Consider the following 121,896-nt stretch of genomic DNA (forward strand, 5'->3'; position numbering starts at 1 on the left):
AGATAAGAGATGTAGCTGCAGCAGCAGTCAGTCCTCTTTCTCCTTGTGTGGTGGAGTGATCGCACCACAACACACCACCGCTACCACCCATTGGATTGAACACAGGCGCCCTTCCTGTGCGGCCACTTGTAAAACATAATTTTTTATATTCTCTAGGGAGGGGGTTTGGCCACACCTCCTCATAGTGGCCACACCCCCTCCCTGTACCGAGGCATATCAAAGCTGTGGACACTGGACACCCCTGTGGACCATGAGAAACTTGTCTGGGTACTATGCGTTGAGCACACATGGAACATGCAAAGATGTTGGACATGTGCTCTGATAGAAGCCCATCAGTACCTATGAAGAAAGAGCTTTAGTGGGAAATATACATTTTGCCTTTTGGAAGATTCTCAGGAGAAATCATATTAGTAGATTAGACAAGAGTGGATGGGTTTAGACTAGAGATGAGCGGGTTCGGTTCATCGAGATCCGAACCCCTCCCCCCCACCGAACTTCACGTGGTTTTCACAGGTCCGAGGCAGCCTCGGTTCTTCCAGCCTTACACGCAATACCCGAACGGGGAAAATGTCATCATCCCGCTGACGGATTCTAGCGAGATTCGGATTCCATATAATGACCCGCGCGTCGCCGCCATTTTCACTCGTGCATTGTCGAGATAGCGAGAGGATGTGGCTATGTTCTCTGCCTGAAAAGCTCAATATCAGCTAAATCTCAGCCCAATATCTGTGCTCAGTATTAGTGCTGCATTGTGGTGACCAGTATATATATATATATATATATATATATATAGTAGTACAGTACAGTAGTCTATTGCTGTATTTTGCTGCCCAGTGTCAGTTCTATTATCCTGAATAGTGCTCAGTATCTGTGCTCATTATTATCATTGCTACATTGTGGTGACCACTGACCAGTATATAGTAGTACAGTACAGTAGTCCATTGCTGTATTTTGCTGCCCAGTGTCAGTTCTATTATCCTGAACAGTGCTCAGTATCTGTGCTCATTATTATCATTGCTGCATTGTGGTGACCACTGACCAGTATATAGTAGTACAGTACAGTAGTCCAGTGCTGTATTTTGCTGCCCAGTGTCAGTTCTATTATCCTGAACAGTGCTCAGTATCTGTGCTCATTATTATCATTGCTGCATTGTGGTGACCACTGACCAGTATATAGTAGTAAAGTACAGTAGTCCATTGCTGTATTTTACTGCCCAGTGTCAATTCTATTATCCTGAACAGTGCTCAGTATCTGTGCTCATTATTATCATTGCTGCATTGTGGTGACCAGTATATGGTATTACAGTACAGTAGTCCATTGCTGTATTTTGCTGCCCAGTGTCAGTTCTATTATCCTTAATAGTGCTCAGTATTTGTGCTCATTATTATCATTGCTGCATTATGGTGACCACTGACCAGTATATAGTAGTACAGTACAGTAGTCCAGTGCTGTATTTTGCTGCCCAGTGTCAGTTCTATTATCCTGAACAGTGCTCAATATCTGTGCTCAGTATCAGTGCTGCATTGTGGTGACTAACCAGTCACTGTGCATAGGTCATCATCATTCCAGTCACAGTGGTATCTGGTATCTATCTAGTGGTATCTAATTCCAGAAATTACTACCATGCAATTCCAGATATATTACTGGCATATAATTCACAAATTAAAAAATGGAGAACAAAAATGTGGACGGTAAAATAGGGAAAGCTCAAGATCCACTTCCACCTACTGCTGAAGCTGCTGCCACTGGTCATGGCAGAGATGATTAAATGCCATCAACGTCGTCTGCCAAGGTGATGCCCAATGTCATAGTAGAGAGTATGTAAAATAATAAAAACAAAAGTTCAGTAAAATGACCCAAAAATCTAAATTAAAAGCGTCTGAAGAGAAGCAGAAACTTGCCAATATGCCATTTACGACACGGAGTGTCAAGGAACGGCTGAGACCCTGGCCTATGTTCATGGCTAGTGGTTCAGCTTCACATGAGGATGGAAGCACTCATCCTCCAACTAGAAAAATGAAATGAGTTAAGCTGGCAAAAGCCCAGCAAAGAACTGTGCATTCTTCTAAATCACAATTCCCCAAGGAGAGTCCAATTGTGTCGGTTGCGATGCCTGACCTTCCCAACACTGGATGAGAAAAGGTGGCTCCTTCCACCATTTGCACGCCCCCTGCAAGTGCTGGAAGGAGGACCCACAGTCCAGTTCCTGATATTCAAATTGAAGATGGCACTGTTGAAGTACATCAGGATGAGGATATGGGTGTTGCTGGCGCTGAGGAGGAAATTGACAAGGAGGATACTGATGTAGAGGTGGTTTCTTTAAGTCAGGTACCCAGGGAGACACCTGTTGTCCATGGGATGAATATGGCCATTGGCATGCCTTGTCGAAATACAATAAAAATCACCTCTTCTGTGTGGAATTATTTCAACAGAAATGCGGACAATTGGTGTCAAGCCGTATGTTACCTTTGCCAAGCTGTAATAAGTAGGGGTAAGGACGTTAACCACCTAGGAACATCCTCCCTTATACATCACCTGGAACGCATTCATCAGAAGTCATTGACAAGTTCAAAAACTTTGGGTGACAGCGGAAGCAGTCCACTGACAACTAAATCACTTTTTCCTCTTGTACCCAAGCTCCTGAAAACCACACCACCAACTCCCTCTGTGTCAATTTCCTCCTTAGACAGGAACGCCAATAGTCCTGCAGGCCATGTCACTGGCAAGTCTGACGAGTCCTCTCCTAACTGGGATTCCTCCGATGGATCCAAGACCACTTGTACTACTTCCAGCAAGCAATTGACTGTCCAACAGTCCTTTGCGAGGAAGATGAAATACAGTATCACAGCAGTCATCCTGCTGCATTGCGGATAACTCAGGCCTTGACAACTATGTTGGTGTTAGACGTGCGTCCGGTATCCGCCGTTAGTTCACAAGGACTTAGAGATTTGCTTGAGGTAGTGTGTCCCTGGTACCAAATACCATATAGGTTCCACTTCTCTAGGTAGGCGATACCGAGAATGTACACAGACATCAGAAAAAGAGTCACCAGTGTCCTAAAAAATGCAGTTGTACCCAATGTCCACTTAACCACGGACATGTGGACAAGTGGAGCAGGACAAACTCAGGACTATATGACTGTGACAGCCCACTGGGTAGATGTATTGCCTCCCGCAGCAACAACAGCAGCGGTGGCACCACCAGTAGCAGCATCTTGCAAATGCCAACTCGTTCCTAGGCAGGCTACGCTTTGTATCACCGCTTTCCATAAGAGGCACACAGCTGACAACCTCTTACGGAAACTGAGGAACACAATCGCAGATTGGCTTACACCAATTGGACTCTCCCGGGGATTTTTTACATCGGACAATGCCACCAATATTGTGCGTGCATTACATGTGGGCAAATTCCAGCACGTCTCATGTTTTGCACATACAATGAATTTGGTGGTGCAGAATTATTTAAAAAACGACAGGGGCATGCAAGAGATGCTGTTGGTGGTCCGAAGAATTGCAGGCCTCTTTCGGCATTCAGCCACCGCGTGACAAAGACTGGAGCACCAGCAAACAGTCTTGAACCTGCCCTGCCATCATCTGAAGCAAGAGGTGGTAACGAGGTGGAATTCAACCCTCTATATGCTTCAGAGGACAGAGGAGCAGCAAAAGGCCATTCAAGCCTATACATCTGCCTACGATATAGGTAAAGGAGGGGGAATGCACCTGACTCAAGCGCAGTGGAGAATGATTTCAATGTTGTGCAAGGTTCTGCAACCCTTTGAACTTGCCACACGTGAAGTCAGTTCAGACACTGCCAGCCTGAGACAGGTCATTCCCCTCATCAGGCTTTTGCAGAAGAAGCTGGAGACATTGAAGGAGGAGCTAAAACAGAGCGATTCCGCTAGGCATTTGGGACTTGTGGATGGAGCCCTTAATTCGCTAAACCAGGATTCATGGGTGGTCAATCTGTTGAAATCAGAGCACTACATTTTGGCCACCGTGCTCAATCCTAGATTTAAAACCTACGTTGTATCTCTCTTTCCAGCAGTCTGCAGAGGTTCAAAGACCTGCTGGTGAGAAAATTGTCAAGTCAAGCAGAACGTGACCCGTCAACAGCGCCTCCTTCACAATCCCCCACAACTGGGTGTGCACGGAAAAAGCTAAGAATTCCGAGCCCACCCGCTGGCGATGATACAGGGCAATCTGGAGCGAGTGCTGACATCTGGTCCGGACTGAAGGACCTGCCAACGATTACTGACATGTCGTCTACTGTCACTGCATATGATTATGTCACCATTGAAAGAATGGTGGAGGATTATATGAGTGACCGCATCCAAGTAGGCACGTCAGACAGTCCGTACGTATACTGGCAGGAAAAAGAGGCAATTTGGAGGCCCTTGCAGAAACTGGCTTTATTTTACCTAAGTTGCCCCCCCTCCAGTGTGTACTCCGAAAGAGTGTTTAGTGCAGCCGCTCACCTTGTCAGCAATCGGCGTACGAGGTTACTTCCAGAAAATGTGGAGAAGATGATGTTCATCAAAATGAATTATAATCAATTCCTCCGTGGAGACATTCACCAGCAATTGCCTCCAGAAAGTGCACAGGGACCTGAGATGGTGGATTCCAGTGGGTACGAATTAATAATCTGTGAGGAGGGGGATGTACACAGTGAAAAGGGTGAGGAATCGGATGAAGAGGAGGAGGTGGACATCTTTCCTCTGTAGAGCCAGTTTGTGCAAGGAGAGATTGATTGCTTCTTTTTTTGGTTGGGGCCCAAACCAACCAGTCATTTCAGTCACAGTTGTGCGGCAGATCCTGTCGCTGAAATGATGGGTTTGTTAAAGTGTGAATGTCCTGTTTATAAAACATAAGGGTGGGTGGGAGGGCCCAAGAACAATTCCATCTTGCACCTCTTTTTTCTTTCATTTTTCTTTGCATCATGTGCTATTTGGGGACTATTTTTTTTAAGTGCCATCCTGCCTGACACTGCAGTGCCACTCCTAGATGGGCCAGGTGTTTGTGTCGGCCACTTGTGTCGCTTAGCTTAGCCATCCAGCGACCTTGGTGCACCTCTTTTTTTCTTTGCATCATGTGCTGTTTGGGAACTATTTTTTTGAAGTGCCATCCTGTCTGACACTGCAGTGCCACTCCTAGATGGGCCAGGTGTTTGTGTCGGCCACTTGGGTCGCTTAGCTTAGTCATCCAGCGACCTCGGTGCAAATTTTAGGACTAAAAATAATATTGTGAGGTGTGAGGTATTCAGAATAGACTGAAAATGAGTGGATATTATGGTTATTGAGGTTAATAATACTATGGGATCGAAATGACCCCCAAATTCTATGATTTAAGCTGTTTTTGAGGGGTTCTTGCAAAAAAAACACCCGAATCCAAAACAAACCCGAATACGACAAAAAAATTTCAGGGAGGTTTTGCCAAAATGCGTCCGAATCCAAAACACTGCCGCGGAACCGAATCCAAAACAAAAACAAAAATAATTCCGGTGCATATCACTAATATATATATATATTGTTGGAGATGGGCATGCCTGTATCAGTCAATGGTCGAGATATCTCTGAATAAACAACAGCCCACACATAGAGATTCTGTGGAATTGAGAACTTTCATGATTAAATAACCTTTCTCAATGTTTTCTTGTGTTAATAATAATAATAATAATTATTATTATTATTATTATTATTATTATTGATGTACAGAATGCGTACCACCATGTTTTGATTCTAATTCATCATCGTGATTTGGTTTTGGGGACAATTTTTTTGAAGGGACATCCTGCCTGACACGGCAGTGCCACTCCTAGATGGGACAGGTGTTTGTGTCGGCCACTTGTGTCGCTTAGCTTAGTCACACAGCGACCTTGGTGCGCCTCTTTTTTTCTTTGCAACGTGTGCTATTTGGGGTCTATTTTTTTGAAGTGCCATCCTGCCTGACACTGCAGTGCCACTCCTAGATGGGCCAGGTGTTTGTGTCGGCCACTTGTGTCGCTTAGCTTAGTCACACAGCGACCTTGGTGCGCCTCTTTTTTTCTTTGCATCATGTGCTATTTGGGGACAATTTTTTTGAAGGGCCATCCTGCCTGACACGGCAGTGCCACTCCTAGATGGGACAGGTGTTTGTGTCGGCCACTTGTGTCGCTTAGCTTAGTCACACAGCGACCTTGGTGCGCCTCTTTTTTCTTTGCATCATGTGCTATTTGGGGACTATTTTTTTGAAGTGCCATCCTGCCTGACACTGCAGTGCCACTCCTAGATGGGCCAGGTGTTTGTGTCGGCCACTTGTGTCGCTTAGCTTAGTCACACAGCGACTTTGGTGCGCCTCTTTTTTTCTTTGCATCATGTGCTGTTTGGGGACAATTTTTTTGAAGTGCCATCCTGCCTGACACTGCAGTGCCACTCCTAGATGGGCCAGATGTTTGTGTCGGCCACTTGGGTCGCTTAGCTTAGCCATCCAGCGACCTCGGTGCAAATTTTAGGACTAAAAATAATATTGTGAGGTGTGAGGTGTTCAGAATAGACTGGAAATGAGTGGAAATTATGGTTACTGAGGTTAATAATACTATGGGATCAAAATGACCCCCAAATTCTATGATTTAAGCAGTTTTTTAGGGTTTTTTGAAAAAAACACCCGAATCCAAAACACACCCGAATCCGACGGAAAATTTTCGGTGAGGTTTTCCCAAAATGCGTCCGAATCCAAAACACGGCCGCGGAACCGAACCCAAAACCTAAACACAAAACCCGAAAAATTTCCGGTGCACATCACTAGTAATCTTACAGTCTCAGTCAGAGCTACCATCAGGTATGGTGGTGCCTGGGACATCCCCCTCACCTTCTGGTTCCCCTACCGCCTCCACAACGTATCGTTCTGGGCGCCGATTGCTGTGAGGCCACAGAACGCCAGGTGATGCCCCTAGGCGTAACAACGGTGGGCCAGGACCACAGCAGCAGTACAGGGAAGGGGTCAGGAGCAGTCAGCCATAGGACAGCACCAGCGGTATTTTGTGTAGCAGGCCATGGGCCAATCGAAGGATTGGCAGCCAATCAGGAGCTGCAACTGCAAATTCATAATGCCGCCAATGCTGGCCCTCTATGACAGATGGTGGTGCACTCCAATCCACAATGCTGCCATGCGGGCCCTATCATGGTCAGGGCCTTGGACTGGAGTCACGGCAGTCCCCCCTGATGGCAGCCCTGGTCCTAGTGCTTATACGAAGTGTTGTTACCACAATATAGATACAAACATAGTATTTATTCATCAACAGATATAGTAGTACCTGACCTAGAAAAGCTTACAGTCTATATTCCCTAACACATGGTCACAATAGGATTTTATTTTTTCGTTATTTCTTTTTTTTTGGCGAGGGAGGGGGGGTTGTCAGAAGCCAATTAATATAGTTGTATGTTTTTGGATTGTGGGAGGACAATCTGGAGCACAGCCACACAAACACATGGAGAACATGCAAGCCCCACACAGTTTGAGCTCATGACCTCAGAGAGAGAGTAATGCTAGCCACTACACCACCACGCTACCCATAAGACAACATTGAAAAATATAAAGAACTTTACACAACAATTGCATAAGGTCTACACAACAATTGCATAAAGGTCTACACAAAAATTGCATTGAGGAATCACAAGTTTCTTTCCAACCGTTAATCTCTGGGTGCTCCCTCTATTCAGGTGACCTGCTCATCATTATGGCCCAAATTATCATCTCTATACAAATGGTCTTGGAGGAGAATTTTATCTACAAGCATAACGTGCACCCACTCCGAGCAGTGGGCACCGAGGGTAAGTTACAGTATGACTTACTGTATTACCAGGTGGCTATAACAGGTGATGTACTGTAACTATAAAGGGACATCACACTGAAACATTATGTATTTAAAAAAATAATAATACAAAAATGCTTACTAATGATGGCAAGCACCATCATCTCTGGTCAACACTCTGCGCACTTCACGCCAAGGGAATAGCTGTGTGTATGGGCGGTCCGCTGACCATCCTTGCACTAGTTGTGGGGGGCCGACATCACAGCTGGGTAGGCGCATTTAAATGCCCACCCAGCTAGGTGGCCAGACCAACATGCTGAGTAGCCAATTGACTGCAGTCCACCAATGAGTCGTTCAGGTGTGTACCCAGCTTTAGAAACTCATTGGCTGCTTAAGGCGACTTCTCCACTTTATCTCTCTCTCTCCAAGACTTGATGCATCTCCTCCACGTAATCTACTCTTCAGATTAATGAATAGACCCTGTAGTAACATCACCAAAACCTTTACATACAGTATTGTGCAGAGAAACCCCTATAGCTGTGTGTTGAACAGAAACATTCCATAAGGAAATGTGAGGAACTCTCTTCTGTTTTGTAAACTTAAAGTCAAAGCAACCTTAGCAGTCATCAATTAACTCAAGTGGAGATGTAGCAAGTGGAGAAGATGACCATAGAAACCAATCAACTTCTAGATCTCATATCTAGTGCAGAGGTTCTCAAACTCGGTCCTCGGGGGCCCACACAGTGCATGTTTTACAGGTCTCCTCACAGAATCGCAAGTGAAATAATTAGCTCCACCTGTGGACCTTTTAAAATGTGTCAGTGAGTAATTAATACACCTGTGCACCTGCTGGGTTACCTGCAAAACATGCACTATGTGTGCCCCCGAGGACCGAGTTTGAGAACCTCTGATCTAGTTAATTCTATAAAATGATAGGCAGAATCTAATTGGTTACAGAAGAAAAGAATTCCAGATTCCGTGCGCACTAGACTGGGGTGCAGCTACACAATACACAAATGTGTGAATCCACCAAACACACAGAAGGCATATACAAAAAAGACAAAATGTGCATTAACAGTAGCGCTCTCCAACCACCATGTATAGAAGCCCCCAATAGAAGTGAAACAAAATTGATGGAATTGATTCACCCTGAGGGAATGGAGGGATTATTCGCCCTCCCTTTGCTTAGATCTATATAAGCAGCAGCACACACTTCTCTCTTTGAATCACAAACCAAGGGAAAATTCTCCAGAGCCCCAGAGAAAAAATCCACAAAGGATTTGGATGTTGTTTTACTTCTTGCTGAACATCCTAAAATGCTTTAAAAAGAGAGAGACATAGTGTAGCAGTCCTTAAACATGAATAAAGATTTATTCCACAGACCGCACTTACAAAACAATGATGTAAAAGAAGCAATTAAAATCAAATCCAATGGACATATCACCAAGATGGCATCTCTCCTCCTCGGGAAATTCCTGCAACACCAGCTGGACACGGTGATTGGAAATGCTGGGTTCCGGATCCTCAGCTACCACAAGTCCAGGAAGATCCTTCAGAGCGAATGGAGAACAGGTCCACGGAAATGAAATGACAAGCGAAGCTCAACGCGTATCAGACATTCAGTCCTTCATCAGGAGCATCAATCTAATTGGTTGCTAGGGGAAAGACCTCCACTTGTCTTCTTTAGAAGGTTTGGGACATTTGGTAAGTGGGAGGAATGGATCTGACCTTCTCCAACTGGTCATTGGTCGCTTTACAGAGAACAATGTTACTCACCACTGTGCATGTTGTCCATAAGTCTCTTCGGATTCGTCATCCTCACCCTGCTACTGATCCCCTTCTACTACATTCCGTCCGGCGACATCAGCAAAACTGACCGTGGAGTTCTGGAAGACTTACTTGATGTCTTCTGCAAAAATGGTCAACAAGCCCCTTATCATCCTGGTTTTGTTGGGCAACATCATTAGCGTGACAAAGGACATCCGTGCTACCACCCTGGTGGTGCTGGACAGCCTGAGAACGGCTGTCATCTGGATAGTCAGCCTCGCCATGGGGTGGGAGAAGTTCCACGCTCTGCAGATCCTCGGCTTCATCATCCTTCTCCTGGGGACCAGCCTCTACAATGGACTCCCCAAGCCTCTGATGTGCGGGCAGTGTAAAGAGAGTGGAGAGAATCAGAGTATACTACAGTGTGAACGGGCGTCCATCAAGACTCAAAGCTAATGCCAAAACTGACGGACTGATACATCTACAGCAGTTATAGCGGGTGCATATACAGCATGTGTGTATCTTTTATTGCACTAGATCGGCTGCTGACTGTCCTGGTCAAGCTCGCATCACAGAGGGGATTCCCTGCGCACTCAGCTTGAACGCAACATTCTCAAGTCAAGCACATACTGCATGTGTCTCTATCACTTAGGTTTCAGGATATATTTTTTTATATAATAAAATATTTAAAGATACAGTTTAGCAGGATTATTTTAGAACTGGACATGTAAGAAAGTGGAATAGTCCAGCCTACTTCAGAAGATAAAAGGCTTTAAGTTATTATAGCACAATATGAAGTCATTATATTTTTGTGTCCAGCCTCATCTTTCCCACAATTATTCGTAATAATCACAGGTCTTTTGCCGCTACTATTGTGCCCACGTATGTGCGAGTGCGCACCTGTGACCCCTAGTCGCACGCTGGTGTGGCTTGTCGCAGTCGCAGTGCATTCACATGTGTGTAAGATGAAGCTGGCAGGTGAGCTGTAAACCAGTACATTTCATTTTACGGAGTGACGAGAAAAGATACCGCTACGTGAGGATCTGCGCCAATTCCTGAGTGAGTAATGGTACGCATTCCTTGTCACGATCCGTGTGTTATGATAGAGATAAAGATACCTTTATGAGCGGAGTTTTATCATTTCTCTTGTGAGTGGGGTACGCCATTTATCGCATAGAGAATCTACTGTTACCAGATATAGCATCAACCTCGTATTCTATAAGGACATACTGCACCATGATCTGTTTTTTCTGCTTTTATCTTATATTTTCTTGAGCCAACTTGCGAAGCAGAAGTTCAGATCTACATTTCAGCAGCAAGATTGACCTACAAAGTTGATTTTCCTACATGGACATTTATGAACTATAAGTATATTTATATGGAACTACACTGAGCGCTTTATTTCGACTTTTTTCTGTTTTATACTTCTGTTACTGTAATAATGTGAGACGTCTGGCACTATTCTGCAAGCTCTGAGCAGCGTACTGTAGTTTTCTTTACATTTTGCATCTTCTTTGCACTGCGGACACAGCGGTAAGACGCTGATACTGTACCAGAGACATGGGAATTGGATTAACACATGTACAAAGTCACAGACTAAGCGGAACAGTCGCAGACAGATGTACAAATGTTGCACACCAAGGTGATCAGTGTAATGTAACAATGTAGTTTTGTCTCTTCTGTGAGCATTAATTATACAAATAAGATGCACATTTTGAGTGAAATTGACGCTCAGCGGGGCAGAACCGCATGGGACCTGGCAGGCTGAGAGGAGCTGTTTGACGCGACTGAAGTACCATAAGAAAGGACACATCTATAGATTGTGTGAGTTGTGATTTGGCTACACTAGTGAGATTGTGGCACGGCGCTTTTGCTGGTAGAACGAGGTTCAGCCAGAAAGTGAGAGGTTCCAGCCCTCATTCTCTTATCTCAGCCACAGATTGGCGCACACAGAGGCGCAGGCTACACGTCAGGTACAGGAATACACACACTTCCGGCTCTTACACTACTGGTAATAGGGGGTCACTCCGACCTGATTGCACGCTGTCGTTTTTTGCAGCGCAGCGATCAGGTCACTACTGGGCATGCCTATGCACCGCAATGCGCAGGTGCGTCGTACGGGTACAAAGCGGATCGTTGCCGAGCGATGGATTTAACGAAGAATCCATTCGCACACCCGATCGCAAGGAGATTGACAGGAAGAAGGCGTTTGTGGGTGGCAACTGACCGTTTTCTGGGAGTGGTTGGGGAAACACAGGCGTGTCCGGGCGTTTGCAGGGCGGGTGTCTGACGTCAATTCCGGGACCGGACAGGCTGAAGTGATCGCAAGCGCTAAGTAAGTCCAGAGCTACTCAGAAACTGCACAAAATATTTTCGCAGAGCTCGGCTGCACAGGCGTTCGCACACTTGCAAAGCAAAAATACACTCACCCGCGGGCGGTGACTATGCGTTTGCACGGTTGCAAAAAGTAACTAGCGAGTGATCAACTCGGAATGACCCCCATAATCTCTTATTTGTACACAGCTTACTTCAGTAGACATTTGTTTTACAGTTCTTTGGTATGGGACAAAGGAGGATTATCATAAAAAATAAATTATTTGTTTCCTGATCAGTTTTTTGTTGATATTAATATTATTATTATTAGTATTTTTACTTTCATTACTATTTTGTATTTGTGTGTCATCACGAAGGGGGACATTTACTAAGCAGTGATAAGAGCGGAGAAGTGAGCCAGTGGAGAAGTTGCCCATGGCAAACAATCAGCACTGAAGTAACATCTATAATTTGCATACTATAAAATGACACAGAGCTGCTGATTGGTTGATGGGGCAACTTCTCCACTGGCTCACTTCTCCGCTCTTATCACTGCTTAGTAAATGTCCCCCTAAGTGTCTGTAGCAGCTTACCTGGAAATGATGGCCATGCTACATCTGCAGCATGGCTGTCGTTGACGAGGACTCCCTCGTCCATACATGTTCGGACGAGGGAGGGGGTCGTTAACAAAGCGCGGGAGCGTGCATCGTTAGCGACATTCTGTGTACACACTGGACAAGATTTTGAAAGGTCTCACTCAGATCGGCCATTCTGAGCGAGATCTTTCAAAATCTGGTCTAGTGTGTATGGCCCTTGGTGTAGAAAGATTTTAGGAGGGAAGACAGTAAGTATGAGTTAATAACCAGGAGTTGGTGTAGAAAGAAATGATAAAGCTAAATATTTATCTTATATAAAACCCTTTAAGAGGTCTAAGAACACTGTACGCTATCTACGTATGGAGTACCGTAAGGGTACGCATGTTGCGTAACAATCGCTTAGCCGTAGTCGAGACGCTCAAGCGTCACGTTCGCTCACGGCCAAGAGATCACAGGCAGGCAAGCTATTGGCTGCCGACTAACGTAATGGTTCGCTATAGCGCAGCGGACGCTCGGGACCACGAGGAGATCACCGGCGGCGCAGACGCTCACAATGTTAAACCTTTATATCTAAACCATAAACAATGTAATATGCAATAAAACCTTAGTGTAGTGATAGAGTGTAGATGCAACCTTGTGTAACCAGATTAACTTAAAAGCTGTTCGAGCGTCACCGACGCTCTGAGAATACTTAACACTATAAGAAATACACAGATACCGTGCTTAGGGTCTAACGCCTTATATGAATGTTATTACTTGCAAAAGATAAATACAGTACAAGTCACACACTACAATATAACATAGACTACCTAACCAGATAACTACACTGGAAATACAATACAATACAATTACGTTTAAGGGAAAATGAGATAGAAAGAGGAGAAGAGAGAGAGAGAGAGAGAAATGGCTCACAATAACAATAAAGACAATATGATTGCGGAGAAAACTTACGCACAAGGGTAAACGATCGCATGCGCCTCGATATCCAGCTCCCGATTATCAGCAATGAGAACCGTTGAAGAGAGTGCCCTGGATATGGTAGGCTTGTCTATTTATGCCCCACACACAATACAATTCAATGGTCCCTACAATCTCATTGTTCATTGGACACAGGAATTCGTCTTCGCATTATAACAAAAGGTCATAGGTTGATTCATACAGGTGGGCTGTGTCTACTTCCAACTGCTCAGGTGGGTGGGAAACTAGGTTTCCCGCCGCATGGCTAAGTAAGTGCAAATAATAGTAAATGGACATAAACTTCTTATGTCCATAACTATTCGCACGAGCGATTAATCCGCTCCAAACCAACACCGGAATATTGCTAATTAAATACTCTTCCGATGGATACTAAACACCACTGTATGACCCATGTTGGACCCTTCGTACAATACAAAGAGGGATCTCTCTGTCCAGGAACATGCTACATTAACTAAACTTTCAGAATCTATCAAAGGGACCATGATCTACAAAATACATTATATAGTGAAAATATGTAACGATTGAGTCGCACGCTACGATCACATAAACTCTACCGTAAATGCACATATCGTGCGCCTGCGGGTGCACGCGACTGCGAGTATGCGCACGCACGGGAGAGTGTACGCATGCGCAGCGCGGACATGTATGAGGTGCAAATATGGCAGTGTGCATAGTGGTATTTTTCTGACTTTGACAGTCCACCCTTTGGCAGTCAACAATAACTGCCACCTTCTAAAACATTTCAAAAAGAGAAAAATATATGTCAGGGGTTAATACATTTCCATGGTTGGGTAAGGGAGGAGAGAGGAAGGTGAGAAAAGGGTATGACCTAGTGAGATAGCAGAAGCATGTGTGTATGAATCCATGTTTGGGGGGTCATGTATCATCGTGCCGTACGTGTTGTACATCAAGCTTCGAGGTATTGCGAAGTATACATTTGAATTCCTTCTTATCCCGTATTAAGGGTCTGTGGATGGGCTGTCAAACTCTACCAAGCTCTTTTCGGCTGTGGTTGTAACAAAATGGGGGAGCACATTTTAGTTGATGATACATGAATGGGGGAGGTATGTGATTGCTGATATCTGTGCCTGTATTCCCTATTGACTATGTGTGTCATTACCTGAGGGTTGTAGAAATGAAGATAAAGAACACTTATGGTAAATGCAATGGTATTCTATGTCAGGTTAATGTACATTTGCCGGTTGAAGTCTTGTTCGGTGTCTGTTGATTGCAGTCTTCTTTGTGCTTTTGCCCATAAGGTGCGAGCAAAAGCTTTGTCAATGTCCATAGGCTTACAAAAGTGTTGGGCTAGCGTAATATTAAAATTTCTAGGGAAACTGGGGGTCTATGGCATTGTTCATCAAAAATCTGTGTATAAGGTTGTCAAAACTTCTTCTTTAATCCATCTGTTGTCTGTATATCGGCTCATCAAATTCCTCGTCCAAGTGGGTCTTTTTACCTTGGAGGAAAACGGAAAAACAGGTGAAAGAAACGGACCGTATAATCGCATTTTCATCACATCATTGTTTCTACCGTTGGGTCATAAATCAAATCCATTGGAATTACAGTTTCCCCCACTCCTCAGACTCATTACCCTGGTACGACATTTGCACTTCATTAAAGCCTGACCGCATCTAAATATCAAACCAATCGATATGACAACTCCTAAGATACATAGAAGAAACTTCCCAACATCCATTATGACTCCTTGAGCCCATTCTCCTAAACCAGAGAACCAATTTCGCGGGTTCAACCATGACACCCAACCAGTCAGCTCATTACCTACAGCAGCAAGAGTGAGATTGTGTCTCCTGCGAAATTCCCACTTCAATTGGAGAATATCGTCCATCTTTTGGTCTATGACCTCGACCGGGTCCTCGGTACTATTTGTAATATATGTGCAACATTTCACGCCGTACTGCGTTGCCAGTGTGACACAATATCCGCCTGTCACTGCTGTGAGGTAATTGAGAACCATTCTATGCTGGACCAGTTCTGTTTTATAAGCTTAAAGTTCTCTTCCAGTATACCTAAACGTGTCATCATACATTTCAGTGATATTATCTAACAAATTTGCAAGCGCAGATATGTATCTATAGTTCATCACTCCTCGAGCGGTGCGAGTGAAATCTAGCACAAGTAGAACCTGAATCCCGGTGGATTCATGGATCATATCAGAGGCCAAATGCTCTGTCCTTTCTGTCAGTTGCCTTTTAACTACGTGCTCGTAATGGGTGTGAGTATAAGGAGCTTGGGCACCACGGTGTATATCTTTCATTTTGGCATGTGATACAGTCATTACTTCAGGCAGTATAACACAATCCTTCAGAGTTTGGGGCAAGCCACTTATACGCCTTCCTCCCGCATATGAAATATGCATCATCGGGGAGAACATATGGGACAGAGTATGTCATAACCATATTACACATCTTCCATGTGAAATCTCCTAACCCTAATGCTCCCATCTGTTTGGTACACGTATCAGTTTGTACGATATGTGCGCAATATCCTGGTGATACCTCTCCAACTCTCGTAATCCTACTTCCTAGGGTATACCTATATCGGAAAGATTTTCCTCTACTGGCTATGTGGCGTATAAGCTCTGTATCTGTAGGCATTCTATCTGCTCTATATGAAAAGGTCATGGTTTGGTTACTCCATGACACTTCCCAATTTCCCGGCTTTCGGGGATTGGTAATGTTAAAACATATTAGGTGTTAGGCGCCGGGGTCCGCTCGTCGGTGCGGCCCTGCGCCTAGCAACCAGGGACGCCGTGCGCGTACAGCCGCCGGCTCCCTGGCAACGCTAGACGCCGGGCGCACGGAGCCGCTCTGACCCTAGCAACGGGGACGCCACGTTCGGGCCGCGTTCCCCGTTGCTGGGTCTGTTCTAATTGTATTATGGTGTGCTGGCCGTGCAGCATGCAAGCTGCACGGCATTAATTGTGATGACCCAGTCTGGCTCCTGATTGGGGAGCTCACACTTTTAAGCACCCTTTGGACTTCTCACAGACGCCGGTGATAGCTTCCTGTTTGCCTGTGTCAGTTGCAGAGAGTTTCCAGTCCTGCTCAATCCGGTTGTTCCTGTCCTCAGTGGTCCTGTACTCGGATATTTGTCATCTATTCCTGGAGTCTGACCGAGCACCTTTAACATCCTGTGGTGTTCGTGAGTCGCGGCGCAGCCGTGTGTTGCGGCTTGTCCGCTTACTGTTTATTATTTAGTATATTTGTGTTCTGGAGCTTTTGCGGAGGATTCCGCTCCCACAGATCCACTCTGGTATCCAGCGGTGCTGGATAGGAGTAACGGATCAGTGGATCTTTGGTTGTCCTTTTCCCTGGCGGCTAGTCCGCACATACCTTGGTTTAAGTTAGTTAGCTTGTAACCCCTGGCCTGGTTGCTTAGTCAGAGGGCCCATTGTTATCACCCTGTCTCGGATTTCCCTTTGTCTCCCATTAAGACCTGAGGGGGCATCGGGGTTGGGCAGACATAATCCGCCCTTCGAACGCGGCTGCCATGGGCTCAAGCAACCATAGTCTCGCAGGGGATTTCTGATAACACGGGCGAGACAACGGAGTTAGGGCGCCAGGGGTTACTAGGCTCTCCTGCTCCCACAACCAGCAAATCTTCCCAGTACTCAGACCTCTGCCATTAGATCTCCTCTGGTCTGGAGTACGGGAATCATAACATTATCACCGGCCAGACAAAAAAAAAAATTAAAATTAACAGGAGTTAATTTTTTTTCACTTATTCAGTTGGGAGATTTTGTCGGCCTCATGAATCCCACCGGTGTTGGGCCAAATCCTGGCCAGCTTCTAGTTAGTCAGATTCAAGAACTTACTCAGATGGTTCAGGATCTGTCCCTCCGGGTGAGGTCACAGGAAGATCTGTTACGGACTTCCCCGAGGGTCATCCCTGAACCAAAAATGCATCTGCCTGACCGTTTTTCTGGGGATAGAAAACAGTTTTTTAATTTTAAAGAGTCTTGTAAACTTTATTTTCGTTTAAGACCAGTCTCCTCAGGTACGGAGGCTCAGCGGGTTGGAATTATTATTTCTCTGCTTCAGGGGGATCCTCAGACCTGGGCTTTTGGTTTAAAGACAGACGATCCGGCCTTATTGTCTGTAGACGCCTTTTTAAAATCTTTAGGGCTATTGTATGACGACCCTGATAGAGAGGCGTCCGCTGAGAGTCAGTTGCGTGCTCTCAGACAGGGTAGGAATCCCGCAGAGATTTATTGTACGGAGTTTCGCCGTTGGTCGAACGACTGTGGATGGAATGACCCAGCCCTGCGCAGTCAGTTTCGCCTCGGCTTATCTGAATCTATAAAAGACAGTCTCCTTCAGTATCCCGCTCCTGAGACTCTCGATAAACTCATGGAGCTCTCTATTAAGATAGATCGTCGGCTCAGAGAGCGGAGGGCTGAAAAAGGAGCGTCTGTCGGGTCTACTCCTTGTGTTTTTTCCATTCCTGTGGACATGGAGGAGCCTATGCAGATAGGTCTCTCCAAATTGTCTCCTGAAGAAAGAACCAGGAGGCAAAATTCTGGTCTTTGTTTATACTGTGGAGGTAAGGGACATTTTGCCCGTAGTTGTCCGAACAAGTCGGGAAACTTCCCGACCAAGTGAGTTGTGAGGGGGTTCACTTTGGTCTGCAGCTTATCTCCTCAAATAATTCACTGTTAGTTCCTGCTAAAGTTTCCTTTGGCAGCCTCTGTTCCTCGGTCTCTGCTTTTGTGGACAGTGGAGCTGCAGGGAACTTTATGGATTTAACATGGGCCAAGGCCTTAGGTATTCCTCAGTTAACCTTGGGTAGGTGTGTCACCATGCATGGTTTAGATGGGAGTCCCTTGTCCAATGGGGTTATTTCTCTCTGCACACCTCCTGTTTTACTTTCGGTAGGAGCTCTGCATTCTGAAAAGATTGAGTTTTTCCTTACCCATTGTCCAGCAGTTCCTGTGGTTCTGGGTCACCCTTGGCTGGCCTTTCATAATCCCATCATTGATTGGCAGTCGGGGGAGATCTTACAATGGGGTACCATCTGTAATAAAGAATGTATTACGCTTCCTATCCGAGTAGCTGCCGCCGTTCCCGCACCCATTCCTGTGGAATACCAAGATTTTGTTGATGTATTTTCCAAGGGCAATGCGGATATTCTGCCTCCCCATAGGCCTTATGATTGTGCCATTGAGCTAATTCCTGGTGCCACGTTGCCTAAAGGAAGGTTATATGCATTGTCTGGTCCTGAAACTGTGGCCATGAATGAGTATGTGAAAGAAAGCCTTGGGAAAGGATTTATCAGGCCATCCAAATCCCCTTTAAGTGCAGGTTTCTTCTTCGTAGAGAAGAAGGATGGTTCTCTCAGACCCTGCATTGACTTTAGAGCTTTGAATAAAATCTCAGTAAAGAATACTTACCCTCTGCCGCTGATCTCTGTCCTCTTTGATCAGCTACGTTCGGCTGTGATTTTTTCTAAGATTGACCTGAGAGGAGCATATAACCTCATCAGAATCAAGTCAGGGGATGAGTGGAAAACGGCATTCAGTACTCAGTCAGGCCACTATGAGTATCTGGTTATGCCATTTGGCCTGTCTAACGCTCCGGCAGTTTTCCAGGATCTCATTAACGATGTGCTCCGTGAATTTCTTGGAAGGTTCGTTGTAGTCTACTTAGACGATATTTTGATATATTCTAACTCTGTAGAACAACATGTTACCCAAGTGCGTCAGGTTCTAAAAAAATTACGTGAAAATCACCTATATGCCATGCTGGAGAAGTGTGAATTTCATGTCACGGAGGTATCCTTTTTAGGGTACATTATTTCCCCTCGGGGATTCTGTATGGAACCAAAGAAGCTCCAAGCCATCCTTAGTTGGGCGCAACCCACCAACTTAAAAGCAATTCAGCGCTTTTTAGGGTTTGCGAACTACTATAGAAGATTTATTCACTCTTTCTCTGACCTAGTTGCTCCCATTGTGGCACTAACTAAGAAGGGAGCAGATCCTACCAATTGGTCACGTGAAGCTGAGTTATCTTTTCAGGCCTTGAAACAAGCCTTTGTCTCAGCCCCTGTCCTCAGACATCCCAACCCAGAATTGCCTTTCATTGTTGAGGTTGATGCCTCGGAGGTTGGAGTAGGGGCTATCCTATCTCAGAAGGATCCGGATTCCCTTGAATTACATCCTTGTGCCTTTATGTCCAGGAAATTCTCATCTACAGAATCCAACTACGATGTTGGTAACCGGGAATTGCTGGCTATTAAATGGGCTTTCGAGGAGTGGAGGCATTGGCTTGAAGGAGCGACTCATACCATTTCAGTTTTGACTGATCACAAAAATCTTCAATACATTGAATCAGCTAAACGACTGAATGCCCGGCAGGCTCGTTGGGCTTTATTTTTTACTCGTTTCAAATTCATTATCACCTTCAGGCCAGGTTCCAAGAATACCAAGGCAGATGCCCTGTCACGCAGTTTTCTTCCAGTTCAAGACAACAGTCCTGTTACTCCCATACTTCCGTCTTCAGTCATTCGGGCAGGCCTCACACAGGATTTATTTACCCAGTTAAAGCTGCTTCAACATCAAGCTCCTGGAAATACTCCTGCTGGTCGTCTTTTTGTCCCTGAGTTTTTGAGAGCAACTGTTTTGACGGAGTTTCATGATAGCAAAGTTGCCGGGCATCCGGGAATCGCTAAGACTTTGGAATTAGTCTCCCGCTCAGTATGGTGGCCTGGTCTTTCCAAAGACATTAAAGAGTTTGTTTTTTCGTGTCAGGTCTGTGCACAGCATAAAGTTCCCCGTTCTTTGCCCATCAGTCAACTTATGCCCTTGAATGTTCCTCTTAGGCCATGGTCGCATATCTCCATGGATTTTGTGGTGGACCTCCCTCTGTCAGCCGGATGCCGAGTCATATGGGTGGTAGTGGACCGTTTTAGCAAAATGGCCCATTTCATTGCTCTTCCCCGATTGCCATCTGCCCAGGGATTGGCAGTCTTGTTCCTCCACCATGTTTTCAGACTCCATGGCTTACCCACTGATATTGTTTCTGATCGGGGTCCACAATTCATTGCACAATTTTGGAAGTCTTTTTGTGCTTCATTAAAGATGAAATTATCTTTAACGTCCGGCTATCATCCCCAATCCAATGGGCAGACTGAGCGAGTTAATCAATCTCTAAAACAATATTTGCGTTTGTACTCGGCCAAACTCCAAAATGACTGGTCTGAGTTTCTTCCATTGGCGGAGTTTGCTTATAATAATGCCTGTCATTCTTCCACCAATGTGTCTCCATTTTTTGCAGTTTTTGGTTTTCACCCCAGAGCTAATTCATTTTTTCAACATTCCTCTGTCTCCTCACTGGCCCTGACCTCTCATCTTAAACTTATTTGGAGAAAAGTGCACCTGGCTCTCAGAAAAGCGGCATTCCGGGAAAAAAGATTTTCTGACAGGCTCCGGCGGCCGTGCACTTTTAAAGTAGGAGATAGGGTGTGGTTGTCGACTCGCAACATTAAACTTCGACAAACCTCAGCCAGATTGGGTCCTAAATTTATTGGACCATTTCACATTATCAAAAAAGTCAATCCAGTTGCTTTCCGGTTACGTTTACCAAAAACTTTACGGATCGGAAATACCTTCCATTGCTCATTGCTGAAACCATATGTTTCGTCCAGTAGATTTCCTCGTAAAATATCTCAGGGGAGATCACCTATAAATGTACAGGGTCAGCAGGAGTTCTTGGTGGAGAAGGTTCTCGATTCCAAGTTGTCCCGGGGTCGGCTTTATTTTTTGGTACATTGGAGAGGTTATGGGCCAGAGGAAAGGTCTTGGGTCCTGGATGAGGATCTTCATGCCCCGAGGCTCAAAAGGGCATTTTTTCGAGAATTTCCTCAGAAACCTGGCTTTAGGGGTTCCTTGACCCCTCTTCAAGGGGGGGGTACTGTTAGGCGCCGGGGTCCGCTCGTCGGTGCGGCCCGGCGCCTAGCAACCAGGGACGCCGTGCGCGTACAGCCGCCGGCTCCCTGGCAACGCTAGACACCGGGCGCACGGAGCCGCTCTGACCCTAGCAACGGGGACGCCACGTTCGGGCCGCGTTCCCCGTTGCTGGGTCTGTTCTAATTGTATTATGGTGTGCTGGCCGTGCAGCATGCAAGCTGCACGGCATTAATTGTGATGACCCAGTCTGGCTCCTGATTGGGGAGCTCACACTTTTAAGCACCCTTTGGACTTCTCACAGACGCCGGTGATAGCTTCCTGTTTGCCTGTGTCAGTTGCAGAGAGTTTCCAGTCCTGCTCAATCCGGTTGTTCCTGTCCTCAGTGGTCCTGTACTCGGATATTTGTCATCTATTCCTGGAGTCTGACCGAGCACCTTTAACATCCTGTGGTGTTCGTGAGTCGCGGCGCAGCCGTGTGTTGCGGCTTGTCCGCTTACTGTTTATTATTTAGTATATTTGTGTTCTGGAGCTTTTGCGGAGGATTCCGCTCCCACAGATCCACTCTGGTATCCAGCGGTGCTGGATAGGAGTAACGGATCAGTGGATCTTTGGTTGTCCTTTTCCCTGGCGGCTAGTCCGCACATACCTTGGTTTAAGTTAGTTAGCTTGTAACCCCTGGCCTGGTTGCTTAGTCAGAGGGCCCCTTGTTATCACCCTGTCTCGGATTTCCCTTTGTCTCCCATTAAGACCTGAGGGGGCATCGGGGTTGGGCAGACATAATCCGCCCTTCGAACGCGGCTGCCATGGGCTCAAGCAACCATAGTCTCGCAGGGGATTTCTGATAACACGGGCGAGACAACGGAGTTAGGGCGCCAGGGGTTACTAGGCTCTCCTGCTCCCACAACCAGCAAATCTTCCCAGTACTCAGACCTCTGCCATTAGATCTCCTCTGGTCTGGAGTACGGGAATCATAACATTAGGGACTTATCCACATGATATTGGTGGAGCTTCAAACTAGGAGGACTGGAGATATTAAACCTCCTGTCCACCTGTCTCCCACCCTTTAGCTCTAGTACCTCCCCTACCGTTAAAGGAAATGGTACTAGCCCTGATTTGCTATGACCTTGAGGTACTTGAGAGCATACCCAACAATCTGTTTGATTTAACACACTACCCACTAAGGAGTGATAGTCATTCAATGGATGCCCGTCCATATGGATATTAAAACTGGATTGGCATTTCTTAATGCACCCATCCTCAACTACGTTGTCACAGAGCCTACAGATACAGTTTTCTTCAGCTAACAATCCTTCACAATTCCTTCTATTGTCAATGCTATCGGATAGTTTTCTGATACTCGCCTTTACTTGTTGGTTAAGTTGTTCTTGGAAAACTACGCCTCCATCTTTATCATCAGAACCCATTCCAGAACCTCTCTCGACCTCCATGGTACTCTCGCCGGAACAGACTGCTCTGGTCAACATCATGGTCAACAGGAAAATCCGGATCACAGTCTCTTGGGGCAAGTCCATCTTATAGGAGGAAACGGAGAAGAATGAGAAGGGGGGGAAAAATAATTGAGGGAGAGGGGATGGGAAGTTGGAGAAAAACAATAAAAGGGAACAGGGAATCGACAACTGCTTTTGATCTTGTGATCTTCAATGCTCAGGTGCCGCCTCAGTCCTCCTGGAACAGACACTCCAGTGATACAACTTCTACCGTCTGTTCCTTATCACGGGACCTCTCTGGATCAGCGACCTTCTTACAGTGGGACGAATGAACCCAAGTCTCTCTCTCGGCAACCTTCAATGCTGTAGTGCTAGTCAATAAGACTTGGTATGGTCCTTCCCATCTGTCAATAAGGCAACCTGAGCGTAGAAAATTCCGTATCATTACATAATCCCCAGGTTCAATGTCATGACAATTACTATCTGGTAAATCAGGAATCACTAACTTCAAATTATCATTTTGATTCCTTAGCTGTTTACTCATGTTAATCAAGTATTTTACAGTCACTTCATTGTTACACTTCAAATCATCCTGAGGGTTAATCATAACATGCGGTTATCGACCAAACAAGATTTCAAAAGGGGACAGATTAAGAGGGGACCTGGGAGTGGTTCTGATGCTGTACAGTACAATGGGTAAAGCTTCTGGCCATGTCATTCCTGTCTCTGCCATAACTTTGCTCAGTTTATTTTTAATAGTGCTGTTCACTCTTTCCACCTTCGCACTCGCCTGTGGACGGTATGGAGTGTGCAGCTTACTATCAATTCCCATCAACTTACACATTCCTTGAAAGACATCACCTGTAAAATGGGTACCCCTATCACTTTCGATTATTCTAGGGATACCATATCTACATACAAATTCCTGCACAATTTTCTTAGCAGTAAACATAGCGGTATTTGTGGCCGCAGGAAATGCTTCGACCCAATTTGAGAAAACATCTATACAAACAAGTACATATTTCAAATTTCGACAAGGGGGTAATTGAATAAAGTCAATCTGTATTACCTGAAAAGGACTGCCTGTAGGTGGGATATGAGATGGTTCTGTTGGTATTGCCTTTCCGATGTTCTTTCTCAAACAGGTAAGGCATGACATTGCTCTTTTACTCGCATGAGATGAAAATCCTGGGGCGCACCAATATGCTCTTACCAACTTGCACATCCCTTCCCTGCCCAGATGAGTCAGCCCGTGAGCTGCTTCAGCCAAACATGGAAGGTATGCTCTGGGGGCCACTGGTTTACCATGTCCATCCGTCCAGAGTCCCGAGGACTCCTGGCCATATCCCTTTGCCTTCCAGACTGCCTTTTCCTGTGTGGAACACAAATTTTGCATTTCACACAGCTTCTGTGTGTTGATGGTATTAAATACCATCAGTTGTGTGTTGTCTGTCTGTCTGGGGGTACCAGCTGCTAACTTAGCAGCTTCGTCTGCTCGGCTGTTACCAAGTGATACTGGGTCCTGGCTATATGTGTGTGCTTTACACTTGATAACAGCCACTCTGTCGGGTTCCTGTATCGCTGTTAGAAGCCTTTTTATGTGAGCTGCATGCGCTACCGGTGTACCAGCTGCCGTCATGAAATTTCTGAGGCGCCATAGGGCTCCGAAATCATGAACTACCCCGAATGCGTATCTAGAGTCGGTGTAGATATTGGCTGACTTACCCTTAGCCAATTCACATGCTCTGGTTAGGGCGACCAGTTCAGCAACCTGGGCTGAGTGAGGTGGGCCTAGCGGTTCAGCTTCTATGGTGCCTTGGTCGTCTACGACTGCGTATCCAGTACACAAGTCTCCCGAGTCTGACTGTCTGTGACAACTACCGTCCGTGTAGAAAGTAAGTTCTACATCTTCCAGTGGGTTGTCACTGATGTCAGGCCTTGCGGTGAAATTTTGGGTCAAATATTCCATACAATCATGTGTGTCTTCCTTTGTATTAAATCCTCCTTCCCCACCACTCTCATCCTCCACCCTTTGTGCCTGTCCAGGCACACCTGGGAGATACATTGCAGGATTTAATGCACTGCATCTCTTTATGGTGATGTTTACGGGGGCCATTAGTGCCAATTCCCATCTTGTAAACCGTGCTGATGAGACGTGCCTGGTTTGGGCAGAATTTAACAAGGCTGACACTGCATGTGGTGTATGAATTGTGAGGTTGTGACCTAGCACTACATCTTCGCTTTTCGTTACTAGCAATGCTATCGCAGCAACGCTTCGCAAGCATGTGGGGAGGGATCGCGCTACCGTATCTAGCTGAGCGCTGTAGTATGCTGCTGGCATCACCGTGCTTTTGGGTTAGTACGCCTGCCGCGCAACCAGCACTTTCTGTTCCGTACAGCTCAAAGGGTTTCCCATAGTCTGGCATACCTAATGCTGGTGCCTGTGTTAGGCACTGTTTAAGTCTTTCAAATACCATCTCGGATTCGTCTGTATGCGAAATCCGATCCGGTTTGTTTGAGGAGACCATCTCCTGCAAAGGTAACGCTAGAATGGAAAATCCTGGGATCCAGTTACGGCAATACCCACACATTCCTAAGAATGTTCTGATCTGCTGCTGAGTTTGTGGCAGAGTCATGTCTCTAATTGCTTGAATTCTATCAGCGGTCAGGTGTCTCAGTCCTTGTGTTAGACAGTGTCCCAAATATTTTACCTTAGTTTGGCATAATTGTAACTTGTCTTTGGAAACCTTGTGTCCTGTGTCTGAAAGATGAAACAGGAGATGTTTCGTATCCTTCAGGGACGCTTCCAATGAATCTGAACACAGCAGTAAATCATCCACATACTGTATCAATACTGATCCACTCTCTGGTTGGAAAGACTGTAAACAATCATGCAAAGCCTGGGAAAATATAGGCCCTCATTCCGAGTTGTTCGCTCGGTATTTTTCATCGCATCGCAGTGAAATTCCGCTTAGTGCGCATGCGCAATTTTCGCACTGCGACTGCGCCAAGTATCTTTGCTATGAAGATAGTATTTTTACTCACGGCTTTTTCATCGCTCCGGCGATCGTATTGTGATTGACAGGAAATGGGTGTTACTGGGCGGAAACACGGCGTTTTAGGGGCGTGTGGCTGAAAACGCTACCGTTTCCGGAAAAAACGCAGGAGTGGCTGGAGAAACGGTGGGAGTGCCTGGGCGAACGCTGGGTGTGTTTGTGACGTCAACCAGGAACGACAAGCACTGAACTGATCGCACAGGCAGAGTAAGTCTGAAGCTACTCTAAAACTGCTACGAAGTATGTGATCGCAATATTGCGAATACATCGTTCGCACTTTTAAGAAGCTAAGATACACTCCCAGTAGGCGTAGGCTTAGCGTGTGTAACTCTGCTACATTCGCCTTGCGAGCGATCAACTCGGAATGAGGGCCATACTTGGACTATCTATGAATCCTTGTGGTAATCGAGTCCATGTGTATTGGACTCCTCTGTATGTAAATGCGAACAAATATTGGCTGTCAGGGTGCAGGGGTACCGAAAAGAAAGCGGAGCAGAGGTCAATAACAGTGAAAAATTTCGCAGTGGGAGGTATTTGCATAAGGATGACAGCTGGATTTGGCACTACAGCGAACTGACTCTCAACTATTTTGTTAATCCCCCTTAGATCCTGCACTAGCCTGTAACCCCTCCCCCCACTCTTTTTAACAGGGAAGATGGGACTATTGGCAGTGCTGGACGTTCTTACCAGAATGCCCTGTTGTAGCAAGCGCTCTATTACGGGATAAACTCCTAACTCCACCTCTGGCTTCAGAGGGTACTGTGGGATTTTTGGAGCTATCCTACCATCTTTTACTTGTACAACTACCGGAGCTACATTTGCCATTAATCCAGTGTCCTGTCCATCTTTAGTCCAAAGTGATTCTGGTATCTGAGATGTCATTTCTTCTACTTGGGATGGAGTCCTATTTGTCATAATGGTATGTAACATTAATTTTGATGGGGAGTCTAACATGTCTCGCACTTCCTGAGCGTGATTCTCAGGTATGTCCAAGAATACACCTTCAGGAGTACAATAAATGACGCACCCCATTTTACACAATAAGTCTCTTCCCAGGAGATTAGTCGGTGCCGATGCAGCCAGCAAAAAGGAATGCTTGGTATGTAAAGGCCCAATTGTAATCTCGGCTGGTTTGCTAACAGGGTAGTGCTGGACTACTCCTGTTACTCCCATGGCTGGAATTGTCTTACCAGTGGTTCTCATGCCCACTGTCGAATTTATCACTGATTTGGCCGCCCCCGTATCTACAAGGAAGTTTAATGATTTACCAGCTACATTAATTGCAATCTCGGGTTCACTTCCAAGATTTGCAATCAATTTTACTGGCTGCAGATTACAGGTATGGCCACACCCCTATTGGGTATGGTGACCTCCCTGAATCCCGCTGGCAGCAACTATTTGTGGAGGGGTTAACTGGGAACTGTCAGAAGATTGCCAGCCTCCTTTTGGGGGATATCTTTTTGTTTCCCCTGTATGTGGCTCATAACTCCGTTTCTGTGGACCCTGATCCCAATGTCGTGTGTCGTGTCGTTGTCTAGGAAGTTGATACGATTTTTCTATATTTCTTGATCTACAGTCTCGTGCAAAGTGTCCCTCTCTGTGACAAACATAACAGGTTACCACATTTGACTTACCCACAGGGTTTGGTGATTTATACAAAGGCTGCCTTGTGGTCAGGGCCTGTATACTTACGGCCATTAATTTATCACCTTGTAGTTCCCTGTGTCTGGTGATATTCCGGTCGTGATCAATAGCAGCCTCTCTCAAAGTAGCCACAGACAGACCTCGCCAACATGGTTGCGTGGTCTGTACCCTAGTCTTTAATGCTTCTTTTAAACCATCCATTAGTACCGATACTGCTACTTCTCGATGGTTTATGTTTGTTTTAATGTCCTCTATGCCTGTGTATTTTGCCATCTCTAATAATGCCCTGTGAAAATACTCTGCAGCTGTTTCTGACTCCTTTTGTTTAATAGAGAAAATCTTGTTCCATTTAACTACCGCTGGGAAATACTCCTTTAACTGCAAGCTTATTCTTTTTACATTATCTTTGTTGTACACATCTGTAAGAGGTACATCCTGATCTAATCCACAGTCAGCTAAAAATTGAGCTGCGTCGACATTGGAGGGTAAACAAGCCCTCAGCAATATCTGCCAATCTTTGTTATTGGGCTCTAAAGTGTTACCTAGGTCTCTGATGTATTTTTGGCTAGCAACTAAGTCTTTTCTGGGGTCAGGGAATTCAGACACTATGGTCCTTAATTCCATTCGGGAAAACGGGCTGTACATGGCAATGTTCCTAATAGGAGTGGCTCCTGAAGTGTCCGTTTTCCCATTTGGCACTGCTATTACCCTAACAGGAGTAATTCTAACAACCTCATTCTGTGTAGGTTCTACAGCCTGCGGTGAAATAGTTTCAGCATAGTGTATGGTGCCGTACTTACCCGTTGATACGACCTCACCTATCCCTCCGCTAGGGGCTTTTGTTACTAATCTCGGGGGTGGAGCCGTGCCTACTGTTGTCTCTGCTATGGTGGCTGCTAGAGAGAGCGCTGATATTGTTGCCGATTCGTCCTCTTGATCACACTCCTGGGGAAAGTTCAAAACAGGGTACAACTTGCTTGGGTTAATACTTGCATTGGTTAATTAGTTAACATTATCTTTAACATTTACACAGTTGCTAAGTGTTTGTTTGTCACACCTTAGTGCGTCATTTTCCGCAACCAATTTCTCTCCTGATATGTATGGTGGCGGTGGGGCCGTGGCTATCAGTTTCCTGATAGGACCAGATCCCGCCGCCTGAGCCAATCCTCTCTGTATCTCACCCTCCTGTTGCCATAACTGTAAATAATCATAATGTTTGATTCGTCTCTTTGCTGATTTAATGAGACATATCCTCCTCCTTAAATTTTGCAACACTTCTGGGCTGAAGCTGCCTACTCTTGGGAATTTCTCCCCGTCATGTACTGTCATTCTCTCCCATTCATCACATAAAACCTCTGTGTGTGAACCGTATTTTTCACACATTACGTACCTTGCCGACCCGACTGGTCGGTTCACTGAATCAACCCGAACCGAGGTTGATCGTCCCCTACCTGAACAATTGGCCCCCATAACTTGCAGGCGTTGCGCTTAGCGAACCCTTACAAACAAAACCAAAATGTTCACGATAGGCCAACGGTGGCGGTTTACCGAGTACCCCACTCACTCGCCCACGCCGACCAATACGACCTACACACCGCCTTAGTGCTGGCGTACTCGACCCAGGGCCCCTAACCTGAACCTCTATTTACTGGAACATGCGAGGGTTATCCGCAGAACACTTACTCTTTCCAGTAACTATTGGTTGTTGGACAATTCCTGAGTGACCAGCGAACTTCCCTTTAGAAAAATAAAAAATTACACAAATCACGTCAGAATGTACAAATAGCGTTTATGACCCTTAATGGTACGCAAATGGTACTGGTCAGGTTTACTAATGCACACAATTACGTGCGGTACAATCGTTCAGTACATAAGCAACTAATCTTATGTACAGAGCGACCAACGGAATCGAAAATTTCGGCTGCGAATTCCTTCAGCAAGAGCTTTTATGGCCTATATGGGTTCTGCACCAACCCCCGGGGTTGTGCTCTTTTCTCTATTTATAGCGGACTTCCTTGTCTGCTGTACCTGGACCTCCTGGTCTGTGCTACAGTATGACCTCCTGGTCTGCTATACTCTAATGCTCTGATTTATGTTTTACAAGGGATGCCTCCCTCGCCACCATGTACGTCACTTACACGTATGTACCCTGCGGGAACCCGACTTCCTGTGGTTCAACCTCAAAATTGTATATAACACACTCACTCACCACATGTACACTTTTGTTTCTATTTCTATTTCTGCGCAGAAATTTTTCTTTAGACCAGATGTGTTGTGAATTTGGAGAAGGATCTGTTAATTTAAATTTCGGATACTAAAATAGATTTGCGCTATTTATCGCCTGTTGCGCTATTTATCGCCTTGCGCTATTTATCGCCTGTTAAAAATCAACACTCGTGTGACTTGAGTTACGTGGGCGTAACCAGACGCTCCGTTGCGTAATTTACGCTGCGTGCGTCGGCCTTTGGGTTGCGTACGCGAATCTCAGTCCTTTGTTAGAGACACGTGGACGCAAAGCAAATGTCCACCGTAACACAACTAACACGTTTATCAATGTAGATGATCCTTGATCATCTACCGAGCACCACACCAACTTCTCCTTGTATCTCAAGCAAAGCTGTGTGTTTTCTATACCTTAATGTATTACTTTTACACTTTAACTATTTAAATAGCGACAAATCTCTCTTAGCACGTTTATCAATTATACAATGGCAAACAGGAGAGTGATATATGAAAATACACGAGTGAAAAAGAAATGCAGATATATATATATATGCGTGCGTGCGTATGCAAGACAGAAAAATAAACAGTTTTAAAAGACACTTGTGTTTTGTTCTTACCTCCGGTTCCGGATTCCCTCAGCACCCTTTACTAAGCGAAGCAGACGCTTATCCCGTCAGCACTGCGAAGAATATGATCTCCCGCCCTTTGCTGATGGATAATGTCTGCTGAAATTACCTAGCAGAGATATGTGAAGGACTGGACGAGTCCCCAATTGATAAAGCTAAATATTTATCTTATATAAAACCCTTTAAGAGGTCTAAGAACACTGTATGCTATCTACGTATGGAGTACCGTAAGGGTACGCACGTTGCATAACAATCGCTTAGCCGTAGTCGAGACGCTCAAGCGTCACGTTCGCTCACGGCCAAGAGATCACAGGCAGGCACGCTATTGGCTGCCGACTAACGTAATGGTTCGCTATAGCGCAGCGGACGCTCGGGACCACGAGGAGATCACCGGCGGCGCTGACGCTCACAATGTTAAACCTTTATATCTAAACCATAAACAATGTAATATGCAATAAAACCTTAGTGTAGTGATAGAGTGTAGATGCAACCTTGTGTAACCAGATTAACTTAAAAGCTGTTCGAGCGTCACCGACGCTCTGAGAATACTTAACACTATAAGAAATACACAGATACCGTGCTTAGGGTCTAACGCCTTATATGAATGTTATTACTTGCAAAAGATAAATACAGTACAAGTCACACACTACAATATAACATAGACTACCTAACCAGATAACTACACTGGAAATACAATACAATACAATTACGTTTAAGGGAAAATGAGATAGAAAGAGGAGAAGAGAGAGAGAGAGAGAGAGAAATGGCTCACAATAACAATAAAGACAATATGATTGCGGAGAAAACTTACGCACAAGGGTAAACGATCGCATGCGCCTCGATATCCAGCTCCCGATTATCAGCAATGAGAACCGTTGAAGAGAGTGCCCTGGATATGGTCGGCTTGTCTATTTATGCCCCACACACAATACAATTCAATGGTCCCTACAATCTCATTGTTCATTGGACACAGGAATTCGTCTTCGCATTATAACAAAAGGTCATAGGTTGATTCATACAGGTGGGCTGTGTCTACTTCCAACTGCTAAGTGCAAATAATAGTAAATGGACATAAACTTCTTATGTCCATAACTATTCGCACGAGCGATTAATCCGCTCCAAACCAACACCGGAATATTGCTAATTAAATACAGGTTGAGTATCCCATATCCAAATATCCGAAATACGGAATATTCCGAAATACGGACTTTTTTGAGCGAGAGTGAGATAGTGAAACTTTTGTTTTCTGATGGCTCAATGTACACAAACTTTGTTTAATATACACAGTTATTAAACATATTGTATTAAATGACCTTCAGACTGTGTATATAAGGTATATATGAAACATAAATGAATTGTGTGAATGTAGACACACTTTGTTTAATGCACAAAGTTATAAAAAATATTGGCTAAAATTACCTTCAGGATGTGTGTATAAGGTGCATATAAAACATAAATGTATTCTGTGCTTACATTTAGGTCCCATCACCATGATATCTCATTATGGTATGCAATTATTCCAAAATACGGAAAAATCCCATATCCAAAATACCTCTGGTCCCAAGCGTTTTGGATAAGGGATACTCAACCTGTACTCTTCCGATGGATACTAAACACCACTGTATGACCCATGTTAGACCCTTCGTACAATACAAAGAGGGATCTCTCTGTCCAGGAACATGCTACATTAACTAAACTTTCAGAATCTATCAAAGGGACCATGATCTACAAAATACATTATATAGTGAAAATATGTAACGATTGAGTCGCACGCTACGATCACATAAACTCTACCGTAAATGCGCATATCGTGCGCCTGCGGGTGCCCGCGACTGCGAGTATGCGCACGCATGGGAGAGTGTACGCATGCGCAGCGCGGACATGTATGAGGTGCAAATATGGCAGTGTGCATAGTGGTATTTTTCTGACTTTGACAGAAATTAGGTGGGAGGACTGCAGGCATGAATTAATAGCTGTGAGATGGTGTAGGACAATGGTGGCCAACCCGCAGCTCTCGAGCCGCATGCGGCTCTTTCATCCTCCACATGCGCCTCGATCCGCTCCCAGCCACCGCTGCCCGACACACTGCAACTTCTAAGGCTTAGAAGGTGCTGTGTGTTAATCTACACGGCGTGTGAGGAGAGGGGAGGAGAGAGCAGCGCGCGCCTCTCCTGTTCCTCTGACTCCTGCGGCAGCTTCAATTCAGTGCCGGCCCATGACCCAATCAGAGCTCGCGGTCCGGCAGCTAAGCTCCTGATTGGCTGCCGAACCGCGAGCTCTGATTGGCTCATGGGCCGGCTGCTGATCTTAAGATAGACGCCGCCGGAGTCCCCTCCCCTCACAGCAGCATCATGGCAGGTGAGCAGCACTTGGGGGGAAGCCACTGTGGGGACATGTGGATCTGCACTGGGGGCATAGCTGGCACTGTGGGGGCATGTGGATCTGCACTGGGGGCATAGCTGGCACTGTGGGGACATGTGGATCTGCACTGGGGGCATAGCTAGCACTGTGGGGGCATGTGTATCTGGCACTGGGGGCATATCTGGCACTGTGGGGGCATGTGTATCTGCACTGGGGGCATAGCTGGCACTGTGGGGACATGTATATCTGGCACTGGGGGCATAGCTGGCACATTGGGGACATGTGTATCTGGCACTGAGGGCATATATTTATCTGGCACTGTGGAGGCATGTGTATCTGCACTGGGGGCATAGCTGGCACTGTGGGGACATGTGTATCTGGCACTGAGGGCATATATTTATCTGGCACTGTGGAGGCATGTGTATCTGCACTGGGGACATAGCTGGCATTGTGGGGACATGTGTATCTGGCACTGGGGGAATATATTTATCTGGCACTGTGGAGGCATGTGTATCTGGCACTGGGGGCATTGCTGGCACTGTGGGGGCATGTGGATCTGCACTGGGGGCATAGCTGGCACTGTGGGGATATGCATAGCTGGCACTGTGGAGACATGTGTATCTGGCACTGTGGGGGCATGTGTATCTGGCACTGGGTGTATATCTGGCAATGTGGGGGCATGTGTATCTGGCACTGGGGGCATAGCTGGCACTGTGGGGGCATGTGTATCTGGCACTGAGGGCATAGCTGGCACTGTGGGGACATGTGTATCTGGCAATGGGGGCATAGCTGGCACTGTGGGGACATTTGTGTATCTGGTACTGTGGGGGAATGTGTATCTGGCACTGAGGGTATATATTTATCTGGCACTGTGTGGACATATGTGTATCTGGCACTGTGGAGGGGGTTATATGTATCTGGCACTGTGGAGGCACCCATTTTTATATGTATGTGGCACTGTACTGGGGCATTATATGTATGTGGCACAGTACAACATGACTACTGTACAACATGACTAAAAACAGGGTAATGACACAAGGTCATACTCCTACAAATGTCATACCGAAAGGTGCACGCACAAAAACTGGGTGTGGCTTTGTGAAAACTAGGCCACGCCCCCATTTTTGTGCGCACGCCGTAGGCTCACGCATAATAGTGGCTCTTGCCCTTTACTACGGATCTTTTCTGACTCTTTACCTCTGACTGGTTGGCCGCCCCTGGTGTAGGAGAAGATAAGGTGGGAGGACTGTCTGTCTGGGATTACATGAAGAGACAGTAGGATCTGTGAACGCAAACATCCAGAGAAGGTCTGTGGTTAGTTCTCAAAGATGTTTGGAACAACCTCTCTGCTGAGTTCCTTCAAAAACTGTGTGCAAGTGTACCTAGAAGAATTGATGGTGCTTTGAAGGCAAAGGGTACTCACACCAAATATTGATTTCATTTAGACTTCTCTTCTGTTCATTCACTTTGCATTTTGTTAATTGATAAAAATAAACTATTAACACTTCAGTTTATGAATGTATTCTCACTTTGCTGCCTTTCTTGCACACCTGCCTAAAACTTTTGCACAGTACTGTATATATGCATATATATTTAATATGTTAATATTTTGTATTTATAAAAAGTCCTCAATTTAAAATGGTGTGATCCTCACTAAACTGTTTAAGAGATGTCAGCTCTTAAATCTACTTTTAACTGTTTCAATATATAACAATATCCTAGCTGACTGTTAAAGTTAGTTGTAACAGATTATTTGTTGGTCTTTAATATTACGACTATGGGGGTCATTCCGAGTTGACCACTAGCTGCATTTGTTCGCAGCGCAACGATCAGGCTAAAAAAACAGCAATTCTGCGCATGCGTATGCGGCGCAATGCGCACACGTGACGTACGGACACAACGAACGATGCAGTTTTGCACAGGGTCTACCGATGTATTTCAGTCGCACTGGTTGCCGCAGAGTGATTGACAGGAAGTGGGCGTTTCTGGGTGGCAACTGACCGTTTTCAGGGATTGTTTGGAAAAACGTAGGCGCGCCAGGGAAAACACAGGCGTGGCTGGGCGAACGCTGGGCGGGTGTGTGACGTCAAATCCGGAACTGAAAAGTCTGAAGTGATCGCAAGCGCTGAGCAGGTTTTGAGCTACTCTAAACTGCACAAACATTTTTTGCAGGCGCTCTGCGATACAACCGTTCGCACTTCTGCTAAGCTAAAATACACTCCCAGTGGGCGGCGGCATAGCGTTTGCACGGCTGCTAAAAACTGCTACCAAGCTATCAACTCGGAATGACCCCCATACGCACAGTTAACTTTTGTATCCACTTGTCTGGATCACAGTCTGTTGAAGAAAAATCCTGCAGCGAGATGTAATTATGAAGATCCTCCACTAGGAGTCACTGTTGTATGAGTTATAACTAACAGACGGTCTTTAGAATCCTGGTGTATCTACTTAAATACATTTAAGTGTGATGGTTTAGTTGAGTGAACTTGCTCATATACAGTATATAGATTATATTCCTGTAGTTGGTGAAGACTAATCTATTTACTTTTTTACTACCCCGTTGCACTAAACTCGCACATTTTGAATACTTGACCAATGTAATAGGATGCTGGACCACGCAAACTCACAAGTGTACAACTCGCACACTTTAAACTCACATCCAGATGTTTTACCCTTATACACATGCAGTCTGCCCAATGTAACAGGGTGCAAGTTGTAAACTCACACATCAAATATTACCAAAAATATCATAAAAAATAGAGCAGGTTTAAGTAGGCGAGTTGTGAAAGTTTTTGTAAAAAATGGGAATAACACTGTAAAAGCACATTTTTAAAATAATGTCTATCTATCTATCTACTTTTAAAAATCCATCAACACCAATGAATTCGCTAAAAAATAGTATAGCTACATGTAAATAATAAAAACATATGTAAACAATCCCTTATATATAATGTTCCCCCTAAACAGTGTGCCTACATCTACATTACCGAAATACATCACAAAAAATTAAATACCAAATTACAACAACAGTACTTACTTTACAAAGGAATACAGAATACAGTAACAGTTGACTAATGAAATGGTGCAAACTATTTCCATTAACAAACACAAAAACAATAATCATAAGCCGCAACAAAAATTTCCGAGTGGAGGATGTGCCTCGGACTCTCCCAGTGCCCTTAGATGGTGCCCGTGTGTGTGCGGGACTCCATTTAAATAATGAAAACACCACAATGTACTGTCACTATGAGTTTTAATGTAATATTGCAGGTGTACTTTTATGAAAAAATACTACTTTACAAATCAGTTTGTTTTAAGTATCAGACTAAAACACAATCCTGCTGTAGTTGTGACATAATTGCAGCATGTAGTGGTTGCAGTCCTTATTGTCATAAATTTGCTTTCAAAATGAATGTTATGTGACATTACGATTAGCTTACAGAGGCCGGCTGAACCATGGAAATGTGTGTACTGTTGTGTTTATTTTTCTGTTACTTACCAGCCTCCTGTGCGACCCATCTCACTGCGCCAGATATTTGGTGGAGCCGGTCTCCTGGAAGCAGAAGCTGAGGAGAAAACAATAGAAACATTAGCGATACTTAATGATTTGTAATACATGTACCTTTTGCCCAATGGGGGTGATTCCGAGTTGATCAATCGCTAGCTGCTTTTAGCAGCATTGCACACGCTAAGCCGCCGCCTACTGGGAGTGAATCTTAGCATAGCAGAATTGCGAACAAAAGATTCGCTAATTTTCTCGTAACGATTACCCCGCAGTTTCTGAGTAGCTCCACACTTACTCTGCCACTGCGACCAGCTCAGTCCTTTTCGTTCCTGGTTTGACGTCACAAACACACCCAGCGTTCGCCCAGCCACTCCCCCGTTTCTCCAGACACTCCCGCGTTTTATCCTGGCACGCCTGCGTTTTTCCGCACACTCCCATAAAACGGCCAGTTTCCGCCCAGAAACACCCACTTCCTGTCAATCACATTACGATCAGTACAGTGATGGAAAAGCTTTGTTCTGCCGTGAGTAAATCTACTAAGTTTTGAGCTAAAATACTTAGCGCATGCGCACTGCGTACCATGTGCATGCACATTTTCGCATTAATCGCTCCGTTGCCCCAATATGCATTCTAAAGGTTAACAAACAACGTCCATTATGTGCTAATGGCCAAGCAAACACATGAAAAAAAGTTTGTTGGATGTAGGGCCCACGGGGGTCATTCCGAGATGATCGTAGCTGTGCTAAATTGACATGCGGGGGGATGTCCAGCACAGGGCTATCCCGCCACGCATGTCAGTCCGCCCCCCCCCCCCCGCAGAAGTGCAGAGGCATCGCACAGCGGCAATGCCTTTGCACTTCAAGAGTAGCTCCCGACCAGCGCAGCTTTATCGTGCTGGTCGGGAGCTACTCATTGCTCCCCGGCCCGCAGCGGCTGCGTGTGATGTCCCGTTCTGTCCGGCCATGCCTGCGTTGGCAGGACCGTTGTCAATCAGGCAGAGGCGATTGTAACGGCCATCTGACATGCGCAGTTCTGACCCGATAGCAGCGGTGCGGTCGGGTCAGAATGCCCCCCATATTAGGCCTTATTCAGCTTCAGTTGCAGTTTTGCTAAATTAGCAAAACTGCTACTGCTTGCGATCACATGCTAAAGGCCGCCCCCCTGCCTGCACACCACCTGCGTGCACCGCTGAATATGGTAACAAAGAAACCTTTCCAGCACTACTCCACATTTAAGTATTTGCTACGCCCTCCATGATGACCCTTTTCAAACTCAACTCCGTAGCGTTTCTTGTCCAACACACTATTGGCAATTATGTTGGCCTAGGGGCGCCGTGAAAAAAATTCTAATACCCTAAGGTGCCAAGATTCAAAAAAGTTTGGGAATCACTGGATTAGATACAAATAGTACATCTTGAATGCCTGTGACAATCATTTTGCATTTCATTTTCATGCGTACAGTAATTGTCCTGACTTTTGTGGCATTTAAGACCTTGTCTTCTACTCCTCTGACGCTTACTGACTCACACAACTTTAATAACTTGAACCAACTTTCATTGCAGCAAAAATGCCTCGTGGCTCCTGAGTCCATGTACCAGCAGTCTCTCCTTTAATGCTGACTCATTCCCGCTGTCACGTTTAGGTGACAAGGTGCCACTTGATACAACTGATCTGATTCCTTATGTACCAACCTGTGACATTTGAATCATCTATACGTAGGCTTCTTGTGCTTTGAACTTTTAGATAATTGAACCACATTTTCAGTATTTGTTTCAGTAGGTATGCACTCTTGAAACTGCAATAATTCAGCACATACAGTCTCCATGGTCAGCTTTGTGGTACTAAACTATAATGCCAACATCAAGAAGTCATCCTCTTGTGTAAGGTTTTGCAGCATTGTCATTGCAACCTCCTCATCATCAATTATGAAGTCAATTGCCGAGAGATGGATAACATTCTGTCTATACACTCGCTCATGTCCTTACACGCACTAAGCTTTGTTGTATATAGTGTGTGCCTCAAGATAATTCTTCTCACTAGCCCTTTATCTTCATAAGCCATTGGCCAAGTCACCCACATATCATGTGCAGTTGCTTTACCATAGATAATGGAATATACGTGTGGTTCCACAGCTGGACCTATCATACCAATACTGTAGCTTTATCTACTTCTTTTGGGCTTGCATTATAACCAGCATTGCTAGTAACTTTCCATAGCTTTTTCCCGCTTTAGCTGTATTTTCATGGCTAACTTCTATGTACAGTAGCATCATTTCTGCAACTGTTCCAATTCACTGCAGCTTGTTAATCTTATTATCGGTTTACAGTGTATTGGTGGTGCCTGTAAAGCACTGTATTTCTAACTGAATGCTGGGATCTCAGATGGCATGTCCATTCACATGGAATGCTGGGGAGGAAAAATGCACCTGCAGTCCTCCTGCTGAGCTGCGGTGGGTCCCAGGGACTGCTGGCCCTACTGTCATATGGAGCGGAGGCTGTGCTGAGCACTCATGAGCCATGTGAATACACATGTGTGAGATACACAGTGGTAGCTAGGGAAAGAGAGACGGCAGAATATAAGTGGAGATACATGGAGGTAGGGGGAAGGGCAGGTGGTGATAGAGACAAAACCTCCCTCACACACACTCACAACAGCAGCTAGCGATTCAACAAATGACAGGTCCAAAAGTATATAATGGGACAGAGTCTGTTTCATCACCTGACAGTAAAGTCCTTTACACAGCACAGTCAATCTGAAAAAATACAGTAGCCCATTAATTCAGTGTTAGTTCAAGGGGATAAAAGCTGCCATGTAAGACCTGATACAGGTTTGTAAATAAAGCAAAAAAAGTACACAGCCATGCTATACTGCAGGTGGGACAGCTATAACATGTGCAGAGAGAGTTAGATTTGGATGGGGTGTGGTCAAACCAGGGCCGGACTGCCCATCTGGCAGTGGGCCGGTCCTGTCACTTAGAGAGCCGGGAAGGCTGCACACAACACAGCCTCGAGCTCTCTGGTCTGGTCGCTCCACCACCTCCCCTCCTGTCTCCATAGAAACAGAGGCGTGCCACAAGTCCACGCCCCCCCTGACTCGCAGCACGCCCCAATGTCAACACATGATATTTTATAGCGCCATTGTTTATTATTGTGAAACTATTTTTGTGCTTTAGACCAGAGGTTCCCAAACGCAGTCCTCAAGGTACCCCAACAGTCCAGGATTTGGGTATATCCATGGCTCAGCATAGATGGTTAAATCAAATTGACTGAGGTGCTAATTAAGTCACCTGTGGCCAAGCATGGATACATTTAAAACCGGGACCGTTGGGGTGCCTTGAGGACTGCATTTGGAAATCTCTGCTTTAAACGATTTGGAGGGGATTTGTGTGACTCATCTACACTGGTGAACACAGGCTGATTTTTTGTGCGCACTTGGATTTACCTGTAACTTTCTCTTTTGCTTTTTTGCTTTGTTTACAAACCTGAATCAGGCGCAATGTCCCAATATTTATTTTCACTGTCAGGTGACTTGGCGTCAGCGGGGAGTTCCCAGCACAACACTAGTTTGGCAGAGGCAATAGTTTGTGTCTGATCTGACAATACAAAGCTTTTCGGCGTCAGTATAAAAACATGAACTCTTTCCTGCCGCAGCTATAATATGGGGGGTATTTATCTGCTGATATTGATGTATAACAATAGGAATTTGAATTTTAATGAACATAGGCACATGACTTAATTACCAGACCTATCTTAGAATAAGTCAGAGCTTTTCAAATCTCGTCCTCAAGGCTCAGTAGAGGATCTTGCCACATGCAAGCACGACTATTGCCCGGGGCGCCACCTTCCGGAGGGCGCCGCACCATGGCAAGATCCGCTGCTGCGGTGGTGCCCCCCGCTGCCGCGGCTCGCTGTCCGTTGTGAAGGGAGACTAGACGCTACACGTCTAATTTCCCTTCCTGGAGGGTACCTTCACTGTAATGATGTGCGGTGTGCGTTGACATCATCGCGCAACGCACAGCAATGGTCCTCTCCACGAAGGGAACTAGACGCTTAGCGTCTAGTTTACCTTCATGGAGAGGACCTTTGCTGTGCGGTGCACAATGACGTCATTGCGCACCGCACATCCAACAACAGTACAGGGGGCGTAACTGGTCACGCCCCCTGTATGAAGCCACGCCCCCTAATGCCGCCCGGGGCGCCAGAAGCCCCGGAACCGGCCCTGTCAAGGCTCCCCAACTTTCAAGGTTTTAGGTATATCCATGGCTCAGCACAGACGATTAAATCAAATTGACTGAGGTGCTTATTAAGTCACCACCTGTGGCCAAGCATGGATAAACTTAAAACTTGGACTGTTGGGGTGCCTTGAGGACCGCGTTTGAGAACCTCTGGAACAAGTCTTTAATTTGTAAACTGACATTTATATAGAGTTGTCCTGTTGAACCTGCTTCTGATGCGGATGTACTGCTTGTGTCCGACACAGTTAAGTGTTTTTGCTTTTTTTTTTTTTTTTTTGTACTGCTCATGCATCTACATCGCACAGTTCCGATGTCCAGAGTCCATACACACAGATTCGCAGCTGCGACAGACGCACAATTTCAAAATTATTTGGGGAGTTCTTGGCTGGTGATTGTGAGGTGAGGGGGAAGTGTCTATGTGGACGCACGGGGAAGGTCCATCTTACAGGTGCAACATACAGTAGTAACATAGTATCTAAGGTTGAGAAAAGACAATTGTCCATCGAGTTCAAACTATATGTGGTCTCCTATGCATGATTATTTTGTATAACATTTTGACTGAAGTTGATGACTGCCGTTACGTTTTACCCCTCTTTTTTATAATAACCATAGTGCGTTACTATGCCCTGTAACCCTGGATATCCTAATCCATTAGGAATTTATCTAACCCATTCTTAAAGGTGTTGACTGAGTCGGCCATTACAACTCCCTCAGGCAGGGAATTCCAAACACGTATCGTCCTTACCATAAAAAAGCCTTTATGCCGTATTGTGCGGAATCACCTCTCCTCTAACCTGAGCGAGTGTCCACGAGACCTCTGTGTTGATCTTAACCAAAAACAGGTCCTGCGCAAGATCTTATATATGTTATGCACACCAGTGCCAGCAGGAAAGTACTGGTGTCAGAACTGTTATGCACTCCAGTGTCTGCAGGAATGTACTGGTGTTTGAACTGTTATGCAAAACAGATGGACTCACAGACAAACTGGGGGATATGACATAACGTACACAGAAGGTGATAGGGTAACAAAATACACACAAAGTGAACAGAGAAGCCCAGAGGCTAAGGAACTGGGTATCTCCCTTGTATTAGAACTGCTAAGATGGAAAAAGCAAGATGTTGTGTTTTAATACGTAGAGAACCCGAAATGCTGTTGCTAAGGGCAACAGCAAAACCCTAAAGGGTTACCAACGGGTGTGGCAGTAAACTCCTTGGTCAGAGATGGAATGATAGACACAAGGAGAATCTCCACAATCCTAATTCTCACTTGCAGTGCACAGGTTTTAGCTTACTGCCACTAAACTGACCCCTGACACCTAGCACAGTGAGACAGGATTAGACAGGCAAGTCTTAGAATACAGCCGCAAACTTGCTAAGTTCACAGAGTAGTAACAGAACCCCAGCAAGCTAAACGACTGACTCCAGTCTTACTGCTAGGTCTGGATTGGCAGAGTGTAATACCAAATTCCCAGGCCTATTTGCAGTAAGCAACAAACAAATACAAAGCTACACAGTACTGGCTAACTTTCATGAACTGACTAACCAACAAAGATTCAGCAGCATCTGCTTACCCTGAAAAGAGGCCTTATAAAGCAGGTGCTGTCCACGCCCCACTCAGACCTCACAGACTGTGAGCACAAAAACCAGCACCGGATACCCTGCCGTGCACAGAGCCTATAACCACTGCACAGCAAAAGACCCGAACAGGAGTATCAGCTGCGCTCAGGTTACTCCACTAGCACTTGTCTCCCGGTTGCCATGACGACGTGGCAGCACAGGGCAGGAGACCCTAACAGTACCCCCCCTCTGACGAGGGGTCAAAGAACCCCTACCACCGGGTTTATCGGGGAACTGCGAGAAGAAAGAGCGTATCAGTCTGGGGGCATGAAGATCACAACTGCGCACCCACGACCGCTCCTCCGGGCCATACCCCTTCCAGTGCACCAAAAATGACAGCCGACCCCGAACCACCTTGGAGTCAAGAATCCTTTCAACAACAAACTCCCTCTGGCCACGTATCAGAAGAGGGGAAGGTCTTCCACTGGAAGAAGGATTACTAATCGCCCGTTTTAAAAGGGAACAATGAAATGTTTTATTGATACCCAAAGAACGGGGCAGATCTAACTGAAATGCCACCGGATTGATAACCCTGGTGATCTTATAAGGGCCGATGAACCGGGGGCCTAACTTATGAGATGGCTGTCTCAACTTCAAATTCTTGGTAGACAACCAGACGAAGTCTCCTAATTTGAAGCTGCAGGGTCTTTTCCGCTTATCAAAAACCCTTTTGGTCACTAATGACACAGACACAAGGGCTTTCTTCACTTTCCGCCAAATACCTCTAAGGACCGAAACCACAGAGGAACCACCAGGCGTGGAGTCCACGGGGTCAAAAGAATTGGCCTTAGGATGATGCCCATACACACAAAGGAAGGGAGAGATCCCTGTAGCAGAGTGAGCCGCGTTGTTATAGGCAAACTCCGCCATGGACAGATGAGCAACCCAGTCAGTCTGACACTTGGAGACATAACACCTGAGGAACTGCTCCAAGGACTGGTTCACCCTTTCAGTCTGCCCATTAGACTGCGGATGGTAGCCTGACGACAAGCTGACAGAAATCTGGAGATCGGAACAAAATGCCCTCCAGAATTTGGCCACAAACTGGGATCCGCGGTCAGAGACCACATCAAGTGGCAACCCGTGGAGACGCACAACATGCAGCATAAATAATTCAGACAGGCGTCTGGCTGATGGCAGCCCAACCAGTGGAACGAAGTGCGCCATCTTCGAAAACCTGTCAACGACAACCCAGATGGCTGTCATCCCCGAGGATTTGGGCAAGTCCACCACAAAATCCATTGAAATGTGGGTCCATGGCTTAGATGGGATAGAGAGTGGATGTAATGGGCCAACAGGAACCCCTCTAGGAGTCTTATTTCGGGCACAGATGTCACATGCCCGAACCCACTGATCCACATCCTTAGCCACCGAGGGCCACCACACCGCCCTAGATAGCAACTCCCGAGTTCTGGCAATACCCGGGTGACCTGCCGACTTCTTGGCATGGAATTCCAGGAACACTCGCTGTCTTAACCTAGGAGGCACAAACAAAAGACCTACCGGAAGGTCTGGAGGAGCCTGCTCCTGTGCTCTAAGGACTAATGATAAGAGGTCCTGGGTAATGCCCACTTTAATACATGATGGGGAAACAATGGGCAACGGCTCCTCGGTGGTCTCCTGGATTGGAGCAAAACTCCGCGAGAGCGCATCAGCCTTGATGTTTTTTGACCCAGGGCGATATGTTATCAAAAAATTAAAGCGAGCAAAAAACAAAGCCCATCGTGCCTGCCTGTCATTGAGACGCTTCGCTGACTCTAAATATGCCAGATTCTTATGGTCAGTGAGAATTGAGACCACAAACTTAGCCCCCTCAAGCCAGTGTCTCCACTCCTCGAGTGCATCCTTAATAGCCAACAATTCCCGGTTACCCACGTCATAATTCATCTCGGCAGGCGAAAATTTACGGGAAAAGTAAGCACAGGGATGAAGGCGATTATCAGACACTCCCATCTGAGAAAGCACTGCCCCAATACCCATCTCAGAGGCATCCACCTCCACCACAAAAGGACGCTCTGGATCTGGGTGTCGCAGCACCTTGGCCGAAACAAATGCCCTTTTGAGACGGGCAAAAGCCGCTTTAGCCTCATAAGACCAGTGAGCAACATCCGCCCCTTTCTTAGTGAGTGCCACCAAGGGTGCCACTATAGACGAAAATCCAGCGATAAATAGTCTATAAAAATTCGCAAAGCCCAGGAAACGCTGAAGCGCCTTCAAACTAGTGGGCTGCACCCAATCCAGGACTGCCTGTACCTTGGAACCCTCCATTTGGAAACCTTCTGGGGAGATAATATATCCTAGAAATGCGATTTGCTGAACTTCAAATTCGCACTTCTCCAGCTTCGCCCCAAGCCGGTGGTCTCTGAGTTTCTGGAGGACTAAGCGTACATGCTTCCGATGTTCCTCCAGGGAATGGGAGAAGATTAGGATGTCATCTAAGTATACAACTAAGAATCTATCCAAATATTCCCTGAGCACATCATTCATGAAATCCTGGAAGACTGCCGGGGCATTACAGAGCCCAAAAGGCATCACCAAATATTCATAATGCCCTGAGTGGGTATTAAAGGCAGTCTTCCATTCATCCCCCTCTCTTATTCGGATTAGATTGTACGCACCGCGTAGGTCAATCTTAGAAAAAATGGTGGCAGTACGAAGCTGGTCAAACAAGACCGAAATGAGAGGCAGTGGGTATGAGTTTTTAATCGTGATACGGTTCAATTCCCTGAAGTCGATGCAGGGTCGCAACGAACCGTCCTTTTTACCCACGAAGAAGAACCCCGACCCAACTGGAGACTGTGAAGGTCTGATAAATCCCTTAGCCAAGTTCTCCTGAATGTACTCTGCCATAGCCTGAGTCTCAGGACGTGACAGGGAGTACAACCTGCTCTTGGGAAGCTTAGCATTTGGCAACAAATCAATGGCACAGTCATAGGGGCGATGGGGAGGTAGTACCTCTGCAACTTTTTTGGAGAACACGTCCGCAAAATCTGCATAACACCCTGGCAATCCTGGCAAACTTAGCTGCGAGAGCCTGACTGGAAGGCTCAAGCAACTCCTGAAACAATCAGTACCCCAACTAAGAATCTCCCCAGAGACCCAGTCAAATTGAGGATTGTGGGCCCTTAACCAGGGTAACCCCAACACCAATGGGGCAAAAGTACAGACAGTCACATAAAAGGACAATTTTTCAGAGTGTGTGGCTCCAATAAACAAAGAAATCTGGCTAGTGCAAGAGGTAATTTTACCTTGGGATAATGGTTCCCCGTTTAACCCACAAATCTCAATTTCCGATGCCAATGGTACTAAGGGAACAGAGTGTTTCAGGGCGAATTGGCGGTCCATAAAAACCCCGTCGGCCCCACTGTCCACAAAGGCCTCAGTCTTGACAGTTTGACCGAGGATCTTCAAGGTCACCGGAATGATAAAAGTCTTCTTGGGAAATTCTGACTTCTGGCCTGACAGGATATTTCCCATCACCCTCAGGCCCTGAAGTTTTCCGGCTTTTCTGGGCATGATACTACCACATGACCTTTATTCCCACAGTACAAACACAACCCCTGCTGTTTCCTCCGCGTCTTCTCACGCGAGGAGAGGCGGGTAGCCCCAATCTGCATAGGCTCCTCAGAAAATTCCTCAGAGTCTGAGGTTCCCTTGGGAAGGAAGGAAATCTCAGTCTCCCTTTCAAGCCTACGCTCTCTCAGCCGTCTATCCACCCGGATGGATAACTGCATGAGCTGATCCAAGCTATCAGGCAAGGGATATTGTACCAGTTGGTCCTTTATCTGGTTAGAAAGACCTCTTCGGTACTGGTGTCTCAGGGCTGGGTCATTCCACTGGGTATCATGGGCCAACCTCCGAAACTCCGTACAGTAAACCTCAACTGGCCTTCGCCCTTGCTTAAGGATCGAAATCTGAGCCTCGGCTGAGGCCGTCTTGTCAGGGTCATCATACAACATGCCCAGTGCCGTAAAAAACGCATCAACACTTTTAAGCGACGGACAGTCAGGCTGCAACCCATATGCCCAGACCTGTGGGTCTCCTTGTAGCAAGGAAATCACTATGCCCACCCGCTGAATCTCCGACCCAGAAGACTGAGGCCTAAGCCGGAAGTATAGCTTGCAGCTCTCCTTGAAACAAAAGAACTGCGAGCGATCTCCAGAAAAACGATCCGGGAGATTTACTTTCGGCTCCTTAACCCCTGCAGGTGCTGCTGCTGCGGGAGCTCCGCCAGCAGCCTGGGAGGTGTGCATTTTAATGGACAAATCATTAAATTGTCGAGTCAGGACCTGCACCTGATCGACCACCTGTTGCAACGTATTTTGAGGGGTATGCTCCATATTCCCACAAAATTTCAACAGGAGTATTTGGCTGCTGAATATGTTATGCACACCAGTGCCAGCAGGAAAGTACTGGTGTCAGAACTGTTATGCACTCCAGTGTCTGCAGGAATGTACTGGTGTTTGAACTGTTATGCAAAACAGATGGACTCACAGACAAACTGGGGAATATGACATAACGTACACAGAAGGTGATAGGGTAACAAAATACACACAAAGTGAACAGAGAAGCCCAGAGGCTAAGGAACTGGGTATCTCCCTTGTATTAGAACTGCTAAGATGGAAAAAGCAAGATGTTGTGTTTTAATAAGTAGAGAACCCGAAATGCTGTTGCTAAGGGCAACAGCAAAACCCTAAAGGGTTACCAACGGGTGTGGCAGTAAACTCCTTGGTCAGAGATGGAATGATAGACACAAGGAGAATCTCCACAATCCTAATTCTCACTTGCAGTGCACAGGTTTTAGCTTACTGCCACTAAACTGACCCCTGACACCTAGCACAGTGAGACAGGATTAGACAGGCAAGTCTTAGAATACAGCCGCAAACTTGCTAAGTTCACAGAGTAGTAACAGAACCCCAGCAAGCTAAACGACTGACTCCAGTCTTACTGCTAGGTCTGGATTGGCAGAGTGTAATACCAAATTCCCAGGCCTATTTGCAGTAAGCAACAAACAAATACAAAGCTACACAGTACTGGCTAACTTTCATGAACTGACTAACCAACAAAGATTCAGCAGCATCTGCTTACCCTGAAAAGAGGCCTTATAAAGCAGGTGCTGTCCACGCCCCACTCAGACCTCACAGACTGTGAGCACAAAAACCAGCACCGGATCCCCTGCCGTGCACAGAGCCTATAACCACTGCACAGCAAAAGACCCGAACCGGAGTATCAGCTGCGCTCAGGTTACTCCACTAGCACTTGTCTCCCGGTTGCCATGATGACGTGGCAGCACAGGGCAGGAGACCCTAACAATATATTTGTAAATGTTGATCATGTCCCCTCTTAATCTCCTCTTTTCCCGTGTAAACATGCCTAGTCTTGCAAGTCTTTCCTCGGATTCCAGCGTCTCCATACCCTTAATTAGTTTGGTCGCCCGCCTCTGAACCTTTTCTAGCTCCAGGATATCCTTTTTGTAGTAAGGCGCCCAGAATTGTACACAGTATTCAAGGTGTACTAATTTGGGATCCCGGTCACTCTACGAAGAAAACAACACAAAAAAATAAATCATCCTGTCTACCAAGCACATGTCGACCTAGAAACCCTGTCGACCTTCCATCCATGTCGACCTAGTGACTGTCGACCTATAGTGGTCAACCTAAACATTGTCAACCTAGACACTGTCGATTTGATGAACCACACCCATCATGCACACAGAGCTGCGCCACCAGCTAAACCTGAAGGGTCAGAAGCACTGTCGGTAAAGGAGGCAGAGGAAGGTAAAAGTGAGGAGGGGAGAGGGCCCTGCTCGTGAGAACTGACAATCACACTGCCGTATGCTAGGTAGGAGATATTATCATGTGTCCTTACACTGGGCATTCAGACCCAGACATATGTGTCATTATTTATGGGGTGGGTGTGGTGTGCGGTGGCCCTTATGTCGGTATGGCTGAGCAGCTTTGGGTCAGCACACCCTAACACTTTATTAACACTTATGATTTTCCCTATCACTTTGTAAATATTTTTGTATTATTTTAATCACACTTCACCTACATAGCACTTCTGTGCTTCTTATTAACCCTTATTAACTATCACCTGTGTGCTGACCTGGGGTAGCCAACCTGTGCCGACGTGATGGGGTCCTGCACCCCGGACCTATACCTAGTATAAGGGACCCCCAGTGATGGAGACGCCTTGCTGATCGGACTGGGGGCTTAACCCTATATCTGCAGATATACGCAACTAAGATCTCCGTATTATCTGATTATTATGTAGCATTATTTTTCACTCAGTGTGCATCAGGGAACACAAATTGTTTTTCCTTGCACAGAATTACCCCTCCCTTTTAGCACCTGAGTGACATCACAATCTGATTGAGCATCTTACCAATATATGTGTATTGTTTGCAGATTTGCAAGCTTCTTCTAAAGGGCCGACACAAGTCTGACTGACCGACTCTCTCACCCGCAGAGTAGACGCTCCGTCCATTCACCTTGTCAGCGAGTCTGGAATTGTATACATGGAACCGGTGAACAATGGGCCCATCTGTCAGTGCCAGGCCGCCCCTGTACACTGTAAATGTTGCCAGCTAGAACAGGAACTTAGTGCCGACCACAGCAGACGCTGCTATCTGCCGAAATTGCTTTGGTCAATGAAAAAAAGAAAATCACAGCAAATGTTGCCCAAACTGTTGCTTCATTTTACAATTGTTCCTGAATTTAAAATGTGACCACAACAGATTATGTCACAATAACCTTCAATGTCTCCATGGCGACAGAACACACAGTAATGTAAAACCTTACACTAATTACGCACAGTCATCACAGTACATGAGATTGGATTGGACAGAAAAAAAAATCCTATTTCCAAAGCCAATTTTATTTTTTTAAAGGGTCCTCTCAAAAACACAAATTTAATTGGCCACTGTGGTTTGCTGTATGAAACTGAATTATCGTCCTAAATGGGATGTGGTCAGCACCCTGGCACTCTGGATGACGGTGGCTAGGTGACCGACATCAGAATCCCGACACCATTGGAGTCCCGGCGCCGGAACCCTGACAGATGGCATCCTGAAGGTAAGTATTGGGGTGAAGTTTAGGACCCGGGGGGGGGGGGGTTAGGGCTAGGCACTAAAGGGGGAGGGACTTGTAGCCATAGCCGCCCACCCCAACTCTTAGCCCTAGCCACCACCCCCTGTGATTAGCAGTAGCCGCCACCCCCACTTTCTTAGTCCCAGCTGCCACCCCAGGTGGGATAAGGTTAGGGTAGGGTACACGGGAGGGGTAAATGAATTACCCCATCCCCTGTTGGCATTCTAAAAGTCAGGATGCCGTGGTTGGTCATTTGACTGCTGGCATTGGTATATCGTATCACACCTGTGCTAAACGTAAAAATTTTTCATTCAAAAATTCCACCCGTACAGTAAACTATACTGAACTGATGAAAGCAGTGGGAATTTTTTTTTTTTTTTTTTTTCAAAATTGAAAACATATTTTTAGCCCGAAATCTTTGTTTTGTTCCATTTTGTCCGCTTGTCAGGACCATAGAAAGGGTTAACACGTCACGTAGAAATGTTCGCGCGTGTATTCATCCGTATAGTATTGTTTCAACAAGTTTAGTGTTATTCGCTATGAGTATTGATAGATATTTATTGTTGTTAATGTTTTGTTTTGTTTTGTTTTGTTACTGAAAAAAAGGAACTTTTTGAAATGTTTCTGCTGGAATGGATACAACGCTCTATGCTGGAAATCTATTTACAAGGTAAATTCACAGAGCTGCGGGATACGGTCCTTAGGGCGACCTCACTTAGGTCGACAGTCGTTAGGTCGACAACTATTGGTCGACATGCATTAGGTGGACACATGGAAAGGTCAACATGGGATTCTCACAATTTTTAAAAAATTTTTTACTTTTTCATACTTAACGATCCACGTGGAGTACGATTGGGAATAAGAATCTGTGCCGAGCGCAGCGGTAGCGTGGCGAGGCACCTTGCCCAAAGCATGGTGAGTGAAGCGAGCCATGCGAGCAGACACGGTGCATTAATTGGGGTTCCCGGTCACTGTACGGAGAAAATGACACCAAAAAAGACAAAAATAACTCATGTCAACCTTTTTCCAAGTTGACTTGCTGGCCATGTCGACCTTTTCCAGGTATCAACCTAGTGTCTGTCGAGCAATAGTGATCGACCTAATAAGTGTCGACCTAAATAGGGTCGACCCAACACACCCATTCCAGAGCTGCTATAGGAAAATTTCACCCGATTCAACAAAACCTCTTTTCATTTTAAAATTTGAGTTTGTCATAAAAATCTTTTAAAATAAGACGTTTTCATCATCAGATTATACCAAACTAGTACATGGAGCAGTCACCCCCAGCTGCCCCCTCCCTCCCTGCCCGGTACCACCATGTTTTCCTGAGTGATCTGCCCCATTCCATTGAGCTCCTGTGGCTCCCACTGTGCGCCAGCGTCCTCCAGTTACTGGTAGTATCAGCGATGAAGCCGGTTTTTATATCATCATGTTACTAATAGCAGTCACCTCAAGAAGATATCAGCCGCACAGAGCACCAGAGAGTGAGACCAAAGGATATGAATATCCTTACAAAGAAATAAGGATCAAAAAGGGGCAGACTAGATGGGCCAAGTGATTCTTATCTGCCGTCAAATGCTATGTTTCTATGGGGGTCATTCCGACCCGTTTTTCGCTGCGGTGCGAACGGGTGTGGAATGCACATGGGCGGCGGCCGTAGTGCACGACGATGCCCGGCGACAGGGGTCGCCGGGCTACATAGCAGCTACCGACGGAAGCGGTCGCAGAGGCGACCACTAAGAAGATTGACAGGAAGAAGGCGTTCCAGGGCGGTTCCGGACCATTTGGAGCCATTTTCGGGGAGTGGTGAGTAAAACGCAGGCGTGTCCAGGACAACGGAGGGCGGAGGTGTGACGTCAAACCCGAGCCCATCATCGCTGGATCCATCGCACAGGGTAAGTATGTCCAGGGCTGGTCTACTTCTGCTTGATTTTTTTTTAGCTTAGCAGGGCTGCACAAGCGATCGCAGCCCTGCTAAGATACAATACACTCCCCCATAGGCGTGGACTATTGATCACAGCAGCAGCTAAAAGTTGCTGGCCGCGATCAACTCGGATTGACGCCCAATGTTTCAAAGTAACAGGAGCTTACGTCACACGTAAAACATGAAGGAGAGATAGAGGAGAACGAGCGGCCACTTAATAGTACTCTATTTACTTAACTTTTTACTCCTCTAATGGAAGCTACTGCAGCATCTCTGTAACTGAATGCAGGCCATAGTCATTTTCCTGGTTACACAACTAAGATATTTAGGGTGTCATTCGCCTTGTCAGACCTGATCGCACGCTACGTTTTTTGTCGCTCTGCAATCAGGTCAGAACTGCGCATGCGTTTGCACCGCAATGCGCAGGCGCGTCATACGGGTACAAAGCGGATCGTGGCAGAGCAATGGATTTATGCGAAGAATCCATTCGTACATCCGATCGCAAGGAGATTGTCAGGAAGAAGGCGTTTATGGGTGGCAACTGACCGTTTTCTAGGAGTGTTCAGAAAAACGCAGGCGTGTCCAATCATTTGCAGGGCGGGTGTCTGACGTCAATTCTGGGCCAGAACAGGCTGACGTGATTGCAACGGCTGAGTAAGTTCTGAGCAACTCAGAAACTGCACAGAACTTTTTCATACCGCTCGGCTGCACATGCGACCGCACACTTGCAAAGCTACAATACACTCCCCTATAGGCGGCGACTATCTGATCGCAGCACTGCAAAAAATAGCGAGCGATCAACTCGGAATGACTCCCTGTGTTGTGTGACAGGATAATAGTTACACAATTATTAACATGTATTTCTATAGCACCTGCATATGCAGAAGAGCTTCCTTGCGTCTATGCAATTCCTTACAATCATGAATCAGGCCCCTAGTTTATTACAAGTCATCCTCATCAGTGTGTACCTGCACCTGCCATATACTATACTCAGTGGCGTAACTACTGCCCCCGCAACCCTCGCGGTGGCTTGGGGGCGAGGGGCAGCGGGGGCGCCGCCACCGATTTAGAGCAGATTGACATGCGGAGGAGCGTCCGCATGTTAATCTGCTGTCTCCTCTCCCTCCCTGCTGTAAGGAGGGACACGGAGGGCACAGCGCGCCGTGCGCGCCTCTCCCATGTCCATCCTGCATCTTGTGGTCTAATAATGGAAGTGCCGTTCGTGAGCTCTGATTGGCTCACGAACCGCACTTTATTTATTAGACCAGACGGAGATGCAGGAGGGACATGAGAGAGGCGCGCGCTGTGCCCTCCTTGTCCCTCCTTCACAGCAGCGAGGGAGTGCGGGGGGACAGACACTGAGGGGGCATATATGGCACTGGGGGCGGCACTGAGGGGGCATGTATGGCACGGAGGGTGCACGGAGGGGGTATTTATGGCACTGGGGGGGGCACTGAGGGGGTATATATGGCACTGGGGGGGGCACTGTGGGGGCATATATGGCACTGAGGGAGCATATATGGCAATGGGGGGGCACTGTGGGGGCATATATGGCACTGGGGGGTACTGAGGGGGCATATATGGCACTGCATGTGTACCTGGCACATGGGGTGGGGGGGCTATATTTGGCACTGGGGGCATGTGAGTACCTGGCACCGTGGGGGAATATCTGGCACTGGGGACATATGTGGCACTGGAAGCACAGCCCTAGCAACAAGCACTACCCCCGGATAATTTTTTGGCTTGGGGGAGAAAAACTTCTAGTTACGCCACTGACTATACTATACAGTATGTACAAATACACGCCTCCTAACATGTATGTGTACATGCAACTACTAGCTTCAGCACACCCACACAGAACAGTGCCGACGTAAGAATGCTGTTTTCCTCTCCTGCATCAGCCATAAGGTTTCATGTGTACAAGATGCTTGCGGGTCTGTATAGCTGTACATGCTTTCCGTGGCTGTCTGATACGTGCGCGCTGAGAATTCATGCAAGATGCGCTACACAAACTGGCGTGCTGATCAAGCTGCACCCGCCCCTATACAGTATATGTAAAGAACAGTTCCATAAACACACACCTATACACGTTATTATTATTATTATTATTATTATTATTACATTTTATTTCTAAGGCACCACAAGTGTTTCGCAGCGCCGTACAAAGGACATCCAATAGAACAGTACAGGGAGACAAAACTTAGCATTACAGTAAATAAATAACAGAAATAGAGTACAGTACAGGTAACAGAGCACCACAATTCTCATACATAATACAGCTTAGATGTAAGTAGTGAAGGAGTGATCATAGGCCCTCATTCCGAGTTGATCGCTCGCAAGGCGAATGTAGCAGAGTTACACACGCTAAGCCTACGCCTACTGGGAGTGTATCTTAGCTTCTTAAAAGTGCGACCGATGTATTCGCAATATTGCGATCACAAACCTCGTAGCAGTTTTAGAGTAGCTTCAGACTTACTCTGCCTGTGCGATCAGTTCAGTGCTTGTCGTTCCTGGTTGACGTCACAAACACACCCAGCGTTCGCTCAGACACTCCCACCGTTTCTCCAGCCACTCCTGCGTTTTTTCCGGAAACGGTAGCGTTTTCATCCACACGCCCCTAAAACGCCGTGTTTCCGCCCAGTAACACCCATTTCCTGTCAATCACATAACGATCGCCGGAGCGATGAAAAAGCCGTGAGTAAAAATACTTTCTTCATAATAAAGTTACTTGGCGCAGTCGCAGTGCGAACTTTGCGCATGCGTACTAAGCGGATTTTCACTGCGATGCGATGAAAAAGAACGAGCGAACAACTCGGAATGAGGGCCATTGTACTACTAGGGGCTGGTGACCATAGATAGAGATGAGCCTTTACCAGTAGGAGAAAAAGTGGATAAAGATGGTCGTTGAGTAGGGGAGAGCTGTGAGTGAAATGTGTCGAGAAGAGGGCTTTGACAACAAGAGGAAAGAGGGCCCTGCTCTGAGGAGCTAACAATCTAGTGGGAAGGGGCGACAGACAGATGACATGAGGTGCAAGCAAGCGGGAGGTAGCCTGATGGCAGTATGTAAGCAAATTAGAGATGGTCAAGGCATGAGGCAGGGGGATGGAGGAGCGGCCTCAGGACTGGGTTATGCATTGGAAGGGTACGCTTTGATAAATAGGTGGGTTTTCAGTGCCCGTTTGAAGCTTTGCAAGGTCGGGGAGAGTCTAATGGTGCCGGGGAGCGCGTTCCACTGAAGGGGTGCAGCACGGGCAAAATCTTGAACTCGAGCATGGGAAGCAGTGACCGGTCATCGGCCGACCGCAGTGGGCGGGAGGGAGTACATAGGTGTGCGCAGGGGGGTTGCCTGGTGCGCACAGGCACCCCCTAATATCCGGCACCCCGATCTCACATGCCTGATGCAGCGAGCAAGCTGATTACTGTCCCCTCTGCGCTGCACCCTGTCAGGACTGCATTACTGACCGGACGCCTGGGTTAATCAAGGGTGCCACTGCCACCGGCTTTCAAATTCCCAGCTCCACCTCCATGTACAAAAACAGTGTGATGTGATTACGTCATGCTGCTCGCACGTCCATCTGTCACACGCCCACCTCTCTTCTTCTATGCTATGCCAACGCCAGCCACTGATGAGGATCAGCATGCAGCCAGCGTTCCTCTTAGGAAGACCAATTCAATACTGGCATGCGGTCTGCAGCAGCATTGACACGTCACTAATTTTTCCAGCAGCAGCAGTACTAGTCTGCGACTGTCAGTGTCAGTGAGTGCCTGACTTGTAAGTAAGCTGCTGCAGCTTGCAGGGGAAAGAGAGGGGGAGCCAGACCAGGCTGAGGAGGAGCAGTGTAATTGCAGTGAGTGCCATCAGGGGTGTTTGGTGCACACCACAACATCTGACAATGGGGTAAATTTACTGAGATAGGAGTTCTATTTAAGATGGGATGTTGCCCATACCAACCAATCAGATTCCAGGTATTATCTTCTAGAAGGTGCTAGATAAATGAGAAGTAGAATCTGATTGGTTGCTATGGGCAACATCCCATCTTAAATAAAACTCCCACCTTAGTAAATTTACCCCAATGTATCTGCTTTATTAGGATTGGTACAAAGGTGGATATTTTATATGCGTTGATCATCAATAGATGGTGCTAGACACACCCCTCCAACGGTGCACCCCCTAATAAAATGTGCTGCGCACGCCAGTGAGGGAGTATGAAGGGAGAGGAGGTTGGAGATGTAGGGAGCAGTGGAATTATACATATTAAACACTAAGGGGGAGATGTACTAAGCCTTGAAAAGTGATACATTTCACAGTGTTAAAGAACCAGCCAATCAGCTTCCTAACTGCCATGTCACAGGCTGGATTTGAAAAAATGACAGTTAGGAGCTGATTGGCTGGTACTTTGTCTCCGTGCAATGTATCACTTTTCAAGGCTTAGTACATCTCTCCATAAGGCAGGAAAGATTCATATAGAATAAGCCACTGATTCACATTGCGGCTTCTTTCGCGCCTGCAGCCTGATGGCACGATACAGAAGACGCTTCCTCCTCTGATTCACGTTTCAGATGCTGAGAGTGACAGATTCCAGGCTGTGACGACATCAGACGTGAGCTCGTCCTCTTACTCCCTCTATGGGCTGCAGCTGAGTCACATGATTTCATAGTCTCTCTATGCAGGAAATCAGCTATCACTCTGTATTTATTCCCAGCATAACAAGCTCTCCTCGTACAGGAGCCCAGCCAGAGAGACCCCCGGGCAGACAGCACCGCCATGGCGTGGACCTCCTACCAACTTATCCTGGCAGGGATGATGCTCGTCACGGGCTCCATTAATACTCTCTCAGCCAAGTACGTACAAGCTCATATTATTTACAGTGCGAAGCCTGTACTAGATCAGTGTGTATGGCGTATAAACTGCCAGATGTGGTATATATACCCGGTATCGGGATGTTATCACTTTCTACAAAACATTTAGCTCATTATTGACACATGGATTTATCCATATAATGATCTACAAGGCCACGGCAGATGCAGAGAAATACTTTCACTTACAGTAACGCAGGTGAATCATTATCCGGAATATCAGGGAATTTACAGGCCAACAGATAGCAACAGAACATTGTAAAGAGGGTATGGAGGCACAGGCCAGTACCTATGAGCAGGTGTAAACAGTGTAACAAGAGGGATTTGTTGGAGTGTAGCAACTGGTCTCTGTAATCTTCAGTTTATCTATATTAGAAACTGTTACAGTGTTGTGTGCGCGACTTTTAGTGTTTGTTTATGGTTTTTGATTGGATAATAATGTAATTACATTCATTTTGATGAATATATTTCTGATTTGTCATCTCTGCTCTTGTAGAAGTTACTAACACCGAGCTGAAGGGTCCTGTGTAACATTTACAGACACTTACTGTAGCTGATATATATGTCTGACAATAACAATACACATGAATTCTGCAGAATATTATACAGTATTAATAATTGTGTTTACACTAGGCCTGCATAGAACCCCATACATAGTACCGTACAGCCTTGGACTGGCCCACAGGGATACAGTGGAAACCTCCGGTGGGCCCTACTGCCTGGGGCCCCACCTCCTGCTCTAAGGATCAGGTTCCAGACTGTGCACTTGAATTATACATACCTCCCAACTGTCCCGATTTTCGCGGGACAGTCCCGTTTTTTGGGGACTGTCCCGCTGTCCCACCCGCGGGCCGCAGTGTCCCGCGGTGGGGGGGAGCAGTTGGGAGTCTCTGTCACCCGCTGCCCTGCTTAGCAGAGCAGCGGTGAATAGACGCTGTGCGCATGCGCACAGCGTCTATTCAGTGCAGACAGAGGGAGAGGAGGCATGCCAGCGGCTCACAGAGCGCTGGGCATGCCCCCTCAGTGAGGAAAACGGGGGCGTGACTCGCGATCGCGGGTCCTCCCACGAAACCACGCCCCCTTTTCGTAGGCCACGCCCCCTTTTCGAAGAAAGTTGGGAGGTATGCATTATACATAGGTTACCTTATACTGGACTATGGTGTATTTTCTCCAGGTCATTGCTGTTATTAATCTGTTATTAATCTGGTATATTATAATGAATGCAGCAGCTTAATTTACTGTATATATTTATGAAGGGGCCCAGACGTTGCACTTTAGTCAAAACCAACACCCCCTATACATTTCTATTCAGGTCAATGGATGCACGATGTACCCAGCTAAGTAGAAGAGCCTGTTATCTCCTAGAGATGACTCGCTGACTCCTGAATGTAGAATATGTTGTCCATCCCTGTATTATTATATGACCATGTTTGCTGTCAGGAGACTGAAGTGTTTATTACCAGTTACTGCTGTGCAGCACCTGGCATATTACACAGCACTGTACACTGAGTATTTAGTCATTCACATCAGGTCCTGTCCCACTGGAGCTCACAGTCTAAATTCTCTTAAACATACATAAACAACACAAGGATCTGTGTATGACACAAGACAAGTGAGCTACCCCATATGTTGTTTGACAGTGAGGTAAACCCGAGAGAACTTGAAAGAAATCCACAAAAATGTGGAAGAACATACAAACTCTACACAACCTGGTTTTCATGAATGTTAGAGTTAAATATAGGAGGTCATTTCAGTAACTGATCATTTTAAGAAGATAATCTGCCTTTGTAATTAATGCCATTTAGACTCCCTGTGTACGTATGACTGTGCTTCCAGGTCCTATTCAGTATTCAGAATGACTTTTGTGGATGATATTGCTAACATAGGTTTAATTACCAATAATGATGAGTCGGAATATAGGTCTGAGGTTTCCAGGATGGAAACATGGAGTAGCAACAGACATTTCATCTTAAATGTTCAAAAACTAAGGAAATCATTGTGGACTTTAAAAGAACAAACAGTCAGTCTCGAATGGACAGAATATGGAGGTGGTAGAGTATTTTACATTTTGGGGTATCAACATTACAGAGAACCGACAGTATCATGGAGTGCAACACGCCGGTTATTTATAAGGAAAATGTGGGCATTGGGAATGCGCAGGGAAATACTAGTAAACCTCTATTCTTGTTTTCTCCAAAGTGTTTTAATTTACAGAATTGCTGTTTGGCTTGGCAATTGTATGGCAGCACAGTGCAAGTCTCTTAAGAGACAGGCAAAAACAGCAGGGGAAGTGATTGTCACTTTCCCAGTAACATGCAGCCTTGTCTTCTATAACACATCACCCATATCCTGATATACTCTGCACTGATGGGGGAACCTAATTCTCACACTATACAACTGTCAGTCTGTGGCTTCCTGCTGCCTCCATGCCCCTTCTCACATCATGTCACTGCCCTGTCACATGCAGCCCTGTCCTCACTGACACATCACTCATCTCCTGATTTACTCTGTGCTGCTGGGGACCCTGCTCCTCTCACTATATAACTCTCAGTCTGTAGCTTCCTGCTGCCTCCATTCCCCTCCTCACATCATGTCACTGCTCCTGTCACATGCAGCCCTGTCCTCACTGACCTCCTGATATACTCTGTGCTGCTGGGAACCCTGCTCCTCCCACTATATAACTCTCAGTCTGTGTCTTCCTACTTCCTCCATTCCCCTCCTCACATCATGTCACTGCCCCTGTCACATGCAGCCCTGTCCTCACTGACACATCCCTCATATCCTGATATACTCTGTGCTGCTGGGGACCCTGCTCCTCCCACTATATAACTCTCAGTCTGTGGCTTCCTACTTCCTCCATTCCCCTCCTCACATCATGTCACTGCCCCTGTCACATGCAGCCCTGTCCTCACTGACACATCACTCATCTCCTGATATACTCTGTGCTGCTGGGGACCCTGCTCCTTCCACTATATAACTCTCAGTCTGTGGCTTCCTGCTGCCTCCATTCCCCTCCTCACATTATGTCACTGCCCCTGTCACATGCAGCCCTGTCCTCACTGACACATCACTCATCTCCTGATATACTCTGTGCTGCAGGGGACCCTGCTCCTTCCACTATATAACTCTCAGTCTGTGGCTTCCTGCTGCCTCCATTCCCCTCCTCACATTATGTCACTGCCCCTGTCACATGCAGCCCTGTCCTCACTGACACATTACTCATCTCCTGATATACTCTGTGCTGCTGGGGACCCTGCTCCTCCCACTATATAACTCTCAGTCTGTGGCTTCCTGCTTCCTCTATTCCCCTCCTCACATCATGTCACTGCCACTGTTACATGCAGCCCTGTCCTCACTGACACATCACTCATCTCCTGATATACTCTGTGCTGCTAGGGACCCTGCTCCTTCCACTATATAACTCTCAGTCTGTGGCTTCCTGCTGCCTCCATTCCCCTCCTCACATCATGTCACTGCCCTGTCACATGCAGCCCTATCCTCACTGACACATCACTCATCTCCTGATTTACTCTGTGCTGCTGGGGACATGGCTCCTCCCACTATATTACTCTCAGTCTGTGGCTTACTGCTGCCTCCATGCCCCTCCTCACATCATGCCACTGCCCTTGTCACATGCAGCCCTGTACTCACTGACACATCACTCATCTCCTGATATACTCTGTGCTGCTGGGGACCCTGCTCCTCCCACTATATAACTCTCAGTCTGTGTCTTCCTGCTTCCTCCATTCTCCTCCTCACATCATGTCACTGCCCCTGTCACATGCAGTCCTGTCCTCACTGACACATCACTCATCTCCTGATTTACTCTGTGCTGCTGGGGACCCTGTCCCTCCCACTATATAACTCTCAGTCTGTGGATTCCTGCTGCCTTCATTCCCCTCCTCACATCATGTCACTGCCCCTGTCACATGCAGCCCTGTCCTCACTGACACATCACTCATCTCCTGATATACTCTGTGCTGCTGGGGACCCTGCTCCTCCCACTATATAACTCAGTCTGTGGCTTCCTGCTGCCTTCATTCCCCTCCTCACATCATGTCACTGCCCCTGTCACATGCAGCCCTGCCCTTACTACACATCACTCATCTCCTGATATACTCTGTGCTGCTGGGGACCCTGTTACTCCCACTATATAACTCTCAGTCTGTGGATTCCTGCTGCCTCCATTCTCCTCCTCCCATCATGTCACTGCCCCTGTCACATGCAGCCCTGTCCTCACTGACACATCACTCATCTCCTGATATACTCTGTGCTGCTGGGGACCCTGCTCCTCCCACTATATAACGCTCAGTCTGTGGCTTCCTGCTGCTTCCATTCCCCTCCTCACATCATGTCACTGCCCCTGTCACATGCAGCCCTGTACTCACTGACACATCACTCATCTCCTGATATACTCTGTGCTGCTGGGGACCCTGCTCCTCCCACTATATAACTCTCAGTCTGTGGCTTCCTGCTGCCTCCATTCCTCTCCTATCATCATGTCACTGCCCCTGTCACATGCAGCCCTGTCCTCACTGACACATCACTCATCTCCTGATATACTCTGTGCTGCTGGGGACCCTGCTCCTCCCACTATATAACTCTCAGTCTGTGGCTTCCTGCTGCCTCCATTCCCCACCTCACATCATGTCACTGCCCCTGTCACATGCAGCCCTGTCCTCACTGACACATTCCCCATCTCCTGATATACTCTGTGCTGCTGGGGACCCTGCTCCTCCCACTATATAACTCTCAGTCTGTGGCTTCCTGCTGCCTCCATTCTCCTCCTCACATCATGTCACTGCCCCTGTCACATGCAGCCCTGTCCTCACTGACACATCACTCATCTCCTGATATACTCTGTGCTGCTGGGGACCCTGCTCCTCCCACTATATATCTCTCAGTCTGTGGCTTCCTGCTGCCTCCATTCCCCTCCTCACATCATGTCACTGCTCCTGTCACATGCAGCCCTGTCCTCACTGACCTCCTGATATACTCTGTGCTGCTGGGAACCCTGCTCCTCCCACTATATAACTCTCAGTCTGTGGCTTCCTGCTGCCTCCATTCCCCTCCTCACATCATGTCACTGCCCCTGTCACATGCAGCCCTGTCCTCACTGACACATCACTCATCTCCTGATGTACTCTGTGCTGCTGGAGAGCCTGCTCCTCCCACTATATAACTCTCAGTCTGTGACTTCCTGCTGCCTCCATTCCCCTCCTCACATCATGTCACTGTCCCTGTCACATGCAGCCCTGTCCTCACTGACACATCACTCATCTCCTGATATACTCTGTGCTGCTGGGACCCTGCTCCTCCCACTGTATAACTCTAGTCTGTGGCTTCCTGCTGCCTCCATTCCTCTCCTATCATCATGTCACTGCCCCTGTCACATGCAGCCCTGTCCTCACTGACACATCACTCATCTCCTGATATACTCTGTGCTGCTGGGGACCCTGCTCCTCCCACTATATAACTCTCAGTGTGTGGCTTCCTGCTGCCTCCATTCCCCTCCTCACATCATGTCACTGCCCCTGTCACATGCAGCCCTGTATTCACTGACACATCACATATTGCAGTGTGACAATATAATTTAACAACAGAGTAATTATATTTCAAAATATTTGAGAACTCAAATGACCCCTTGTATTTCTGTAAGAGTGTAAATGTAAACTGAAGCCCGGGCTGAGGATGTCCTGAAGGAGTTAATTCAATGTATGATATGGTTATCAGTTAAATTCAAGGCAAACAATGGTTAGATGCCTATAATCCTGCTAATTACTGTAGCTGTATATTGTAGATGCTAGGAGTTTATCTGGGCTCATAGAAAGTTATCATCTGAAATACATTCCTCAATGCTGGCAGATAACTTAAGCGATGAGGATGAGGTGTTTTATTGCCTCGTGGAGACGTAATAACCATCCAGTACTTTCAGTGATAATAACCTGTATAACTCCTGTAGTTCTCAGTCTCTAACACTTAGTGCGGGATGTATTAACATACACTGCCACCCCTCGCTGACCATCGCAATGCAGTGACGGAGTCCCCCCCCGAGACCAGGGCCGTCTTAACAGCAGTGTGGGCCCCTGGGCACAGCAATGCACTGGGCTCCCTACCCATCCTCCAGCGGTAGGGGTAGGGGGTGCTATCAGCGCAGCTTTGATGTCCCACGGGCAGTAGGGGGTAGTCTATCTTCTGCTCAGCATGTAACAGTAATTTCTGCTATTTACTCCTTTACTGCACAGATGGGGCTAAACTGTAGAAGGGGACATTGGGCTGAATGAAGAAGCCGTGGTACATGACTTCCAGGGTGGTAGGGGGTGTTTAATACGTAGGGGAGGGGTGGATAGTGGAGTTGGCTTAATATTTATCATATTGCGGTGGGAGGGAAGCTTGCTGGACTGCAGATATCTCAAGTTCCTGAAAATATATTTCTTAGCTTTGAATGGCATAACAAACTAGAGAGTCCCACCTTTCAGAGGGTTCTGGGGACTTGGGGATCAGAGTTCAGGAGCCAGAGCAATTCACCAACAAAAATCTAAAACAGCATATTAGGCGTGTGGAGCTGGAGCAAAGGCCAGCTGCTGGAAGGCTGATATCTCTGGTTCTGGGCATAGTAGAGACAAGCTGCCAGTGGGTGGTCTTCTGTATGCCGGCGGTCGGGCTCCCGGCGCTCAGTATGCCGGCGCCGGGAGCCCGACTGCCGGCATACCGACACTTATTTTACCCTCGTGGGGGTCCACGACCCCCATAGAGGGAGAATAAATTAGTGTGGCAAGCGCAGCGAGCCCGCAAGGGGCTCATTTGCGCTCGCCACACTGTCGGTAAGCCGGCGGTCGGGCTCCCGGCGCCGGTATGCTGGTCGCCGGGAGCCCGACCGCCGGCCAGCCGTAGTGAACCCCTGCCAGTGTCCACTGAAAGCAGAGGTCACAGCTTTTGGCGTATAACCTCAGAAATACTCTAAGTCAGAAAAAACCCAAGATATCAGGCTGGGAAGAGCAATTATAAGGCTTGGTTGGGGACCACTGCTTTCAAGTCAGATATCTCCGGTTCCCGATAGCCGATTTTCAAAAAGCTGGTACCTCTGGAAAGAGGGGAGCCTCAGCTATCAGCCTAGGGCCCTTATACTCCTGGGCCCCTTGGGCAAGAGCCCATTGAGCCCATACGAAAAGACGGCCCTGCACGATACCTGTGGTGTGCGCCGTGCGGGGAGTCTCCGTCACCTACATGGGCTCTCAGCAGCAGCAGGCTGTTTGGGGCGCCTCCTCCCCGCTGCAGCCGGAAAGACCTCCAGCTGCGTTGCTAGGGGGAGGAGGAGATTACCTAACGGGTCCAGGCTTCGGGGGGGGGGGGGGGGGGGGCGGCGTCTGCGGCAGGGGACGGTGAAGGCGGCGGGTTGAGGCGGATAGAGATAAGAAGGCCATGAGCTTCCCTCCGCGGCGAAAACCCGGCAGCCGGGTCTTAGTACATATGAAAGTGCGCTAAAAAAAAAACCTGAAAATGGGGGTTTTACCGCATTTTCCCTTTAGTACTTCCCGCCCTTAAAGAGGGCAGATTAAGGTGATATGACGCGGATGGCTGTAAGAATATATAGATGAGTTTCCTCCTGTCCAAGTGCTCTCTGATCAAGAACTGTCAGCGGTGCTAATGCGATGCCAGGTTTGTCATATAGGCCCTCATTCCGAGTTGTTCGCTCGTTAGCTGCTTTTAGCAGCTTTGCAACGCTAGGCTGCCGCCTACTGGGAGTGAATCTTAGCTTAGCAGAATAGCGAACGAAAGATTAGCAGAATTGCGAATAGAAATTTCTTAGCAGTTTCTGAGTAGCTCCAGACTTACTCACAGATTGCGATCAGCTCAGGCTGTTTCGTTCCTGGTTTGACGTCACACACGCGCCCAGCGTTCGCCCAGCCACTCCCCCGTTTCTCCGGACACTCCCGCGTTTTTCCCTGACGCCTGCGTTTTTCCGCACACTCCCAGAAAACGGCCCGTTTCCACCCAGAAACACCCACTTCCTGTCAATCACACTACGATCAATTCACCGAGGAAAATTCTTCGTTCGGACGTGAGTAAATCTACTAAGTTTTGTGGTAAAATACTTAGCGCATGCGCACTGCGTACCATGCGCATTCTTGCCTTAATCGCTCCGTAGCGAAAATCGTCAACGAGCGAACAGCTCGGAATGACCCCCATAGAAAGAATATCCAATAGTATTAACCAAATGGTTTAGGGATGTAGAAACGGGTGACTTTCCCTGACAGGTAGCAGTCTTGTATAATGACTAGTTTTCCAGGTGAATTGTGGAATCAGCTGTACATTATATCATCCCTAATGTGCTATACTTCTTCACAGAACACTCTCTCCAGCATGCATATAAGCTGCGTATGGCTCATTGTGCTACAGGTAGCCTTAATGTATCTCAGTTAGTGAGGGGGGTTCATTTTAACTTAGGATCCTGTCACTAGGAACTGCTGCATATGCGAATTTACAGTCTGCATAGACTGAGGGATGTCTAATGTAGCCCATACACTTGTGCGATGGGCAGTAGCGGCTCTTGCCACGGGCAAGCAGGATTTTTGCCCGGGCGCCGCTACCCCGAGGACGCCGCCATCACCGTGGCAGGAGCCACTACTCCTGACCCCCTCTCCCCGGCTGCAGCAGGCACCGTGGGCTGTGTGGGCGCCTCCTGCAGCCGGCGTCGCTGACTGACGCTAGAGGTCATAATTGACCCCTACTGTCAGTGCGGCGCTTCTGTGGGAGAGACGTCATGACATCTCTCCCATAGAGAGGAGCCTGCAGCGGCCAGAGACAGCAGCGGCAGCGGTCCGGAAGCAGGAGCGGGGCTGGTAAGTATTGTTTTTTGGTTTGTTTTTCTTGTTTGCAAGCAGCGCTACTACAAGGGGCAAAACTACAGGGGGCACATACTGGGGGCACTACTACAGGGGGCACTGCTACAGGGGGAATAGCTACTGGGGGCAGATCAACTGGGGGCACTACTACAGGGGGCACAGCTACTGGGGGTACAGCTGCTGGGGGCAAAACTACTGGGGGCACAACTACAGCGGGGCACAAGTACAGGGGGATAACGGTGGCCACGCCCATTCCCTATGAAGAAGCCACACACCTATTTTTGACCGTGCACCTTCGACGAGCACTGTCAAAGTCAGAAAAATGTCTCAATGCACGTTGCCATATTTGCACCGCACACTGGTCCGCGCTGCGCGTGCGTACGCTCTCCCGTGGAGGCGCATACCCGCAATAGCGTGCACTCGCAGGCGCGGTATGCGTATTTACGGTAGAGTTTATGTAGTCGTAGCGTGCGACTCATTCGTTACATATTTTCACAATTAATGTAGTTTATAGATCATGGTCCCTTTGATAGATTCTGAAAGTTTGGTTAAAATACAATGTCCCAGAGCTGAGGAATCCCTCTTTATATCGTACGAAGGGTCTAACAGGAATCATACAGCAGTGTTTGGTACCCATCGGAAGAGTATTTAATTAGCAATATTCCGGTGTTGGTTTGGAGCGTATTAATCGCTCGTGCGAATAGTTATGGACATAAGAAGTTTATGTCCATTTCTATTATTTACACATACTCAGGTATGCGGCGGGAAACCCAGTTTCCCACCCACCCGAGCTGTTGGAAATCGTCACAGCCCACCTGTATGAATCACCCTATGACCTTTTGTTATGATGCAGGGCCGAATTCCTTCGGCCAATGGACAATGGGATTGTAGGACCAGGAGATTGCATTGTGTGTGGGGCATAAATAGGCAGGCCGACCACATCCAGCTCTCACTCTCTCATCAACGGTTATCTGCTGATAGCCGGGAGCTGGATATCGAGGCGCAGGCGATCATACCCTTTGTGCGTAAGTTTCTCTCCGTAATCATTGTCTTTCTGTGAGCCAATTTCTCTCATCTCTCCCCGTCTCTCTCTCTGTTCTGTTCTCTCATATCTCCCCTAGACTAGGCTAGTATTGTATTGTATTAGATAGTATTGTATTGTATTGCATTTAGGTCAGTGTAGTATTGTCTTTTTGTATTTATTGTTTAGTTCTGTGGTTAGGAAGTCTTTGTTATATTGTAGTGTATCATTTGTACTGTTATCCCCTTTTTACAAGTATATTAGATATAATACAGTTAATAGGCTTTGGAACCTAAACCAGTATCTGTGTATTCTCTATAGTGTTAAGTGTTCACTTGAGCGTCGGTGACGCTCAAGCAGCTTTGTAGTTAGTCAGGTTACACAAGGTTGCACTTACACCCTGTATTCACATTAAGTTATTCTGTGTATTTCATTGGTATAAGGTTTAAACATTAAGGTATAGCGTTGTGAGCGTCTGCGCCGCTGGTGATCTCCTCGTGGTCTCGAGCGTCCGCTACGCCATAGCGAATCATTACTCTAGTCATAGCCAATAACGTGTCCTGTGATCACTGGGCCGTGAGCGAACGTGACGCTTGAGCGTCTCGCCTACGGCTGAGCGATCGCTACGCCAATAGCGTACCATTACGGTACTTCTTAAGCAAACAGCGTACAGTGTTCTTAGCTTCATAAAGGGTTGTTATACGACAAAGGAATTTAGAATTGTCAATTGGGGACTCGTCCTATCCTTCTCATATCTGCACTAGGTAGATCAGCAGACATTATCCCTCCAGCAAAGGGTGGGAGGTTGTCTCACAGTGCTGACGGGATAAGCGTCTGCTTCGCTTAGATAAAGAGTGCTGAAGGAATCCGGGAACCGGAAGTAAGAACAAAACGCTTGTGTCTTTTAAAACTGTTTATTTCTCTTCTGTCTTGCGTATACACGCACGCATACATATATCTGCATTTTCTGTTTCATTTTCGTATATCACTATTCCTGTTTGCCAAATTTTATAGTTGATAGAAAGTGCTAAAAAGAGATTTGCTGTTATTTCATAGTAGAGGTGATAGTTAAAGTATAGAACAAACACACGGTTTGTCTGAGATACAAGGCAGTCAGTGTGGATTGCGGTAGATGATCAGGGATCATTTACATTGATAAAAATAGAAATTGTGTTACGGTAGATCTTTGTTTTGCGTACACGTGTCGCTAACAAAGACTAGCGTACGCAATCCAAAGGCAGACGCACGCAGCGTTCATTACGCAACGTAGCGTCCGGTTACGCCCACGTAGCTCAAGCTGTGATAAAGTGAAGTAACGCAAAGGCGATAAGTAACGCAAAGGCGATAAGTAACGCACAGCGGTAGATAACGCGACGCGGTAAATAACGCAAATCTATTTTTGGAAAAATCTGAAATTTAGTTTAACAGATCCTGCTCCTAATTGGTAACACTTTTGGCCTAAAGACAATTTCTGCGCAGAAATAGATATAGAAACAAAAGTGTACATGTGTTGAGTGAGTGTGTTTTGTATACAAAAGTTTATATGACTGTAAGGTGGAACCAAAAGGAAAGCCGGGTACTCGTCAAGGGACACACGTGTAAGTGACATATACGGTGGCTAGGGAGGCATCCCTGGTTAAATAATATTTGAGCATTAGAGTATAGCGGACCATAAGGTAACAAGACCAGGAGGTCATAAGGTAACAGACCAGGAGGTCATAAGGTAACAGACCAGGAGGTCGTAAGGTAAAAGGTCCGCTATAAAAGTCCAGTGGCACAACGCCTGGGGTGTTGGTGCAGAACCCATATAGGCCATAAGCTCTTGCTGAAGGAATCGCGGCCGGAAACATCGATTCCATTGATCTTTCAGTACATGACAAGTAGTGCTCGTGTACTGAACGATTGGACCACACGTAATTGTGTGCAGTAGTTAGTAATCTGACCTAATACCATTAGAGTAAAGTGGTCACAAACGCTATCTGTACATTCTGACGTGATTTGTGTAATTTTTTATTTTTGGAAGGGAAGTTCGCTGGTCACTCAGGAACTATCTAACAACCCCACCTTTACTGGAAAGAGTAAGTGTCCTGCGGGTAACCCTCATATGTTCCAGTAAACTGAAGGTTCCATAGGGGCCCTGTATCGAGTACGCCAGCACCATATCGGTGTGATCAGGTCGTATTGGTCGAGGTGGGCGAGTGAGTGGGGTACTCGGTAAACCGCCACCGCCGGCCTACTGTGGAGTAATTTGGTTGTCTGTAAAGGCTTGCTGAAAACCTTGATACAGAGATCCAAGGAGGACTAAGCAACACCTGCAGACTATGGGGGCCAGTTGCTCAGGTAGGGGGCGATCAACCCTGGTTCAGGTTGATTCTGTGAACCGACCAGTTGGGTCGGCACGATATGTAATGTGTGAAAAATATGGAATTCACACCGAATCTTTATGTGATGAATGGGAGAGAATGACTGTACAAGACAGGGACAAATTCCCAAGAATAGGTAGCTTCAGTCCAGAAGTGTTACAAAATTTAAGGAGGAGGATATGTCTCGTAAAATCAACAAAGAGACGAATTCAACATCATGATTGTTTACAGTTATGGCACCAGGAAGGTGAGATACAGAGAGGTTTGGCTCTGGCGGCAGGATCTGGGGCAGTCAGGAAGTTGATTGCCACAGCTCCTCCTCCACCATACATTGCAGGAGAGAGGTTGATTGCGGAGAGAAACGCACTGGGTTGTAAAACACAAACTCTTAGTAACACTGTAAATGTTAATGATGTTAACCAAATAACTCATGCAAGTATTAACCCGTGCAAGATGTACCCTGTTTTGAACCTTCCTCAGGAGTGTGATCAAGAAGACGATTCAGCAACAATTTCAGCTCTCTCTCTTGCAGCCACCATAGCAGAAACCACAGTAGGCACAGCGACACCCACGAGATTAGTGAAAGCCCCTAGCGGAGGGATAGGTGAGGTCGTGTCAACGGGTAAGTACGGCACCATGCACTACACTGAAACAATTGTACCACAACAAGCTGTAGAATCTACACAGGAAGAGGCTGTTAGAATTGCTCCTGTAAGGGTAATAGCAGTTCCCAATGGAAAAACAGATGTGTCTGGAGCCACTCCCATAAGGAACATTGCCATGTACACTCCATTTTCCAGAATGGAATTAAGAACAATAGTGTCCGAATTTCCTGACCCCAGAAAGGATTTAGTTGCTAGCCAAAAATACATCAGGGATCTAGGTAACACTGTAGAACCCAACAACAAGGATTGGCAGATACTGCTAAGAGCTTGTTTACCTTCCAATGTTGATGCAACTCAGTTTTTAGCTGATTGTGCATTGGATAAAGATGTACCGCTTACAGACGTGTACAACAAGGATAATGTAAAAAGGATAAATTTACAGCTAAAGGAGTATTTCCCAGCCGTTGTTAAATGGAATAAAATATTTTCCATTAAGCAAAAGGAGTCCGAAACGGCAACAGAATATTTTCACCGGGCACTATTAGAAATGGCAAAGTACACTGGTATAGAAGACATTAAGACCAACCCAAACCATCGAGAAGTAGCAGTATCTGTACTGATGGATGGTTTGAAAGAAACCTTAAAAGCTAGGGTACAGACCACGCAGCCATGTTGGCGAGGTCTGTCAGTGTCCACATTGAGAGAGGCTGCTATTGATCACGACAGAAACATCACTAGGCACAGGGAATCGCAAAGTGATAAGTTGATGTCCGTAAGTATACAGGCGCTGACCACAAGGCAGCCTGCGTATGTACCACCGAATCCTGTGGGTAAGGCAAGTGTAATAACATGTTTTTCTTGTAACAGACCGGGACACTTTGCACGAGAATGTAGAACAAAGAATGTACAAAGATCTTTTCAACCCCCTAGACAACAACACAACACACGACATTGGGAGCAGGGTCCACAGAGGCGGAGTTTTGAGCCACATACAGGGGAAACAAAAAGATATCCCCCGAACAGAGATTGGCATGCCTCTGGTAGTTCCCAGCTAACTCCCTCACAAGTAGTTGCTGCCAGCGGGATTCAGGGAGGTCAGCATACCCAATAGGGGTGTGGCCATACCTGTAATCTGCACCCAGTTAAGTTGATTGCTAGTCTTGGAAGCGAACCAGAAATTGCAATCAATGTGGCTGGTAAAACTTTAAACTTTCTTGTAGACACAGGGGCGGCCAAGTCAGTGATAAATTCGACAGTGGGCATGAGAACCACTGGTAGGACAATTCCAGCCATGGGAGTAACAGGAGTAGTCCAGCACTACCCTGTTAGCAAACCAGCCGAGATTACAATAGGGCCTTTGCATACCAAGCATTCCTTTTTGCTGGCTGCATCTGCACCAACTAATCTCCTGGGAAGAGACTTACTATGTAAAATGGGTTGCGTCATTTATTGTACTCCTGAAGGTGTATTCTTGGACATCCCTGAGAATCACGCTCAGGAAGTACGAGACATGTTAGACTCCCCATCAAAATTAATGTCACATTCCATTATGACAAATAGGAATCCATCCCAAGTAGAAGAGATGACATCTCAGATACCAGAGTCGCTTTGGACAAAAGATGGACAGGACACTGGATTAATGGCAAACGTAGCTCCAGTAGTTGTGCAAGTAAAAGATGGTAGGATAGCTCCAAAAATCCCACAGTATCCTCTGAAGCCAGAGGTGGAGCTAGGAGTTTTTCCCGTAATAGAGCGCTTGCTACAACAGGGCATTCTAGTAAGAACGTCCAGCACCGCAAATAGTCCCATCTTCCCTGTTAAAAAGAGTGGGGGGAGGGGTTACAGGCTAGTGCAGGATCTAAGGGGGATTAACAAAATAGTTGAGAGTCAGTTCCCCGTAGTGCCTAATCCAGCTGTCATCCTAATGCAAATTCCTCCCACTGCCAAATTTTTCACTGTTATTGACCTCTGCTCCGCTTTCTTTTCGGTACCTCTGCACCCTGACAGCCAATATTTGTTTGCATTCACATACAGAGGAGTCCAATACACGTGGACTCGGTTACCCCAAGGTTTCATAGATAGTCCAAGTATATTTTCTCAGGCTTTGCATGATTGTTTACAGTCTTTCCAACCAGACAGTGGATCAGTATTGATACAGTATGTGGACGATTTATTACTGTGTTCAGATTCACTGGAAGCATCTCTGAAGGATACGAAACAGCTCCTGTTTCATCTTTCAGACACAGGTCACAAGGTTTCCAAAGACAAGTTGCAATTATGCCAAGCTAAGGTAAAATATTTGGGACACTGTCTAACACAAGGACTGAGACACCTGACCGCTGATAGAATCCAAGCCATTAGAGACATGACACTGCCACAAACCCAGCAACAGATCAGGACGTTTTTAGGAATGTGTGGGTATTGCCGTAATTGGATCCCAGGGTTTTCCATATTGGCGCTACCTTTGCAGGAAATGGTCTCTTCAAACAAACCTGATCGGATTTCGCATACAGACGAATCTGAAACAGCATTTGAGAGACTCAAACAGTGCCTAACGCAGGCACCAGCACTAGGTATGCCAGACTATGGGAAACCCTTTGAACTATACGGAACAGAAAGTGCTGGGTGCGCAGCAGGTGTACTAACACAAAAACACGGTGACGCCAGCAGGCCAGTCGCATACTACAGCGCTCAGCTAGACACGGTAGCGCGATCCCTCCCCACATGCTTGCGTAGCGTTGCGGCGATAGCATTGCTAGTGACGAAAAGCGAAGATGTCGTGCTAGGCCACAACCTCACAATCCATACACCGCATGCGGTATCTGCCTTATTGAATTCTGCCCAAACCAGACACGTCTCATCAGCAAGGTTTACAAGATGGGAATTGGCATTAATGGCCCCCGTAAACATCACCATAAGGAGATGCAGCGCATTAAATCCTGCAACATTTCTCCCAGGTGTGCCTGGTCAGACACAAAGGGTGGAAGGTGAGAGTGATGGGGAAGGAGGATTTAATGCAAAGGAAGATACACATGATTGTATGGAATATTTGACCCAAAATTTTACCGCAAGGCCTGACATCAGTGACAATCCACTGGAAGATGCAGAACTCACGTTCTACACGGACGGTAGTTGTCACAGACAGTCAGACTCGGGAGACTTGTGTACTGGATACGCAGTCGTAGATGACCAAGACACCATAGAAGCGGAACCGCTAGGCCCACCTCACTCAGCCCAGGTTGCTGAACTGGTCGCCCTAACCAGAGCATGTGAATTGGCTAAGGGTAAGTCAGCCAATATCTACACCGATTCCAGATACGCGTTCGGGGTAGTCCATGATTTCGGAGCGCTATGGCGGCTCAGAAATTTCATGACGGCAGCTGGTACACCGATAGCGCATGCAGCTCACATAAAAAGGCTTCTAACAGCGATACAGGAACCCGACAGAGTGGCTGTTATCAAATGTAAAGCACATACATATAGCCAAGACCCAGTATCCCTTGGTAACAGCCGAGCAGACGAAGCCGCAAAGCTTGCAGCTGCTACCCCCACACGGACAAACACCACACAGTTGATGGTATTTAATACCATCAACACACAGAAGTTGTGTGAGATGCAGAATTTGTGTTCCACACAGGAAAGAGCAGTCTGGAAGGCAAAGGGATATGGCCAGGAGTCCTCAGGGCTCTGGACGGATGGACATGGTAAACCAGTGGCCCCCAGGGCATACCTTCCATGTCTGGCTGAAGCAGCTCACGGGCTGACTCATCTAGGCAAGGAGGGGATGTGCAAATTGGTAAGAGCATACTGGTGCGCCCCAGGATTCTCCTCTCATGCGGGTAAAAGAGCAATGTCATGCCTTACCTGTCTGAGAAAGAATATTGGAAAAGCAATACCTACAGAACCATCCCATATCCCACCTGCCGGCGGCCCTTTCCAGGTAATACAAATTGACTTCATTCAATTACCCCCATGTAGAAATTTGAAATATGTACTTGTCTGTATAGATGTTTTCTCGAATTGGGTCGAAGCTTTTCCAGCAGCTACAAATACCGCTATGTTTACAGCTAAGAAAATTGTGCAGGAATTTGTATGTAGATATGGTATCCCTAGAATCATTGAAAGTGATAGGGGTACCCATTTTACAGGTGATGTCTTTCAAGGAATGTGTAAGTTGATGGGTATTGATAGCAAGCTGCACACTCCGTACCGTCCACAGGCGAGTGCGAAGGTCGAAAGAGTGAACAGCACTATTAAAAATAAATTGAGTAAAGTAATGGCAGAGACAGGATTGACGTGGCCAGAAGCTTTACCCATTGTTTTGTATAGCATCAGAACCACTCCCAGGTCCCCTCTTAATCTGTCTCCTTTTGAAATCTTGTTTGGTCGACAACCGCATGTCATGATTAACCCTCAGGATGATTTGAAATGTAACAATGAAGTAACTGTAAAGTACTTGATTAACATGAGTAAGCAGTTGAGGAATCAAAATGATAATCTGAAGTTGATGATTCCTGATTTACCAGATAGTAATTGTCATGACATTGAACCTGGGGATTATGTAATGATACGAAATTTTCTACGCTCAGGTTGTCTTATTGATAGATGGGAAGGACCATACCAGGTCTTATTGACTAGCACCACAGCATTGAAGGTTGCTGAGAGAGAGACTTGGGTCCATTCATCCCACTGCAAAAAGGTTGCTGATCCAGAGAAGTCCCGTGATAAGGAACAGACGGTAGAGGTTGTATCACTGGAGTGTCTGTTCCAGGAGGACTGAGGCGGCACCTGAGCCTTGAAGACCGAAAGCAGTTGTCGACTCCCTTCTCCCTTTTATTGTTTTTCTCCACTTCCCAGCCCCTCTCCCTTAAAATTTCTTTTTCCCCCTTCTCATTCTTCTCTATTTCCTCCTCAAAGATGGACTTGCCCCAAGAGACTGTGATCCGGATTTTGATGTTAACCATGATGTTGACCAGAGCAGTCTGTTCCGGCGAGAGTACCATAGAGGTCGAGAGAGGTTCTGGAACGGGTTCCGATTATGATGATGGAGGCGTAGTTTTCCAAGATCAACCGAACCAACAAGCAAAGGCGAGTATCAGAAAACGATCCGATAGAAGAAATTGTGATGGATTGTTAGCTGAAGAAAATTGTATCTGTAGGCTCTGTGATAATCTGGTCGAAGATGGATGCATAAAGAAATGCCAATCTAGTTTTAATATCCATATAGACCGGCATCCATTGAGTGACTATCACTCCTTAGTGGGTAACGTGTTAAACCAAACAGATTGTTGGGTATGCTCTCAAGTACCTCAGGGTCACAGCAAATCAGGGCTAGTACCATTTCCTTTAACGTTAGGGGAGGTACTTGAGCTAAGTGGTGGGAGACCGGTGGACCGGAGGTTTAACATCTCCAGCCCTCCTAGTTTGAAGCTCCACCAATACCATGTGGATAGGTCCCTCTTATGTTTTAACATCTCCAATCCTAGAAAACCGGGAAATTGGGAAGTGTCATGGAGTAACCACACCATGACCTTTTCACACAGAGCAGATAGAATGCCTACAGATACAGAGCTCGTACGCCACATAGCCAGTAGAGGAAAATCTTTCCGGTATCGATATACCTTAGGAAATAGGATTACTAGAGTTGGAGAGGTATCACCAGGATACTGTGCACATATCGTACAAACCGATACGTGCATTAGGCAGATGGAAGAATTAGGGTCAGGAGATTTCACCTGGAAGGTTTGTAACATGGTCATGTCCTTCTCCGTCCCATATGTTCTCCCCGATGATGCATATTTCATATGCGGGAGAAAGGCGTACAAGTGGCTTGCCCCAAACTCTGAAGGATTGTGTTATATTGGAAAAGTATTGCCTGAAGTGATGACTGTTACACATGACAAAATGAAGGACATACACCGTGGTGCCCAAGCTCCTTATACTCACACTCATTACGAGCACCGAGTTAAAAGACAACTGTCAGAAAGGTTAGAGCATCCGGCCTCCGATCTTATCCATGAATCCACTGGGATTCAGGTTCTGGTAGCGTTAGATTTCACTCGTACCGCTCGGGGAGTGATGAATTATAGATACATTTCCGCACTCGCCAATTTGTTAGATAATATCACTGAAATGTATGATGACACGTTTAGATACACTGGAAGAGAACTTCAAGCTTATAAAACAGAACTAGTTCAGCATAGGATGGTTCTTAATTATCTTACAGCAGTAACAGGCGGATATTGTGTTACCTTAGCAACACAGTACGGCATAAAGTGTTGCACGTATATCACGAATAGCACCGAGGACCCGGTAGAGGTCATAGACCAAAAGATGGATGATATTCTCCAATTGAAGTGGGAATTTCGTCGAAAACACAATCTCACCCTTGCTGCTGTAGGTAATGAGCTGACTAGTTGGGTGTCATGGTTGAACCCGCGAAATTGGTTCTCCGGTTTGGGAGAATGGGCTCAAGGAGTCATAATGGATGTTGGAAAGTTTCTACTATGTATCTTGGGTGTCGTTATATCGATTGGATTGATATTTAGATGCGGGCAGGCTTTAATGAGGTGCAAACAAAGTACAAAAGTGATGAGCTTGAGGAGTGAGGAAACCGTAATTAACCTGGATTTGATTTATGACCCAATGATAGAAACCAGAATGTGATGAAAATGCGATTATACGGTCCGTTTCTTTCACCTGTTTTTCTGCTTTTCTCCAAGATACAAAGACCCCCTTGGACGAGGAAGTTGACGAGACGCTATACAGACAACGGATTGACCAAAGAAGAAGATTTGACAACTTTAAATATGGACACTTGATGAACTTTGCCATGGATCCCCAGTTTCCCTAGTATTTTTAAACTCACGCTAGCCCAACATTTTTGTAAATCTGATGGCACTGACAAAGCTTGTTGCTCATGCCTAAGGAGCAAAACAGCGCAAAGAAGACGACTCTCAACAGATACCGAACACAACTTCAACAACAGATGTACATTTCCCTGACATAGAATATCATTGCATTTTTCGTAAGTGTTCTTTATCTTCATCTCTACAACCCTCAGGTAATGACACACATAGACGATAGGGAATACAGGCACAGATATCAGCAACCACATACCTCCCCCACTCATGTATCATCAACTAAAATGTGCTCCCCATTTTGTTCAAAATCCGAAAAGAGCTCGGTAAAGTTTGACAGCCCATCCACAGACCTGTACCACAGGATAAGAAGGAATTCAAATGTATACTTCGCAATACCTCGAAGCTTGATTTACCACACGTACGGCACGATGATACATGACCCTCCAAACATGGACTCATACACACATGCTTCTGCTTTCTCACTAGGTCATACCCTCTTCACACCTACTCCACTCTTCTCCCCTACCCAACCATGGAAATCAATTAACCCCTGACTTACATTTTTTCACCTTAAATGTTTTGTGGCAGTTATTATTGACTGCCAAAGGGTGGACTGTCAAAGTCAGAAAAATGTCTCAATGCACGTTGCCATATTTGCACCGCACACTGGTCCGCGCTGCGCGTGCGTACGCTCTCCCGTGGAGGCGCATACCCGCAATAGCGTGCACTCGCAGGCGCGGTATGCGTATTTACGGTAGAGTTTATGTAGTCGTAGCGTGCGACTCATTCGTTACATATTTTCACAATTAATGTAGTTTATAGATCATGGTCCCTTTGATAGATTCTGAAAGTTTGGTTAAAATACAATGTCCCAGAGCTGAGGAATCCCTCTTTATATCGTACGAAGGGTCTAACAGGAATCATACAGCAGTGTTTGGTACCCATCGGAAGAGTATTTAATTAGCAATATTCCGGTGTTGGTTTGGAGCGTATTAATCGCTCGTGCGAATAGTTATGGACATAAGAAGTTTATGTCCATTTCTATTATTTACACATACTCAGGTATGCGGCGGGAAACCCAGTTTCCCACCCACCCGAGCTGTTGGAAATCGTCACAGCCCACCTGTATGAATCACCCTATGACCTTTTGTTATGATGCAGGGCCGAATTCCTTCGGCCAATGGACAATGGGATTGTAGGACCAGGAGATTGCATTGTGTGTGGGGCATAAATAGGCAGGCCGACCACATCCAGCTCTCACTCTCTCATCAACGGTTATCTGCTGATAGCCGGGAGCTGGATATCGAGGCGCAGGCGATCATACCCTTTGTGCGTAAGTTTCTCTCCGTAATCATTGTCTTTCTGTGAGCCAATTTCTCTCATCTCTCCCCGTCTCTCTCTCTGTTCTGTTCTCTCATATCTCCCCTAGACTAGGCTAGTATTGTATTGTATTAGATAGTATTGTATTGTATTGCATTTAGGTCAGTGTAGTATTGTCTTTTTGTATTTATTGTTTAGTTCTGTGGTTAGGAAGTCTTTGTTATATTGTAGTGTATCATTTGTACTGTTATCCCCTTTTTACAAGTATATTAGATATAATACAGTTAATAGGCTTTGGAACCTAAACCAGTATCTGTGTATTCTCTATAGTGTTAAGTGTTCACTTGAGCGTCGGTGACGCTCAAGCAGCTTTGTAGTTAGTCAGGTTACACAAGGTTGCACTTACACCCTGTATTCACATTAAGTTATTCTGTGTATTTCATTGGTATAAGGTTTAAACATTAAGGTATAGCGTTGTGAGCGTCTGCGCCGCTGGTGATCTCCTCGTGGTCTCGAGCGTCCGCTACGCCATAGCGAATCATTACTCTAGTCATAGCCAATAACGTGTCCTGTGATCACTGGGCCGTGAGCGAACGTGACGCTTGAGCGTCTCGCCTACGGCTGAGCGATCGCTACGCCAATAGCGTACCATTACGGTACTTCTTAAGCAAACAGCGTACAGTGTTCTTAGCTTCATAAAGGGTTGTTATACGACAAAGGAATTTAGAATTGTCAAGCACCAACTCTATTTTACCGTGGGAGGGGGCGCCATAGGAAACGTTCGCCCTGGGCGCACCACAAGGTCTAGAACTTGCCCTGGCGATAGGGCATACAATCTTTCGATTTCGACAGCATCTGTGAGAGAAATGGAAGGATTGTATGCACATTTTAAGGTACCATGCGACGCGATGCGCGGGCACGCCGCTCGAATATCGCGTCTCAAGATAGTATGTGCTGCCCTTAATATTTATCGCATCACAGTGTGATCGCATGTGGTTTTTAAAACACATGAGATATATCGCACTGCGATGTGTGATGGGCACCCGCCGCGGTGACGTGCCCATCACGTGATTACCATGCAATCTATCGCATGGTAATGACTTTGGCAGTTCAGGTGCGATTTCATGGCACCTGCACTGCCGGTGCGATGCCCCGCGATGTCGCGTCACGGGGCATCGCACAAGTGCATGGGCACCATAACTGTCTTGTTGGTAGAAGAGACAGTTACTTTGGAGTTGGACTGCTGATAAAACCCCAGCCAGTGTGCTGCGTTGTGAGGGTTCCCTCTAAGATCCTCTTGTCACCTCAGGAATTTCTCTCTGAGGCAGCCACACTCAGTCTCTCCTCCAGTCTCGGTCTCACTGGCTCTGCTAATGATTTTAGGACTGAACAGCTGCTACAATCAGGCAGAGAAAGGGTGCAGAGCAGGACCTCCTCCTCATCTGGAGGCTGTACTGACACCCGCCCTGCAAACGCTTGGGAACATCTGAATTTTCCCTGACACTCCCTGAAAACGGTCAGTTGCCACCCACAAACGCCTTCTTCCCGCCAATCACCGTGCGAACACCCATGCGATCGCTTTTTTCGCACCAACCCATCGCACGGCGCCAATCCCCGTTGCAGCGGTCCTTCGCGCAGTGCAGTGCATACGCATGCGCAGTTCAGATCTGATCACACACTGTGCGAAAATGCAGCCTAGCGATCAGGTCTGAATTACCCCCATAGTGTCCTTCATTTCATAGGAAAAAGCCACCTTTCAATACTATAATAATGTTAAGCAGATCACATATTTTCATATGTATCCCCCTCTCTGTATATTCCTCCTTTCACATATATCCATATATAATGGTTTTTCTGAATGTAAACCTAACAGATTGATAAACTCATATAAGGTATTTTACACTCTGATCACTGAATGAGGGGACACAGCTCTGATATACAACCATATTGAACATGTGCCACTACTAACAATGGCTAAATGACATTCATGTGTTATTCCGGGTTCACTACGGCTGGCCGGCGGTCGGGCTCCCGGCGCCCAGCATACCGGCGCCGGGAGCCCGACCGCCGGCTGACCGACAGTGTGGCGAGCGCAAATGAGCCCCTTGCGGGCTCGCTGCGCTCGCCACGCTACGGGCACGGTGGCGCGCTACGCGCGCCACACTATTTTATTCTCCCTCTATGGGGGTCGTGGACCCCCACGAGGGAAAATAAGTGTCGGTATGCCGGCGGTCGGGCTCCCGGCGCCGGTATACTGAGCGCCGGGAGCCCGACCGCCGGCATACAGAATGCCACCCGTTATTCCTACACTCCCAGACTGATAACACCATTCTACTGTATACAAACATTTTATTCCGTGTTCTGCAGCTTAGTAGAGGAAAAACAACATGTACAGTATTTGCCTATGGCTAGCATTTGGGTCTTTAGTTTATCCAGAGAGAAGCAGCTTTGTTGCTGGAAAGTAAAAGACAAAGGGGGTCATTCCGAGTTGTTCGCTGTTTTTTTTTTATTTCTCACAACGGAGCGATTAGTCGCTACTGCGCATGTGCAATCTCTGCAGTGCGGCTGCGCCAAGTAAATTTGCTATGCAGTTAGGTATTTTATGCACGGTTTTTTCTTCATTCTGGTGATTGGAGTGTGATTGACAGGAAGTGGGTGTTTCTGGGCGGAAACTGGCCGTTTTATGGGAGTGTGTGAAAAAACGCTACAGTTTCTGGAAAAAACGCGGGAGTGGCTGGAGAAACAGGGGAGTGTCTGGGCAGCTTGCGAGCGAACAACTCGGAATGAGGGCCAAAGTTGTGTACTGTAAGTAATAACAGATAAAGGCCCTCATTCCGAGTTGTTCGCTCGCAAGCTGCTTTTAGCAGCATTGCACACGCTAAGCCGCCGCCTACTGGGAGTGAATCTTAGCTTCTTAAAATTGCGAACAAAAGATTCTCAAAATTGCGATTACACACCTCTTAGCAGTTTCAGAGTAGCTCCAGACTTACTCGGCATCTGCGATCAGTTCAGTGCTTGTCGTTCCTGGTTTGACGTCACAAACACACCCAGCGTTCGCCCAGACACTCCCCCGTTTCTCCAGCCACTCCCGCGTTTTTCCCAGAAACGGTAGCGTTTTTTCGCACACACCCATAAAACGGCCTGTTTCCGCCCAGAAACACCCACTTCCTGTCAATCACACTCCGATCACCAGAACGAAGAAAAAACCATGAGTAAAATACCTAACTGCATAGCAAATTTACTTGGCGCAGTCGCAGTGCGAACATGCACACTAAGCGGAAAATCGCTGCGATGCGAAGAAATTTACCGAGCGAACAACTCGGAATGAGGGCCAAAGAAACATATTTGTGCCATGTAAAGCACCTTATCCCGCTGCACTCTACAGCAAAGGGTTAATACCACCAAAGGCCTATTCCCTGGTCATGCATGGAAAGTGCATTCAGCACGTATAACAAGTAGCGCCGCAATGTCTATTCTCAGGAGCTCAGAATGGCGCTACCAACAAAACAAAAAAAGTATTTCTTATGCAGTACCGTTTAAATGGGGTGTATTATGAATTAAAACAATAAAATGTTTAGTATTTGAAATATATACAGTATATTAGAGATGAGAGAGATGAGTTTTATGAAAACCGTGCCCACCCAAACTTCTGGGATCCAAGGGAATCTGAGAGATGGCTTTGGGTTTTCCAATTTGGTCGGATTCCAAATTGAGGCAAAAATCATCATCTCGAGGGTTTGGGATTCTAGTGTCTGCTGAGGCAATTCTGTGCTTACTCCACAGTGTGTCCTCCCACTCCAGTGGCTGAGCTGGTCTATAGTATAAAGGGGATAATTCCAAGTTGATCGCAGCAGGAATTTTGTTAGCAGTTGGGCAAAACCATGTGCACTGCAGGGGAGGCAGATATAACATGTGCAGAGAGAGTTAGGTTTGGGTGGGTTATTTTATTTCTGTGCAGGGTAAATACTGGCTGCTTTATTTTTACACGGCAAATTAGATTGCAGATTGAACACACCACACCCAAGTCTAACTCTCTCTGCACATGTTATATCTGCCCCACCTGCACTGCACATGGTTTTGCCCAACTGCTAACAAAATTCCTGCTGCAATCAACCTGGAATTACCCCAAAAGTACAGTACAGTTGTTCTTTTTTTGTTTAAGCTGCACCTTTATTGACATAGGTATAAACAGTGTGACTCACCGCCTTCAGCTTTCATTTAAAAAATAAAATAAAAAAATAGCTGTTTCTTATACAAGCTGTTTGCGTGGTACCCCGCTGCATCTGTGTTTACATAATAACTATAAGTGGTGTAGCTCCCCACTGTGTGAGTTGTCATTTGTAGAAAAAGTTAAAAGAAATTGCTCTTGTGTGTGTTCAGTTCATCAATATGTATAACAATCAGCTCAGAAAAGAGTAGAAGCAGCAACCAACTACTAGTGCTGCATCTGCTGCCAGTCATGATAGTACAACATTTACTAAAGGTGGTCCAGGGGGCAGAATTTTAGTAAAGAGCACGTGAAATTGAATGTTAAAAAAGAGGTAGAACTGTCACCATAAAAAGCAACAAATAAGTGCCCAAAAGAAGAACACTAAGGCTCAAAATGTGTGTTCACAAATCCCTGAGTAACATTTAGGGGTGTCCACGTTAGCTATGTGTGAGTCTGACATTTCTCACACTGTCCTCATAGAGAAGCCTATTTCACTTCCTTCTACCATTTCTGCACCATCTGCACATGTGGGGAGCTGTACAAGCAAAGATGGTGATGAGGACATAATAGAAACTGAGGATGCTAGTGCGGAAGTGGAACAGGATGAGGGAGATAATTGTGCACTACTGCTATCTGACTCTAATGAGGAGGATGAGGATGCTGATGATGTTGCTTCTTTAAGTCAGCCATCAGTGGCTGCAGTTCTTGCCTGTGATTAAAAAAAAAGGTCATTGTAATGCCTGGGCATAAGAATAAAAAAAAGACACCACTTGAGTGTGGACTTATTTTTACCCAAGTCCTTGAGAAAGATATTATGCACAAACACCAGTGCTCCCCTGTTGAAAGTTAACATATATACTTTAGCACCTCACAGTGAACAATAAAATGAACGGTGTAATTCCCACACCAAGAATTTTTAACACAAATAATCACTCTCAAGGGTTAGTCCTAAAGTGACAAATAGTCTAATGACGGGACAACTGTCTTTGTGGTGGTCCCACAGTGAGTTCCAAACTCCCATATGCTAAACAGCAAGGTTAGGGAGGACCACAGAACGGAGAATAAGCAGTAGTGCAATGCAGAAGTGTAATGCACTTACAATATAAAGACGTCAGTGCTTCTGATGAAGGACCTGGCATGGTCTGAAACGCGTTGGTTCTATCTTAACACTCCTCGGACATCTGCTGGACACTTTCTGTAGAACAGGTACATATACTGGCATTGTTACCTTGCTGTTCTCCTCTTTACCATATGGTGGGGATATTGATTAGTGACCTGTTTGTTCCTGGTTGCCGTGTGGGAGTTTCATCATTGCTTGTTATACATCTCTATATTGTAAGTGCTTTTTATTTATGAAAGGACTCTGCACTACTGCTTGTTCTCTGTTCTGTGGTACTGCAGGTTTACATTTACTTGGTTCTTTTTGCCAAATGTATTGCAAGTTCAGATTTATCAGGATTTATCTTATAGGCTATCCAAAACGTGATTGATTGGCATGGCCAACTTCTCCACTGGCTCACTTCTCCACTCTTATCACTGCTTCATGAATAGACCCCTTAGACCCAGAAGCATGATCGGAACACCAACACGTAGTGCAATACTGTGCGCTGGAATTCCAGTTGCACTGAGTACAGTAATTCCGCACACAAAAATTCCCATATTTTTTTTTCCCCGTCTCCATACAGTAGTTCATAAACCGTTCCTAGAAGTATATCTCTCCCAAAAATTGATATGTACAGACGGGATGCGGTTACGATCCCGGCGTTTGGGATCCTGGCGGTGAGCATACCGATGCCAGGATCCTGACCACCATAATGCCGGCAGGGGGCCCGGAGCTTTCCCACTTGTGGGTGTCCACGACACCCATATTGTGGGAATAGAACCTGTGGGGTGAGTACAGCGAGCCTGAAAGGGTCATCGTTGCACTCGCCACTCTTCCAGCATTCAGGCGGTCTGGATCCCGGCGTCGGTATGCCGACAGCCTGGATCCGGACCGCCGGTAAAGCATACCCAACGCGTACAGACACAGCCCTTACGGTTTTATTATATATGTAGATAACAAATATTTCCTCATCGTGCCACCTACACTACACTATCTATTGGTAAATGCTGATTTGTTAGATTACACTGTATCTTTAGAAATCACAGAGGCTCTGCACCATGCTTTCCGATTTTCTGGCTGTCCCATGCGGGAGGGTGTAGCCAGGCCGCTATAATAGGGGCGTGGCCTCAACATGGGTGGGCGGTGCGGGAACATGTGAAAGCGTCATTGTAGCCCCCCTATTCAATGCCCAGATTACCAGCGTTGAATAGCGGGGGGTAGGCCTACGATGATGCGAAGCAGCACAAAATGTGTTATTGGCCTTCCCACCTTCAAAGATGACTGTGGGGAAGTCCATGGGGGTGTGTGTGTGGGGGGGGGGGGTGCTTTGACGTCGACCCTGGGAGGCTTGCATGCATTTCAGGTGCTCTGCATTCACTATAATTTACTGATCAGTATATTTAAGCTTGCAGCCCCCATCAAGGGACCCCATTTTTCTGCAAGTTCCTACTCTTACTCTGTCACATTAGAACATACCTCCCAACTTTTCCCTTCTGTAAAGAGGGACACACGCGCGGCGAAGCTGCGCGCGCTCCCAAAAAGGGGGAGTGGCCTATAAAAGGGGCGTGATCTATGAAAATGGGGCGTGGCTTCATGGGAGGACCCGCTCTTGCGAGCCACGCCCCGTTTTCGTCACTGAAGGGGCATGCCCAGCGCTCTGTGAGTAGCTGGCATGCCCCCTCTCCATCTGTCTCCAATGAATAGACCCTGTGCGCATGCTAAGCAGGGCAGCGAGAGACAGAGCCTCCCAACTGCCCCCCACCCCCACACCGCGGGATACTGCGGTCCGCGGGTGGGACAGCGGGACAGTCCCCATAAAACGGGACTGTCCCGCGAAAATCCGGACAGTTGGGAGGTATGTTAGAAGTAAGCCAGTGGGCAGGTGAGCTTTAAACCAGTTAACATACAGTACTTTAAGCTTAATTCTGATGTGATAGCAGTTGCCATGATTATAATCCATGATTGTGGTGAGCGCAGAGCATCTGTGATTTTTATTTGTCATGTGTTCACGTACCACAAGCACCCCAACTCTAGGAGAGGTGAGTGCAGTGGCTCAATGCCTCTCTATTACGCATGGATACGATAATAAATATATAACACTACTTGTAACTCAGTTCTTGCCACACAATTCATATATTCATAACATACAGTATATTACAGTGAGTCAGGTCACCTGTTTGCTGGGTCTACCATAAATAGGGGTCACACAAAGCTATGACGCTGGAATCGCTGCTTATTCTAGGTGCTGACACGGATCTCATGTGACTGCACGTAGGAATAGTGACCTTTGGCTCATCATCACATGATCGTTCAGTCTGTGACATCCTGAAGTGACAATCTGCACAAAATATGCTGAGTGATACAATGTTCATAAAAAATGCACAGTCATGTTACATTGCAAGGGAAAGAGGAATACAGGAATTAAGCTGACACTGACAAATGCCTCCAAAGTGTCCACATGTGGGGGGACAGTCCCGATTTGAGGGATGTATCCCAAATTGGGGGATCTGTCATGATGTTGTAGTATAGCTGTGTACCAGTTGGGCCAAAAGTTCGTGAGGTACTTTATGTGCATGAAGAGCAGCTATGTGCGGGTTCTGTGTGCACCCCCAATGGGTCACGCCGTAGGTGTGTGCAGTACAAATCTGCATAATGATGTAGGCGTGTACAGTAAAATTCTGTATAATTATGTAGACGTGTACAGTACAAATCTACATAACGATGTAGGCGTGTACAGTTCAAATCTGCATAACGATGTAGGTGTGTACAGTAGAAATCTGCATAACGATGTAAGTATGTGTAGGCATGTACATTACACCTCTGCATAATGATGTAGGAGTGTACAGTACAGATCTGCATAACTATGTTGGCATGTACAGTACACCTCTGCATAACGATGTAGGAGTGTACAGTACAGATCAGCATAACAATGTGTACAGTAAAACTCTGCATAATCCCCAAAATACACAGAGATATCATACGGAAGCGTGGAAATTTATGAGCGTTTATTGTAGAAACATCTACAGATACGTACATGGGCCCTCATTCCGAGTTGTTCGCTCGCTAGCTGCTTTTAGCAGCATTGCACACACTAAGCCGCCGCCTACTAGGAGTGTATCTTAGCTTTGCAGAATTGTGAACGAAAGATTAGCAGAATTGCGAATAGAATAGCGATTAGAAATTTCTTTGCAGTTTCCGAGTAGCTCAATACTTACTCTGCCACTGCGATCAGTTCAGTCCTTTTTGTTCCTGGTTTGACACAAACACACCCAGCGTTCGCCCAGACACTCCCCCGTTTTTCCAGACATTCCCACGTTTTTCCCTGAAACGCCTGCGTTTTTCCGCACACTCCCAGAAAAGGGTCAGTTTCCGCCCAGAAACACCCACTTCCTGTCAATCACACTACGATCACCAGAACGAAGAAATTTCTTTGTTAAGCTGTGAGTAAAATAACAAACTTCTTAGCAAATTTACTTGGCGCAGCCGCGGTGCGAACATTGCGCATGCGCAGTTTGCGGAAAATCGCTGCGATGCGAAGAAAAGAAACGAGTGAACAACTCGGAATGAGGGCTATGGATAGGCAATAAATATATATAGACGTGCATTGCACATGTATTGTTGCCGTATACGTATTATTACTATTAATAATGATGATAGTTAAAAAACAAAGAAGAAAGTATGTACAGAAAGGGCCTGGTGACCGGTTGCACAGTTACATGTGTTTTCATGCAGCCAGGGCCGTAACTAGGGGTGTGAGAGCGGTTCTGTTTCCCAGGGCCCTGGGGTTGGCACCACCACTGCCCCACGGCACCTGCATGCAGCTCTGGCCTGGCACCCCCCCACCCAGTATTATTACTAGAGATGAGCGGGTTCGGTTCCTCGGAATCCGAACCCGCCCGAACTTCAGTTTTTTTTACACGGGGCCGAGCGACTCGGATCTTCCCGCCTTGCTCGGTTAACCCGAGCGCGCCCGAACGTCATCATCCCGCTGTCGGATTCTCGCGAGACTCGGATTCTATATAAGGAGCCGCGCGTCGCCGCCATTTTCACACGTGCATTGAGATTGATAGGGAGAGGACGTGGCTGGCGTCCTCTCCGTTTATAGAGAAGAGAGTGAGACTAGAGTAGAGAGAGACACAGTAGTAATTTTGGGGAGCATTAGGAGGAGTACTACTACTTGCTGAAATGATAGTGTGACTGTGTATCTGACTTGCGGGGGAGACACTGACAGTGGGGAGCAGTTAGAGTCTGAGAGCAGGAGTACATATTTTAACGTACAGTGCACACTTTTGCTGCCAGAGTGCCACACTGCCATTGTGACCACCAGTATATATTGTGAATGTCTGCTTAGGAGTACTACTTGCAAGTTGCTGATAGTGTGACCAGTGACCTGACCACCAGTTTAATTAATCACCACCAGTTTAATATATATATATATATATATATATAATTGTATATAATATATATATAATTGTATACCACCTACCCGTGTTTTTTTTTTTTCTTTCTTCTTGATACATACTACTATAGTAGCTTACTGTAGCAGTCTGCGGTGCTGCTGAGCTGACAGTGTCCAGCAGGTCCGTCATCAGTCATTACATAATAAATATATATACCTGTCCGGCTGCAGTACTAGTGATATTAAATATATATATATATTAATTTCATCTCATTATCATCCAGTCTATATTAGCAGCAGACACAGTATGGTAGTCCACGGCTGTAGCTACCTCTGTGTCGGCAGTCGCTCGTCCATCCATAATTGTATACCACCTACCCGTGGTTTTTTTTTTTTTCTTCTATATACATACTACTATAGTAGCTTACTGTAGCAGTCTGCGGTGCTGCTGAGCTGACAGTGTCCAGCAGGTCCGTCATCAGTCATTACATAATAAATATATATACCTGTCCGGCTGCAGTACTAGTGATATTATATATATATATATATATATATTAATTTCATCTCATTATCATCCAGTCTATATTAGCAGCAGACACAGTACGGTAGTCCACAGCTGTAGCTACCTCTGTGTCGGCAGTCGCTCGTCCATCCATAATTGTATACCACCTACCCGTGGATTTTTTTTTCTTTCTTCTTTATACATACTACTATAGTAGCTTACTGTAGCAGTCTGCGGTGCTGCTGAGCTGACAGTGTCCAGCAGGTCCGTCATCAGTCATTACATAATAAATATATATACCTGTCTGGCTGCAGTACTAGTGATATTATATATATATATATTAATTTCATCTCATTATCATCCAGTCTATATTAGCAGCAGACACAGTACGGTAGTCCACGGCTGTAGCTACCTCTGTGTCGGCAGTCGCTCGTCCATCCATAAGTATACTAGTATCTATCCATCTCCATTGTTTACCTGAGGTGCCTTTTAGTTGTGCCTATTAAAATATGGAGAACAAAAATGTTGAGGTTCCAAAATTAGGGAAAAAGATCAAGATCCACTTCCACCTCGTGCTGAAGCTGCTGCCACTAGTCATGGCCGAGACAATGAAATGCCAGCAACGTCGTCTGCCAAGGCCGATGCCCAATGTCATAGTACAGAGCATGTAAAATCCAAAACACCAAATATCAGTAAAAAAAGGACTCCAAAATCTAAAATAAAATTGTCGGAGGAGAAGCGTAAACTTGCCAATATGCCATTTACCACACGGAGTGGCAAGGAACGGCTGAGGCCCTGTCCTATGTTCATGGCTAGTGGTTCAGCTTCACATGAGGATGGAAGCACTCAGCCTCTCGCTAGAAAAATGAAAAGACTCAAGCTGGCAAAAGCAGAAGCACCGCAAAGAACTGTGCGTTCTTCGAAATCCCAAATCCACAAGGAGAGTCCAATTGTGTCGGTTGCGATGCCTGACCTTCCCAACACTGGACGTGAAGAGCATGCGCCTTCCACCATTTGCACGCCCCCTGCAAGTGCTGGAAGGAGCACCCGCAGTCCAGTTCCTGATAGTCAGATTGAAGATGTCAGTGTTGAAGTACACCAGGATGAGGAGGATATGGGTGTTGCTGGCGCTGGGGAGGAAATTGACAAGGGGGATTCTGATGGTGAGGTGGTTTGTTTAAGTCAGGCACCCGGGGAGACACCTGTTGTCCGTGGGAGGAATATGGCCATTGACATGCCTGGTGAAAATACCAAAAAAATCAGCTCTTCGGTGTGGAAGTATTTCAACAGAAATGCAGACAACAGGTGTCAAGCCATGTGTTGCCTTTGTCAAGCTGTAATAAGTAGGGGTAAGGACGTTAACCACCTCGGAACATCCTCCCTTATACGTCACCTGCAGCGCATTCATAATAAGTCAGTGACAAGTTCAAAAACTTTGGGTGACAGCGGAAGCAGTCCACTGACCAGTAAATCCCTTCCTCTTGTAACCAAGCTCACGCAAACCACCCCACCAACTCCCTCAGTGTCAATTTCCTCCTTCCCCAGGAATGCCAATAGTCCTGCAGGCCATGTCACTGGCAATTCTGACGATTCCTCTCCTGCCTGGGATTCCTCCGATGCATCCTTGCGTGTAACGCCTACTGCTGCTGGCACTGCTGCTGTTGTTGCTGCTGGGAGTCGATGGTCATCCCAGAGGGGAAGTCGTAAGCCCACTTGTACTACTTCCAGTAAGCAATTGACTGTCCAACAGTCCTTTGTGAGGAAGATGAAATATCACAGCAGTCATCCTGTTGCAAAGCGGATAACTGAGGCCTTGACAACTATGTTGGTGTTAGACGTGGTTCCGGTATCCGCCGTTAGTTCACAGGGAACTAGACAATTTCTTGAGGTAGTGTGCCCCCGTTACCAAATACCATCTAGGTTCCACTTCTCTAGGCAGGCGATACCGAGAATGTACACGGACGTCAGAAAAAGACTCACCAGTGTCCTAAAAAATGCACTTGTACCCAATGTCCACTTAACCACGGACATGTGGACAAGTGGAGCAGGGCAGGGTCAGGACTATATGACTGTGACAGCCCACTGGGTAGATGTATGGACTCCCGCCGCAAGAACAGCAGCGGCGGCACCAGTAGCAGCATCTCGCAAACGCCAACTCTTTCCTAGGCAGGCTACGCTTTGTATCACCGGTTTCCAGAATACGCACACAGCTGAAAACCTCTTACGGCAACTGAGGAAGATCATCGCGGAATGGCTTACCCCAATTGGACTCTCCTGTGGATTTGTGGCATCGGACAACGCCAGCAATATTGTGTGTGCATTAAATATGGACAAATTCCAGCACGTCCCATGTTTTGCACATACCTTGAATTTGGTGGTGCAGAATTTTTTTAAAAACAACAGGGGCATGCAAGAGATGCTGTCGGTGGCCAGAAGAATTGCGGGACACTTTCGGCGTACAGGCACCACGTACAGAAGACTGGAGCAACACCAAAAACGCCTGAACCTGCCCTGCCATCATCTGAAGCAAGAAGTGGTAACGAGGTGGAATTCAACCCTATATATGCTTCAGAGGTTGGAGGAGCAGCAAAAGGCCATTCAAACCTATACAATTCAGCACGATATAGGAGGTGGAATGCACCTGTCTCAAGCGCAGTGGAGAATGATTTCAACGTTGTGCAAGGTTCTGCTGCCCTTTGAACTTGCCACACGTGAAGTCAGTTCAGACACTGCCAGCCTGAGTCAGGTCATTCCCCTCATCAGGCTTTTGCAGAAGAAGCTGGAGACATTGAAGGAGGAGCTAACACGGAGCGATTCCGCTAGGCATGTGGGACTTGTGGATGGAGCCCTTAATTCGCTTAACAAGGATTCACGGGTGGTCAATCTGTTGAAATCAGAGCACTACATTTTGGCCATCGTGCTCGATCCTAGATTTAAAACCTACCTTGGATCTCTCTTTCCGGCAGACACAAGTCTGCTGGGGTTCAAAGACCTGCTGGTGAGAAAATTGTCAAGTCAAGCGGAACGCGACCTGCCAACATCTCCTCCTTCACATTCTCCCGCAACTGGGGGTGCGAGGAAAAGGCTCAGAATTCCGAGCCCACCCGCTGGCGGTGATGCAGGGCAGTCTGGAGCGACTGCTGATGCTGACATCTGGTCCGGACTGAAGGACCTGACAACGATTACGGACATGTCGTCTACTGTCACTGCATATGATTCTCTCCCCATTGAAAGAATGGTGGAGGATTATATGAGTGACCGCATCCAAGTAGGCACGTCACACAGTCCGTACTTATACTGGCAGGAAAAAGAGGCAATTTGGAGGCCCTTGCACAAACTGGCTTTATTCTACCTAAGTTGCCCTCCCACAAGTGTGTACTCCGAAAGAGTGTTTAGTGCCGCCGCTCACCTTGTCAGCAATCGGCGTACGAGGTTACTTCCAGAAAATGTGGAGAAGATGATGTTCATTAAAATGAATTATAATCAATTCCTCCGTGGAGACATTGACCAGCAGCAATTGCCTCCACAAAGTACACAGGGAGCTGAGATGGTGGATTCCAGTGGGGACGAATTGATAATCTGTGAGGAGGGGGATGTACACTGTGATATATCGGAGGATGATGATGAGGTGGACATCTTGCCTCTGTAGAGCCAGTTTGTGCAAGGAGAGATTAATTGCTTCTTTTTTGGTGGGGGTCCAAACCAACCCGTCATTTCATTCACAGTCGTGTGGCAGACCCTGTCACTGAAATGATGGGTTGGTTAAAGTGTGCATGTCCTGTTTATACAACATAAGGGTGGGTGGGAGGGCCCAAGGACAATTCCATCTTGCACCTCTTTTTTCTTTAATTTTTCTTTGCGTCATGTGCTGTTTGTGGAGTATTTTTTTGAAGGGCCATCTTGCGTGACACTGCAGTGCCACTCCTAGATGGGCCCGGTGTTTGTGTCGGCCACTAGGGTCGCTTATCTTACTCACACAGCTACCTCATTGCGCCTCTTTTTTTCTTTGCGTCATGTGCTGTTTGGGGAGTGTTTTTTGAAAGGGCCATCCTGCGTGACACTGCAGTACCACTCCTAGATGGGCCAGGTGTTTGTGTCGGCCACTAGGGTCGCTTATCTTACTCACACATCTACCTCATTGCGCCTCTTTTTTTCTTTGCGTCATGTGCTGTTTGGGGAGTGTTTTTTGGAAGGGCATCCTGCGTGACACTGCAGTGCCACTCCTAGATGGGCCCGGTGTTTGTGTCGGCCACTAGGGTCGCTTATCTTACTCACACAGCTACCTCATTGCGCCTCTTTTTTTCTTTGCGTCATGTGCTGTTTGGGGAGTGTTTTTTGGAAGGGCCATCCTGCGTGACACTGCAGTGCCACTCCTAGATGGGCCAGGTGTTTGTGTCGGCCACTAGGGTCGCTTATCTTACTCACACAGCTACCTCATTGCGCCTCTTTTTTTCTTTGCGTCATGTGCTGTTTGGGGAGTGTTTTTTGGAAGGGCCATCCTGCGTGACACTGCAGTGCCACTCCTAGATGGGCCCGGTGTTTGTGTCGGCCACTAGGGTCGCTTATCTTACTCACACAGCTACCTCATTGCGCCTCTGTTTTTCTTTGCGTCATGTGCTGTTTGGGGAGTGTTTTTTGAAAGGGCCATCCAGCGTGACACTGCAGTGCCACTCCTAGATGGGCCAGGTGTTTGTGTCGGCCACTAGGGTCGCTTATCTTACTCACACAGCTACCTCATTGCGCCTCTTTTTTTCTTTGCGTCATGTGCTGTTTGGGGAGTGTTTTTTGGAAGGGCCATCCTGCGTGACACTGCAGTGCCACTCCTAGATGGGCCCGGTGTTTGTGTCGGCCACTAGGGTCGCTTATCTTACTCACACAGCTACCTCATTGCGCCTCTTTTTTTCTTTGCGTCATGTGCTGTTTGGGGAGTGTTTTTTGGAAAGGCCATCCTGCGTGACACTGCAGTGCCACTCCTAGATGGGCCCGGTGTTTGTGTCGGCCACTAGGGTCGCTTATCTTACTCACACAGCTACCTCATTGCGCCTCTTTTTTTCTTTGCGTCATGTGCTGTTTGGGGAGTGTTTTTTGGAAGGGCCATCCTGCGTGACACTGCAGTGCCACTCCTAGATGGGCCCGGTGTTTGTGTCGGCCACTAGGGTTGCTTATCTTACTCACACAGCTACCTCATTGCGCCTCTTTTTTTCTTTGCGTCATGTGCTGTTTGGGGAGTGTTTTTTGGAAGGGCCATCCTGCGTGACACTGCAGTGCCACTCCTAGATGGGCCAGGTGTTTGTCGGCCACTTGGGTCGCTTAGCTTAGCCATCCAGCGACCTCGGTGCAAATTTTAGGACTAAAAATAATATTGTGAGGTGTGAGGTGTTCAGAATAGACTGAAAATGAGTGGAAATTATGGTTTTTGAGGTTAATAATACTTTGGGATCAAAATGACCCCCAAATTCTATGATTTAAGCTGTTTTTTGGTGTTTTTTGAAAAAAACACCCGAATCCAAAACACACCCGAATCCGACAAAAAAAAATCGGTGAGGTTTTGCCAAAATGTGGTCGAACCCAAAACACGGCCGCGGAACCGAACCCAAAACCAAAACACAAAACCCGAAAAATTTCAAGTCCACATCTCTAATTATTACTGCAGAATTGTATCACACTGTTTTTGCATCTTTCCCCAGTGTGATGTTAATGTAGCATACAGAAAGTGTCCTGTACACACCTGTCTGACCTCACCCCTGCCGCAGGCTCAGGTTCCTCATACAGTAAGAGGTTACCACTACTATAAAGCCATTCCTTCTGCTGTCAGTAAGCAGGCTTCTTTCTGTTTCCCCCGCTCGCTGACAGATATAGACGTACAGTAAGAAGTGTGTAAAGTTCAAGGTCTGTCCTAACTGTACCTGGGGAAGTGTAACTTCATGTACATGTTCACATGCGCAGCTCCTGTATAAGGAGAACATATATTAATCTAAACTTTAATCACAATATACAGTTTAGAAGTGTTCTGCAAAGCGTGTTACCTCTATATTAGTTTAGCACTTATATACAGTAAGGTGAACAGCTGCGTTACGTCAGATCTTTCTGCTTTATTACGGTATTTAATCATTAGGCTCCTGGGATCCAGGAGGGAACGTGCCAATCATTCTTTTTAAAAGTCCAAATGCTCAAATTTGTCTTGTCGAACAGAGAAGCAGAAACAGGGCGTAGGGGCGCAACGCTGACACCCAAACTCATGACTAAAACGTCCAGGATTCCCCGCAGCTCCTTCCTATAAAGCTTATTGCAATCAGGGTGTGTTGCTGAATGCACACTGCACACGTCCAGAGTGTGAACTCGCGTAAATGCGCTTACACAGACCCGCACGTGTTTAGCCCGCACCCAGCATTACCGCCAGAGAGTCAGAACGGGGTTGGGTCGGGAAGAGGATTCCTCTCTTAGGGGTACATTTACTAAGCAGTGATAAAAGTGGAGATGTGAGCCATCTATAATTTGCATACTATAAAATGATACAGAGCTGCTGATTGGTTGATGGGGAAATATCTCCACTGGCTCACTTCTCCGCTCCAATCACTGCTTAGTACACTGTCATCAGTCACACGTAGCAATATCTGAGGTCTTACCCCCAGGTTACATCTATGACACTTTCTGATCACATCCTATGACACTTTTCACCATCACATATTGATGATGAGAACTAATTGCACACGTTGTACGCCTCATGCGTGCACTTATATACACACACTAAAGTGAGATAATAATACAGTGTTTTAGTATTGTACCAGTAACACAATTATACCTCTAACCACATTTACTCTTACAACTTGGATTAGATTCCCACGAGGCATTATCTGTGTGGAGTTTATGTGTTCTCCACACTCTTTGCGTGAGTTTCCTCCAAGTACTCTCGTTTCTTCCCACAATCCAAAAATCATACTGGACCTAATTCAGAGTTGATTGCAGCAGCAAATTGTTAGCAGTTGGGCAAAGCCATGTGCAGTGCAGGTGGGGCAGATGTAACATGTGCAGAGAGGGTTAGATTTGGGTGGGGTGTGTTCAAACTGAAATCTAAATTTCAGTGTTAAAATAAAGCAGCCAGTATTTACCCTACACAGAAACAAAATAACCCACCCAAATCTAACTCTCTCTGCACATGTTACATCTGCCTCCCCTGCAGTGCACATGGTTTTGACCAACTGATGACAAATTTGCTGCTGCGATCAACTCTGAATTACCCCCATTGTTGGGTTAAATGTGTATATGTGTGTACTTGTGACTAAATATTCTCTGTAAAGCGCTGCGGAATATGGAGTACTGTACAATCTACAAGTTTATTTACCTGTGCAGGGACCGGCAGTGATTTCCGCGTGACTCACGTGTTGTCCTGACGTGCTCGGTGCTAGGTGACTTCATCTATCTGCCTTTTCCAGTCAGTAAACATCAACTTAGATCACAGCTACAGAGCAATAACACAACCCCCACGTTCCATGCCAGGCTGCGGCCTTCACAATACAGAGATACAGCGCTGTCAGACAAAACGCACACCGGAAATAGTCTACTTCCCAGCTTATATAACAGAGGCCATGCATCATACGGTTACAGACTGCACACAAATACTATGCAACATCACACGCTCTGAGCTATTTTATATGGGTTATGCTTATCTCCCGCCTGTCCCGACTGTAAGGGGGCTGTCCGGAAGTCGCACAATCTATATGATCATCCCGGTTTGTAGGTGGACTGGGAAGTGTTTTGTGCAAATTGCAGAGAATTTGTTTTTTTGTTGTTGCTAAAAAATGCAGATCGGGGGCGTAGCACCTTCATCTGTGTGACTGCGCCCATGGTCATGCCATCGTGTCACGCTCATGCCCCCCTGTCCCAAACACAAGCTCCCCAAAGCTGAGGTGGGTTGTGGAAAGCTTGCACTATCTGTGATTTGCAGTATGTCATGCAGATGTGTCCCATGTACCCACCCAGGCCTGCCTTAAAAAACACTGTATACCAGTCGAAACGCGTTGGTTCGGAGGAACCTTTGACTGCCTCAATTCCACCTGCATTTGGTGTTTATTTGTTCCAAGTGGTACTCCTTGCAGCCGCAGATGCCATCTTTGGTCTTGTGTGTTACATCTACCTACATGTTTTGGTGTATTTTAGTTTTTTAATAAACACTTTAAAAAAAATCATATATATTTTTAATTGCATCGTATACATCTCTACTTTGGAGGGAAAGGGTATACCAAGAAGGAGTGTCTTAAAGAAACCGCTACGGGATTGACACCGCGTTTGTTCGTGTGAGTATGGTATGTGATGTACCTTCGTGCTGTGTCACTTTCATGGTGATGTGAATCAGAAGGTGACCCTTCTCCCCAAAAACTCTCCACACGTGGTGTTATTTTTAAAGATACCTTTATAAGAGAGACTCTTTTGTATGCCGTGTGTGTATGGTACGTTTATACCACTTATCACAATTGAAACTGATTCTTTAAGCTAAAGAAACCTTTATGTAACCATCTTCACTTACTTAAATCTGAGTTCTGGTATGTGTCTCTGTACACGGATATTGGATGAATTACTCCGGAATACTACACTATGGTCCTTTTTGTTGTTGATTCTGTCTCCCTCTCTGAGGATACTGAGAAAGTGAACCTACGCTAACAAAAGTGGTGGAAAATCACATAAGTAAATCCACTCCCTGTGCAAACAAAGGGCTTTTATGAACTCATTATCTTGCTTGTGAAGTATTATCTTGCTTGATAAGTAATCGTTTGAAGCGGGACTGAGCGCCCACTCTGTATTATGTTTTTTCATGTGTTTCTCAACTAGGATTTGGTGGTCCTAATTTACAGAGGGCAGCATAGAGTAGGTTCTAAGTTTGCGCCTTAGGACAATTTACCATTGTATTTTGCATGCTTATCTCCCGTCCGTCCAGATTGTAAGGGGGCTGTCCGGATGTCGCACAATGGGGGTAATTCCAAGTTGATCGCAGCAGGAATTTTGTTAGCAGTTGGGCAAAACCATGGCCCTCATTCCGAGTCGTTCGCTCGGTAAATTTCTTCGCATCGCAGCGTTTTTCTGCTTAGTACGCATGCGCAATGTTCGCACTGCGACTGCGCCAAGTAATTTTGCTATGAAGATAGTTTTTTTACTCAAGGCTTTTTCTTCGCTCCGGCGATCATAATGTGATTGACAGGAAATGGGTGTTACTGGGCGGAAACACGGCGTTTTATGGGCGTGTGGATAAAAACGCTACCGTTTCCGGAAAAAACGCGGGAGTGCTGGAGAAACGGGGGAGTGTCTGGGCGAACGCTGGGTGTGTTTGTGACGTCAAACCAGGAACGAAAAGCACTGAACTGATCGCAGATGCCGAGTAAGTGTGGAGCTACTCTGAAACTGCTAAGTAGTTTGTAATCGCAATATTGCGAATACATCGTTCGCAATTTTAAGAAGCTAAGATTCACTCCCAGTAGGCGGAGGCTTAGCGTGTGTAACTCTGCTAAAATCGCCTTGCGAGCGATCAACTCGGAATGAGGGCCCATGTGCACTGCAGGGGGGACAGATATAACATGTGCAGAGAGAGATAGATTTGGGTGTGGTGAGTTCAATCTGCAATCTAATTTGCAGTGTAAAAATAAAGCAGCCAGTATTTACCCTGCACAGAAACAAAATAACCCACCCAAATCTAATTCTCTCTGCAAATGTTATATCTGCCCCCCCTGCAGTGCACATGGTTTTGCCCAACTGCTAAAAAATTTCCTGCTGCGATCAACTTGGAATTACCCCCAATATACACAATCATCACGGTTTGTAGGTGGACTGGGAAGTGTTTGGTGCAAATTGCAGAAAAGTAGTTGTTTTTGCTGTTGCTAAAAAATGCAGATCGGGGGCGTAGCACCTCCATCTGTGTTACTGCTCCCACGCAGAGCCGACCCTAACCAATATGATGCCCTAAGCTAGATTTTGGCTGGTGCCCCCAGCACCGCCGCTAGTTCTGCAGGAGATGCCTGGCATGAGTGAGCTGGCAGCTCTGCTAATGTCGGGCGCCTTTTGTTTATGAAAATGCATCTTATTTGCATTACTATGTGGCTAGGATGCACAAGCAGCTTCTGCTGATTAAAATGATATGCAGCATGCCTATATTCTGTGTGCGACTGCGGCTGTATCTGCATATGAAATGCTACATTACAGTGATTTCCATAGAGATGAGCGGGTTCGGTTTCTCTGAAACCGAACCCGCACGAACTTCATGTTTTTTTCACGGGTCCGAGCAGACTCGGATCCTCCCGCCTTGCTCGGTTAACCCGAGCGCGCCCGAACGTCATCATGACGCTGTCGGATTCTCGCGAGACTCGGATTCTATATAAGGAGCCGCGCGTCGCCGCCATTTTCACACGTGCATTGAGATTGATAGGGAGAGGACGTGGCTGGCGTCCTCTCCATTAGAAATTAGATTAGAAGAGAGAGAGAGATTGTGCAGAGTCAGACAGAGTTTACCACAGTGACCAGTGCAGTTGTTGTTAGTTAACTTTTATTTATTTTAATATATATCCGTTCTCTGCTATATCCGTTCTCTGCCTGAAAAAAAACGATACACAGCAGCAGCCAGTCACACAGTGTGACTCAGTCTGTGTGCACTCAGCTCAGCCCAGTGTGCTGCACATCAATGTATAAAAGGCAAAGCTTATAATAATTGTGGGGGAGACTGGGGAGCACTGCAGGTTGTTATAGCAGGAGCCCCCAGGAGTACATAATATTATATTAATTTAAAATTAAACAGTGCACACTTTTGCTGCAGGAGTGCCACTGCCAGTGTGACTAGTGGTGACCAGTGCCTGACCACCAGTATAGTAGTATATTCATTGTTGTATGTATTGTATACTATCTCTTTATCAACCAGTCTATATTAGCAGCAGACACAGTACAGTGCGGTAGTTCACGGCTGTGGCTACCTCTGTGTCGGCAGTCGGAACTCGGCAGGCAGTCCGTCCATCCATAATTGTATTACAATATATACCACCTAACCGTGGTATTTTTTTTTCTTTCTTTATACCGTCATAGTGTCATACTAGTTGTTACGAGTATACTACTATCTCTTTATCAACCAGTGTACAGTGCGGTAGTTCACGGCTGTGGCTACCTCTGTGTCGGCAGTCGGCAGGCAGTCCGTCCATCCATAATTGTATTATTATTATAATATATACCACCTAACCGTGGTTTTTTTTCCATTCTTTATACCGTCGTCATAGTGTCATACTAGTTGTTACGAGTATACTACTATCTCTTTATCAACCAGTGTACAGTGCGGTAGTTCACGGCTGTGGCTACCTCTGTGTCGGCAGTCGGCAGGCAGTCCGTCCATCCATAATTGTATTATTATTATAATATATACCACCTAACCGTGGTTTTTTTTCCATTCTTTATACCGTCGTCATAGTGTCATACTAGTTGTTACGAGTATACTACTATCTCTTTATCAACCAGTGTACAGTGCGGTAGTTCACGGCTGTGGCTACCTCTGTGTCGGCAGTCGGCAGGCAGTCCGTCCATCCATAATTGTATTATTATTATAATATATACCACCTAACCGTGGTTTTTTTTCCATTCTTTATACCGTCGTCATAGTGTCATACTAGTTGTTACGAGTATACTACTATCTCTTTATCAACCAGTGTACAGTGCGGTAGTTCACGGCTGTGGCTACCTCTGTGTCGGCAGTCGGCAGGCAGTCCGTCCATCCATAATTGTATTATTATTATAATATATACCACCTAACCGTGGTTTTTTTTCCATTCTTTATACCGTCGTCATAGTGTCATACTAGTTGTTACGAGTATACTACTATCTCTTTATCAACCAGTGTACAGTGCGGTAGTTCACGGCTGTGGCTACCTCTGTGTCGGCAGTCGGCAGGCAGTCCGTCCATCCATAATTGTATTATTATTATAATATATACCACCTAACCGTGGTTTTTTTTCCATTCTTTATACCGTCGTCATAGTGTCATACTAGTTGTTACGAGTATACTACTATCTCTTTATCAACCAGTGTACAGTGCGGTAGTTCACGGCTGTGGCTACCTCTGTGTCGGCAGTCGGCAGTCCGTCCGTCCATCCATAATTGTATTATTATTATAATATATACCACCTAACCGTGGTTTTTTTTTCATTCTTTATACCGTCGTCATAGTGTCATACTAGTTGTTACGAGTATACTACTATCTCTTTATCAACCAGTGTACAGTGCGGTAGTTCACGGCTGTGGCTACCTCTGTGTCGGCAGTCGGCAGGCAGTCCGTCCATCCATAATTGTATTATTATTATAATATATACCACCTAACCGTGGTTTTTTTTCCATTCTTTATACCGTCGTCATAGTGTCATACTAGTTGTTACGAGTATACTACTATCTCTTTATCAACCAGTGTACAGTGCGGTAGTTCACGGCTGTGGCTACCTCTGTGTCGGCAGTCGGCAGGCAGTCCGTCCATCCATAATTGTATTATTATTATAATATATACCACCTAACCGTGGTTTTTTTTCCATTCTTTATACCGTCGTCATAGTGTCATACTAGTTGTTACGAGTATACTACTATCTCTTTATCAACCAGTGTACAGTGCGGTAGTTCACGGCTGTGGCTACCTCTGTGTCGGCAGTCGGCAGGCAGTCCGTCCATCCATAATTGTATTATTATTATAATATATACCACCTAACCGTGGTTTTTTTTCCATTCTTTATACCGTCGTCATAGTGTCATACTAGTTGTTACGAGTATACTACTATCTCTTTATCAACCAGTGTACAGTGCGGTAGTTCACGGCTGTGGCTACCTCTGTGTCGGCAGTCGGCAGGCAGTCCGTCCATCCATAATTGTATTATTATTATAATATATACCACCTAACCGTGGTTTTTTTTCCATTCTTTATACCGTCGTCATAGTGTCATACTAGTTGTTACGAGTATACTACTATCTCTTTATCAACCAGTGTACAGTGCGGTAGTTCACGGCTGTGGCTACCTCTGTGTCGGCAGTCGGCAGGCAGTCCATCCATCCATAATTGTATTATTATTATAATATATACCACCTAACCGTGGTTTTTTTTCCATTCTTTATACCGTCGTCATAGTGTCATACTAGTTGTTACGAGTATACTACTATCTCTTTATCAACCAGTGTACAGTGCGGTAGTTCACGGCTGTGGCTACCTCTGTGTCGGCAGTCGGCAGGCAGTCCGTCCATCCATAATTGTATTATTATTATAATATATACCACCTAACCGTGGTTTTTTTTCCATTCTTTATACCGTCGTCATAGTGTCATACTAGTTGTTACGAGTATACTACTATCTCTTTATCAACCAGTGTACAGTGCGGTAGTTCACGGCTGTGGCTACCTCTGTGTCGGCAGTCGGCAGGCAGTCCGTCCATCCATAATTGTATTATTATTATAATATATACCACCTAACCGTGGTTTTTTTTCCATTCTTTATACCGTCGTCATAGTGTCATACTAGTTGTTACGAGTATACTACTATCTCTTTATCAACCAGTGTACAGTGCGGTAGTTCACGGCTGTGGCTACCTCTGTGTCGGCAGTCGGCAGGCAGTCCGTCCATCCATAATTGTATTATTATTATAAAATATACCACCTAACCGTGGTTTTTTTTCCATTCTTTATACCGTCGTCATAGTGTCATACTAGTTGTTACGAGTATACTACTATCTCTTTATCAACCAGTGTACAGTGCGGTAGTTCACGGCTGTGGCTACCTCTGTGTCGGCAGTCGGCAGGCAGTCCGTCCATCCATAATTGTATTATTATTATAATATATACCACCTAACCGTGGTTTTTTTTCCATTCTTTATACCGTCGTCATAGTGTCATACTAGTTGTTACGAGTATACTACTATCTCTTTATCAACCAGTGTACAGTGCGGTAGTTCACGGCTGTGGCTACCTCTGTGTCGGCAGTCGGCAGGCAGTCCGTCCATCCATAATTGTATTATTATTATAATATATACCACCTAACCGTGGTTTTTTTATACCACCTAACCGTGGCAGTCCGTCCATAATTGTATACTAGTAAACTATCCAATCCATCCATCTCCATTGTTTACCTGAGGTGCCTTTTAGTTCTGCCTATAAAATATGGAGAACAAAAAAGTTGAGGTTCCAAAATTAGGGAAAGATCAAGATCCACTTCCACCTCGTGCTGAAGCTGCTGCCACTAGTCATGGCCGAGACGATGAAATGCCAGCAACGTCGTCTGCCAAGGCCGATGCCCAATGTCATAGTACAGAGCATGTCAAATCCAAAACACCAAATATCAGAAAAAAAAGGACTCCAAAACCTAAAATAAAATTGTCGGAGGAGAAGCGTAAACTTGCCAATATGCCATTTACCACACGGAGTGGCAAGGAACGGCTGAGGCCCTGGCCTATGTTCATGGCTAGTGGTTCAGCTTCACATGAGGATGGAAGCACTCAGCCTCTCGCTAGAAAACTGAAAAGACTCAAGCTGGCAAAAGCACCGCAAAGAACTGTGCGTTCTTTGAAATCCCAAATCCACAAGGAGAGTCCAATTGTGTCGTTTGCGATGCCTGACCTTCCCAACACTGGACGTGAAGAGCATGCGCCTTAAACTATTTGCATGCCCCCTGCAAGTGCTGGAAGGAGCACCCGCAGTCCAGTTCCTGATAGTCAGATTGAAGATGTCAGTGTTGAAGTACACCAGGATGAGGAGGATATGGGTGTTGCTGGCGCTGGGGAGGAAATTGACCAGGAGGATTCTGATGGTGAGGTGGTTTGTTTAAGTCAGGCACCCGGGGAGACACCTGTTGTCCGTGGGAGGAATATGGCCGTTGACATGCCAGGTGAAAATACCAAAAAAATCAGCTCTTCGGTGTGGAGGTATTTCACCAGAAATGCGGACAACAGGTGTCAAGCCGTGTGTTCCCTTTGTCAAGCTGTAATAAGTAGGGGTAAGGACGTTAACCACCTCGGAACATCCTCCCTTATACGTCACCTGCAGCGCATTCATAATAAGTCAGTGACAAGTTCAAAAACTTTGGGTGACAGCGGAAGCAGTCCACTGACCAGTAAATCCCTTCCTCTTGTAACCAAGCTCACGCAAACCACCCCACCAACTCCCTCAGTGTCAATTTCCTCCTTCCCCAGGAATGCCAATAGTCCTGCAGGCCATGTCACTGGCAAGTCTGACGAGTCCTTTCCTGCCTGGGATTCCTCCGATGCATCCTTGCGTGTAACGCCTACTGCTGCTGGCGCTGCTGTTGTTGCCGCTGGGAGTCGATGGTCATCCCAGAGGGGAAGTCGTAAGCCCACTTGTACTACTTCCAGTAAGCAATTGACTGTTCAACAGTCCTTTGCGAGGAAGATGAAATATCACAGCAGTCATCCTACTGCAAAGCGGATAACTGAGTCCTTGACAACTATGTTGGTGTTAGACGTGCGTCCGGTATCCGCCGTTAGTTCACAGGGAACTAGACAATTTATTGAGGCAGTGTGCCCCCGTTACCAAATACCATCTAGGTTCCACTTCTCTAGGCAGGCGATACCGAGAATGTACACGGACGTCAGAAAAAGACTCACCAGTGTCCTAAAAAATGCAGTTGTACCCAATGTCCACTTAACCACGGACATGTGGACAAGTGGAGCAGGGCAGGGTCAGGACTATATGACTGTGACAGCCCACTGGGTAGATGTATGGACTCCCGCCGCAAGAACAGCAGCGGCGGCACCAGTAGCAGCATCTCGCAAACGCCAACTCTTTCCTAGGCAGGCTACGCTTTGTATCACCGCTTTCCAGAATACGCACACAGCTGAAAACCTCTTACGGCAACTGAGGAAGATCATCGCGGAATGGCTTACCCCAATTGGACTCTCCTGTGGATTTGTGGCATCGGACAACGCCAGCAATATTGTGTGTGCATTAAATATGGGCAAATTCCAGCACGTCCCATGTTTTGCACATACCTTGAATTTGGTGGTGCAGAATTTTTTAAAAAACGACAGGGGCGTGCAAGAGATGCTGTCGGTGGCCAGAAAAATTGCGGGACACTTTCGGCGTACAGGCACCACGTACAGAAGACTGGAGCACCACCAAAAACTACTGAACCTGCCCTGCCATCATCTGAAGCAAGAAGTGGTAACGAGGTGGAATTCAACCCTCTATATGCTTCAGAGGTTGGAGGAGCAGCAAAAGGCCATTCAAGCCTATACAATTGAGCACGATATAGGAGATGGAATGCACCTGTCTCAAGTGCAGTGGAGAATGATTTCAACGTTGTGCAAGGTTCTGATGCCCTTTGAACTTGCCACACGTGAAGTCAGTTCAGACACTGCCAGCCTGAGTCAGGTCATTCCCCTCATCAGGCTTTTGCAGAAGAAGCTGGAGGCATTGAAGAAGGAGCTAACACGGAGCGATTCCGCTAGGCATGTGGGACTTGTGGATGCAGCCCTTAATTCGCTTAACAAGGATTCACGGGTGGTCAATCTGTTGAAATCAGAGCACTACATTTTGGCCACCGTGCTCGATCCTAGATTTAAAGCCTACCTTGGATCTCTCTTTCCGGCAGACACAGGTCTGCTGGGGTTGAAAGACCTGCTGGTGACAAAATTGTCAAGTCAAGCGGAACGCGACCTGTCAACATCTCCTCCTTCACATTCTCCCGCAACTGGGGGTGCGAGGAAAAGGCTCAGAATTCCGAGCCCACCCGCTGGCGGTGATGCAGGGCAGTCTGGAGCGACTGCTGATGCTGACATCTGGTCCGGACTGAAGGACCTGACAACGATTACGGACATGTCGTCTACTGTCACTGCATATGATTCTCTCAACATTGATAGAATGGTGGAGGATTATATGAGTGACCGCATCCAAGTAGGCACGTCACACAGTCCGTACTTATACTGGCAGGAAAAAGAGGCAATTTGGAGGCCCTTGCACAAACTGGCTTTATTCTACCTAAGTTGCCCTCCCACAAGTGTGTACTCCGAAAGAGTGTTTAGTGCCGCCGCTCACCTTGTCAGCAATCGGCGTACGAGGTTACATCCAGAAAATGTGGAGAAGATGATGTTCATTAAAATGAATTATAATCAATTCCTCCGCGGAGACATTGACCAGCAGCAATTGCCTCCACAAAGTACACAGGGAGCTGAGATGGTGGATTCCAGTGGGGACGAATTGATAATCTGTGAGGAGGGGGATGTACACGGTGATATATCGGAGGGTGAAGATGAGGTGGACATCTTGCCTCTGTAGAGCCAGTTTGTGCAAGGAGAGATTAATTGCTTCTTTTTTGGGGGGGGTCCAAACCAACCCGTCATATCAGTCACAGTCGTGTGGCAGACCCTGTCACTGAAATGATGGGTTGGTTAAAGTGTGCATGTCCTGTTTTGTTTATACAACATAAGGGTGGGTGGGAGGGCCCAAGGATAATTCCATCTTGCACCTCTTTTTTCTTTTCTTTTTCTTTGCATCATGTGCTGATTGGGGAGGGTTTTTTGGAAGGGACATCCTGCGTGACACTGCAGTGCCACTCCTAGATGGGCCCGGTGTTTGTGTCGGCCACTAGGGTCGCTAATCTTACTCACACAGCTACCTCATTGCGCCTCTTTTTTTCTTTGCGTCATGTGCTGTTTGGGGAGGGTTTTTTGGAAGGGACATCCTGCGTGACACTGCAGTGCCACTCCTAGATGTGCCCGGTGTTTGTGTCGGCCACTAGGGTCGCTAATCTTACTCACACAGTCAGCTACCTCATTGCGCCTCTTTTTTTCTTTGCGTCATGTGCTGTTTGGGGAGGGTTTTTTGGAAGGGCCATCCTGCGTGACACTGCAGTGCCACTCCTAGATGGGCCCGGTGTTTGTGTCGGCCACTAGGGTCGCTAATCTTACTCACACAGCTACCTCATTGCGCCTCTTTTTTTCTTTGCGTCATGTGCTGTTTGGGGAGGGTTTTTTGGAAGGGCCATCCTGCGTGACACTGCAGTGCCACTCCTAGATGGGCCCGGTGTTTGTGTCGGCCACTAGGGTCGCTAATCTTACTCACACAGCTACCTCATTGCGCCTCTTTTTTTCTTTGCGTCATGTGCTGTTTGGGGAGGGTTTTTTGGAAGGGACATCCTGCGTGACACTGCAGTGCCACTCCTAGATGGGCCCGGTGTTTGTGTCGGCCACTAGGGTCGCTTATCTTACTCACACAGCGACCTCGGTGCAAATTTTAGGACTAAAAATAATATTGTGAGGTGTGATGTGTTCAGAATAGGCTGAAAATGAGTGTAAATTATGTTTTTTGAGGTTAATAATACTTTGGGATCAAAATTACCCCCAAATTCTATGATTTAAGCTGTTTTTTAGGGTTTTTTGAAAAAAACACCCGAATCCAAAACACACCCGAATCCGACAAAAATAATTCGGTGAGGTTTTGCCAAAACGCGTTCGAACCCAAAACACGTCCGCGGAACCGAACCCAAAACCAAAACACAAAACCCGAAAAATTTCAGGCGCTCATCTCTAGATTTCCAGGAATACACTGTAACATAGCATTTCATATGCAGATATAGCCGCAGTCACACACAGAATATAGGCATGCCGCATATCGGGGGTCATTCCGAGTTGTTAGCTCGTTATTTTTTTCTCGCAACGGAGCGATTAGTCGCTAATTGCGCATGCGCAATGTCCGCAGTGCGACTGCGCCAAGTAAATTTGCTATGCAGTTAGGTATTTTACTCACGGCATTACAAGGTTTTTTCTTCGTTCTGGTGATCGTAATGTGATTGACAGGAAGTGGGTGTTTCTGGGCGGAAACTGGCCGTTTTATGGGTGTGTGTGAAAAAACGCTACCGTTTCTGGGAAAAACGCGGGAGTGGCTGGAGAAACGGAGGAGTGTCTGGGCGAACGCTGGGTGTGTTTGTGACGTCAAACCAGGAATGAAACTGACTGAACTGATCGCAGTGTAGGAGTAAGTGTGGAGCTACTCAGAAACTGCTAAGAAGTGTCTATTCGCAATTCTGCTAATCTTTCGTTCACAATTTTGATAAGCTAAGATTCACTCCCAGTAGGCGGCGGCTTAGCGTGTGCAAAGCTGCTAAAAGCAGCTTGCGAGCGAACAACTCGGAATGACCCCCCATCATTCTAATCAGCAGAAGCTGCTGGTGCCCCTAAGCATACCAAATGCCCTAGGCAATTGCCTAGTGTGCCTATGCCTAAGGCCGGCTCTGCTCCCACGGCTTGTGCTATCTGTGATTTACAGTGTGACATGCACATGTGTCCCCGTGTAAGTATCCCTCTGGCCGGACATACTGTAACTGAGATAGAGCAGCTGTCAGTGAGGAAGAAAACATCCCGTGATAAGACACTATAACTGAAGATAAGGTATGGAGGTGTCACATGCTTGTATCCTATGGAGCTATATACAGCACTAACTTGTGACACCTTATCAGGAGTTGTGTTACCTTGTCACGGGTTGTCCAGCATATCACGCAAAGCCACACAAATGGGAACATGGTTAAATGACAACACAACTGCTCCTCCCGACATTGGGGACCTGAAAAAGTCGACATGAGTTTTTCACTTTTTTTCCATTTTTGTAACTTTTTCATACTTTACGATCCACGTGGACTACGATTGGGAATAGTAACCTGTGCGGAGCGCAGCGGAGGCGGAGCGAGGCACCTTTCCCAAAGCATGGCGAGGGGACACGGTGCACTAATTGAGGTTCCCGGTCACTTTACAAAGAAAATGAAACAAACCCCCCCAAAAAAAACTCATGTCGACCTTTTTCCATATTGACCTTTCCCATGTCATCATGCCGACCATGTCGACCTCTTTCACACGTCGACCTAGTACCTGTTGACCAATACTGGTTGACCTACTGTGTGTCACTGTCAAGCTAAATATGGTCGACCTAACAAACCCATTCCAGTTGGGAGGTGTGCTATAGGGGATCCGGTCTCTAGGTCGACAGTAACTAGGTTGACCACTATTGGTCGACAGTGTCTCTAGGTCGATAGGGTCTCTAGGTCAACATGTTCTAGGTCGACAGGTCAAAAGGTCGACATATGTTTTTTTGGGGGTTTTTTTATTCTATTTTTGAACTTTTTCATACTTAACGATCCACGCGGACTACGATTGGGAATAGTAACCTGTGCCGAGCGCAGCGGTAGCAGATCGAGTCACCTTGCCCGAAGCACGGCGAGCGAAGCGAGCCATGCGAGGGGACACCGTGCACTAATTGAGGTTCCCGGTCATTGTATGGAGAAAACGACACCAAAAAAACATAAAAATCTCATGTCGACCTTTTGACCTGTCGACCTAGAACATGTTGACCTAGAGACCCTATCAACCTAGTTACTGTCGTACCATAGTGGTCGACCTAGACACTGTTCACCTAGTTACTGTCGAGCTTCCATACCACATCCATTCTATAGAGTGTGTTATTCCTCACAGTCCCCACGTTTTCCTAATAAACACATGAAGTGATGACTTGCAGTATTTGTAATTGTTGTCTGCATTAGACACATTCGTACTGTACATTTGCCTTTTTCCTCTGTACTTAGCACTAAGGTTTTTTGGCTTTGCACAAATACAAATTCAAGCAAACGAAGTGCAGCGGATATACTGTATGTGTATATATGAACATGTGAATGTGACATGGAACAGATTGTATGTTCTCAGTCGGTTTCCTACCACATACCAAAAAGTATTCGGTACATGTTTGTGTGTACCTGCCCTAGGGAATACAGGGGGTCATTCCGAGTTGATCGTAGCTGTGCTAAATTAAGCACAGCTACGATCATCTTCCCTGACATGCGGGGGGACGTACAGCACAGGGCTAGCCCGCCCCGCATGTCAGTGCCGCCCCCCCTCCGCACAAATACAAAAGAATCGCACAGCGGTGATGCTTTTGTATTTCAGGAGTATCTCCCGGCCAGCGCAGCTCCTGCTGCAGGCCGGGAGTAGTTTGTCGCTGCCGCTGCCCGCAGCGGCTGCGCGACGCCGGCGCATGCGCAGTTCCGACCCGATCGCTGCACTGCGACAAACTGCAGCAAGCGATCGGGTCGGAATGACCCCCATAAATTGTAAGCTTCACTGGGTTAGGAACTGATGTGACTGACTACAGTATTTTCTGTAAAGTGCTGCAGAATATGTGTGTACTATATAAATACCTGCTAATAATAACTTCATATTCACTTTTCTGAACAGAGCTGTGTACAAAGTATAAATGAGACTAAACATACTGCCATCTAGTGGTGGAACTGTAGAAAGCATGTCTCCTACACTATATGTAAAAAACATACTGTAAATACATGTTATTATTCCCCCAGTCAATTTTGTAAACAAAAGACACTATGGGGGTCATTCCGAGTTGATCGCTCGCTAGCAGTTTTTAGCAGCCGTGTAAACGCATTATCGCCGCCCACTGGGGAGTTTATTTTCGCTTTGCAGAAGTGCGAACGCCTGTGCAGCAGAGCGCCTGCAAAATCTTTTTGTGCAAAACAAGACCAGCCCTGTAGTTACTCTTCGTGTGCGTTGATTCCAACGACGGAGGGACGGCTTTTGACGTCACACACCCGCCCAGCGAACGCCTGCATTTTTCTAAGCACTCCCTGAAAACGGTCAGTTGACACCCAGAAACTCCCACTTCATGTCAATCTTTCTGCGTTCGGCCGTGCGACAGGAATGTTCATAAGACTCTGTGCAAACCCATGAAGCTCATTGTACCTGTACGACGCGCCTGCGCATTGCAGTACATACGCATGCGCAGAAATGCCAATTTTTAGCCTGATCACTCCGCTGCGAACAACAGCAGCTAGCGATCAACTCGGAATGACCCCCTATACTGTAATTAGCAAAGTCTAGACAATACGTTTACATGTTGGAGATGGCATATCTGGGTGATACATTAAACATTAGCATAATACATTGTTATCCTTCAGTTAAAAAGTGTAGTTATATTGCAGAATGCATAAAAAGCTGAATAATCAGGGGATTGTGGGGGTAATTCAGACCTGATTGCAGCAGTAAATTTGTTAGCAGTTGGGAAAAACCATGTGCACTGCAGGGGGGGGCAGATATAACATGTGCGGAGAGAGTTAGATTTGGGTGGGGTGTGTTCAAACTGAAATCTAAATTGCAGTGTAAAAATAAAGCAGCCAGTATTTACCCTGCACAGAAACAATATAACCCACCCAAATCTAACGCGTGCATACCGGTGTTTATTAATGCTGTATGCATGAACATTTTAGCAAAGGGCAGCTCTCCCGATAACAGCTGTCCTCTGCCTGGTGGTCAATTCTAGGTTTTAGACCTGGGAGTCCGTCTGCACATACGTCGTATGACGCACGCACCATGGGGGTGCTGGGAGGGATACTATTGGATCCCTCTCAAAGAAGAGTGCAATAAGAAGCCCATAGGCTTTTACTGGTTAACACCTTCTAAAGATGATGTTGGATCCAAGCTCTCAAATGCATCAGTGCATGTGTGAAATTCAGGATTTTGGGAGGTCTCATGGCAAAAAAAGGCTTTCATGCTTCCCGCCTTGTTAGCGCGTGCTAACACAATCTTTAGATGACGTTATTTTCCGGAGCCCCTCTGCTTTCAATTGGACAAAGGGCTGGTGTGCAAAGTGGAATCCCACCAAGTCCTCTCTGTGCACATGCAGACCCTCCAACAGTGCCCCTTCCGTCAAGTACACAATGCTCTGCAACTAGACTTCCCTCGTAATGTAATACCCCTTTCAGACCACCAGCTATGAACACAGGTTAGCACATGAGCGTGCATAAACCGTGTTCATGTGCAGTCTGAAAGGTGCCAGGGGAAAAATACAGGGTCGTGTTCAACCCGGCTCGTTGTTCATGAACGGGAGCCGGGTCGATGCAATCCATTTCCCGTTCACTGTGTGTGTACGGGCGACGCTTGGAGATCATGTGATCTCCAAGTTGTCACCGCTGATGTCACCAACCTGGCAATATGCCGGGTTGCAGACAGTGGCAGCGGGGAGCCTGACGCGGGTCGCACCCTGGGAGCTCCCGTCTCAGCCTCTCATGTGTGAACCGCCTCAGGGGGTGTGAAAGGGGTAGAGGATTGCGGTCACCTGTGTTGAGCTAGTTCATTGAGAAGAAAGGTGTTTCAATGCAGGTGACGCAATCATAAATTAAGAGGGAAGCCCAGGAGCAGCGCATTGTGTACCTGATGGGAGGGGCCATGCTGAAGGGTCTGTAATGGGGTATGGTTCATTAGGTCGACACAAATTTTTATGTTTTTTTGTATCGTTTTTGTTGTCAAAGCACATGAAACCCCAATTAGCGCACCGTGTCCCCTCACATGGCTTCGGGCAAGGTTACTATTCCCAATCATAGTCCACGTGGACAATAAAGTATGAAAAAGTTTTAAACAATTTAAAAAAAACCTAGAAAGTTGTGTCAACCATATCTGTGTAGACCATTTGACCTTTCAACCTCCTGTACCTATAGACCATAAGCACTGTCAACCTATAGATCGGATACCCTGCAAAACTGTGAACTAACATTGCATGTCAGTGTATAGAGCTATAAAATAGGAAATATTAAAATACAATTGAGGGTTGGGAGTTTTGGAAAGAGGTCTGTGGGACCATCAGTCAGCTGAAACATTGCTGTATTACAGTAGTGCAGGTGAAAGAAATAGGCAAATTGGTTTTCCATACCAGACATCCTCTCCTTTTGGGGTGTCCTGTCCTCACGTATCGCCCTGATGAACATGTTCGCTGTACTACACGATTATCACACGACTCAACCAACACTCATATAATGGCACTCGCCCAAATTCACCCAGATTAAATGTGTACATGTGAATTCTTTATGCCTAATATTGTACAAATTACGATTTAACCATCATTAAAATCTTTATGACCACTCATTGGGGGCAATTCAGACCTGATCGCTAGGCTGCGTTTTATCGCAGCCTGCGATCAGGTCTGAACTGCGCATGCGTATGCACTGTAATGTGCAGGAGCGATGGACCGCAGCAACGGGGGATCGGTGCATAGCGACGGAATGGTGTGAAAAAAGCGATCGCACCGGCAATCGCAAGGTGACTGACAGGAAGAGGGTGTTTGTGGGTGGCAACTGAACGTTTTCAGGGAGTGTCTGGAAAAACGCAGGCGTGTCCAGGTGTTGGAAAGGAGGATGTCTGACGTCAATTCCTGTCCTGGACAGGCTGATGTGATCGCAGCGGCTGAGTAAGTCCTGGGCTGCGCAGAGACTGCACAAAATCAGTTTTTGCAGCTCTGCTACACATGCGTTCGCACACTTGCACAGCAAAAATACACTCCTTCCGTAGTCGACGACTTTCTGATCGCAGGACAGCAAAAATCGCTGCCCAGCGATCAGGTCTGAATTAGGCCCATTGGTGGTCATTCCGAGTTGATCGCTCGTTATTTTTTTTTTTCGCAATGGAGCGATTAGTCGCTAATGCGCATGCGCAATGTCCGCAGTGCGACTGCACCAAGTAAATTTGCTATTAAGTTAGGTATTTTACTCACGGCATTACGAGGTTTTTTCTTCGTTCTGGTGATCGTAATGTGATTGACAGGAAGTGGGTGTTTCTGGGCGGAAACTGGCCGTTTTATGGGTGTGTGCGAAAAAACGCTACCGTTTCTGGGAAAAACGCGGGAGTGTCTGAAGAAACGGGGGAGAGTCTGGGTGAACGCTGGGTGTGTTTGTGACGTCAAACCAGGAACGAAACTGACTGAACTGGTCGCAGTGGAAGAGTAAGTCTCGAGCTACTCAGAAACTGATAAGAACTGTCTATTCGCAATTCTGCTAATCTTTCGTTCGCAAATCTACTATGCTAAGATTCACTCCCAGTAGGCGGCGGCTTAGCGTGTGCAATGCTGCTAAAAGCAGCTTGCGAGCGAACAACTCGGAATGAGGGCCATTATTCACTATATTACCCAAGATATATCGAGGACATCTAGTGGTGAAACGGAGAACCTACACTCCTATAACTGATTCCATTAAATCCTTTACTCTCTACAGCAGTGGCTCCTAAACTGAGCCCACACAGAGGTCATGTTTTCCAGGTCACCCGGCAGGAGCACTGCGTATCACCAACTGTCATATTTTAAAAACTCAAAGGTGACCTGGAAAACATGAACTGTGTGGGGTCCTGAGGACTGAGTTTGAGAACCTGCGCTCTACAGTCACATGAATGATTATTAATAACAAATATTTTACTTTAACTAACTAACTAACTAACTAACTAACTAACAATAATGAGATAAACATGAAATAAAACAGACGTACATACAATTATAGCGCCACCTGTTGCAAAAACTTAAAATTCTGCAGTTGCATCTAACCCCACTATTTTACTTTATAAAGGGGGTGCCTGGAGAGGCACGGCATTGCAATGAAAGCCGCAGCGCACATCCTTAGGATGCACACGGTACCGACCTTCCTGCTCCTCCACAGCTCTCCGGGCACTTGCTGCATGGTGTCATGACGAGGGGGCGCGGCGCAATGGTCGCCAGATCAGGGTACATGGTCGCCCTGCTACATCACTGGTGTCTAATAGTTTTATTAATTTTGCTGGTGACCTAAGGATCTGCCCTTGCTAACCTATGGGATAACTGTTCTTTCGTTGCTGAAAGATCATCTTGCTTTCACGTTTATGCATCCTGGACCGAAGAGTCTCAAACTCGGTCCTCAGGACCCCAAACAGAGCATGTTTTCCATGTCTCCTCAGAGGATCATAAGTGAAATAATGAGCTCCACCTGTGGATCTTCAGAAGATGGATTGAGCTATTCCATCTATTATTTTGTCGACTTGTACTTTACGATCCTATATTTGACCAGAAACCATATGAACTACTGTCCATATGCAAGTGTGGAAAATGGCAGCAGAATATGGATCTTATGACTATTAATTAGTGGATAATGGTCATTTACTTATTTTAATGAATAAAATAAAAGCTTAACAGATACACGTCATTAGAAAAAATGACTGTGCCTGACAAATGTTTAACTCTTAGAAAATATATAATATCAGGTTACGGAACAGATACAGAGAAATCAGCTGTACAATGTGTGTGTTACAGGTGGGCAGACAATTTTGACGCTAAAGGCTGTAAAGGGTCAGAGAGTCACCAGTTCCAGCACCCATTCCTGCAGGTGAGTGACCTCCATCAGGTCAATGAGATACAGATGTCCCCCACTACTTTTTGGCTTCAGTTATGCCAATCAGCCCCTCTCAGCGTGCCATGTAACTCGGCCAAGCACCTTTCTCGCTCAAAATGTGTATCTTGATGGAAAAGCAAACTAAATGTCCATGGAGATACTCAAAGGCCACGGTCCGGCCAATGGACTCGGATAGAAATAATGACCATAATATCGCTGACACACTAAACACTCTCAAATACTGATACTGGTTGGCAGCTGGGAGGTAGGCCCTGATGGGCAGCTGAGATCTAGGCCCTGGAGAGCGGCTGAGAGGTAGGCCCTGGTTGGCAGCTGAGAGGTAGGCCTTGGTGGACAGCTGAGATCTAGGCCCTGGTGGGCAGCTGAGATCTAGGCCCTGGTGAGCAGCTGAGACTAGGCTCTGGTGGGCAGCTGAGATGTAGGCCCTGGTTGCAGCTGATCTGGTCACATTTGTATTTCAGGCAGTGGGCATGTTCCTAGGAGAGCTCTCCTGCCTGGCTGTATTCTACATACTGGTGCTCAAGGACAGGAGATCCTCAGAGCCCACTCTGGCACCTTCTCAGCCCTTCAACTCCTTCCTCTTTCTGCCACCAGCTATATGCGACATGACCGGGACCAGCATCATGTATGTGGGTGAGTACAGATATTATATTTCATCTTTAATAGGCTGTATATATAAGTTGTGCTACAATACATAAACCTTTATGTAATGTGTATTAAACAGAGGGTATTATGGGGCATATTTATCAAAAGAAATGTGCAAGATGTCCCCCCAAACAACACTTGTTTTTGGGTGATATCGCAAGATTCAAGCGTCTCCCTCGAGATCAAGTATATAAGTGTGTGTCTGCGATCAGTGTCGGACTGGGCCATGAAGGGCACACAGGGGGAATGCAGTGGTAGGGGTCAATGTTTAGGGGTGTGGCTAGTTTACAGAGGAGGTGAGGCCAGCCACCACATTGGTTTGTCTAACCATTAGAGAGTGCATGGGCTGGGCCCCTTGATAAATATATCAATCAGGCAGAGGCGTTTGCATCAATGCGATGCAATCACATTGGCCAGTGTGCAATGAGAGAACAGTTACGGTCAGTTCTGCCTCAGCCTCATAGTCCTGATCACGTCCCTCCTTCTCTTGTTTCAGCGTTAAACATGACCAGCGCTTCCAGCTTCCAAATGCTGAGAGGGGCCGTCATCATTTTCACCGGGCTCTTGTCTGTGGCGTTCCTGGGGAGGAAGCTGGAGTGCAGCCAGTGGATCGGAATCCTCGTCACAATCATTGGACTGGTCATCGTGGGCCTGGCGGACTTACTGAGCGGTTCCGGCAGTGGGAGGAGCCTCAGTGATGTTATTACAGGTAGACTGCGCTGTAAATACATGTGCCGGCTGTCGGTAATGTGGTGGCGGCAGCTACAGCATTAGTAATCAGACAGAGCTTGTCATTGTCCCCTGCTACATTACCCCTCCATGTGTCTCTTTCTCTATAATACCCCTTTCACACCAGAAATGCAGGGGCAAAACCCGGGAATTCTGCCATGGGCTCATGCAGGGACATTCCCGGGTCGGCACCTTTCATACCAGCATTTTGAGCCGAGACATCCCGGGTCGGCACCTTTCACACCAGCATTTTGAGCCGAGACATCCCGGGTCGGCACCTTTCACACCAGCATTTTGAGCCGAGACATCCCGGGTCGGCACCTTTCATACTGAACCCGGGATGGCCCTGCATTTTCTGAGAATGGGCGTCTCAGAAAAAACACAAGACCAGGAAGTGCCCTGAATAGCCAATCAGCATCAGCAGAGGCAACTCGGGAAGGTGGGACATGTCCGTGCACCATTCACACTGTCCAGGTTCCAAGGAACATCCCGGGACCAACCCTGGTCGATTGCAGGGTTGAAATGCGGGGACAGAAATCCCGGGATTTTGCCCCTGTACCCTTTCACACTGAGAAATTTCCCGGGTTGATGCGCGTTCATGTGTTTTAACCCGGGAAATTTTGGGCTGTGTGAAAGGGGTATCATAGATGTATCTGCTTTTCTATCCAGAGGTCAATGACCAGACCGTAGATAGGGGGAAATGGTGATGATCGGCGGTAACAGATGTAGCAAAAATACTGTAAATAATATGAAACAAAATACATGTTGTAAACTAACAAAAAAAAGGTCTAAAGAGGGCCATGCATTAGGGGAGTATCGGGGCAATTCCCCGTTTTTCCAATGCCTGGGATAGGGAATCGGGGAAATCCAACATGTGGAAATTCTCAATTCGCCGATTCCAACCAAAAAATTACTTGGATCAGTGAGTTAGGGATTTATAACATCGACGATCCCTAGATGAATCATATTTGTCTGCTGATCAGCAGATTGGATTGGCCTAGGGGAATAGGGGAATAGAGCTGTAGATTTATGGTCCACATTATAGTTGTAGAGAATATATATATTTACTAGAAGATTCTGATGCCACCTCGCGTGCCAAGGGGGGCTGTTTGGAATGACATCAGCAAAGATGTATGAGGACACATCCATATAATCCAACATACAGATGTGTCCACTTAGAGTACAGTACATCTAGCGTCCATGCAAATTAAACAGCCCTTCTAGTTGCGCCATGCCATGGTGTGACTTGGCAGTGCTGAACATCTCTTCATGTGACTTTTCCCATTAAAATGTGTATTTCTCTCTTACAGAGACTATACAATGTAGTCATCTACAGCAGTACCTGCCCTAGGAGAGCTTACAGTCCATATTCCATATCACACAGACACAATAGGTTGTATTTGTTTTTTTTTATGTTAGAATCCAATCTAGCAGTATGTTTTTGGAGTGTGGGAGAAATCTGAAGAATAGCTACACAAATAGAGGGAGAACATGCAAACCCCACATAGATACAATTTTGATCAAGAGTTGAGCTCATGACCTCAGCGAGAGAGTAATGCTAACCAGTACACCTCCATGCTACCCATAAGACTCACCAAACATATAAAGTACTCTACACAACAACTGCATAAAGGTCTACACAACAATTGCATAAGGGTCTACACACCAATTGCATAAATGTCTACACAAAAAATGCATAAAGGTCTACTCAACAATTCCATAAAGGTCTACACAATGATTCCATAAAGGCCTACACAACAATTTCATAAGGTCTACACAACAACTGCATAAAGGTCTACACAGCAATTGCATGAAGGTCTACACAACAATTGCATAAAGGTCTACACAACAATTGCATAAAGGTCTACACAACAATTGCATAAAGGTCTACACAACAATTGCATAGAGGAATCACAGGTTTCCTACCAACCGTTAATATCTGGGTACTCCCTCTATACAGGTGACCTCCTCATCATTATGGCCCAAATTATCGTCTCTATACAAATGGTTTTAGAGGAGAAATTTGTCTACAAGCATAACGTGCACCCACTCCGAGCAGTGGGCACCGAGGGTAAGTTATGACTTACTGTATTTCCTGGTGGCTGTACATTGGCTGTAACAGGTGATGTAATTATAAAGAGACTTCACACAGAAATGTTACGTGTTTCAAAAAAATAATAGTACATAAATGATTCCTAATGATGGCAAGCACCATTGCCTTATTCACCATTCAGCACCTGTTACACCAAGGGATGGTGATTATTATTACTGATTATTCATGCTTGGGCTTGTAGAATGGGCCTAGTACCTTGGACCCGTTCAGCTCTCAGTGGAACCTAGTCATGACCTGTTAGCAGGGGTGTTTCTAGAGAGGAGGAGGCCCTTGTGCAGGCTCTGTCAGGGCCCCTTCCTCTCTAGCCGGTGGTAGCGCTTAGCTCTGGGCACTAGGGCCAGAGTCTACAGCGCATGTGCAGATCTTCAGGAAAATGGCACAGCGGACATTTTACCAGTGATTATTTTACTGTGCATGAGCGAAACACCGGGAAAATGCTAAGAGCGAGTAATGGGGAAGTAGTGGCCAGTGCTTTCTTTGCAGACTACTTTTTAAATTCTTATAAATAGTTCCAAAAACAGGAAGAAGTCAGTACACAGAATTCAGAAATGAATAATATAAGCATTGCACCGAAAAATATACTATAAACCTTATAGCCACATGTAACTTTGGATGAGTACTCGTGCCTTTTTCATAGAAATAAAGCACTGCTACCAAGTATTTAATATCATTCAAAGTACTACTAGCAGCATTCTATGAAGATGTGCAGTATTCATAGATGTCTATGGGAAAGTACAATGCTGCTCTGCATGGATGGGGACAGATGAAACAAAACGTATTCTATGCGTAAAATGCTACCCAAATTGGTTTTTGCATTATTTTATTTTGGTCAAGGGTAGAACCAGGGAAAAACTCAAGCTGCAGACATCATTTGGAGCACCAGTACAGCTCTTAAAAATGTATATTCTGAAAACTAATTTCATTGCGCTATTAATGCATTTATGCAACTTGGCCACTTGGGGCGCTGTTGAGTTGTAAGCTACGGTGGGGCCCTACACACTGGCCGACCCGCCGCCGAGCTGCCCGACGGCGGATACGGCCGACGAGCGACCCCGCGGCAGGGGGGCAGTGACGGGGGGAGTGAAGTTTCTTCACTCCCCCCGTCACGCGGCTCCATTGAAGTGCAGGCAAATATGGACGAGATCGTCCATATTGGCCTGCATGCACAGCCGATGGGGGACCAGCGATGAACGAGCGCAGGGCCGCGCATCGTTCATCGCTGGAGCCTCCACACTGAAAGATATGAACGAGTTACATTGACCAAAAAGTACCATGTCTTACAGAAGTGAGGAAAAATAAAGAATTAGCGGCTCTTTAGTATACTACATATATGTTTACTGAAAATAAAGGGAATAACAACAGCATTTATAAATAGGTTTGACATAAGTAATGCATAAAACGTCCCAATAAGATCCATTCGTCTCACTACTGACTTAAAGGTCAATGCAAAACATAATTAAATGAATTAATAAAGTAACTTTTTTGGAAGTGATAGACTCTAATTGGTTGCTAGAGGAGACACCTCCACTTGTCCTCTTTAGAAGGTTTGGTAAGTGGAAGGATTGGCGCTGAGCTGCTCCAACTGGTCATTGGTAACTTTACAGAGCACAACGCTACCCACCACTGTGCATGTCATCCACAGGTCTGTTTGGCTTCGTCATCCTCACCCTGCTGCTGATCCCCTTCTACTACATTCCTGCCAGCGACTTCAGCAACACTGACCGTGGAGTTCTGGAAGACTCCCTAGATGCCTTCTGCCAAATGGGCAACCAGCCCCTTATCATCCTGGCCCTGTTGGGCAACATCAGCAGCATAGCTTTCTTTAACTTCGCTGGCATCAGCGTGACAAAAGAGATCAGCGCCACCACCCGGATGGTGCTGGACAGCCTGAGAACGGTTGTCATCTGGATAGTCAGCCTCGCTGTGGGTTGGGAGAAGTTCCACGCTCTGCAGATCCTCGGCTTCATCATCCTCCTCCTGGGGACAAGCCTGTACAATGGACTCCACAAGCCCCTGATGTGCGGGCGGTGTAAAGAAGACAGCGCAGAGACTCAGAGCCTCCTACAGGGCGAACGGGCGTCCATCAACACCGACAGCTAATGCCCAAACTGACGGACTGACACGTCTGGAGCACAGGCTCTCAGACTAGCTCCTCAGAACACCACATTGTTCATGTTTTCCAGGTCACCGGTGGATTTTTAAAATGTGACAGTTGGTGATACACAGCGCAGCTGCCGGTTGACCTAGAAAACATGACCTGTGTGGGGTTCTGAGGACTGAGTTTGAGATCCACTGATCTAGAGCACTTGTATTAGGTACATGTACAGTGTGTATCATATATTGCACTATCGGTTGCTGGCTGTCCTGGACAAGCTCGCACCACCGAGGGGATTCCCTGCTAGCTCAGCTAGAACGCAACGTTCTCATGTCAAGCACATACTGTATGTGTCTCTTTCGCTTAGGTTTCGGGACGTTAAAAAAAAAAAACTTTAATGATACAGGTAAACAGGATAATTTTAGAACTGGACACGTAAAAAAAATGTGGAATAGTTCAGCCTAGTCCAGAAGATAAAGGGCGTTAAGTTATTATAGTATATAATGCAATTATATTTTTGTGTCCCTAATAAATGACAGGTAACTGTAATAATGAGTAATAGAGTAAGCACATACATGTTTTATAAAGGCTAGAGGTTAGCTTACACATTTATGTACAGTACAGATGTGTCCTCTCTTACTGGTTGTCCATATGCCATACGGTGTGAGGCGGATGGACGCTGGTAGTACGCCTTCGGCGACGAGGAGAGAGGTTCCAGCCCTCGTTCTCTTATATCATCCACAGATTCTGCTCACTCAGCGCGCACAGAGGCGCAGGCTACACGTCAGATACACGGATACAAATACTTCTGGCTCTTGCACTACGAGTAATAATCTGTTATACTGTAAGTGCCTGTTACTTGTACACATCTTACTTCAATAGACAGTTTTTTAATAGGTTTTGTTTTGTATGGGACAAAGGAGGAATATCATAAAAAAGACAAGTATTTGTTTCCTGATAAGTTTTCTGTTGTTGTTGTTGTTATTAATATAATTATTATTATTAGTAGTAGTAGTAGTAGTAGTAGTAGCAGTATTACTTTTATTACTATTTTTTTATTTGTGTGTCATCACTAAGTGTCTGTAGCAGTTTACCTGAAAAATGACAAAAATACAATCCATATAATGGGAACAGACATCCAACGGGAGGACAAGATCAAACAGTGACATATTAATACAACTGAGTGCCCACAATAGCAGTCAGTGATCCTGTGCCATAGGAAGGGCAGATAGACAGGACCAGAGGCACTGATTGTGCGGGTAAGTGCACCGGAGACAGAGATAATGAGGGGTATAACTGGGAGGTGGTGTAGGAAGAGATGAGGCAAGAGGGCAGCAGGTGTGAGTTAATAACTGGTCGGTGGTGGAGAAAGAGATGAGGTGGGAGGGCAGCAGGCGTGAGTTAATAACTGGGAGGTGGTGTAAGAAGAGATGAGGCGGGAGGACAGCAGGTGTGAGTTAATAACTCGTCGGTGGTGGAGAAAGAGATGAGGCAGGAGGACAGCAGGTGTGAGTTAATAACTCGTCGGTGGTGGAGAAAGAGATGAGGCAGAAGGGCAGCAGGCGTGAGTTAATAACTGGGAGGTGATATAGGAAGAGATGAGGCAGGAGGGCAGCAGGTGTGAGTTAATAACTGGGAGGTGATATAGGAAGAGATGAGGCAGGAGGGCAGCAGGTGTGAGTTAATAACTGGGAGGTGGTGTAAGAAGAGATGAGGCAGGAGGACAGCAGGTGTGAGTTAATAACTGGTCGGTGGTGGAGAAAGAGATGAGGCAGGAGGGCAGCAGGCATGAGTTAATAACTGGGAGGTGGTGGAGAAAGAGATGAGGCAGGAGGACTTCAGGAGTGAGTTAATAACTGTGAGGTGGTGTAGGAAGAGATGAGGCAGGAGCGCAGCAGGTGTGAGTTAATAACTGTGAGGTGGTGTAGGAAGAGATGAGGCAGGAGGATTTCAGGAGTGAGTTCATAACTGGGAGGTGAAATAGGAAGAGATGAGGCAGGAGGACAGCACGTGTGAGTTAATAACTGGTCGGTGGTGTAGGAAGAGATGAGGCAGGAGGACTTCAGGAGTGAGTTAATAACTGGGAGGTGAAATAGGAAGAGATGAGGCAGGAGGGCAGCAGGTGTGAGTTAATAACTGGGAGGTGATATAGGAGGAAGAGATGAGGCAGGAGGGCAGCAGGTGTGAATTAATAACTGAGAGGTGGTGTAGGAAGAGATGAGGCAGGAGGACAGCAGGCATGAGTTAATAACTTTGAGGTGGTGTAGGAAGAGATGAGGCAGGAGGACTTCAGTAGTGAGTTAATAACTGGGAGGTGATATAGGAAGAGATGAGGCAGGAGGGCAGCACGTGTGAGATAATAACTGGGAGGTGGTGCATGAAGAGATGAGGCAGGAGGACTTCAGGAGTGATTTAATAACTGGGAGGTGAAATAGGAAGAGACGAGGCAGGAGGGCAGCAGGTGTGAGTTAATAACTGGGAGGTGGTGTAGTAAGTGATGAGGCAGGAGGACTGCAGGTGTGAGTTAATAACTGGGAGGTGGTGGAGGAAGAGATGAGGCAGGAGGACTTCAGGAGTGAGTTAATAACTGGGAGGTGAAATAGGAAGAGATGAGGCAGGAGGGCAGCAGGTGTGAGTTAATAACTTGGAGGTGGTGTAGGAAGAGATGAGGCAGGAGGACTGCAGGTGTGAGTTAATAACTGGTCGGTGGTGGAGGAAGAGATGAGGCAGGAGGACTACAGGTGTGAGTTAATAACTGGGAGGTGGTATAGGAAGAGATGAGGCAGGAGGGCAGCATGTGTGAGTTAATAACTGGGAGGTGGTGTAGTAAGAGATGAGGCAGGAGGACTGCAGGTGTGAGTTAATAACTGGGAGGTGGTGGAGGAAGAGATGAGGCAGGAGGACTTCAGGAGTGAGTTAATAACTGGGAGGTGAAATAGG

The 121,896-nt window shown here is 46.4% G+C and overlaps 1 protein-coding gene across 2 annotated transcripts; it reads left to right on the top strand.

Annotated features, from left to right (window-relative positions):
* The first annotated feature begins 55,718 nt into the window (after positions 1-55,718).
* On the top strand, positions 55,719-119,917 carry SLC35F6 (solute carrier family 35 member F6). Of its 2 annotated transcripts, XM_063915016.1 has the most exons (6): positions 55,719-55,934; positions 113,275-113,347; positions 113,836-114,007; positions 114,516-114,728; positions 116,709-116,819; positions 118,504-119,917. In XM_063915016.1, exons 1-6 carry the CDS (start codon positions 55,858-55,860, stop codon positions 118,959-118,961), a joined length of 1,104 nt encoding a protein of 367 aa, XP_063771086.1. In that variant the 5' UTR covers positions 55,719-55,857; the 3' UTR covers positions 118,962-119,917. The 2 variants fall into 2 exon arrangements, with proteins under 2 accessions (XP_063771086.1, XP_063771087.1); XM_063915017.1 differs by lacking the exon at positions 113,275-113,347 and having other exon boundaries at positions 55,850-55,934.
* Positions 119,918-121,896: the final 1,979 nt, after the last annotated feature.

The sequence above is a fragment of the Pseudophryne corroboree genome, chromosome 4 (assembly GCF_028390025.1).
Source record: "Pseudophryne corroboree isolate aPseCor3 chromosome 4, aPseCor3.hap2, whole genome shotgun sequence".
In the NCBI taxonomy this organism is placed as follows: Eukaryota; Metazoa; Chordata; class Amphibia; order Anura; family Myobatrachidae; genus Pseudophryne; species Pseudophryne corroboree.

Excerpts from the sequence above, each read along its gene's own strand:
- SLC35F6 (XM_063915016.1), top strand. The coding sequence starts at position 55,858 with ATGGCGTGGACCTCCTACCAACTTATCCTGGCAGGGATGATGCTCGTC. Across the intron at positions 55,935-113,274 it reads ATTAATACTCTCTCAGCCAA|GTGGGCAGACAATTTTGACG; the intron begins GTACGTACAAGC and ends TGTGTGTTACAG. Across the intron at positions 114,008-114,515 it reads GACCAGCATCATGTATGTGG|CGTTAAACATGACCAGCGCT; the intron begins GTGAGTACAGAT and ends CTCTTGTTTCAG.